This window comes from Chiloscyllium punctatum, chromosome 18 (assembly GCF_047496795.1).
Source record: "Chiloscyllium punctatum isolate Juve2018m chromosome 18, sChiPun1.3, whole genome shotgun sequence".
Lineage (NCBI taxonomy): Eukaryota > Metazoa > Chordata > Chondrichthyes > Orectolobiformes > Hemiscylliidae > Chiloscyllium > Chiloscyllium punctatum.
The window spans coordinates 53569378-53711024 of record NC_092756.1 but is presented as its reverse complement, the minus strand read 5'-3'; the positions used below and the strand labels follow the sequence as shown (position 1 = coordinate 53711024).

Below are 141647 nucleotides of genomic sequence, written 5' to 3'. Positions count from 1 at the left end.
AGCTTCAATATCACTTAAGGAACTGGACTCCCTCCACGACAATGCAGTCACTTAACTGTACATTGTTCAACGCCTGAACATTTATTCCCTTAACTGCTAAGGCACAATTTCAGCAGAGTGCACCACATAGAAGATTCACTGGAGAAAGTCATCCAGGCTTTGTTGACAGAACCTTCAAAGCTCAAAGACTGTACCGACCATAAGGACAAAGTTTAGATGCACTGAAACGTCACCATTTATGAGTTACCCTCCAATGCACATACCAGCATGACTTGGAGAGGAAGCAGTGATAAATTCGTTGAGTGGTGAAGCGGTCTTGATGGGAAAAGAGTTATACTCGAGCCCTTCACATTTTATTTTACAATTTTGAAAAATGTTGATTATCGCATTGACCAGACTTGTGCTCATTCCTTTAGTTGTTTCCGAAACTGGCGTTTGCTAAAGATCGAATATCATTCTCAGACTGAGGTCAACAAAGAGCCTCTCGTACTACTGATCTCCCTGTTCAACAATCTTCAGAGATCTGTGAATATCTACTCCAAAATCTCTTTGTTCCTGTACACCGCTCAGAATCCTCACTGTTATTGTTTCAATTCTCCAAATTCCTTACCACTTATTGGTCTGGATTCAAATCCATTCGTCGTTTTTCCTTTCCACCTGATTGATACATCACTGCGATCCCTGATATTATTCATCACAGTCACCTACACGACCAATTGTTGCATCGTCTGTAAACATCTAAAAGTGACTCCTACAACTAAGTTTGAATTATTGATCTACACCAGGAAACAGTGGTACTCCACTGGAAACAGGCATCCAAGCATGGTTCATTGCTGGATGGGATGAACACCTGCAATAACAACAGAATCGGACCCTTGCTATCATTCGTAAACCTGAAGGCAACTCTGCAGGATGGTTTCCTGACTGATTCCTTCTCACATTGGGGAGTGGTGAATGACCTGTCCACGTTGTGACTGAGGAAGTGAGTTTACATTTCAGCGGGTAATTGAATCCCTTCCTGCAGACCCAGCCCCCATGGACCTGACTTCATGGAGGCGTCGGTATCCTTGTGTCTATATAGTTTGGATAATCAGCTGAATTTGAGACCACGCTGAGACGATTCCCAATTTTCCCCATCATCCATGCATCTTTTTTATCCTTCCTTATTCTCCCACGGAGTGTGGCCATCATAGTCTGAACAACATTTGTTGTTCATCCTTAAATCTCCTTGAACTGAGTCAGAAGGAATTTATGGGTGAATCGTACTATTGTTGGTCTGAAGTTATATGTTGGCAAGTCTCGTTAAGGACAGCAGATTCCCCTTTTGAAAGGTCATGACTGCATAGGTTTTCAGCAAAGTAAAACTTTTTGTCACTCGTCCTCTGAGCGGGTTTATATTCCACATTTTATTCATCGAATCTAATTACCAGTAGCTGCCATGCTCCAGTCTCCAAGGGTTGCTGGCTCAAATATCGCCATTGCATTTGCAGATGAAACAAAGATTGGTGGAGTAGCAGAAAGCATCGGGGACTGTCAAAGAATGAAGGATAATATAGATAGGGCAGTAGAGCGGAGAAGTGGCTGATGGAGTTGAATCCAGACAAATGTGAGTTGATGCATTTTGGGAAGTCTTATTCTAGAGCCTAGTATACAGTAAACAGAAGAGTCTTGGGTAAAATTGCTGAGCAGCTTGATGTGGGAGTTCAGGTTCTTTGTACCTGAAGGTGGCTGCACAGGTGCATCGAGTAGACAAGAAGGCATATGGCAAGCTTGCTTTCATCGGTCCAGGCGTTGAGTGTTGAGCTGGAAGGTCATGCTAAAATTGTACAAGATTTTGGTTCAACCGCACTTAGAATGCTGTGTACAGTTCTGGTTGCCAAATTACCAAAAACGACGTGGACGTTTAGGAGAGGGTGCAGAGAAGGATAATGAGGATGTTGCCTGGTATGGAAGATGCTAGCTCTGAAGAAAGGTTGAGTCGGTTACGTTTGTATTCATTAGAAAAAACGAGATTGAGGGGGACCTGATTGACGTCTACAAGATCATGAAGGGTATAGACAGTGTGGATAGAGAAAAGCTTTTTCCCAAGGTGAGGGATTCAATAATGAGAGGTCACACGTTCAAGGTGAAAGTTGAAAAGTTTAAGACAGATAGTCATTGGAAGTATTTTACACCGAGGGTGATATGTGCCTGGAACGTGTTGCCAGCAGATGTAGTTGAGGCAAGCACTGTAGAATACATTTCAGGTGCGCCTGGACAGATGCATATGTAGGAAATTTGCAGAGGTATTCAGATGCTTTGGAATTGGGTGATAGGTTTAGACAATGGATTTGGATCAGCTCAGGCTTCGACATCCAAAGGGCGTGTTCATGGGCTGTAAATTTTCTCAGTTCTTTGTTCTTCTTTGTTCACTACTCTGTCAACTTCATGCTACATTACTGCATCTCAGAGAATGATATTGTCAATTCTAATTATCACAGAGGGAATGAGAATATGACATGTAGCTGTGTCGGAATGAAAGTGATGTACGCTGGTCTGGAGTTTTTAATGGGAGCAAGAGGCTGATGTGGAGACAATGTGATCAAAAACAGCTTACTGTCAACGTAACAAAACAGCGCATTGTTCAGGAAAATTTCAGAGAATGCTTTCAATTAACCGACCTCTCGCTGAAGGCTCCAGCACACTTCAGCTGAGCCAATCTGTCGTGCGGGTTAATGCTGGTGTTGAATCCTAACACAACAATTATGCTCTTCGTCCCCGCCTTTGACCAGGAGCACTCCCAGCTTTGGCATTTCTTGCGCCTCTGTGCCGTCATAGAAGAACCATGTGCTCAGCTTCAAGCCAATCAATCCATTTCGATACTATGGTTGTGAGATCAATTCTCATGTAACAGCTTTTACCACATGGACCAGAGATTATTAGAAAACCAGGCTCTGGAAAAGGACACAGGGCAGCACTGAGGAGAAGAAAATGTATTCGAAAATACTTCTGTCTGTGGACTTCTACATCATTTATTTCACTTGCTCATTTAGCTCTGTCTTGTCTATTGTGTGCAGTTCTGCAATTCGCATTATTAAACGGATATGATAGCACTGGAAATGATGCAGGAGAGATTTACCAGGATATTGTCTGGGTAGAAGAGTTTCAGTTGTGAAGAGAAATTGGACAGACTGGCGGTGTTTTTCTTAGAGTCGAAGAGATTGAGAGGAAACATGATTGAAATGCATAAAATAATCAGTAATATGGATGGCATAGACTGAAATCAATGTTTCTCTTTGATGGTGAGATCGATCACGGGAGGTGGGGCAAGGTGGCATAGATTTAAGGATAGAAGAGGAAAGATTTGAGTGAATGTGCAGACAAATGTCTTGAAACAGCCGTGGGTTGAAATCTGGAACTCAGTGCATGCAAAGGTTGCAGAGGCAGAAATCCGCATAACTTTCAGAAGTTTTCAGATGTGAATTTGTGATGCCAAGACATACAAGGCTATAGGCCAAGTAATTTTAAAAAGTGTTCCGATATTTAAACGAATGTTAATTTCCAGTATAAACAAATTGGCTTATTTTTGCATACAATTCCTGGGCAGTACCACCGCCTGTCACTGCATGAGGTCGGGTTCAATTTGCTTCCAGGACAGGCGCTTGCATATTGGGAGGGCTCAGTGGGTAGAACTGCGCCATTCAGCGTCAGAAACCCGCCTTCGATTCAAGTCTTGTGTGACTGACTGTGTGGAATTTGCACACTCCTGCTCTCTCTCTCTCCCGTGTGAGATTCCTCTGGCTGCTCCGATTGCTTCCCACAATGCAAATGTGTGCAATTCAGGTAAATGGCAAACAAAGTCTGAATGGACTGTAAGTGCTGTAAATAAGAGACAAAATTCAGAATTGCAGCTCGGGGAAAACAGAATGACCATTTCGTGTCAACAGACCCTTCGATGGAACTGATTTTAATTCTCAATGTTAACTCTGATTTCTCTCCACTGATGCTGCCTGACTCGCCGAACTTTTGGAGTAATTTCTATTTTTGTGGGTGCACCATAAATGCTGGTTTAGAAAGATAGAGTGGGGAGTGTGAATCTCTTCCACGGCACAGTGCAGACTCAACTGGCCACATGGTATCTGTATGCACTGTATCTAATTCCATTAACTCTGAATCTATAAGTTTTTGTGCTTCTTTTAGTCTTTGGTTTTCACATCTCTCCTGTCATGTGAATTGCAGAGCAGGACAATCGACGGTTCGGGCATAAGCCACCACCAAAACTTTCCCAAATGACGCCTGGAAGATGACCGCCTCATATTCTGCCTTGGGACCCTGCAACCACACGGGATAAATGTGAATTTCAGCGGCTTCCTCATTTCCCCTCCCCCCACATTATCACAGTCTGAAACATCCATCTCAGCACCACCCTCCGGACCTATTCATCTGTACCCCTCTGACTTATCACCTTCTCCCCGCCTCCATCCACCATTTGCTTTCCCAGCTACCTTGCAACCAACCCCAACCCCCTCCCAATTATCTCTCAGTCCCCACCCTCAAGCCTCATTCCTGATGAAAGATTTATGCCAGAAACGTTGATTCTCCCGCTCCGTGGATGCTGCCTGACCTGCGGTACTTTTCCAGCACGACATTATTGCCATGGCGAAGATAGACAAGCTATGTTCAGGCTCTTTATCTGGGAGCAGAGAAGGCTAAGTGAGGATGTGACTAAGGTGCACATTAAGGGGATCGGTATGTGTGATAGGAATGAACTTCTTATGGAAAGAGTTAACATCCAGGGTTTTCTGTTAAACGCAAGGGAGAGGATGTTCAGAGGAGATATAGGAAAACGTTTTCACTCTGAGAGTATTGTATAATTGGAACTCACTGTTTGAACGTGAGGTAAAGCTATGAGTCATCAAAACATTCCAGGAGTATTTAGTCGAATACTTGAGAAGCGAGAGCACACTTGGATAAGGACCAGTTACTGGAAAGTGGGGTGAAGATGTCTGATGAAAGATCGCAACACTGCACAGAAAATACAGAGCATGAAAGCATGGGAAGGTTAAAGGCATAGAAACTACTGGCAATCTGTTACAAGGGGTCCATGGAATGCTACATTCGTCAAAAGATCACTGGGGCAGAATGGGGCCACTGTGGCAGGATGGGATAAGAACAGTGGAATGATCCTACACCAGTTAGCAGAGTCAGACTGAGGCTGAAAGGTTACAATGGCAGGCTGAGATAATAACAATTAGTAAAGTCAGCCTCGCCTACTAAATATTTTCATGGCAGTTTGGGAAACGTCGTGACAGTACATACTTAGGACATGACTTTCAATAATTAATTGATAATAGAGTCAGCCTGCTTGAGACACTTGTAGCAGGATCTGGCATTAAATACCTAATTAGTAGTTAGTAGAGTCTGCTTGGGACAGGAAAACATTGTGATAGATGGGGGAGCTAAATATCTAATCATGACAGGTTAGTCTGGGATGGAGGTTCATTGTAGCACAGGTGGCAGTAGAATACTTAATAGTTACAGTAGAATAAATTAGGAAAAACAATAGTGGCAGAAGTAGAACGATAATGGGAATTATCACCATTGGTTTATTGTATAGCTGGAGTGAGGTAATTCTGTACTAACACAGTTGGCATTCTGATAAGCTAACAAGACATGATTAAAGAAAAAGGTATAAAGTGATGGAGTTTAATTCAGATACATGTGAGGTGCTGAATTTTGGGAAAGCAAATCTTAGCAGGACTTATACACTTATTGGAAAGTCCCTAGGGAGTGTTGCTGAACAAAGAGACCTTGGAGTGGAGGTTCATAACTCCTTGAAAGTGGAGTCGCAGGTAGATAAGATAGTGAAGAAGGCATTTGGTATGCTTTCCTTTTTTGGTCGGAGTGTTGAGTACAGGACTTGGAACGGCATGTTGCGCCTGTACAGGACATTGGTTAGGCCACTGTTGCAATATTGCGTGCAATTCTGGTGTCCTTCCGATCGGAAAGATGCTGTGAAACTTGTAAGGGTTCCGAAAAGATTCACAAGGATGTTGTCGTGGGTTGGAGGATTTGAGTTATAGGGAGAGGCTGAACAGGCTGGGGCTGTTTTCCCTGGAGCTTTGGAAGCTGAGGGGTGACATCATAGAGATTTACAAAATTATGAGGTGCATGGAAAGGATAAATAGACAAAATATTTTCCCTGGGGTTCGGGCAGTCCAGAACTAGAGGGCATAGGTTTAGTGTGAGAGGGTTAAGATATGAAAGACACCTAAAGGGCAAACTTTTCACACAGAGTGTGGTACGTGAATGGAATGAGCTGCCAGAGGATGTGGTGGAGGCTTGTACAATTGCAACATTTGAGAGGCATGTGTCTATGAAGGGTTTGGAGGGATATGGTCCAGGTGATTGCAGGTGGGACGAGACTGGGTTGGGATATCTGGTCGGCATGGACAAGTTGGACAGCAGTGTCTGTTTTGATGCTGCACATCTCAATGACTCTATGACTCTATGCCATGGACCCTGAGGTTCGTGCGAGTCAAAAATTTGTTTTCTGAATGTCACTGTTTTAGTTTGCAAATAAAAGATCTACTCCTTGAAAAACTCCGCATCTCCTGGTGATTGTCGACATTTTATCTACGACAACCGCAACTTTGGGTGCAGTAAAATTGTGGCGAGTGCAACTCTGTGTCGCACTGAAAAGCGTGTTAGATTTCTACAAATTTGGTAACTTTGCAATTCAATGTTTGTTGTTTTGAACCGCATTATAATTGGAGTTTAGTTCAGTTTTCCGCTGAATCATTGAGTGTTGTGCTGATTCATCGCCAATTCCTGTTGTCTGGAGTTCTCATCCCTGCTACTGACCAGAGGAAATTCATTACCTTCTTGGTTGTGAGTTTTTACAGAATCATATCGTTTGAAACATGATCAGACCAGAATCAGATGCTCATCCGCAAAACCTGCAAATTTCGTGCAGAAGCCCACTGTGCAACGTGTTCTTGGATGTCGGAATGGTGAAGAATATTGACGATTGCAATATGTTTCATGTTACCTGTATGAACAGAAATTTTCGATTGCTTAAATGATTTTATCCCATTGTACGACAGGTTGTTGTGGATGAGCTGGGCAAAGACATTGACGTGTTTGGTCAGCCATGATTATATCAAACGGCGGGTAGACAGTGAGAGAATTAATCCCACGCTGTTGGTCTCACTTTTCTCACAAACCAGTTAGTCAGCGAACTGAGCTAACCGACTTCCATTCAATGCAGAGCTAAACCAAACAGATCAGTGCATTTGAATTCGATAATATTTCATGTAGAATGAGCTGCTGCACCTTCCAACCCCATTAGCTCTTCTTACATTTAACATTTTCAATTGCAGGTGTTATGCAATTTCTTTCCTATGAATGTTAATGACTTCCAGAGTGTTTCCCTTTTGCACCCCCATCCAGGCAGCCCAGAATCACTGTCGCTGTTTAATTCACTCCTTGTGTGCCTGCACGCGCTTTTCGAATATTCTGGAATCAGCTCCTAAAATGTTTTTATTTCTGAAAATTCATCTCCGAATGCAATAACTCTCAGAATATAAAATGCCTGACCAAAATTATTTATCGTGCCCTACTGGGTTTGAAGTTCTAACGTCTAGTTTCCACTCACTGAAATGAGGAAATGTCCCTCATATTTACTCTTAAGATCTTCACATCAGCTGGATAACCTTCATTCGAACACAACTAAGTCTTTCTTGATTTCTCCCACATTATTCTTTATCTATGCCATCATCCCATGAAACCGCCTCTTTTCTTTTCTGGTAGCTTTGTCTCCCAGTAAACCTCATTTCCTTCATTTCGAACGACATGGTATCATGGGCGTGTCATTCCTAACGTCTTTGTAATTCAGTAAACGGTGCCCGTGTTATTATTCATGTCATTATATCCCTGCAAATTTCCACCTGAGAAAGGATGCATGAAAACTCATTCAATGCATGAAAACACACCACTACACTGTGCAAACTTTTTACTGAAACAGGAAAGGTGGAAGCAATTACAGCTGCAACAGAATCGGGTAAATTCGCAGTCACATACTTGACTGTTGTTCTTATAGTTATTTCTTATCTACGTGTGCTGAAGTAACACAGTGAGGGATCAATTACTATTGCCAGACATACATAAGGGACGTATGAAATGCTGAAGTTGTGAGACCAGAGCAGGTTTTTATTGACATAGACCATTCACTGTTCGAATATCAGTCTTAGGAATTAGACAGAGCGCGATTTTGAGCAAAATTTGAGCAGGGACGTTTACGCCATGACGTAATACCAAATTGTGTGGTTACTTTGTTGTTTACCTCATTGGTGTGTTTTGCCTCATTGAGGATTTTGAAGTTATCCTCTCTATACAAAAGTTTCGTGCTTTTGCACCATTATACAAAAGATGCAGTACAATAACACCCAATGCTGTTTCAGTCTACTTGTACAGATATTGACCCCTGGAAACAGCACTATGCACTCGCCTCGAGTCTGGAAAATAACTTGTTACATTCCCATTCTTATTGCTCTTTTCATTACATCGGCTTCTGTTCTTCACAGATCCGATTCAGCAGATCTGGTCACTGAGTCATTACTTTGTATGTGTTCAGATCATGTGAGCGGAATATCACAGTCCATAACCCAGAAGTCAGACCATACTCAGGGAACTGTACTCTGCTCTAGATCATTTCATGAACACCAGGAAGAAATATCTATGATCTTCAAAATTTACTCACCTGTTTTTCAGAAGCAAGATAAACAATTCCAGGTTTCTGCTTTTGTTGTCACACCGACAAGGTTATAATTGCTGGAACCAGTTGAGACTGTCCGCTCTTCCACATCAGTTTTCTCCCCAGGAAGTGTTAAGATGATGGTCTGAATGTGATTCTTCTAAAAAGAAGAATCTTTTTATCGATTGATTTCTGGTTTAGGGCCGACCAGGCTCCCGCTGGGCCTCCACGCTCGCGCTGATCACAGCAGATTCCCGCAGTCTTCAGCGTTTTTGTAGCAAGTACCTTCGAGGATGACATCAAAAGATATTTGCTGTTACTGGATGATACTCGGCCAATAGAGACAGCTCTATCAATGGAGGCAGCTCAGTCCGCTGGGATGGGATAATTTCTGCTGTGTGTCCTGCGGATCAGATACAATGCACTTTATCATTTAGATCATACAGAGTGAGAGTGCTCGAAAAGGCCAAGCGAGTTTTCCCCACAGGAGTTTATTGTAGGTGGAACAATACCAGTGGCACTACCCTAACCGAGGAAAGAACAGTCTCAGAAGTCCATTTGGCAAGTTTACTTTTCAGACTCTGGTCAGCATGCTCCACGAGCCCTGCAGCCTGTGGGCAATAAGCACAATGAAGTTGGTGGTGAATCCCAAAATGAAAGTATAATTCTTCATTAATATGTCCAATAAAATGGGGGTGAGGGGATGGGCATTGTCAGAATGTAGACAATATCAAATACCAAAGAAGGTTATAATCTCCTTGAGTAAAATATTTACAACAGTTTTAGCAGTAGTGTTGGAAGTGGGGTAAGCTTCAACCCATCAAGGAAAAGCAAATCAACAATGACCAAAACATAATTATAATGCTGACACCTTTGCAACTCACTGAAGTCTTTAAACATCTTTTGCAGTTGGCATTAGGTGGTCAGAAGTCGACTCACACTTGTCAGAGAACATAGAACATAGAAACTACAGCACAAAACAGGCCCTTTCATCCACAATGTTCTGCCGAGATTTAATCCTAATGTAAACTATAATAACAACCTACACACCCCTCAATTCACTGCTATCCATGGGCAAGTCGAGAAGTTGCTTAAATGTCCCCAATAACTCTGCTTCCACCACTACCACTGGTAACGTATTCCATGCATTCACAGCTCTCTGTGTTAAAACAAAAACTACTTCTGACATCTCCTTTATACCTTCCTCCTAATATCTTCAAACTATGAGTTCTCATACCAGTCAATCTTGTCCTGGAGAAAATACTCTAGCTATTGACTCTATCTATTCCTCTCATTATTTTGTACACCTCTATAAGGTCTCCTCTCTTCCTCCTTCTCTCCAGAGAGATATCCGAGCCTATTCAACATTTTTTCATAAGCCAAGCCCCCCAGTTCAAGCAGAATCCTGGTAAACCTTCTTTGCACCCTCTCCCAAGCCTCTGTATCTTTCTTACAGTAGGGCCACCAGAACTGGACACAATATTTCAAGTATTGCTTCACCAGGGACTTGTAGAGCTGCAGCAAAACCTCATGGCTCTTAAACTCTATCCCCCCGTTGATGAAAGCCAAAACTCCATATGCTTTCTTAACAACCGTATCCACGTGTATTACAACTTTCAGGGATCTATGTACTTGCACATCCAAATCCCTCTATTCCTCCACACTGCCTTAAATCCTATCTTTAATCCTATATTCAGCATTCGAGCTCCACCTTCCAACATGCATCATTTCGCATTTATCCAGGTTGAACACAATCTGCCATTTCTCAGCCCAGCTCTGCATTCTGTCTATGTCGCGCTGCAGCCTACAGTAGCCATTTATACTATCGCTGACACCTCCAAACTTTATGTCATCTGCAAATTTACTAACCCTCCCCTCAACCTACTCATCCAAGTCATTTAAAAAAACTACAAAAAGCAGAGGCCCAAGTACAGAACCCTGGGAGACCCCACTCAGCACTGTCGTCGAGGCAGAATACTTTCTATCTACAGCCACTCTCTGCCTTCTGTCAGCAAGCCAATTCTGTGTATATCTGTTTAATGCCTGGAAACAGAGTGTTGATGGAGGGTTGTCTGTTTATGTCTGATTAATGGTCAGTGATAGGGGGTGGTGCAGGGTTGTGTGTGTTTTTCTGTATATATCTGCTTAATGACAGGAGACAGACTGGTGGTGGTCGAATGCTGTGTGTGTATTTATGTGCATATCTGCTCAATGGAAGGATAACAGGGCAGTGGTGGAGGGTTGTGTGTATGTGTTTCTGTGTATATCTGTTTAATGGCACGAGATAGTGTTGTCCTGGAGGGGTGTGCCTGTGATTCTGTGTATGTCTATTTAAGGGCTGGAGACAGGGTGGTGATGTGTGTGTTTCTGTGTATACCTGTTCAGTGGCAGGAGACAAGGTGGTCATGAAGGGTTGTGTGTGTGATCCTGCATAGACCTGCTCAATGGCAGGAGGCACGTTGTTCATGGAATGTTGTGCTTGTATGTGTGTGTTTCTGCGTGTATCTATTTAATTGCAGGAGATAGGGTGGTGGTGGAGGATTGTGTTTGCATGTGCGTTTTTGTGTATATCTGTTTAAGGGCAGTAGGCAGGGTGGTCGTAGAAGTTTGTGTGTGTATATTTCCGTGTATAACTGATTAATGAGAGGAGACATGGTGGACAAGGAGGTTTGACTGAGTGTGCGTGTGTGTTTCTGTGCATATGTGCTTAATGGCACGAGACAATTTGGTGTGTGTATGTTATTGTGTATATCTGTCCAATGGCAGGAGGCAGGGTGTTCATGGAGTTTTGTGCATGTCGGTGTTTCTGCGTATATCCTGTATAATGGCATGAGACAGGGTGGTGTTGGATTGTAAATGCCTGTGTTTCTGTGTCTAAGTGCTTATTGGTAGGAGACACGTTGGTGGTGGAGGTTTGTGTGTGTGTGTTTCTGTGCATATCTGTAAAATGGCAGGAGACAGAGTGGTGGTGGTGGAGGGGTATGTGTGTGTTTCTGTGTATATCTGTTTAATACCAGGAGACAGAGTGTTGGTGGACGGTTGTCTGTTTGTTTGTTTGTTTTTCTGTGTCTGTCTGTTTAATGCTGGTGTTACGGTCGTGGTGCAGGGATGTGTATGTTTTTCTGCAAGTATCTGCTTAATGACGGGAGACAGACTGGTGGTGGTGGAGGGTTGTGTGTGTCTGTTTCTTTGTGTATCTGATTAATTGCAGGAAACAGTGTGGCGGTGGAGCGTTCTGTATGTATGTGTATTTCTGTGTATATCTGTTTAAGGGCAGGAGACAGGGTGATGGTAGAGGGATGTGTGCGTGTTTCTGTGTATATCTGTTTTATGGGCTGGAGAGAGTGTAGTGGTGGAGGGGTGTGCGTGTGTTTCTGTGTATATATGCTTAATTTCAGGAGACAGGGTGGTGGTGGAGGATGGTGTGTGTGTGTTTTAGTGTATATATGCTTAATTTCACGAGACAGGGTGGTGGTGGAGGGATTTGTATATGTGTTACTGTATATATCTGTTTATGGGTCGGAGATGGGGTGTCATGGAGGTTTGTGTAAGTGTGTGTGTTTCTGTGTATATCTGTTTAAGGACTGGTGACAGGGTGGTGGTGGAGGGTTGTGTGTGTATTTCTGTATATCTCTGCTTAATAATAGGAGAACAAGGTGGTGTTGGAGGATTGTGTGTGTGTTTCTGTGCATAACTGTTTAATAGCCGGAGACAGGGTGGTGCTGGAGTTTTGTGTGTGTATTTCTGTACATATCTGTTTAATTACAGGAGACAGGTGGAGGGTTGCGTGTGTGTTTCTATGTATACCTGCTCAATGACAGGAGACAATTTGGGTGTCAAGGATTGTGTGTGCGTGTGTGTGTGTTCCTGTGTATATCTGTTTAATGGCAGAAAACAATGTGGTGGTGAAGGGGTTTGTGTGTGTTTCTGTGTATATCAGTTTAATTGCAGGAGACAGCGTGGTGGTGAAGGGTTGTGTGTGTGTGTTCCTGTGTATGTCTATTTAATGGCAAGAGACTGGGGGATGGTGTCGAGATGTGTGTGTGTTTCTTTTTATACCTGTTTAATTGCCGGTGAGTGTGTGATGGTAGACCATTGTGTGTGTGAGTGTGTGTGCGTGTGTTTCTGTGCAGATCTGTGTAATGGCAGGAGACAGTGTGTTCGTGAATGATTGTGTGTGTGTTTCTGGGTATATTTGTTTAATGGCAGAAAACAATGTGGTAGTGAATAGTTATGTGTGTGTGTGTTTCTGTTATATTTGTTTAATGGCAGGAGACAGGAAGGTGTTTTAGAGATTTGTGTGTGTTTCTGTGTATATCTGCTTATTGTTCGGAGGCAAGGTGTTGGTGCAGGGTTGTGTGTGTATGTGCTTCAGTATATATAGACAATAGACAATAGACAATAGATGCAGGAGTAGGCCATTCTGCCCTTCGAGCCTGCACCGCCATTCAATATGATCATGGCTGATCATTCCTAATCAGTATCCTGTTCCAGCCTTATCTCCATACCCCTTGACTCCACTATCTGTAAGAGCTCTATCCGATTCTTTCTTAAATGAATCCAGAGACTGGGCCTCCACTGCCCTCTGGGGCAGAGCATTCCACACAGCCACCACTCTCTGGGTGAAGTAGTTTCACCTCATCTCTCTCCTAAATGGTCTACCCCGTATTTTTAAGTTGTGTCCTCTGGTTCGGCACTCCCCCATCAACGGAAATATGTTCCCTCCTGCCAGAGTGTCCAGTCCTTTCATAATCCTATACGTTTCAATCAGATCCCCTCTCAGTCTTCTAAACTCAAGGGTATACAAGCCCAGTCGCTTCAGTCTTTCTGTGTAAGGCAATCCTGCCATTCCAGGAATTGACCTCGTGAACCTACGCTGCACTCCCTCAATAGCCAGAAAGTCTTTCCTCAAATTTGGAGACCAGAACTGTACACAATACTCCAGGTGTGGTCTCACCAGGGCCCTGTACAGCTGCAGAAGCACCTCTTTGCTTCTATACTCAATCCCTCTTGTTATGAAGGCCAGCATGCTGTCAGCCTTCTTCACGACCTGCTGTACCTGCATGCTTGCCTTCATTGACTGGTGGACAAGAACACCCAGATATCTGCTTGATAGCATGAGACAACGTGGCGGTGGAGGCTTGTGTTTTGTGTTTTAGTGTATATCTGATTAGTGGCAAGAAACAGGGTTTTGGTGGAGAGTTGTGTGTGTTTCTGTGTATATCTACTTAATGGAAGGAGACAGTGTGATGATGGAGGGTTGTGTATGTTTCTGCATATATCTGCTTATTGGCAGGAGACAGGGTAGTGGTGGAAGGTTGTGTGCTGGTGTTTCTGTCTATAACAGTTTAATAACAGGAGACATGTATTGGTGCAGGTTGGTGTGCATGTTTTTCTGCATTTTACGTGAACCGTGCAATTTGCTGCAGAGACATTCACACCTTGACACGAGGCACAATGACAATAACTGAGTTGGAAACGTGTTGGAACTGAGTTGGAAGAGTGTCTTTTTTTTAACGTTTTCAAGATGTCACTTACAGCAACGCGCTGTTGGAAACAGAAAGGTGAAAGGTACAATGGCTTCAACTTTCAGTGCTGAATGCCACTGAGCCGCAGGAGGGGCGACTGTGGCTTGTTTCTGCAGTGTAGCAGTCATCACGTTCGCCTGACGCGCGAAACGTCCCCAGTTCGAAAGTGGGCACAAACTGCTTTGTACTACAACTGCAGCATTTGACATAGTCAATAACCGAGTTTCCTTGCTTGCTTTCCCATTTGCAAACCTGCCTTCGAATTTGCTAGAACAAATCTGCTCTCGAAGTGAACTGCAATACAATCCCATTCAAATACTGTGGAAAAAATTGTAAATGATGATATGCCTTCAGTTTGAGAGTGTAGTTACACACTTCTGATGCTTCCACGAAGAATTACCGCATTTACATTCCTTGCGCAGGCGGCCCGGTTCAAAGACAGGGAAGAAGCGGATGCGCTGGTGTCACAGTGCACCACGGATTCCTCAACTAGTCTGTCTGTATTCTCACGCACTCACAGATACATTTGTAGCTGAATCCAGTCTGAGAAGATAGACTCAGTTTACCAGTGATTTTTGTCTGGATTGATGGGCTATCGTTAACTGCTGAGAAATTGATATTGTAGACGGGCACATCCCAGCAGCTGTGCGAGTCGGAGAGGGATCATTCAACCCTTTTCACGTCAGTTTGAATCTGTTGTTATGCAGGAACACAATTGGAAGTGCAAGAAAATGGAGGCGCGAACGTGGTGGTAGTGTGGCCGAGCGGTCTAAGGCGCTGGATTAAGGCTCCAGTCTCGACAGAGGCGTGCGTTCGAATCCCACCGCTGCCATTTCTGCTGAACAGCTCCAACGAAACAATCCTGCTTCAATCCCTGCCTCATTTCTGTTTATAACAGAAGAAAAATGAGTTTGCTTCCCGTGGAATTGACTGCGGTGTGGAGAAGTGCCGAATTTTCCAAAGTGTCTGTGCTGTCGTGATCGTGTTCGCTTCCCGCACGGAAATTCGCCAGCAGCTCTACTGTTGCTTTCTGTTCCAGGCAAGTTGAGCTTTTACTGGAACCGAATGGAGACTGTTATTTCATCGTTGTTGCGAAACAGACTCCTCCGGTGACTCGACTCGTCGTTATTTGGTTTTCTGGCCAATGAGAAAATCGTTCCAATGTATTTCGATGTCATATGTTATTGAATTTCTCCCACTTCCTTCATTTCCGTCCTGCAGTCATCGGAAGGGAAAGGTAATCTAATCGAGACTGTGATTGGTGAAATTCACTTTTTATGGCCCATTCTTATTATGTTCTTTCTTTGTCTCTTTGCAGCATTGTCTGGGAAGTGGTGGTGCACTCAGGCTCCAGTCTGTTTGAAAGAGTAGTTTGGAATTGCCCTGTTGTTAGTTGTGTGATTACTTTATGGCTCATGCCCCCCGACACTCTCACATTTAGCATTCATGCTCGCTGTGTCTGAAAATGCAATTGGTTTTCCAGTTTTGTTTGTGTTCCGTGTTAAATGCTTTCTGTTTTGCGATTCGCTCAATACATTACGAATTAACAGGGTTTCTGAGGTAACTTCCAGCTGCAAAAATCCTCAACTGAGAATCTGGGAAACTTTCACGGAGTATGATCAGTCGGAGCAAAAGTAAGGAAGTCGTTCGTTTCTGCAGTGTTTCACAATGCTACCTTTCCCGTGAGCAGTCCAACAGACTAAATGATTTTGCCACAGACTGCGACGGTAAGCTCCGCAAAAACGTAATTCTTTAAAGCAGGTGTAAGCAACACAACGTTATTGGGGTACACCGCGTGGAAACAGATACTTCGGTGTATCTCGTCCATGCTCACCACAAAGCCAAAATTAAACAAGTCCCATTAAACAACGAGCTAACGGAAACAGAAAGGTGAAAGGTAGAATGGCTTCAACTTTCAGTGCTGGATGCCACTGAGCTGCAACGAAGGCGACTGCGGCGTGTTTCTGTAGTGTAGTGGTCATCACGTTCGCCTTACACGCGAAAGGTCCCCGGTTCGAAACTGGGCCGAAACTGTTTTGCTCTTCAACTGCAGCCTTTTACATGGACAAGAACGCAGCTTTCTTGCTTGATTTCCCAACTTCAAACCTGCCTTCGAGTTTGCTTGAACAAATCTTCTCTCGTAGGGCAGTGCAATGCAATGCAATTCCATTTAATTACTGTGCAAAGCATTGTAAAGTTTTTCTCCAACCTGGTTCTGATCATATGCCATTCTGTTTGAGAGCGTAGTTACCCCCTTCTGATCCTTCCACGAAAAGCATTACCGCATTCGCATTCCTTGCGCAGGCGGCCCGGTTCAAAGACAGAGAAGAAGCTGATGTGCTGGTGTCACAGTGCACCACGGATTCCTCAACTAGTCTGTCTGTCAAATGTATCCTTAAGTCGTCTCTGAAAGACCTCATTTGGAAGGTGTCTATCGTTATTCAACGTGCGAGAATTGGCACCAGAGGTCCTGAATCATGTTTTGGAGCAGTTCGCACGTCAGTGGCTCATTCAATCAGCAACAGCAATGAAAGAAATTACACTCTCAGAGGAACCTCTGGACCTGTGCTTTCATAGCGTCGCTAGTATTAAGGTGCGCCCCGAGATCTAAGCCACGTTGGAACTGAAACGGAGGAATCGACAGAGAGGCTACAGAATGACATCGCATCCATTTGGTTTTCTTTAAATCACTGACGAGCAGGAAAATGTAAACGGGGAGGGCGAGTGGGGAAGTGAGGCAGTTGCGGCTCTGGAGAAAGTCCTTCTTTGTGATTCATTCTGCAACCCAAGACGTGACGGTGACTCAGGCGTGAGAGCTCTTCACATCGTGAACAAAAAGCAATCAAGGGCAGTTAGCACCTCTTCCGGAGTGGGGGTGGGGTGAGGTAATTACCTTTTGACTTCTGTTACTATGTTCAGAAACTGCCTTTTGGATTGAGGTGAACAGAAACTGCATTTCTAAAAAGCACCATGGAACTTGTTAAACTTTATTGAGTCGCTTTTTCTCATCGATTCCCACACAGGTTTCCAACTCAGTTGGTATCGATGAGGCTCATGTCCAGGTGTGATAATCTCTGCAGCAAATTGCACGGTTAAGGTAAAAGGCAAGGAAAGTGGCATCTCGAACCGGCCCCGAGGTCAGACCTTCCTCACAATGTAATCTGTCATTCTCGGATTGTAATGCTACCTCCGGTTTTAGGGTGGAACATTCTTTGGGAACCTTATTCTGCAAAACAGACACAGTGACTGAAACTATGCTGCACGGTATGATTTGGGACACGGCCTGCTCAGCTTTGTGCATTTTCCCTGTAGTCCGGTGTGTTTCATGTTCCGTGTCACCGTGAAAGTTGTCCTGTTTCGAACAATGGGTGAAATCATTGAGCAAAGCAAGAATCGAAACTGCAGTAATGTCAAGTAGCTCATGGTAATTTGACCCAATCATAACCGATCATATATTCTCACGCACTCACAGATACATTTGTAGCTGAATCCAGTCTGAGAAGATAGACTCAGCTTACCAGTGATTTTTGTCTGGATTGATGGGCTATCGTTAACTGCTGAGAAATTGATATTGTAGACGCGCACATCCCAGCAGCTGTGCGAGTCGGAGAGGGATCATGGAACCCTTTTCACGTGAGTTTGCATCTGTTGTTATGCAGGAACACAATTGGAAGTGCAAGAAAATGGAATCTCGGGCGTGTTGGTAGTGTGGCCGAGCGGTCTAAGGCGCTGGATTAAGGCTCCAGTCTCGACAGAGGCGTGGGTTCGAATCCCACCGCTGTCATTTCTGCTGAACAGCTCCGACGGAGCAGCTGGTTTAAATGCTGTTTCCATCCCTGCCTCATTTCTGTTTAAAACAGAAGAAAAAATGAGTTTGCTTCCCGGGGAATTGACTGCGGTGTGGGAAAGTGCCGAATTTTCCAAAGTGTCTCTGCTGTCATGATCGTGTTCGCTTCCCGCGCGGAAAATCGCCAGCAGCTCTACTGTTGCTTTCTGTTCCAGGCAAGTTGAGCTTTTACTGGAACCGAATGGAGACTGTTATTTCATCGTTGTTGCGAAACAGACTCCTCCGGTGACTCGACTCGTCGTTATTTGGTTTTTTGGCCAATGAGAAAATCGTTCCAATGTATTTCGATGTCATATGTTTTTGAATTTCTCCCACTTCCTTCATTTCCGTCCTGCAGTCATCGGAAGGGAAAGGTAATCTAATCGAGACTGTGCTTGGTGAAATTCACTTTTTATGGCCCATTCTTATTATGTTCTTTCTTTGTCTCTTTGCAGCATTGTCTGGGAAGTGGTGGTGCACTCAGGCTCCAGTCTGTTTGAAAGAGTAGTTTGGAATTGCCCTGTTGTTAGTTGTGTGATTACTTTATGGCTCATGCCCCCCGACACTCTCACATTTAGCATTCATGCTCGCTGTGTCTGAAAATGCATTTGGTTTTCCAGTTTTGTTTGTGTTCCGTGTTAAATGCTTTCTGTTTTGCGATTCGCTCAATACATTACGAATTAACAGGGTTTCTGAGGTAACTTCCAGCTGCAAAAATCCTCAACTGAGAATCTGGGAAACTTTCACGGAGTATGGTCAGTCGGAGCAAAAGTAAGGAAGTCGTTCGTTTCTGCAGTGTTTCACAATGCTACCTTTCCCGTGAGCAGTCCAACAGACTAAATGATTTTGCCACAGACTGCGACGGTAAGCTCCGCAAAAACGTAATTCTTTAAAGCAGGTGTAAGCAACACAACGTTATTGGGGTACACCGCGTGGAAACAGATACTTCGGTGTATCTCGTCCATGCTCACCACATAGCCAAAATTAAACCATTCCCATTAAACAACGAGCTAACGGAAACAGAAAGGTGAAAGGTAGAATGGCTTCAACTTTCAGTGCTGGATGCCACTGAGCTGCAGCGGGGGCGACCGAGGCTTGTTTCTGTCGTGTCGTGGTCATCACGTTCGCCTTATACGCGAAAAGTCCCCAGTTTGAAACTGGGCAGAAACTGCTTTGTTCTTCAACTGCAGCCTTTTACATGGACAAGAACGCAGCTTTCTTGCTTGATTTCCCAACTTCAAACCTGCCTTCGAGTTTGCTTGAACAAATCTTCTCTCGTAGTGCAGTGCAATGCAATGCAATTCCATTTAATTACTGTGCAAAGCATTGTAAAGTTTTTCTCCAACCTGGTTCTGATCATATGCCATTCTGTTTGAGAGCGTAGTTACCCCCTTCTGATCCTTCCACGAAAAGCATTACCGCATTCGCATTCCTTGCGCAGGCGGCCCGGTTCAAAGACAGAGAAGAAGCTGATGTGCTGGTGTCACAGTGCACCACGGATTCCTCAACTAGTCTGTCTGTCAAATGTATCCTTAAGTCGTCTCTGAAAGACCTCATTTGGAAGGTGTCTGTCGTTATTCAACGTGCGAGAATTGGCTCCAGAGGTCCTGAAACATGTTTTGGAGCAGTTCCCACGTCAGTGGCTCATTCAATCAGCAACAGCAATGAAAGAAATTACACTCTCAGAGGAACCTCTGGACCTGTGCTTTCATAGCGTCGCTAGTATTAAGGTGCGCCCCGAGATCTAAGCCACGTTGGAACTGAAACGGAGGAATCGACAGAGAGGCTACAGAATGACATCGCATCCATTTGGTTTTCTTTAAATCACTGACGAGCAGGAAAATGTAAACGGGGAGGGCGAGTGGGGAAGTGAGGCAGTTGCGGCTCTGGAGAAAGTCCTTCTTTGTGATTCATTCTGCAACCAGAGACGTGACGGTGACTCAGGCGTGAGAGCTCTTCACATCGTGAACAAAAAGCAATCAAGGGCAGTTAGCACCTCTTCCGGAGTGGGGGTGGGGTGAGGTAATTACCTTTTGACTGCTGTTACTATGTTCAGAAACTGCCTTTTGGATTGAGGTGAACAGAAACTGCATTTCTAAAAAGCACCATGGAACTTGTTAAACTTTATTGAGTCGCTTTTTCTCATCGATTCCCACACAGGTTTCCAACTCAGTTGGTATCGATGAGGCTCATGTCCAGGTGTGATAATCTGTGCAGCAAATTGCACGGTTAACGTAAAAGGCAAGGAAAGTGGCATCTCGATCCGGCCCCGAGGTCAGACCTTCCTCACAATGTAATCTGTCATTCTCGGATTGTAATGCTACCTCCGGTTTTAGGGTGGAACATTCTTTGGGAACCTTATTCTGCAAAACAGACACAGTGACTGAAACTATGCTGCACGGTATGATTTGGGACACGGCCTGCTCAGCTTTGTGCATTTTCCCTGTAGTCCGGTGTGTTTCATGTTCCGTGTCACCGTGAAAGTTGTCCTGTTTCGAACAATGGGTGAAATCATTGAGCAAAGCAAGAATCGAAACTGCAGTAATGTCAAGTAGCTCATGGTAATTTGACCCAATCATAACCGATCATATATTCTCACGCACTCACAGATACATTTGTAGCTGAATGCAGTCTGAGAAGATAGACTCAGCTTACCAGTGATTTTTGTCTGGATTGATGGGCTATCGTTAACTGCTGAGAAATTGATATTGTAGACGTGCACATCCCAGCAGCTGTGCGATTCGGAGAGGGATCATGGAACCCTTTTCACGTGAGTTTGCATCTGTTGTTATGCAGGAACACAATTGGAAGTGCAAGAAAACGGACTCTCGGGCGTGTTGGTAGTGTGGCCGAGCGGTCTAAGGCGCTGGATTAAGGCTCTAGTCTCGACAGAGGCGTGGGTCCGAATCCCACCGCTGCCATTTCTGCTGAACAGCTCCGACGGAACAGCTGGTTTAAATGCTGTTTCAATCCCTGCCTCATTCCTGTTTAAAACAGAAGAAAAATGAGTTTGCTTCCCGGGGAATTGACTGCGGTGTGGGAAAGTGCCGAATTTTCCCAAGTGTCTGTGCTGTCATGATCGTGTTCGCTTCCCGCGCCGAAAATCGCTAGCAGCTCTACTGTCGCTTTCTGTTCCAGGCAAGTTGAGCTTTTACTGGAACCGAATGGAGACTGTTATTTCATCGTTGTTGCGAAACAGATTCCTCCGGTGACTCGACTCGTCGTTATTTGGTTTTCTGGCCAATGAGAAAATCGTTCCAATGTATTTCGATGTCATATGTTATTGAATTTCTCCCACTTCCTTCATTTCCGTCCTGCAGTCATCGGAAGGGAAAGGTAATCTAATCGAGACTGTGATTGGTGAAATTCACTTTTTATGGCCCATTCTTATTATGTTCTTTCTTTGTCTCTTTGCAGCATTGTCTGGGAAGTGGTGGTGCACTCAGGCTCCAGTCTGTTTGAAAGAGTAGTTTGGAATTGCCCTGTTGTTAGTTGTGTGATTACTTTATGGCTCATGCCCCCCGACACTCTCACATTTAGCATTCATGCTCGCTGTGTCTGAAAATGCAATTGGTTTTCCAGTTTTGTTTGTGTTCCGTGTTAAATGCTTTCTGTTTTGCGATTCGCTCAATACATTACGAATTAACAGGGTTTCTGAGGTAACTTCCAGCTGCAAAAATCCTCAACTGAGAATCTGGGAAACTTTCACGGAGTATGATCAGTCGGAGCAAAAGTAAGGAAGTCGTTCGTTTCTGCAGTGTTTCACAATGCTACCTTTCCCGTGAGCAGTCCAACAGACTAAATGATTTTGCCACAGACTGCGACGGTAAGCTCCGCAAAAACGTAATTCTTTAAAGCAGGTGTAAGCAACACAACGTTATTGGGGTACACCGCGTGGAAACAGATACTTCGGTGTATCTCGTCCATGCTCACCACAAAGCCAAAATTAAACAAGTCCCATTAAACAACGAGCTAACGGAAACAGAAAGGTGAAAGGTAGAATGGCTTCAACTTTCAGTGCTGGATGCCACTGAGCTGCAACGAAGGCGACTGCGGCGTGTTTCTGTAGTGTAGTGGTCATCACGTTCGCCTTACACGCGAAAGGTCCCCGGTTCGAAACTGGGCCGAAACTGTTTTGCTCTTCAACTGCAGCCTTTTACATGGACAAGAACGCAGCTTTCTTGCTTGATTTCCCAACTTCAAACCTGCCTTCGAGTTTGCTTGAACAAATCTTCTCTCGTAGTGCAGTGCAATGCAATGCAATTCCATTTAATTACTGTGCAAAGCATTGTAAAGTTTTTCTCCAACCTGGTTCTGATCATATGCCATTCTGTTTGAGAGCGTAGTTACCCCCTTCTGATCCTTCCACGAAAAGCATTACCGCATTCGCATTCCTTGCGCAGGCGGCCCGGTTCAAAGACAGAGAAGAAGCTGATGTGCTGGTGTCACAGTGCACCACGGATTCCTCAACTAGTCTGTCTGTCAAATGTATCCTTAAGTCGTCTCTGAAAGACCTCATTTGGAAGGTGTCTATCGTTATTCAACGTGCGAGAATTGGCACCAGAGGTCCTGAATCATGTTTTGGAGCAGTTCGCACGTCAGTGGCTCATTCAATCAGCAACAGCAATGAAAGAAATTACACTCTCAGAGGAACCTCTGGACCTGTGCTTTCATAGCGTCGCTAGTATTAAGGTGCGCCCCGAGATCTAAGCCACGTTGGAACTGAAACGGAGGAATCGACAGAGAGGCTACAGAATGACATCGCATCCATTTGGTTTTCTTTAAATCACTGACGAGCAGGAAAATGTAAACGGGGAGGGCGAGTGGGGAAGTGAGGCAGTTGCGGCTCTGGAGAAAGTCCTTCTTTGTGATTCATTCTGCAAACCAAGACGTGACGGTGACTCAGGCGTGAGAGCTCTTCACATCGTGAACAAAAAGCAATCAAGGGCAGTTAGCACCTCTTCCGGAGTGGGGGTGGGGTGAGGTAATTACCTTTTGACTTCTGTTACTATGTTCAGAAACTGCCTTTTGGATTGAGGTGAACAGAAACTGCATTTCTAAAAAGCACCATGGAACTTGTTAAACTTTATTGAGTCGCTTTTTCTCATCGATTCCCACACAGGTTTCCAACTCAGTTGGTATCGATGAGGCTCATGTCCAGGTGTGATAATCTCTGCAGCAAATTGCACGGTTAAGGTAAAAGGCAAGGAAAGTGGCATCTCGAACCGGCCCCGAGGTCAGACCTTCCTCACAATGTAATCTGTCATTCTCGGATTGTAATGCTACCTCCGGTTTTAGGGTGGAACATTCTTTGGGAACCTTATTCTGCAAAACAGACACAGTGACTGAAACTATGCTGCACGGTATGATTTGGGACACGGCCTGCTCAGCTTTGTGCATTTTCCCTGTAGTCCGGTGTGTTTCATGTTCCGTGTCACCGTGAAAGTTGTCCTGTTTCGAACAATGGGTGAAATCATTGAGCAAAGCAAGAATCGAAACTGCAGTAATGTCAAGTAGCTCATGGTAATTTGACCCAATCATAACCGATCATATATTCTCACGCACTCACAGATACATTTGTAGATGAATCCAGTCTGAGAAGATAGACTCAGCTTACCAGTGATTTTTGTCTGGATTGATGGGCTATCGTTAACTGCTGAGAAATTGATATTGTAGACGCGCACATCCCAGCAGCTGTGCGAGTCGGAGAGGGATCATGGAACCCTTTTCACGTGAGTTTGCATCTGTTGTTATGCAGGAACACAATTGGAAGTGCAAGAAAATGGACTCTCGAGCGTGTTGGTAGTATGGCCGAGCGGTCTAATGCGCTGGATTAAGGCTCCAGTCTCGACAGAGGCGTGGGTTCGTATCCCACCGCTGCCATTTCTGCTGAACAGCTCCAACGGAACAGCTGGTTTAAATGCTGTTTCAATCCCTGCCTCCTTTCTGTTTAAAACAGAAGAAAAATGAGTTTGCTTCCCGGGGAATTGACTGCGGTGTGGGAAAGTGCCGAATTTTCCAAAGTGTCTGTGCTGTCATGATCGTGTTCGCTTCCCGCGCGGAAAATCGCCAGCAGCTCGACTGTTGCTTTCTGTTCCAGGCAAGTTGAGCTTTTACTGGAACCGAATGGAGACTGTTATTTCATCGTTGTTGCGAAACAGACTCCTCCGGTGACTCGACTCGTCGTTATTTGGTTTTCTGGCCAATGAGAAAATCGTTTCAATGTATTTCGATGTCATATGTTATTGAATTTCTCCCACTTCCTTCATTTCCGTCCTGCAGTCATCGGAAGGGAAAGGTAATCTAATCGAGACTGTGATTGGTGAAATTCACTTTTTATGGCCCATTCTTATTATGTTCTTTCTTTGTCTCTTTGCAGCATTGTCTGGGAAGTGGTGGTGCACTCAGGCTCCAGTCTGTTTGAAAGAGTAGTTTGGAATTGCCCTGTTGTTAGTTGTGTGATTACTTTATGGCTCATGCCCCCCGACACTCTCACATTTAGCATTCATGCTCGCTGTGTCTGAAAATGCATTTGGTTTTCCAGTTTTGTTTGTGTTCCGTGTTAAATGCTTTCTGTTTTGCGATTCGCTCAATACATTACGAATTAACAGGGTTTCTGAGGTAACTTCCAGCTGCAAAAATCCTCAACTGAGAATCTGGGAAACTTTCACGGAGTATGGTCAGTCGGAGCAAAAGTAATGAAGTCGTTCGTTTCTGCAGTGTTTCACAATGCTACCTTTCCCGTGAGCAGTCCAACAGACTAAATGATTTTGCCACAGACTGCGACGGTAAGCTCCGCAAAAACGTAATTCTTTAAAGCAGGTGTAAGCAACACAACGTTATTGGGGTACACCGCGTGGAAACAGATACTTCGGTGTATCTCGTCCATGCTCACCACATAGCCAAAATTAAACCATTCCCATTAAACAACGAGCTAACGGAAACAGAAAGGTGAAAGGTAGAATGGCTTCAACTTTCAGTGCTGGATGCCACTGAGCTGCAGCGGGGGCGACCGAGGTTTTTTCTGTCGTGTCGTGGTTTTCACGTTCGCCTTATACGCGAAAAGTCCCCAGTTTGAAACTGGGCAGAAACTGCTTTGGTCTTCAACTGCAGCCTTTTACACGGACAAGAACGCAGCTTTCTTGCTTGATTTCCCAACTTCAAACCTGCCTTCGAGTTTGCTTGAACAAATCTTCTCTCGTAGTGCAGTGCAATGCAATGCAATTCCATTTAATTACTGTGCAAAGCATTGTAAAGTTTTTCTCCAACCTGGTTCTGATCATATGCCATTCTGTTTGAGAGTGTAGTTACCCCCTTCTGATCCTTCCACGAAAAGCATTACCGCATTCGCATTCCTTGCGCAGGCGGCCCGGTTCAAAGACAGAGAAGAAGCTGATGTGCTGGTGTCACAGTGCACCACGGATTCCTCAACTAGTCTGTCTGTCAAATGTATCCTTAAGTCGTCTCTGAAAGACCTCATTTGGAAGGTGTATATCGTTATTCAACGTGCGAGAATTGGCACCAGAGGTCCTGAATCATGTTTTGGAGCAGTTCGCACGTCAGTGGCTCATTCAATCAGCAACAGCAATGAAAGAAATTACACTCTCAGAGGAACCTCTGGACCTGTGCTTTCATAGCGTCGCTAGTATTAAGGTGCGCCCCGAGATCTAAGCCACGTTGGAACTGAAACGGAGGAATCGACAGAGAGGCTACAGAATGACATCGCATCCATTTGGTTTTCTTTAAATCACTGACGAGCAGGAAAATGTAAACGGGGAGGGCGAGTGGGGAAGTGAGGCAGTTGCGGCTCTGGAGAAAGTCCTTCTTTGTGATTCATTCTGCAACCAGAGACGTGACGGTGACTCAGGCGTGAGAGCTCTTCACATCGTGAACAAAAAGCAATCAAGGGCAGTTAGCACCTCTTCCGGAGTGGGGGTGGGGTGAGGTAATTACCTTTTGACTGCTGTTACTATGTTCAGAAACTGCCTTTTGGATTGAGGTGAACAGAAACTGCATTTCTAAAAAGCACCATGGAACTTGTTAAACTTTATTGAGTCGCTTTTTCTCATCGATTCCCACACAGGTTTCCAACTCAGTTGGTATCGATGAGGTTCATGTCCAGGTGTGATAATCTGTGCAGCAAATTGCACGGTTAACGTAAAAGGCAAGGAAAGTGGCATCTCGAACCGGCCCCGAGGTCAGACCTTCCTCACAATGTAATCTGTCATTCTCGGATTGTAATGCTACCTCCGGTTTTAGGGTGGAACATTCTTTGGGAACCTTATTCTGCAAAACAGACACAGTGACTGAAACGATGCTGCACGGTATGATTTGGGACACGGCCTGCTCAGCTTTGTGCATTTTCCCTGTAGTCCGGTGTGTTTCATGTTCCGTGTCACCGTGAAAGTTGTCCTGTTTCGAACAATGGGTGAAATCATTGAGCAAAGCAAGAATCGAAACTGCAGTAATGTCAAGTAGCTCATGGTAATTTGACCCAATCATAACCGATCATATATTCTCACGCACTCACAGATACATTTGTAGCTGAATCCAGTCTGAGAAGATAGACTCAGCTTACCAGTGATTTTTGTCTGGATTGATGGGCTATCGTTAACTGCTGAGAAATTGATATTGTAGACGTGCACATCCCAGCAGCTGTGCGAGTCGGAGAGGGATCATGGAACCCTTTTCACGTGAGTTTGCATCTGTTGTTATGCAGGAACACAATTGGAAGTGCAAGAAAACGGACTCTCGGGCGTGTTGGTAGTGTGGCCGAGCGGTCTAAGGCGCTGGATTAAGGCTCCAGTCTCGACAGAGGCGTGGGTCCGAATCCCACCGCTGCCATTTCTGCTGAACAGCTCCGACGGAACAGCTGGTTTAAATGCTGTTTCAATCCCTGCCTCATTTCTGTTTAAAACAGAAGAAAAATGAGTTTGCTTCCCGGGGAATTGACTGCGGTGTGGGAAAGTGCCGAATTTTCCAAAGTGTCTGTGCTGTCATGATCGGGTTCGCTTCCCGCGCCGAAAATCGCCAGCAGCTCTACTGTCGCTTTCTGTTCCAGGCAAGTTGAGCTTTTACTGGAACCGAATGGAGACTGTTATTTCATCGTTGTTGCGAAACAGACTCCTCCGGTGACTCGACTCGTCGTTATTTGGTTTTCTGGCCAATGAGAAAATCGTTTCAATGTATTTCGATGTCATATGTTATTGAATTTCTCCCACTTCCTTCATTTCCGTCCTGCAGTCATCGGAAGGGAAAGGTAATCTAATCGAGACTGTGATTGGTGACATTCACTTTTTATGGCCCATTCTTATTATGTTCTTTCTTTGTCTCTTTGCAGCATTGTCTGGGAAGTGGTGGTGCACTCAGGCTCCAGTCTGTTTGAAAGAGTAGTTTGGAATTGCCCTGTTGTTAGTTGTGTGATTACTTTATGGCTCATGCCCCCCGACACTCTCACATTTAGCATTCATGCTCGCTGTGTCTGAAAATGCATTTGATTTTCCAGTTTTGTTTGTGTTCCGTGTTAAATGCTTTCTGTTTTGCGATTCGCTCAATACATTACGAATTAACAGGGTTTCTGAGGTAACTTCCAGCTGCAAAAATCCTCAACTGAGAATCTGGGAAACTTTCACGGAGTATGGTCAGTCGGAGCAAAAGTAAGGAAGTCGTTCGTTTCTGCAGTGTTTCACAATGCTACCTTTCCCGTGAGCAGTCCAACAGACTAAATGATTTTGCCACAGACTGCGACGGTAAGCTCCGCAAAAACGTAATTATTTAAAGCAGGTGTAAGCAACACAACGTTATTGGGGTACACCGCGTGGAAACAGATACTTCGGTGTATCTCGTCCATGCTCACCACATAGCCAAAATTAAACAAGTCCCATTAAACAACGAGCTAACGGAAACAGAAAGGTGAAAGGTAGAATGGCTTCAACTTTCAGTGCTGGATGCCACTGAGCTGCAGCGGGGGCGACCGAGGCTTGTTTCTGTCGTGTCGTGGTCATCACGTTCGCCTTATACGCGAAAAGTCCCCAGTTTGAAACTGGGCAGAAACTGCTTTGTTCTTCAACTGCAGCCTTTTACATGGACAAGAACGCAGCTTTCTTGCTTGATTTCCCAACTTCAAACCTGCCTTCGAGTTTGCTTGAACAAATCTTCTCTCGTAGTGCAGTGCAATGCAATGCAATTCCATTTAATTACTGTGCAAAGCATTGTAAAGTTTTTCTCCAACCTGGTTCTGATCATATGCCATTCTGTTTGAGAGTGTAGTTACCCCCTTCTGATCCTTCCACGAAAAGCATTACCGCATTTGCATTCCTTGCGCAGGCGGCCCGGTTCAAAGACAGAGAAGAAGCTGATGTGCTGGTGTCACAGTGCACCACGGATTCCTCAACTAGTCTGTCTGTCAAATGTATCCCAAAGTCGTCTCTGAAAGACCTCATTTGGAAGGTGTCTGTCGTTATTCAACGTGCGAGAATTGGCACCAGAGGTCCTGAAACATGTTTTGGAGCAGTTCCCACGTCAGTGGCTCATTCAATCAGCAACAGCAATGAAAGAAATTACACTCTCAGAGGAACCTCTGGACCTGTGCTTTCATAGCGTCGCTAGTATTAAGGTGCGCCCCGAGATCTAAGCCACGTTGGAACTGAAACGGAGGAATCGACAGAGAGGCTACAGAATGACATCGCATCCATTTGGTTTTCTTTAAATCACTGACGAGCAGGAAAATGTAAACGGGGAGGGCGAGTGGGGAAGTGAGGCAGTTGCGGCTCTGGAGAAAGTCCTTCTTTGTGATTCATTCTGCAACCAGAGACGTGACGGTGACTCAGGCGTGAGAGCTCTTCACATCGTGAACAAAAAGCAATCAAGGGCAGTTAGCACCTCTTCCGGAGTGGGGGTGGGGTGAGGTAATTACCTTTTGACTGCTGTTACTATGTTCAGAAACTGCCTTTTGGATTGAGGTGAACAGAAACTGCATTTCTAAAAAGCACCATGGAACTTGTTAAACTTTATTGAGTCGCTTTTTCTCATCGATTCCCACACAGGTTTCCAACTCAGTTGGTATCGATGAGGCTCATGTCCAGGTGTGATAATCTGTGCAGCAAATTGCACGGTTAACGTAAAAGGCAAGGAAAGTGGCATCTCGAACCGGCCCCGAGGTCAGACCTTCCTCACAATGTAATCTGTCATTCTCGGATTGTAATGCTACCTCCGGTTTTAGGGTGGAACATTCTTTGGGAACCTTATTCTGCAAAACAGACACAGTGACTGAAACTATGCTGCACGGTATGATTTGGGACACGGCCTGCTCAGCTTTGTGCATTTTCCCTGTAGTCCGGTGTGTTTCATGTTCCGTGTCACCGTGAAAGTTGTCCTGTTTCGAACAATGGGTGAAATCATTGAGCAAAGCAAGAATCGAAACTGCAGTAATGTCAAGGAGCTCATGGTAATTTGACCCAATCATAACCGATCATATATTCTCACGCACTCACAGATACATTTGTAGCTGAATCCAGTCTGAGAAGATAGACTCAGCTTACCAGTGATTTTTGTCTGGATTGATGGGCTATCGTTAACTGCTGAGAAATTGATATTGTAGACGTGCACATCCCAGCAGCTGTGCGAGTCGGAGAGGGATCATGGAACCCTTTTCACGTGAGTTTGCATCTGTTGTTATGCAGGAACACAATTGGAAGTGCAAGAAAACGGACTCTAGGGCGTGTTGGTAGTGTGGCCGAGCGGTCTAAGGCGCTGGATTAAGGCTCCAGTCTCGACAGAGGCGTGGGTCCGAATCCCACCGCTGCCATTTCTGCTGAACAGCTCCGACGGAACAGCTGGTTTAAATGCTGTTTCAATCCCTTCCTCATTTCTGTTTAAAACAGAAGAAAAATGAGTTTGCTTCCCGGGGAATTGACTGCGGTGTGGGAAAGTGCCGAATTTTCCAAAGTGTCTGTGCTGTCATGATCGTGTTCGCTTCCCGCGCCGAAAATCGCCAGCAGCTCTACTGTCGCTTTCTGTTCCAGGCAAGTTGAGCTTTTACTGGAACCGAATGGAGACTGTTATTTCATCGTTGTTGCGAAACAGACTCCTCCGGTGACTCGACTCGTCGTTATTTGGTTTTCTGGCCAATGAGAAAATCGTTTCAATGTATTTCGATGTCATATGTTATTGAATTTCTCCCACTTCCTTCATTTCCGTCCTGCAGTCATCGGAAGGGAAAGGTAATCTAATCGAGACTGTGATTGGTGAAATTCACTTTTTATGGCCCATTCTTATTATGTTCTTTCTTTGTCTCTTTGCAGCATTGTCTGGGAAGTGGTGGTGCACTCAGGCTCCAGTCTGTTTGAAAGAGTAGTTTGGAATTGCCCTGTTGTTAGTTGTGTGATTACTTTATGGCTCATGCCCCCCGACACTCTCACATTTAGCATTCATGCTCGCTGTGTCTGAAAATGCATTTGATTTTCCAGTTTTGTTTGTGTTCCGTGTTAAATGCTTTCTGTTTTGCGATTCGCTCAATACATTACGAATTAACAGGGTTTCTGAGGTAACTTCCAGCTGCAAAAATCCTCAACTGAGAATCTGGGAAACTTTCACGGAGTATGGTCAGTCGGAGCAAAAGTAAGGAAGTCGTTCGTTTCTGCAGTGTTTCACAATGCTACCTTTCCCGTGAGCAGTCCAACAGACTAAATGATTTTGCCACAGACTGCGACGGTAAGCTCCGCAAAAACGTAATTCTTTAAAGCAGGTGTAAGCAACACAACGTTATTGGGGTACACCGCGTGGAAACAGATACTTCGGTGTATCTCGTCCATGCTCACCACATAGCCAAAATTAAACAAGTCCCATTAAACAACGAGCTAACGGAAACAGAAAGGTGAAAGGTAGAATGGCTTCAACTTTCAGTGCTGGATGCCACTGAGCTGCAGCGGGGGCGACCGAGGTTTTTTCTGTCGTGTCGTGGTTTTCACGTTCGCCTTATACGCGAAAAGTCCCCAGTTTGAAACTGGGCAGAAACTGCTTTGGTCTTCAACTGCAGCCTTTTACATGGACAAGAACGCAGCTTTCTTGCTTGATTTCCCAACTTCAAACCTGCCTTCGAGTTTGCTTGAACAAATCTTCTCTCGTAGTGCAGTGCAATGCAATGCAATTCCATTTAATTACTGTGCAAAGCATTGTAAAGTTTTTCTCCAACCTGGTTCTGATCATATGCCATTCTGTTTGAGAGTGTAGTTACCCCCTTCTGATCCTTCCACGAAAAGCATTACCGCATTTGCATTCCTTGCGCAGGCGGCCCGGTTCAAAGACAGAGAAGAAGCTGATGTGCTGGTGTCACAGTGCACCACGGATTCCTCAACTAGTCTGTCTGTCAAATGTATCCTTAAGTCGTCTCTGAAAGACCTCATTTGGAAGGTGTCTATCGTTATTCAACGTGCGAGAATTGGCACCAGAGGTCCTGAATCATGTTTTGGAGCAGTTCGCACGTCAGTGGCTCATTCAATCAGCAACAGCAATGAAAGAAATTACACTCTCAGAGGAACCTCTGGACCTGTGCTTTCATAGCGTCGCTAGTATTAAGGTGCGCCCCGAGATCTAAGCCACGTTGGAACTGAAACGGAGGAATCGACAGAGAGGCTACAGAATGACATCGCATCCATTTGGTTTTCTTTAAATCACTGACGAGCAGGAAAATGTAAACGGGGAGGGCGAGTGGGGAAGTGAGGCAGTTGCGGCTCTGGAGAAAGTCCTTCTTTGTGATTCATTCTGCAACCAGAGACGTGACGGTGACTCAGGCGTGAGAGCTCTTCACATCGTGAACAAAAAGCAATCAAGGGCAGTTAGCACCTCTTCCGGAGTGGGGGTGGGGTGATGGTAATTACCTTTTGACTTCTGTTACTATGTTCAGAAACTGCCTTTTGGATTGAGGTGAACAGAAACTGCATTTCTAAAAAGCACCATGGAACTTGTTAAACTTTATTGAGTCGCTTTTTCTCATCGATTCCCACACAGGTTTCCAACTCAGTTGGTATCGATGAGGCTCATGTCCAGGTGTGATAATCTGTGCAGCAAATTGCACGGTTAAGGTAAAAGGCAAGGAAAGTGGCATCTCGAACCGGCCCCGAGGTCAGACCTTCCTCACAATGTAATCTGTCATTCTCGGATTGTAATGCTACCTCCGGTTTTAGGGTGGAACATTCTTTGGGAACCTTATTCTGCAAAACAGACACAGTGACTGAAACTATGCTGCACGGTATGATTTGGGACACGGCCTGCTCAGCTTTGTGCATTTTCCCTGTAGTCCGGTGTGTTTCATGTTCCGTGTCACCGTGAAAGTTGTCCTGTTTCGAACAATGGGTGAAATCATTGAGCAAAGCAAGAATCGAAACTGCAGTAATGTCAAGTAGCTCATGGTAATTTGACCCAATCATAACCGATCATATATTCTCACGCACTCACAGATACATTTGTAGCTGAATGCAGTCTGAGAAGATAGACTCAGCTTACCAGTGATTTTTGTCTGGATTGATGGGCTATCGTTAACTGCTGAGAAATTGATATTGTAGACGCGCACATCCCAGCAGCTGTGCGAGTCGGAGAGGGATCATGGAACCCTTTTCACGTGAGTTTGCATCTGTTGTTATGCAGGAACACAATTGGAAGTGCAAGAAAATGGACACGCGGGCGTGTTGGTAGTGTGGCCGAGCGGTCTAAGGCGCTGGATTAAGGCTCCAGTCTCGACAGAGGCGTGGGTTCGTATCCCACCGCTGCCATTTCTGCTGAACAGCTCCAACGGAACAGCTGGTTTAAATGCTGTTTCAATCCCTTCCTCATTTCTGTTTAAAACAGAAGAAAAATGAGTTTGCTTCCCGGGGAATTGACTGCGGTGTGGGAAAGTGCCGAATTTTCCAAAGTGTCTGTGCTGTCATGATCGTGTTCGCTTCCCGCGCGGAAAATCGCCAGCAGCTCGACTGTTGCTTTCTGTTCCAGGCAAGTTGAGCTTTTACTGGAACCGAATGGAGACTGTTATTTCATCGTTGTTGCGAAACAGACTCCTCCGGTGACTCGACTCGTCGTTATTTGGTTTTCTGGCCAATGAGAAAATCGTTTCAATGTATTTCGATGTCATATGTTATTGAATTTCTCCCACTTCCTTCATTTCCGTCCTGCAGTCATCGGAAGGGAAAGGTAATCTAATCGAGACTGTGATTGGTGAAATTCACTTTTTATGGCCCATTCTTATTATGTTCTTTCTTTGTCTCTTTGCAGCATTGTCTGGGAAGTGGTGGTGCACTCAGGCTCCAGTCTGTTTGAAAGAGTAGTTTGGAATTGCCCTGTTGTTAGTTGTGTGATTACTTTATGGCTCATGCCCCCCGACACTCTCACATTTAGCATTCATGCTCGCTGTGTCTGAAAATGCATTTGATTTTCCAGTTTTGTTTGTGTTCCGTGTTAAATGCTTTCTGTTTTGCGATTCGCTCAATACATTACGAATTAACAGGGTTTCTGAGGTAACTTCCAGCTGCAAAAATCCTCAACTGAGAATCTGGGAAACTTTCACGGAGTATGGTCAGTCGGAGCAAAAGTAAGGAAGTCGTTCGTTTCTGCAGTGTTTCACAATGCTACCTTTCCCGTGAGCAGTCCAACAGACTAAATGATTTTGCCACAGACTGCGACGGTAAGCTCCGCAAAAACGTAATTCTTTAAAGCAGGTGTAAGCAACACAACGTTATTGGGGTACACCGCGTGGAAACAGATACTTCGGTGTATCTCGTCCATGCTCACCACATAGCCAAAATTAAACAAGTCCCATTAAACAACGAGCTAACGGAAACAGAAAGGTGAAAGGTAGAATGGCTTCAACTTTCAGTGCTGGATGCCACTGAGCTGCAGCGGGGGCGACCGAGGTTTTTTCTGTCGTGTCGTGGTTTTCACGTTCGCCTTATACGCGAAAAGTCCCCAGTTTGAAACTGGGCAGAAACTGCTTTGGTCTTCAACTGCAGCCTTTTACATGGACAAGAACGCAGCTTTCTTGCTTGATTTCCCAACTTCAAACCTGCCTTCGAGTTTGCTTGAACAAATCTTCTCTCGTAGTGCAGTGCAATGCAATGCAATTCCATTTAATTACTGTGCAAAGCATTGTAAAGTTTTTCTCCAACCTGGTTCTGATCATATGCCATTCTGTTTGAGAGTGTAGTTACCCCCTTCTGATCCTTCCACGAAAAGCATTACCGCATTTGCATTCCTTGCGCAGGCGGCCCGGTTCAAAGACAGAGAAGAAGCTGATGTGCTGGTGTCACAGTGCACCACGGATTCCTCAACTAGTCTGTCTGTCAAATGTATCCTTAAGTCGTCTCTGAAAGACCTCATTTGGAAGGTGTCTATCGTTATTCAACGTGCGAGAATTGGCACCAGAGGTCCTGAATCATGTTTTGGAGCAGTTCGAACGTCAGTGGCTCATTCAATCAGCAACAGCAATGAAAGAAATTACACTCTCAGAGGAACCTCTGGACCTGTGCTTTCATAGCGTCGCTAGTATTAAGGTGCGCCCCGAGATCTAAGCCACGTTGGAACTGAAACGGAGGAATCGACAGAGAGGCTACAGAATGACATCGCATCCATTTGGTTTTCTTTAAATCACTGACGAGCAGGAAAATGTAAACGGGGAGGGCGAGTGGGGAAGTGAGGCAGTTGCGGCTCTGGAGAAAGTCCTTCTTTGTGATTCATTCTGCAACCAGAGACGTGACGGTGACTCAGGCGTGAGAGCTCTTCACATCGTGAACAAAAAGCAATCAAGGGCAGTTAGCACCTCTTCCGGAGTGGGGGTGGGGTGATGGTAATTACCTTTTGACTTCTGTTACTATGTTCAGAAACTGCCTTTTGGATTGAGGTGAACAGAAACTGCATTTCTAAAAAGCACCATGGAACTTGTTAAACTTTATTGAGTCGCTTTTTCTCATCGATTCCCACACAGGTTTCCAACTCAGTTGGTATCGATGAGGCTCATGTCCAGGTGTGATAATCTGTGCAGCAAATTGCACGGTTAAGGTAAAAGGCAAGGAAAGTGGCATCTCGAACCGGCCCCGAGGTCAGACCTTCCTCACAATGTAATCTGTCATTCTCGGATTGTAATGCTACCTCCGGTTTTAAGGTGGAACATTCTTTGGGAACCTTATTCTGCAAAACAGACACAGTGACTGAAACTATGCTGCACGGTATGATTTGGGACACGGCCTGCTCAGCTTTGTGCATTTTCCCTGTAGTCCGGTGTGTTTCATGTTCCGTGTCACCGTGAAAGTTGTCCTGTTTCGAACAATGGGTGAAATCATTGAGCAAAGCAAGAATCGAAACTGCAGTAATGTCAAGTAGCTCATGGTAATTTGACCCAATCATAACCGATCATATATTCTCACGCACTCACAGATACATTTGTAGCTGAATGCAGTCTGAGAAGATAGACTCAGCTTACCAGTGATTTTTGTCTGGATTGATGGGCTATCGTTAACTGCTGAGAAATTGATATTGTAGACGCGCACATCCCAGCAGCTGTGCGAGTCGGAGAGGGATCATGGAACCCTTTTCACGTGAGTTTGCATCTGTTGTTATGCAGGAACACAATTGGAAGTGCAAGAAAATGGACACGCGGGCGTGTTGGTAGTGTGGCCGAGCGGTCTAAGGCGCTGGATTAAGGCTCCAGTCTCGACAGAGGCGTGGGTTCGTATCCCACCGCTGCCATTTCTGCTGAACAGCTCCAACGGAACAGCTGGTTTAAATGCTGTTTCAATCCCTTCCTCATTTCTGTTTAAAACAGAAGAAAAATGAGTTTGCTTCCCGGGGAATTGACTGCGGTGTGGGAAAGTGCCGAATTTTCCAAAGTGTCTGTGCTGTCATGATCGTGTTCGCTTCCCGCGCGGAAAATCGCCAGCAGCTCTACTGTCGCTTTCTGTTCCAGGCAAGTTGAGCTTTTACTGGAACCGAATGGAGACTGTTATTTCATCGTTGTTGCGAAACAGACTCCTCCGGTGACTCGACTCGTCGTTATTTGGTTTTCTGGCCAATGAGAAAATCGTTCCAATGTATTTCGATGTCATATGTTATTGAATTTCTCCCACTTCCTTCATTTCCGTCCTGCAGTCATCGGAAGGGAAAGGTAATCTAATCGAGACTGTGATTGGTGAAATTCACTTTTTATGGCCCATTCTTATTATGTTCTTTCTTTGTCTCTTTGCAGCATTGTCTGGGAAGTGGTGGTGCACTCAGGCTCCAGTCTGTTTGAAAGAGTAGTTTGGAATTGCCCTGTTGTTAGTTGTGTGATTACTTTATGGCTCATGCCCCCCGACACTCTCACATTTAGCATTCATGCTCGCTGTGTCTGAAAATGCATTTGGTTTTCCAGTTTTGTTTGTGTTCCGTGTTAAATGCTTTCTGTTTTGCGATTCGCTCAATACATTACGAATTAACAGGGTTTCTGAGGTAACTTCCAGCTGCAAAAATCCTCAACTGAGAATCTGGGAAACTTTCACGGAGTATGATCAGTCGGAGCAAAAGTAAGGAAGTCGTTCGTTTCTGCAGTGTTTCACAATGCTACCTTTCCCGTGAGCAGTCCAACAGACTAAATGATTTTGCCACAGACTGCGACGGTAAGCTCCGCAAAAACGTAATTCTTTAAAGCAGGTGTAAGCAACACAACGTTATTGGGGTACACCGCGTGGAAACAGATACTTCGGTGTATCTCGTCCATGCTCACCACAAAGCCAAAATTAAACAAGTCCCATTAAACAACGAGCTAACGGAAACAGAAAGGTGAAAGGTAGAATGGCTTCAACTTGCAGTGCTGGATGCCACTGAGCTGCAGCGAAGGCGACTGCGGCGTGTTTGTGTAGAGTAGTGGTCATCACGTTCGCCTTACACGCGAAAGGTCCCCGGTTCGAAACTGGGCAGAAACTGTTTAGCACTTCAACTGCAGCCTTTTACATGGACAAGAATGCAGCTTTCTTGCTTGATTTCCCAACTTCAAACCTGCCTTCGAGTTTGCTTGAACAAATCTTCTCTCGTAGTGCAGTGCAATGCAATGCAATTCCATTTAATTACTGTGCAAAGCATTGTAAAGTTTTTCTCCAACCTGGTTCTGATCATATGCCATTCTGTTTGAGAGTGTAGTTACCCCCTTCTGATCCTTCCACGAAAAGCATTACCGCATTAGCATTCCTTGCGCAGGTGGCCCGGTTCAAAGACAGAGAAGAAGCTGATGTGCTGGTGTCACAGTGCACCACGGATTCCTCAACTAGTCTGTCTGTCAAATGTATCCTTAAGTCGTCTCTGAAAGACCTCATTTGGAAGGTGTCTATCGTTATTCAACGTGCGAGAATTGGCACCAGAGGTCCTGAATCATGTTTTGGAGCAGTTCGCACGTCAGTGGCTCATTCAATCAGCAACAGCAATGAAAGAAATTACACTCTCAGAGGAACCTCTGGACCTGTGCTTTCATAGCGTCGCTAGTATTAAGGTGCGCCCCGAGATCTAAGCCACGTTGGAACTGAAACGGAGGAATCGACAGAGAGGCTACAGAATGACATCGCATCCATTTGGTTTTCTTTAAATCACTGACGAGCAGGAAAATGTAAACGGGGAGGGCGAGTGGGGAAGTGAGGCAGTTGCGGCTCTGGAGAAAGTCCTTCTTTGTGATTCATTCTGCAACCAGAGACGTGACGGTGACTCAGGCGTGAGAGCTCTTCACATCGTGAACAAAAAGCAATCAAGGGCAGTTAGCACCTCTTCCGGAGTGGGGGTGGGGTGAGGTAATTACCTTTTGACTTCTGTTACTATGTTCAGAAACTGCCTTTTGGATTGAGGTGAACAGAAACTGCATTTCTAAAAAACACCATGGAACTTGTTAAACTTTATTGAGTCGCTTTTTCTCATCGATTCCCACACAGGTTTCCAACTCAGTTGGTATCGATGAGGCTCATGTCCAGGTGTGATAATCTGTGCAGCAAATTGCACGGTTAAGGTAAAAGGCAAGGAAAGTGGCATCTCGAACCGGCCCCGAGGTCAGACCTTCCTCACAATGTAATCTGTCATTCTCGGATTGTAATGCTACCTCCGGTTTTAGGGTGGAACATTCTTTGGGAACCTTATTCTGCAAAACAGACACAGTGACTGAAACTATGCTGCACGGTATGATTTGGGACACGGCCTGCTCAGCTTTGTGCATTTTCCCTGTAGTCCGGTGGGTTTCATGTTCCGTGTAACCGTGAAAGTTGTCCTGTTTCGAACAATGGGTGAAATCATTGAGCAAAGCAAGAATCGAAACTGCAGTAATGTCAAGTAGCTCATGGTAATTTGACCCAATCATAACCGATCATATATTCTCACGCACTCACAGATACATTTGTAGCTGAATGCAGTCTGAGAAGATAGACTCAGCTTACCAGTGATTTTTGTCTGGATTGATGGGCTATCGTTAACTGCTGAGAAATTGATATTGTAGACGCGCACATCCCAGCAGCTGTGCGAGTCGGAGAGGGATCATGGAACCCTTTTCACGTGAGTTTGCATCTGTTGTTATGCAGGAACACAATTGGAAGTGCAAGAAAATGGGCTGTCGAGCGTGTTGGTAGTGTGGCCGAGCGGTCGAAGGCGCTGGATTAAGGCTCTAGTCTCGACAGAGGCGTGGGTTCGTATCCCACCGCTGCCATTTCTGCTGAACAGCTCCAACGGAACAGATGGTTTAAATGCTGTTTCAATCCCTGCCTCATTTCTGTTTAAAACAGAAGAAAAAATGAGTTTGCTTCCCGGGGAATTGACTGCGGTGTGGGAAAGTGCCGAATTTTCCAAAGTGTCTCTGCTGTCATGATCGTGTTCGCTTCCCGCGCGGAAAATCGCCAGCAGCTCTACTGTTGCTTTCTGTTCCAGGCAAGTTGAGCTTTTACTGGAACCGAATGGAGACTGTTATTTCATCGTTGTTGCGAAACAGACTCCTCCGGTGACTCGACTCGTCGTTATTTGGTTTTTTGGCCAATGAGAAAATCGTTCCAATGTATTTCGATGTCATATGTTTTTGAATTTCTCCCACTTCCTTCATTTCCGTCCTGCAGTCATCGGAAGGGAAAGGTAATCTAATCGAGACTGTGCTTGGTGAAATTCACTTTTTATGGCCCATTCTTATTATGTTCTTTCTTTGTCTCTTTGCAGCATTGTCTGGGAAGTGGTGGTGCACTCAGGCTCCAGTCTGTTTGAAAGAGTAGTTTGGAATTGCCCTGTTGTTAGTTGTGTGATTACTTTATGGCTCATGCCCCCCGACACTCTCACATTTAGCATTCATGCTCGCTGTGTCTGAAAATGCATTTGGTTTTCCAGTTTTGTTTGTGTTCCGTGTTAAATGCTTTCTGTTTTGCGATTCGCTCAATACATTACGAATTAACAGGGTTTCTGAGGTAACTTCCAGCTGCAAAAATCCTCAACTGAGAATCTGGGAAACTTTCACGGAGTATGGTCAGTCGGAGCAAAAGTAAGGAAGTCGTTCGTTTCTGCAGTGTTTCACAATGCTACCTTTCCCGTGAGCAGTCCAACAGACTAAATGATTTTGCCACAGACTGCGACGGTAAGCTCCGCAAAAACGTAATTCTTTAAAGCAGGTGTAAGCAACACAACGTTATTGGGGTACACCGCGTGGAAACAGATACTTCGGTGTATCTCGTCCATGCTCACCACATAGCCAAAATTAAACCAGTCCCATTAAACAACGAGCTAACGGAAACAGAAAGGTGAAAGGTAGAATGGCTTCAACTTTCAGTGCTGGATGCCACTGAGCTGCAGCGGGGGCGACCGAGGCTTGTTTCTGTCGTGTCGTGGTCATCACGTTCGCCTTATACGCGAAAAGTCCCCAGTTTGAAACTGGGCAGAAACTGCTTTGTTCTTCAACTGCAGCCTTTTACATGGACAAGAACGCAGCTTTCTTGCTTGATTTCCCAACTTCAAACCTGCCTTCGAGTTTGCTTGAACAAATCTTCTCTCGTAGTGCAGTGCAATGCAATGCAATTCCATTTAATTACTGTGCAAAGCATTGTAAAGTTTTTCTCCAACCTGGTTCTGATCATATGCCATTCTGTTTGAGAGCGTAGTTACCCCCTTCTGATCCTTCCAGGAAAAGCATTACCGCATTCGCATTCCTTGCGCAGGCGGCCCGGTTCAAAGACAGAGAAGAAGCTGATGTGCTGGTGTCACAGTGCACCACGGATTCCTCAACTAGTCTGTCTGTCAAATTTATCCTTAAGTCGTCTCTGAAAGACCTCATTTGGAAGGTGTCTGTCGTTATTCAACGTGCGAGAATTGGCTCCAGAGGTCCTGAAACATGTTTTGGAGCAGTTCCCACGTCAGTGGCTCATTCAATCAGCAACAGCAATGAAAGAAATTACACTCTCAGAGGAACCTCTGGACCTGTGCTTTCATAGCGTCGCTAGTATTAAGGTGCGCCCCGAGATCTAAGCCACGTTGGAACTGAAACGGAGGAATCGACAGAGAGGCTACAGAATGACATCGCATCCATTTGGTTTTCTTTAAATCACTGACGAGCAGGAAAATGTAAACGGGGAGGGCGAGTGGGGAAGTGAGGCAGTTGCGGCTCTGGAGAAAGTCCTTCTTTGTGATTCATTCTGCAACCAGAGACGTGACGGTGACTCAGGCGTGAGAGCTCTTCACATCGTGAACAAAAAGCAATCAAGGGCAGTTAGCACCTCTTCCGGAGTGGGGGTGGGGTGATGGTAATTACCTTTTGACTTCTGTTACTATGTTCAGAAACTGCCTTTTGGATTGAGGTGAACAGAAACTGCATTTCTAAAAAGCACCATGGAACTTGTTAAACTTTATTGAGTCGCTTTTTCTCATCGATTCCCACACAGGTTTCCAACTCAGTTGGTATCGATGAGGCTCATGTCCAGGTGTGATAATCTGTGCAGCAAATTGCACGGTTAAGGTAAAAGGCAAGGAAAGTGGCATCTCGAACCGGCCCCGAGGTCAGACCTTCCTCACAATGTAATCTGTCATTCTCGGATTGTAATGCTACCTCCGGTTTTAGGGTGGAACATTCTTTGGGAACCTTATTCTGCAAAACAGACACAGTGACTGAAACTATGCTGCACGGTATGATTTGGGACACGGCCTGCTCAGCTTTGTGCATTTTCCCTGTAGTCCGGTGTGTTTCATGTTCCGTGTCACCGTGAAAGTTGTCCTGTTTCGAACAATGGGTGAAATCATTGAGCAAAGCAAGAATCGAAACTGCAGTAATGTCAAGTAGCTCATGGTAATTTGACCCAATCATAACCGATCATATATTCTCACGCACTCACAGATACATTTGTAGCTGAATGCAGTCTGAGAAGATAGACTCAGCTTACCAGTGATTTTTGTCTGGATTGATGGGCTATCGTTAACTGCTGAGAAATTGATATTGTAGACGCGCACATCCCAGCAGCTGTGCGAGTCGGAGAGGGATCATGGAACCCTTTTCACGTGAGTTTGCATCTGTTGTTATGCAGGAACACAATTGGAAGTGCAAGAAAATGGACACGCGGGCGTGTTGGTAGTGTGGCAGAGCGGTCTAAGGCGCTGGATTAAGACTCCAGTCTCGACAGAGGCGTGGGTCCGAATCCCACCGCTGCCATTTCTGCTGAACAGCTCCGACGGAACAGCTGGTTTAAATGCTGTTTCAATCCCTGCCTCATTTCTGTTTAAAACAGAAGAAAAATGAGTTTGCTTCCCGGGGAATTGACTGCGGTGTGGGAAAGTGCCGAATTTTCCAAAGTGTCTGTGCTGTCATGATCGTGTTCGCTTCCCGCGCGGAAAATCGCCAGCAGCTCTACTGTCGCTTTCTGTTCCAGGCAAGTTGAGCTTTTACTGGAACCGAATGGAGACTGTTATTTCATCGTTGTTGCGAAACAGACTCCTCCGGTGACTCGACTCGTCGTTATTTGGTTTTCTGGCCAATGAGAAAATCGTTTCAATGTATTTCGATGTCATATGTTATTGAATTTCTCCCACTTCCTTCATTTCCGTCCTGCAGTCATCGGAAGGGAAAGGTAATCTAATCGAGACTGTGCTTGGTGAAATTCACTTTTTATGGCCCATTCTTATTATGTTCTTTCTTTGTCTCTTTGCAGCATTGTCTGGGAAGTGGTGGTGCACTCAGGCTCCAGTCTGTTTGAAAGAGTAGTTTGGAATTGCCCTGTTGTTAGTTGTGTGATTACTTTATGGCTCATGCCCCCCGACACTCTCACATTTAGCATTCATGCTCGCTGTGTCTGAAAATGCATTTGATTTTCCAGTTTTGTTTGTGTTCCGTGTTAAATGCTTTCTGTTTTGCGATTCGCTCAATACATTACGAATTAACAGGGTTTCTGAGGTAACTTCCAGCTGCAAAAATCCTCAACTGAGAATCTGGGAAACTTTCACGGAGTATGGTCAGTCGGAGCAAAAGTAAGGAAGTCGTTCGTTTCTGCAGTGTTTCACAATGCTACCTTTCCCGTGAGCAGTCCAACAGACTAAATGATTTTGCCACGGACTGCGACGGTAAGCTCCGCAAAAACGTAATTCTTTAAAGCAGGTGTAAGCAACACAACGTTATTGGGGTACACCGCGTGGAAACAGATACTTCGGTGTATCTCGTCCATGCTCACCACATAGCCAAAATTAAACAAGTCCCATTAAACAACGAGCTAACGGAAACAGAAAGGTGAAAGGTAGAATGGCTTCAACTTTCAGTGCTGGATGCCACTGAGCTGCAGCGGGGGCGACCGAGGTTTTTTCTGTCGTGTCGTGGTTTTCACGTTCGCCTTGTACGCGAAAAGTCCCCAGTTTGAAACTGGGCAGAAACTGCTTTGGTCTTCAACTGCAGCCTTTTACATGGACAAGAACGCAGCTTTCTTGCTTGATTTCCCAACTTCAAACCTGCCTTCGAGTTTGCTTGAACAAATCTTCTCTCGTAGTGCAGTGCAATGCAATGCAATTCCATTTAATTACTGTGCAAAGCATTGTAAAGTTTTTCTCCAACCTGGTTCTGATCATATGCCATTCTGTTTGAGAGTGTAGTTACCCCCTTCTGATCCTTCCACGAAAAGCATTACCGCATTTGCATTCCTTGCGCAGGCGGCCCGGTTCAAAGACAGAGAAGAAGCTGATGTGCTGGTGTCACAGTGCACCACGGATTCCTCAACTAGTCTGTCTGTCAAATGTATCCTTAAGTCGTCTCTGAAAGACCTCATTTGGAAGGTGTCTATCGTTATTCAACGTGCGAGAATTGGCACCAGAGGTCCTGAATCATGTTTTGGAGCAGTTCGCACGTCAGTGGCTCATTCAATCAGCAACAGCAATGAAAGAAATTACACTCTCAGAGGAACCTCTGGACCTGTGCTTTCATAGCGTCGCTAGTATTAAGGTGCGCCCCGAGATCTAAGCCACGTTGGAACTGAAACGGAGGAATCGACAGAGAGGCTACAGAATGACATCGCATCCATTTGGTTTTCTTTAAATCACTGACGAGCAGGAAAATGTAAACGGGGAGGGCGAGTGGGGAAGTGAGGCAGTTGCGGCTCTGGAGAAAGTCCTTCTTTGTGATTCATTCTGCAACCAGAGACGTGACGGTGACTCAGGCGTGAGAGCTCTTCACATCGTGAACAAAAAGCAATCAAGGGCAGTTAGCACCTCTTCCGGAGTGGGGGTGGGGTGATGGTAATTACCTTTTGACTTCTGTTACTATGTTCAGAAACTGCCTTTTGGATTGAGGTGAACAGAAACTGCATTTCTAAAAAGCACCATGGAACTTGTTAAACTTTATTGAGTCGCTTTTTCTCATCGATTCCCACACAGGTTTCCAACTCAGTTGGTATCGATGAGGCTCATGTCCAGGTGTGATAATCTGTGCAGCAAATTGCACGGTTAAGGTAAAAGGCAAGGAAAGTGGCATCTCGAACCGGCCCCGAGGTCAGACCTTCCTCACAATGTAATCTGTCATTCTCGGATTGTAATGCTACCTCCGGTTTTAGGGTGGAACATTCTTTGGGAACCTTATTCTGCAAAACAGACACAGTGACTGAAACTATGCTGCACGGTATGATTTGGGACACGGCCTGCTCAGCTTTGTGCATTTTCCCTGTAGTCCGGTGTGTTTCATGTTCCGTGTCACCGTGAAAGTTGTCCTGTTTCGAACAATGGGTGAAATCATTGAGCAAAGCAAGAATCGAAACTGCAGTAATGTCAAGTAGCTCATGGTAATTTGACCCAATCATAACCGATCATATATTCTCACGCACTCACAGATACATTTGTAGCTGAATGCAGTCTGAGAAGATAGACTCAGCTTACCAGTGATTTTTGTCTGGATTGATGGGCTATCGTTAACTGCTGAGAAATTGATATTGTAGACGCGCACATCCCAGCAGCTGTGCGAGTCGGAGAGGGATCATGGAACCCTTTTCACGTGAGTTTGCATCTGTTGTTATGCAGGAACACAATTGGAAGTGCAAGAAAATGGACACGCGGGCGTGTTGGTAGTGTGGCCGAGCGGTCTAAGGCGCTGGATTAAGGCTCCAGTCTCGACAGAGGCGTGGGTTCGTATCCCACCGCTGCCATTTCTGCTGAACAGCTCCAACGGAACAGCTGGTTTAAATGCTGTTTCAATCCCTTCCTCATTTCTGTTTAAAACAGAAGAAAAATGAGTTTGCTTCCCGGGGAATTGACTGCGGTGTGGGAAAGTGCCGAATTTTCCAAAGTGTCTGTGCTGTCATGATCGTGTTCGCTTCCCGCGCGGAAAATCGCCAGCAGCTCGACTGTTGCTTTCTGTTCCAGGCAAGTTGAGCTTTTACTGGAACCGAATGGAGACTGTTATTTCATCGTTGTTGCGAAACAGACTCCTCCGGTGACTCGACTCGTCGTTATTTGGTTTTCTGGCCAATGAGAAAATCGTTTCAATGTATTTCGATGTCATATGTTATTGAATTTCTCCCACTTCCTTCATTTCCGTCCTGCAGTCATCGGAAGGGAAAGGTAATCTAATCGAGACTGTGATTGGTGAAATTCACTTTTTATGGCCCATTCTTATTATGTTCTTTCTTTGTCTCTTTGCAGCATTGTCTGGGAAGTGGTGGTGCACTCAGGCTCCAGTCTGTTTGAAAGAGTAGTTTGGAATTGCCCTGTTGTTAGTTGTGTGATTACTTTATGGCTCATGCCCCCCGACACTCTCACATTTAGCATTCATGCTCGCTGTGTCTGAAAATGCATTTGATTTTCCAGTTTTGTTTGTGTTCCGTGTTAAATGCTTTCTGTTTTGCGATTCGCTCAATACATTACGAATTAACAGGGTTTCTGAGGTAACTTCCAGCTGCAAAAATCCTCAACTGAGAATCTGGGAAACTTTCACGGAGTATGGTCAGTCGGAGCAAAAGTAAGGAAGTCGTTCGTTTCTGCAGTGTTTCACAATGCTACCTTTCCCGTGAGCAGTCCAACAGACTAAATGATTTTGCCACGGACTGCGACGGTAAGCTCCGCAAAAACGTAATTCTTTAAAGCAGGTGTAAGCAACACAACGTTATTGGGGTACACCGCGTGGAAACAGATACTTCGGTGTATCTCGTCCATGCTCACCACATAGCCAAAATTAAACAAGTCCCATTAAACAACGAGCTAACGGAAACAGAAAGGTGAAAGGTAGAATGGCTTCAACTTTCAGTGCTGGATGCCACTGAGCTGCAGCGGGGGCGACCGAGGTTTTTTCTGTCGTGTCGTGGTTTTCACGTTCGCCTTATACGCGAAAAGTCCCCAGTTTGAAACTGGGCAGAAACTGCTTTGGTCTTCAACTGCAGCCTTTTACATGGACAAGAACGCAGCTTTCTTGCTTGATTTCCCAACTTCAAACCTGCCTTCGAGTTTGCTTGAACAAATCTTCTCTCGTAGTGCAGTGCAATGCAATGCAATTCCATTTAATTACTGTGCAAAGCATTGTAAAGTTTTTCTCCAACCTGGTTCTGATCATATGCCATTCTGTTTGAGAGTGTAGTTACCCCCTTCTGATCCTTCCACGAAAAGCATTACCGCATTTGCATTCCTTGCGCAGGCGGCCCGGTTCAAAGACAGAGAAGAAGCTGATGTGCTGGTGTCACAGTGCACCACGGATTCCTCAAATAGTCTGTCTGTCAAATGTATCCTTAAGTCGTCTCTGAAAGACCTCATTTGGAAGGTGTCTATCGTTATTCAACGTGCGAGAATTGGCACCAGAGGTCCTGAATCATGTTTTGGAGCAGTTCGCACGTCAGTGGCTCATTCAATCAGCAACAGCAATGAAAGAAATTACACTCTCAGAGGAACCTCTGGACCTGTGCTTTCATAGCGTCGCTAGTATTAAGGTGCGCCCCGAGATCTAAGCCACGTTGGAACTGAAACGGAGGAATCGACAGAGAGGCTACAGAATGACATCGCATCCATTTGGTTTTCTTTAAATCACTGACGAGCAGGAAAATGTAAACGGGGAGGGCGAGTGGGGAAGTGAGGCAGTTGCGGCTCTGGAGAAAGTCCTTCTTTGTGATTCATTCTTCAACCAGAGACGTGACGGTGACTCAGGCGTGAGAGCTCTTCACATCGTGAACAAAAAGCAATCAAGGGCAGTTAGCACCTCTTCCGGAGTGGGGGTGGGGTGATGGTAATTACCTTTTGACTTCTGTTACTATGTTCAGAAACTGCCTTTTGGATTGAGGTGAACAGAAACTGCATTTCTAAAAAGCACCATGGAACTTGTTAAACTTTATTGAGTCGCTTTTTCTCATCGATTCCCACACAGGTTTCCAACTCAGTTGGTATCGATGAGGCTCATGTCCAGGTGTGATAATCTGTGCAGCAAATTGCACGGTTAAGGTAAAAGGCAAGGAAAGTGGCATCTCGAACCGGCCCCGAGGTCAGACCTTCCTCACAATGTAATCTGTCATTCTCGGATTGTAATGCTACCTCCGGTTTTAAGGTGGAACATTCTTTGGGAACCTTATTCTGCAAAACAGACACAGTGACTGAAACTATGCTGCACGGTATGATTTGGGACACGGCCTGCTCAGCTTTGTGCATTTTCCCTGTAGTCCGGTGTGTTTCATGTTCCGTGTCACCGTGAAAGTTGTCCTGTTTCGAACAATGGGTGAAATCATTGAGCAAAGCAAGAATCGAAACTGCAGTAATGTCAAGTAGCTCATGGTAATTTGACCCAATCATAACCGATCATATATTCTCACGCACTCACAGATACATTTGTAGCTGAATGCAGTCTGAGAAGATAGACTCAGCTTACCAGTGATTTTTGTCTGGATTGATGGGCTATCGTTAACTGCTGAGAAATTGATATTGTAGACGCGCACATCCCAGCAGCTGTGCGAGTCGGAGAGGGATCATGGAACCCTTTTCACGTGAGTTTGCATCTCTTGGAAGTGCAAGAAAATGGACACGCGGGCGTGTTGGTAGTGTGGCCGAGCCGTATAAGGCGCTGGATTAAGGCGCCAGTCTCGACAGAGGCGTGGGTTCGTATCCCACCGCTGCCATTTCTGCTGAACAGCTCCAACGGAACAGCTGGTTTAAATGCTGTTTCAATCCCTGCCTCATTTCTGTTTAAAACAGAAGAAAAAATGAGTTTGCTTCCCGGGGAATTGACTGCAGTGTGGGAAAGTGCCGAATTTTCCAAAGTGTCTCTGCTGTCATGATCGTGTTCGCTTCCCGCGCGGAAAATCGCCAGCAGCTCTACTGTTGCTTTCTGTTCCAGGCAAGTTGAGCTTTTACTGGAACCGAATGGAGACTGTTATTTCATCGTTGTTGCGAAACAGACTCCTCCGGTGACTCGACTCGTCGTTATTTGGTTTTTTGGCCAATGAGAAAATCGTTCCAATGTATTTCGATGTCATATGTTTTTGAATTTCTCCCACTTCCTTCATTTCCGTCCTGCAGTCATCGGAAGGGAAAGGTAATCTAATCGAGACTGTGCTTGGTGAAATTCACTTTTTATGGCCCATTCTTATTATGTTCTTTCTTTGTCTCTTTGCAGCATTGTCTGGGAAGTGGTGGTGCACTCAGGCTCCAGTCTGTTTGAAAGAGTAGTTTGGAATTGCCCTGTTGTTAGTTGTGTGATTACTTTATGGCTCATGCCCCCCGACACTCTCACATTTAGCATTCATGCTCGCTGTGTCTGAAAATGCATTTGGTTTTCCAGTTTTGTTTGTGTTCCGTGTTAAATGCTTTCTGTTTTGCGATTCGCTCAATACATTACGAATTAACAGGGTTTCTGAGGTAACTTCCAGCTGCAAAAATCCTCAACTGAGAATCTGGGAAACTTTCACGGAGTATGGTCAGTCGGAGCAAAAGTAAGGAAGTCGTTCGTTTCTGCAGTGTTTCACAATGCTACCTTTCCCGTGAGCAGTCCAACAGACTAAATGATTTTGCCACAGACTGCGACGGTAAGCTCCGCAAAAACGTAATTCTTTAAAGCAGGTGTAAGCAACACAACGTTATTGGGGTACACCGCGTGGAAACAGATACTTCGGTGTATCTCGTCCATGCTCACCACATAGCCAAAATTAAACCAGTCCCATTAAACAACGAGCTAACGGAAACAGAAAGGTGAAAGGTAGAATGGCTTCAACTTTCAGTGCTGGATGCCACTGAGCTGCAGCGGGGGCGACCGAGGCTTGTTTCTGTCGTGTCGTGGTCATCACGTTCGCCTTATACGCGAAAAGTCCCCAGTTTGAAACTGGGCAGAAACTGCTTTGTTCTTCAACTGCAGCCTTTTACATGGACAAGAACGCAGCTTTCTTGCTTGATTTCCCAACTTCAAACCTGCCTTCGAGTTTGCTTGAACAAATCTTCTCTCGTAGTGCAGTGCAATGCAATGCAATTCCATTTAATTACTGTGCAAAGCATTGTAAAGTTTTTCTCCAACCTGGTTCTGATCATATGCCATTCTGTTTGAGAGCGTAGTTACCCCCTTCTGATCCTTCCAGGAAAAGCATTACCGCATTCGCATTCCTTGCGCAGGCGGCCCGGTTCAAAGACAGAGAAGAAGCTGATGTGCTGGTGTCACAGTGCACCACGGATTCCTCAACTAGTCTGTCTGTCAAATTTATCCTTAAGTCGTCTCTGAAAGACCTCATTTGGAAGGTGTCTGTCGTTATTCAACGTGCGAGAATTGGCTCCAGAGGTCCTGAATCATGTTTTGGAGCAGTTCCCACGTCAGTGGCTCATTCAATCAGCAACAGCAATGAAAGAAATTACACTCTCAGAGGAACCTCTGGACCTGTGCTTTCATAGCGTCGCTAGTATGAAGGTGCGCCCCGAGATCTAAGCCACGTTGGAACTGAAACGGAGGAATCGACAGAGAGGCTACAGAATGACATCGCATCCATTTGGTTTTCTTTAAATCACTGACGAGCAGGAAAATGTAAACGGGGAGGGCGAGTGGGGAAGTGAGGCAGTTGCGGCTCTGGAGAAAGTCCTTCTTTGTGATTCATTCTGCAACCAGAGACGTGACGGTGACTCAGGCGTGAGAGCTCTTCACATCGTGAACAAAAAGCAATCAAGGGCAGTTAGCACCTCTTCCGGAGTGGGGGTGGGGTGAGGTAATTACCTTTTGACTGCTGTTACTATGTTCAGAAACTGCCTTTTGGATTGAGGTGAACAGAAACTGCATTTCTATAAAGCACCATGGAACTTGTTAAACTTTATTGAGTCGCTTTTTCTCATCGATTCCCACACAGGTTTCCAACTCAGTTGGTATCGATGAGGCTCATGTCCAGGTGTGATAATCTGTGCAGCAAATTGCACGGTTAACGTAAAAGGCAAGGAAAGTGGCATCTCGATCCGGCCCCGAGGTCAGACCTTCCTCACAATGTAATCTGTCATTCTCGGATTGTAATGCTACCTCCGGTTTTAGGGTGGAACATTCTTTGGGAACCTTATTCTGCAAAACAGACACAGTGACTGAAACTATGCTGCACGGTATGATTTGGGACACGGCCTGCTCAGCTTTGTGCATTTTCCCTGTAGTCCGGTGTGTTTCATGTTCCGTGTCACCGTGAAAGTTGTCCTGTTTCGAAAAATGGGTGAAATCATTGAGCAAAGCAAGAATCGAAACTGCAGTAATGTCAAGTAGCTCATGGTAATTTGACCCAATCATAACCGATCATATATTCTCACGCACTCACAGATACATTTGTAGCTGAATCCAGTCTGAGAAGATAGACTCAGTTTACCAGTGATTTTTGTCTGGATTGATGGGCTATCGTTAACTGCTGAGAAATTGATATTGTAGACGTGCACATCCCAGCAGCTGTGCGAGTCGGAGAGGGATCATGGAACCCTTTTCACGTGAGTTTGCATCTGTTGTTATGCAGGAACACAATTGGAAGTGCAAGAAAACGGACTCTCGGGCGTGTTGGTAGTGTGGCCGAGCGGTCTAAGGCGCTGGATTAAGGCTCCAGTCTCGACAGAGGCGTTGGTCCGAATCCCACCGCTGCCATTTCTGCTGAACAGCTCCGACGGAACAGCTGGTTTAAATGCTGTTTCAATCCCTGCCTCATTTCTGTTTAAAACAGAAGAAAAATGAGTTTGCTTCCCGGGGAATTGACTGCGGTGTGGGGAAGTGCCGAATTTTCCAAAGTGTCTGTGCTGTCATGATCGTGTTCGCTTCCCGCGCCGAAAATCGCCAGCAGATCTACTGTCGCTTTCTGTTCCAGGCAAGTTGAGCTTTTACTGGAACCGAATGGAGACTGTTATTTCATCGTTGTTGCGAAACAGACTCCTCCGGTGACTCGACTCGTCGTTATTTGGTTTTTTGGCCAATGAGAAAATCGTTCCAATGTATTTCGATGTCATATGTTTTTGAATTTCTCCCACTTCCTTCATTTCCGTCCTGCAGTCATCGGAAGGGAAAGGTAATCTAATCGAGACTGTGCTTGGTGAAATTCACTTTTTATGGCCCATTCTTATTATGTTCTTTCTTTGTCTCTTTGCAGCATTGTCTGGGAAGTGGTGGTGCACTCAGGCTCCAGTCTGTTTGAAAGAGTAGTTTGGAATTGCCCTGTTGTTAGTTGTGTGATTACTTTATGGCTCATGCCCCCCGACACTCTCACATTTAGCATTCATGCTCGCTGTGTCTGAAAATGCATTTGGTTTTCCAGTTTTGTTTGTGTTCCGTGTTAAATGCTTTCTGTTTTGCGATTCGCTCAATACATTACGAATTAACAGGGTTTCTGAGGTAACTTCCAGCTGCAAAAATCCTCAACTGAGAATCTGGGAAACTTTCACGGAGTATGATCAGTCGGAGCAAAAGTAAGGAAGTCGTTCGTTTCTGCAGTGTTTCACAATGCTACCTTTCCCGTGAGCAGTCCAACAGACTAAATGATTTTGCCACAGACTGCGACGGTAAGCTCCGCAAAAACGTAATTCTTTAAAGCAGGTGTAAGCAACACAACGTTATTGGGGTACACCGCGTGGAAACAGATACTTCGGTGTATCTCGTCCATGCTCACCACAAAGCCAAAATTAAACAAGTCCCATTAAACAACGAGCTAACGGAAACAGAAAGGTGAAAGGTAGAATGGCTTCAACTTTCAGTGCTGGATGCCACTGAGCTGCAACGAAGGCGACTGCGGCGTGTTTCTGTAGTGTAGTGGTCATCATGTTCGCCTTACACGCGAAAGGTCCCCGGTTCGAAACTGGGCCGAAACTGTTTTGCTCTTCAACTGCAGCCTTTTACATGGACAAGAACGCAGCTTTCTTGCTTGATTTCCCAACTTCAAACCTGCCTTCGAGTTTGCTTGAACAAATCTTCTCTCGTAGTGCAGTGCAATGCAATGCAATTCCATTTAATTACTGTGCAAAGCATTGTAAAGTTTTTCTCCAAACTGGTTCTGATCATATGCCATTCTGTTTGAGAGTGTAGTTACCCCCTTCTGATCCTTCCACGAAAAGCATTACCGCATTCGCATTCCTTGCGCAGGCGGCCCGGTTCAAAGACAGGGAAGAAGCTGATGTGCTGGTGTCACAGTGCACCACGGATTCCTCAACTAGTCTGTCTGTCAAATGTATCCTTAAGTCGTCTCTGAAAGACCTCATTTGGAAGGTGTCTATCGTTATTCAACGTGCGAGAATTGGCACCAGAGGTCCTGAATCATGTTTTGGAGCAGTTCGCACGTCAGTGGCTCATTCAATCAGCAACAGCAATGAAAGAAATTACACTCTCAGAGGAACCTCTGGACCTGTGCTTTCATAGCGTCGCTAGTATTAAGGTGCGCCCCGAGATCTAAGCCACGTTGGAACTGAAACGGAGGAATCGACAGAGAGGCTACAGAATGACATCGCATCCATTTGGTTTTCTTTAAATCACTGACGAGCAGGAAAATGTAAACGGGGAGGGCGAGTGGGGAAGTGAGGCAGTTGCGGCTCTGGAGAAAGTCCTTCTTTGTGATTCATTCTGCAACCAGAGACGTGACGGTGACTCAGGCGTGAGAGCTCTTCACATCGTGAACAAAAAGCAATCAAGGGCAGTTAGCACCTCTTCCGGAGTGGGGGTGGGGTGATGGTAATTACCTTTTGACTTCTGTTACTATGTTCAGAAACTGCCTTTTGGATTGAGGTGAACAGAAACTGCATTTCTAAAAAGCACCATGGAACTTGTTAAACTTTATTGAGTCGCTTTTTCTCATCGATTCCCACACAGGTTTCCAACTCAGTTGGTATCGATGAGGCTCATGTCCAGGTGTGATAATCTGTGCAGCAAATTGCACGGTTAAGGTAAAAGGCAAGGAAAGTGGCATCTCGAACCGGCCCCGAGGTCAGACCTTCCTCACAATGTAATCTGTCATTCTCGGATTGTAATGCTACCTCCGGTTTTAGGGTGGAACATTCTTTGGGAACCTTATTCTGCAAAACAGACACAGTGACTGAAACTATGCTGCACGGTATGATTTGGGACACGGCCTGCTCAGCTTTGTGCATTTTCCCTGTAGTCCGGTGTGTTTCATGTTCCGTGTCACCGTGAAAGTTGTCCTGTTTCGAACAATGGGTGAAATCATTGAGCAAAGCAAGAATCGAAACTGCAGTAATGTCAAGTAGCTCATGGTAATTTGACCCAATCATAACCGATCATATATTCTCACGCACTCACAGATACATTTGTAGCTGAATGCAGTCTGAGAAGATAGACTCAGCTTACCAGTGATTTTTGTCTGGATTGATGGGCTATCGTTAACTGCTGAGAAATTGATATTGTAGACGCGCACATCCCAGCAGCTGTGCGAGTCGGAGAGGGATCATGGAACCCTTTTCACGTGAGTTTGCATCTGTTGTTATGCAGGAACACAATTGGAAGTGCAAGAAAATGGACTCGCGGGCGTGTTGGTAGTGTGGCCGAGAGGTCTAAGGCGCTGGATTAAGGCTCCAGTCTCGACCGAGGCGTGGGTTCGTATCCCACCGCTGCCATTTCTGCTGAACAGCTCCAACGGAACAGCTGGTTTAAATGCTGCTTCAATCCCTTCCTCATTTCTGTTTAAAACAGAAGAAAAATGAGTTTGCTTCCCGGGGAATTGACTGCGGTGTGGGAAAGTGCCGAATTTTCCAAAGTGTCTGTGCTGTCATGATCGTGTTCGCTTCCCGCGCGGAAAATCGCCAGCAGCTCTACTGTCGCTTTCTGTTCCAGGCAAGTTGAGCTTTTACTGAAACCGAATGGAGACTGTTATTTCATCGTTGTTGCGAAACAGACTCCTCCGGTGACTCGACTCGTCGTTATTTGGTTTTCTGGCCAATGAGAAAATCGTTCCAATGTATTTCGATGTCATATGTTATTGAATTTCTCCCACTTCCTTCATTTCCGTCCTGCAGTCATCGGAAGGGAAAGGTAATCTAATCGAGACTGTGATTGGTGAAATTCACTTTTTATGGCCCATTCTTATTATGTTCTTTCTTTGTCTCTTTGCAGCATTGTCTGGGAAGTGGTGGTGCACTCAGGCTCCAGTATGTTTGAAAGAGTAGTTTGGAATTGCCCTGTTGTTAGTTGTGTGATTACTTTATGGCTCATGCCCCCCGACACTCTCACATTTAGCATTCATGCTCGCTGTGTCTGAAAATGCATTTGGTTTTCCAGTTTTGTTTGTGTTCCGTGTTAAATGCTTTCTGTTTTGCGATTCGCTCAATACATTACGAATTAACAGGGTTTCTGAGGTAACTTCCAGCTGCAAAAATCCTCAACTGAGAATCTGGGAAACTTTCACGGAGTATGGTCAGTCGGAGCAAAAGTAAGGAAGTCGTTCGTTTCTGCAGTGTTTCACAATGCTACCTTTCCCGTGAGCAGTCGAACAGACTAAATGATTTTGCCACAGACTGCGACGGTAAGCTCCGCAAAAACGTAATTCTTTAAAGCAGGTGTAAGCAACACAACGTTATTGGGGTACACCGCGTGGAAACAGATACTTCGGTGTATCTCGTCCATGCTCACCACAAAGCCAAAATTAAACAAGTCCCATTAAACAACGAGCTAACGGAAACAGAAAGGTGAAAGGTAGAATGGCTTCAACTTTCAGTGCTGGATGCCACTGAGCTGCAGCGAAGGCGACTGCGGCGTGTTTCTGTAGTGTAGTGGTCATCACGTTCGCCTTACACGCGAAAGGTCCCCGGTTCGAAACTGGGTAGAAACTGTTTTGCTCTTCAACTGCAGCCTTTTACATGGACAAGAACGCAGCTTTCTTGCTTGATTTCCCAACTTCAAACCTGCCTTCGAGTTTGCTTGAACAAATCTTCTCTCGTAGTGCAGTGCAATGCAATGCAATTCCATTTAATTACTGTGCAAAGCATTGTAAAGTTTTTCTCCAACCTGGTTCTGATCATATGCCATTCTGTTTGAGAGTGTAGTTACCCGCTTCTGATCCTTCCACGAAAAGCATTACCGCATTCGCATTCCTTGCGCAGGTGGCCCGGTTCAAAGACAGAGAAGAAGCTGATGTGCTGGTGTCACAGTGCACCACGGATTCCTCAACTAGTCTGTCTGTCAAATGTATCCCAAAGTCGTCTCTGAAAGACCTCATTTGGAAGGTGTCTATCGTTATTCAACGTGCGAGAATTGGCACCAGAGGTCCTGAATCATGTTTTGGAGCAGTTCGCACGTCAGTGGCTCATTCAATCAGCAACAGCAATGAAAGAAATTACACTCTCAGAGGAACCTCTGGACCTGTGCTTTCATAGCGTCGCTAGTATTAAGGTGCGCCCCGAGATCTAAGCCACGTTGGAACTGAAACGGAGGAATCGACAGAGAGGCTACAGAATGACATCGCATCCATTTGGTTTTCTTTAAATCACTGACGAGCAGGAAAATGTAAACGGGGAGGGCGAGTGGGGAAGTGAGGCAGTTGCAGCTCTGGTGAAAGTCCTTCTTTGTGATTCATTCTGCAACCAGAGACGTGACGGTGACTCAGGCGTGAGAGCTCTTCACATCGTGAACAAAAAGCAATCAAGGGCAGTGAGCACCTCTTCCGGAGTGGGGGTGGGGTGAGGTAATTACCTTTTGACTTCTGTTACTATGTTCAGAAACTGCCTTTTGGATTGAGGTGAACAGAAACTGCATTTCTAAAAAGCACCATGGAACTTGTTAAACTTTATTGAGTCACTTTTTCTCATCGATTCCCACACAGGTTTCCAACTCAGTTGGTATCGATGAGGCTCATGTCCAGGTGTGATAATCTCTGCAGCAAATTGCACGGTTAAGGTAAAAGGCAAGGAAAGTGGCATCTCGAACCGGCCCCGAGGTCAGACCTTCCTCACAATGTAATCTGTCGTTCTCGGATTGTAATGCTACCTCCGGTTTTAGGGTGGAACATTCTTTGGGAACCTTATTCTGCAAAACAGACACAGTGACTGAAACTATGCTGCACGGTATGATTTGGGACACGGCCTGCTCAGCTTTGTGCATTTTCCCTGTAGTCCGGTGTGTTTCATGTTCCGTGTAACCGTGAAAGTTGTCCTGTTTCGAACAATGGGTGAAATCATTGAGCAAAGCAAGAATCGAAACTGCAGTAATGTCAAGTAGCTCATGGTAATTTGACCCAATCATAACCGATCATATATTCTCACGCACTCACAGATACATTTGTAGCTGAATCCAGTCTGAGAAGATAGACTCAGCTTACCAGTGATTTTTGTCTGGATTGATGGGCTATCGTTAACTGCTGAGAAATTGATATTGTAGACGCGCACATCCCAGCAGCTGTGCGAGTCGGAGAGGGATCATGGAACCCTTTTCACGTGAGTTTGCATCTGTTGTTATGCAGGAACACAATTGGAAGTGCAAGAAAATGGACTCTCGGGCGTGTTGGTAGTGTGGCCGAGCCGTCTAAGGTGCTGGATTAAGGCTCCAGTCTCGACCGGGGCGTGGGTTCGTCTCCCACCGCCGCCTTTTCTGCTGAACAGCTCCAACGGAACAGCTGGTTTAAATGCTGTTTCAATCCCTGCCTCATTTCTGTTTAAAACAGAAGAAAAATGAGTTTGCTTCCCGGGGAATTGACTGCGGTGAGGGAAAGTGCCGAATTTTCCAAAGTGTCTGTGCTGTCATGATCGTGTTCGCTTCCCGCGCGGAAAATCGCCAGCAGCTCTACTGTCGCTTTCTGTTCCAGGCAAGTTGAGCTTTTACTGGAACCGAATGGAGACTGTTATTTCATCGTTGTTGCGAAACAGACTCCTCCGGTGACTCGACTCGTCGTTATTTGGTTTTCTGGCCAATGAGAAAATCGTTCCAATGTATTTCGATGTCATATGTTATTGAATTTCTCCCACTTCCTTCATTTCCGTCCTGCAGTCATCGGAAGGGAAAGGTAATCTAATCGACACTGTGATTGGTGAAATTCACTTTTTATGGCCCATTCTTATTATGTTCTTTCTTTGTCTCTTTGCAGCATTGTCTGGGAAGTGGTGGTGTACTCAGGCTCCAGTATGTTTGAAAGAGTAGTTTGGAATTGCCCTGTTGTTAGTTGTGTGATTACTTTATGGCTCATGCCCCCCGACACTCTCACATTTAGCATTCATGCTCGCTGTGTCTGAAAATGCATTTGGTTTTCCAGTTTTGTTTGTGTTCCGTGTTAAATGCTTTCTGTTTTGCGATTCGCTCAATACATTACGAATTAACAGGGTTTCTGAGGTAACTTCCAGCTGCAAAAATCCTCAACTGAGAATCTGGGAAACTTTCACGGAGTATGGTCAGTCGGAGCAAAAGTAAGGAAGTCGTTCGTTTCTGCAGTGTTTCACAATGCTACCTTTCCCGTGAGCAGTCGAACAGACTAAATGATTTTGCCACAGACTGCGACGGTAAGCTCCGCAAAAACGTAATTCTTTAAAGCAGGTGTAAGCAACACAACGTTATTGGGGTACACCGCGTGGAAACAGATACTTCGGTGTATCTCGTCCATGCTCACCACAAAGCCAAAATTAAACAAGTCCCATTAAACAACGAGCTAACGGAAACAGAAAGGTGAAAGGTAGAATGGCTTCAACTTTCAGTGCTGGATGCCACTGAGCTGCAGCGAGAGCGACTGCGGCTTGTTTCTGTAGTGTAGTGGTCATCACGTTCGCCTTACACGCGAAAGGTCCCCGGTTCGAAACTGGGCAGAAACTGTTTTGCTCTTCAACTGCAGCCTTTTACATGGACAAGAACGCAGCTTTCTTGCTTGATTTCCCAACTTCAAACCTGCCTTCGAGTTTGCTTGAACAAATCTTCTCTCGTAGTGCAGTGCAATGCAATGCAATTCCATTTAATTACTGTGCAAAGCATTGTAAAGTTTTTCTCCAACCTGGTTCTGATCATATCCCATTCTGTTTGAGAGTGTAGTTACCCCCTTCTGATCCTTCCACGAAAAGCATTACCACGGATTCCTCAAATAGTCTGTCTGTCAAATGTATCCCAAAGTCGTCTCTGAAAGACCTCATTTGGAAGGTGTCTGTCGTTATTCAACGTGCGAGAATTGGCACCAGATGTCCTGAATCATGTTTTGGAGCAGTTCCCACGTCACTGGCTCATTCAATCAGCAACAGCAATGAAAGAAATTACACTCTCAGAGGAACCTCTGGACCTGTGCTTTCATAGCGTCGCTAGTATTAAGGTGCGCCCCGAGATCTAAGCCACGTTGGAACTGAAACGGAGGAATCGACAGAGAGGCTACAGAATGACATCGCATCCATTTGGTTTTCTTTAAATCACTGACGAGCAGGAAAATGTAAACGGGGAGGGCGAGTGGGGAAGTGAGGCAGTTGCGGCTCTGGAGAAAGTCCTTCTTTGTGATTCATTCTGCAACCAGAGACGTGACGGTGACTCAGGCGTGAGAGCTCTTCACATCGTGAACAAAAAGCAATCAAGGGCAGTTAGCACCTCTTCCGGAGTGGGGGTGGGGTGAGGTAATTACCTTTTGACTTCTGTTACTATGTTCAGAAACTGCCTTTTGGATTGAGGTGAACAGAAACTGCATTTCTAAAAAGCACCATGGAACTTGTTAAACTTTATTGAGTCACTTTTTCTCATCGATTCCCACACAGGTTTCCAACTCAGTTGGTATCGATGAGGCTCATGTCCAGGTGTGATAATCTGTGCAGCAAATTGCACGGTTAAGGTAAAAGGCAAGGAAAGTGGCATCTCGAACCGGCCCCGAGGTCAGACCTTCCTCACAATGTAATCTGTCGTTCTCGGATTGTAATGCTACCTCCGGTTTTAGGGTGGAACATTCTTTGGGAACCTTATTCTGCAAAACAGACACAGTGACTGAAACTATGCTGCACGGTATGATTTGGGACACGGCCTGCTCAGCTTTGTGCATTTTCCCTGTAGTCCGGTGTGTTTCATGTTCCGTGTAACCGTGAAAGTTGTCCTGTTTCGAACAATGGGTGAAATCATTGAGCAAAGCAAGAATCGAAACTGCAGTAATGTCAAGTAGCTCATGGTAATTTGACCCAATCATAACCGATCATATATTCTCACGCACTCACAGATACATTTGTAGCTGAATGCAGTCTGAGAAGATAGACTCAGCTTACCAGTGATTTTTGTCTGGATTGATGGGCTATCGTTAACTGCTGAGAAATTGATATTGTAGACGCGCACATCCCAGCAGCTGTGCGAGTCGGAGAGGGATCATGGAACCCTTTTCACGTGAGTTTGCATCTGTTGTTATGCAGGAACACAATTGGAAGTGCAAGAAAATGGACTCTCGAGCGTGTTGGTAGTGTGGACGAGCCGTCTAAGGTGCTGGATTAAGGCTCCAGTCCCGACAGAGGCGTGGGTTCGTATCCCACCGCTGCCATTTCTGCTGAACAGCTCCAACGGAACAGCTGGTTTAAATGCTGTTTCAATCCCTGCCTCATTTCTGTTTAAAACAGAAGAAAAATGAGTTTGCTTCCCGGGGAATTGACTGCGGTGTGGGAAAGTGCCGAATTTTCCAAAGTGTCTGTGCTGTCATGATCGTGTTCGCTTCCCGCGCGGAAAATCGCCAGCAGCTCTATTGTCGTTTTCTGTTCCAGGCAAGTTGAGCTTTTACTGGAACCGAATGGAGACTGTTATTTCATCGTTGTTGCGAAACAGACTCCTCCGGTGACTCGACTAGTCGTTATTTGGTTTTCTGGCCAATGAGAAAATCGTTCCAATGTATTTCGATGTCATATGTTATTAAATTTCTCCCACTTCCTTCATTTCCGTCCTGCAGTCATCGGAAGGGAAAGGTAATCTAATCGAGACTGTGATTGGTGAAATTCACTTTTTATGGCCCATTCTTATTATGTTCTTTCTTTGTCTCTTTGCAGCATTGTCTGGGAAGTGGTGGTGTACTCAGGCTCCAGTATGTTTGAAAGAGTAGTTTGGAATTGCCCTGTTGTTAGTTGTGTGATTACTTTATGGCTCATGCCCCCCCGACACTCTCACATTTAGCATTCATGCTCGCTGTGTCTGAAAATGCATTTGGTTTTCCAGTTTTGTTTGTGTTCCGTGTTAAATGCTTTCTGTTTTGCGATTCGCTCAATACATTACGAATTAACAGGGTTTCTGAGGTAACTTCCAGCTGCAAAAATCCTCAACTGAGAATCTGGGAAACTTTCACGGAGTATGGTCAGTCGGAGCAAAAGTAAGGAAGTCGTTCGTTTCTGCAGTGTTTCACAATGCTACCTTTCCCGTGAGCAGTCGAACAGACTAAATGATTTTGCCACAGACTGCGACGGTAAGCTCCGCAAAAACGTAATTCTTTAAAGCAGGTGTAAGCAACACAACGTTATTGGGGTACACCGCGTGGAAACAGATACTTCGGTGTATCTCGTCCATGCTCACCACAAAGCCAAAATTAAACAAGTCCCATTAAACAACGAGCTAACGGAAACAGAAAGGTGAAAGGTAGAATGGCTTCAACTTTCAGTGCTGGATGCCACTGAGCTGCAGCGAGAGCGACTGCGGCTTGTTTCTGTAGTGTAGTGGTCATCACGTTCGCCTTACACGCGAAAGGTCCCCGGTTCGAAACTGGGCAGAAACTGTTTTGCTCTTCAACTGCAGCCTTTTACATGGACAAGAACGCAGCTTTCTTGCTTGATTTCCCAACTTCAAACCTGCCTTCGAGTTTGCTTGAACAAATCTTCTCTCGTAGTGCAGTGCAATGCAATGCAATTCCATTTAATTACTGTGCAAAGCATTGTAAAGTTTTTCTCCAACCTGGTTCTGATCATATCCCATTCTGTTTGAGAGTGTAGTTACCCCCTTCTGATCCTTCCACGAAAAGCATTACCACGGATTCCTCAAATAGTCTGTCTGTCAAATGTATCCCAAAGTCGTCTCTGAAAGACCTCATTTGGAAGGTGTCTGTCGTTATTCAACGTGCGAGAATTGGCACCAGATGTCCTGAATCATGTTTTGGAGCAGTTCCCACGTCACTGGCTCAATCAATCAGCAACAGCAATGAAAGAAATTACACTCTCAGAGGAACCTCTGGACCTGTGCTTTCATAGCGTCGCTAGTATTAAGGTGCGCCCCGAGATCTAAGCCACGTTGGAACTGAAACGGAGGAATCGACAGAGAGGCTACAGAATGACATCGCATCCATTTGGTTTTCTTTAAATCACTGACGAGCAGGAAAATGTAAACGGGGAGGGCGAGTGGGGAAGTGAGGCAGTTGCGGCTCTGGAGAAAGTCCTTCTTTGTGATTCATTCTGCAACCAGAGACGTGACGGTGACTCAGGCGTGAGAGCTCTTCACATCGTGAACAAAAAGCAATCAAGGGCAGTTAGCACCTCTTCCGGAGTGGGGGTGGGGTGAGGTAATTACCTTTTGACTTCTGTTACTATGTTCAGAAACTGCCTTTTGGATTGAGGTGAACAGAAACTGCATTTCTAAAAAGCACCATGGAACTTGTTAAACTTTATTGAGTCACTTTTTCTCATCGATTCCCACACAGGTTTCCAACTCAGTTGGTATCGATGAGGCTCATGTCCAGGTGTGATAATCTCTGCAGCAAATTGCACGGTTAAGGTAAAAGGCAAGGAAAGTGGCATCTCGAACCGGCCCCGAGGTCAGACCTTCCTCACAATGTAATCTGTCATTCTCGGATTGTAATGCTACCTCCGGTTTTAGGGTGGAACATTCTTTGGGAACCTTATTCTGCAAAACAGACACAGTGACTGAAACTATGCTGCACGGTATGATTTGGGACACGGCCTGCTCAGCTTTGTGCATTTTCCCTGTAGTCCGGTGTGTTTCATGTTCCGTGTAACCGTGAAAGTTGTCCTGTTTCGAACAATGGGTGAAATCATTGAGCAAAGCAAGAATCGAAACTGCAGTAATGTCAAGTAGCTCATGGTAATTTGACCCAATCATAACCGATCATATATTCTCACGCATTCACAGATACATTTGTAGCTGAATGCAGTCTGAGAAGATAGACTCAGCTTACCAGTGATTTTTGTCTGGATTGATGGGCTATCGTTAACTGCTGAGAAATTGATATTGTAGACGCGCACATCCCAGCAGCTGTGCGAGTCGGAGAGGGATCATGGAACCCTTTTCACGTGAGTTTGCATCTGTTGTTATGCAGGAACACAATGGGAAGTGCAAGAAAATGGACTATCGAGCGTGTTGGTAGTGTGGCCGAGCGGTCTAAGGCGCTGGATTAAGGCTCCAGTCTCGACAGAGGCGTGGGTTCGTATCCCACCGCTGCCATTTCTGCTGAACAGCTCCAACGGGACAGCTGGTTTAAATGCTGTTTCAATCCCTGCCTCATTTCTGTTTAAAACAGAAGAAAAATGAGTTTGCTTCCCGGGGAATTGACTGCGGTGTGGGAAAGTGCCGAATTTTCCAAAGTGTCTGTGCTGTCATGATCGTGTTCGCTTCCCGCGCGGAAAATCGCCAGCAGCTCTATTGTCGCTTTCTGTTCCAGGCAAGTTGAGCTTTTACTGGAACCGAATGGAGACTGTTATTTCATCGTTGTTGCGAAACAGACTCCTCCGGTGACTCGACTAGTCGTTATTTGGTTTTCTGGCCAATGAGAAAATCGTTCCAATGTATTTCGATGTCATATGTTATTAAATTTCTCCCACTTCCTTCATTTCCGTCCTGCAGTCATCGGAAGGGAAAGGTAATCTAATCGAGACTGTGATTGGTGAAATTCACTTTTTATGGCCCATTCTTATTATGTTCTTTATTTGTCTCTTTGCAGCATTGTCTGGGAAGTGGTGGTGTACTCAGGCTCCAGTATTTTTGAAAGAGTAGTTTGGAATTGCCCTGTTGTTAGTTGTGTGATTACTTTATGGCTCATGCCCCCTGACACTCTCACATTTAGCATTCATGCTCGCTGTGTCTGAAAATGCATTTGGTTTTCCAGTTTTGTTTGTGTTCCGTGTTAAATGCTTTCTGTTTTGCGATTCGCTCAATACATTACGAATTAACAGGGTTTCTGAGGTAACTTCCAGCTGCAAAAATCCTCAACTGAGAATCTGGGAAACTTTCACGGAGTATGGTCAGTCGGAGCAAAAGTAAGGAAGTCGTTCGTTTCTGCAGTGTTTCACAATGCTACCTTTCCCGTGAGCAGTCGAACAGACTAAATGATTTTGCCACAGACTGCGACGGTAAGCTCCGCAAAAACGTAATTCTTTAAAGCAGGTGTAAGCAACACAACGTTATTGGGGTACACCGCGTGGAAACAGATACTTCGGTGTATCTCGTCCATGCTCACCACAAAGCCAAAATTAAACAAGTCCCATTAAACAACGAGCTAACGGTAACAGAAAGGTGAAAGGTAGAATGGCTTCAACTTTCAGTGCTGGATGCCACTGAGCTGCAGCGAGAGCGACTGCGGCTTGTTTCTGTAGTGTAGTGGTCATCACGTTCGCCTTACACGCGAAAGGTCCCCGGTTCGAAACTGGGCAGAAACTGTTTTGCTCTTCAACTGCAGCCTTTTACATGGACAAGAACGCAGCTTTCTTGCTTGATTTCCCAACTTCAAACCTGCCTTCGAGTTTGCTTGAACAAATCTTCTCTCGTAGTGCAGTGCAATGCAATGCAATTCCATTTAATTACTGTGCAAAGCATTGTAAAGTTTTTCTCCAACGTGGTTCTGATCATATCCCATTCTGTTTGAGAGTGTAGTTACCCCCTTCTGATCCTTCCACGAAAAGCATTACCACGGATTCCTCAAATAGTCTGTCTGTCAAATGTATCCCAAAGTCGTCTCTGAAAGACCTCATTTGGAAGGTGTCTGTCGTTATTCAACGTGCGAGAATTGGCACCAGATGTCCTGAATCATGTTTTGGAGCAGTTCCCACGTCACTGGCTCAATCAATCAGCAACAGCAATGAAAGAAATTACACTCTCAGAGGAACCTCTGGACCTGTGCTTTCATAGCGTCGCTAGTATTAAGGTGCGCCCCGAGATCTAAGCCACGTTGGAACTGAAACGGAGGAATCGACAGAGAGGCTACAGAATGACATCGCATCCATTTGGTTTTCTTTAAATCACTGACGAGCAGGAAAATGTAAACGGGGAGGGCGAGTGGGGAAGTGAGGCAGTTGCGGCTCTGGAGAAAGTCCTTCTTTGTGATTCATTCTGCAACCAGAGACGTGACGGTGACTCAGGCGTGAGAGCTCTTCACATCGTGAACAAAAAGCAATCAAGGGCAGTTAGCACCTCTTCCGGAGTGGGGGTGGGGTGAGGTAATTACCTTTTGACTGCTGTTACTATGTTCAGAAACTGCCTTTTGGATTGAGGTGAACAGAAACTGCATTTCTATAAAGCACCATGGAACTTGTTAAACTTTATTGAGTCGCTTTTTCTCATCGATTCCCACACAGGTTTCCAACTCAGTTGGTATCGATGAGGCTCATGTCCAGGTGTGATAATCTCTGCAGCAAATTGCACGGTTAAGGTAAAAGGCAAGGAAAGTGGCATCTCGAACCGGCCCCGAGGTCAGACCTTCCTCACAATGTAATCTGTCATTCTCGGATTGTAATGCTACCTCCGGTTTTAGGGTGGAACATTCTTTGGGAACCTTATTCTGCAAAACAGACACAGTGACTGAAACTATGCTGCACGGTATGATTTGGGACACGGCCTGCTCAGCTTTGTGCATTTTCCCTGTAGTCCGGTGTGTTTCATGTTCCGTGTAACCGTGAAAGTTGTCCTGTTTCGAACAATGGGTGAAATCATTGAGCAAAGCAAGAATCGAAACTGCAGTAATGTCAAGTAGCTCATGGTAATTTGACCCAATCATAACCGATCATATATTCTCACGCATTCACAGATACATTTGTAGCTGAATGCAGTCTGAGAAGATAGACTCAGCTTACCAGTGATTTTTGTCTGGATTGATGGGCTATCGTTAACTGCTGAGAAATTGATATTGTAGACGCGCACATCCCAGCAGCTGTGCGAGTCGGAGAGGGATCATGGAACCCTTTTCACGTGAGTTTGCATCTGTTGTTATGCAGGAACACAATGGGAAGTGCAAGAAAATGGACTATCGAGCGTGTTGGTAGTGTGGCCGAGCGGTCTAAGGCGCTGGATTAAGGCTCCAGTCTCGACAGAGGCGTGGGTTCGTATCCCACCGCTGCCATTTCTGCTGAACAGCTCCAACGGGACAGCTGGTTTAAATGCTGTTTCAATCCCTGCCTCATTTCTGTTTAAAACAGAAGAAAAATGAGTTTGCTTCCCGGGGAATTGACTGCGGTGTGGGAAAGTGCCGAATTTTCCAAAGTGTCTGTGCTGTCATGATCGTGTTCGCTTCCCGCGCGGAAAATCGCCAGCAGCTCTATTGTCGCTTTCTGTTCCAGGCAAGTTGAGCTTTTACTGGAACCGAATGGAGACTGTTATTTCATCGTTGTTGCGAAACAGACTCCTCCGGTGACTCGACTAGTCGTTATTTGGTTTTCTGGCCAATGAGAAAATCGTTCCAATGTATTTCGATGTCATATGTTATTAAATTTCTCCCACTTCCTTCATTTCCGTCCTGCAGTCATCGGAAGGGAAAGGTAATCTAATCGAGACTGTGATTGGTGAAATTCACTTTTTATGGCCCATTCTTATTATGTTCTTTATTTGTCTCTTTGCAGCATTGTCTGGGAAGTGGTGGTGTACTCAGGCTCCAGTATTTTTGAAAGAGTAGTTTGGAATTGCCCTGTTGTTAGTTGTGTGATTACTTTATGGCTCATGCCCCCTGACACTCTCACATTTAGCATTCATGCTCGCTGTGTCTGAAAATGCATTTGGTTTTCCAGTTTTGTTTGTGTTCCGTGTTAAATGCTTTCTGTTTTGCGATTCGCTCAATACATTACGAATTAACAGGGTTTCTGAGGTAACTTCCAGCTGCAAAAATCCTCAACTGAGAATCTGGGAAACTTTCACGGAGTATGGTCAGTCGGAGCAAAAGTAAGGAAGTCGTTCGTTTCTGCAGTGTTTCACAATGCTACCTTTCCCGTGAGCAGTCGAACAGACTAAATGATTTTGCCACAGACTGCGACGGTAAGCTCCGCAAAAACGTAATTCTTTAAAGCAGGTGTAAGCAACACAACGTTATTGGGGTACACCGCGTGGAAACAGATACTTCGGTGTATCTCGTCCATGCTCACCACAAAGCCAAAATTAAACAAGTCCCATTAAACAACGAGCTAACGGTAACAGAAAGGTGAAAGGTAGAATGGCTTCAACTTTCAGTGCTGGATGCCACTGAGCTGCAGCGAGAGCGACTGCGGCTTGTTTCTGTAGTGTAGTGGTCATCACGTTCGCCTTACACGCGAAAGGTCCCCGGTTCGAAACTGGGCAGAAACTGTTTTGCTCTTCAACTGCAGCCTTTTACATGGACAAGAACGCAGCTTTCTTGCTTGATTTCCCAACTTCAAACCTGCCTTCGAGTTTGCTTGAACAAATCTTCTCTCGTAGTGCAGTGCAATGCAATGCAATTCCATTTAATTACTGTGCAAAGCATTGTAAAGTTTTTCTCCAACGTGGTTCTGATCATATCCCATTCTGTTTGAGAGTGTAGTTACCCCCTTCTGATCCTTCCACGAAAAGCATTACCACGGATTCCTCAAATAGTCTGTCTGTCAAATGTATCCCAAAGTCGTCTCTGAAAGACCTCATTTGGAAGGTGTCTGTCGTTATTCAACGTGCGAGAATTGGCACCAGATGTCCTGAATCATGTTTTGGAGCAGTTCCCACGTCACTGGCTCAATCAATCAGCAACAGCAATGAAAGAAATTACACTCTCAGAGGAACCTCTGGACCTGTGCTTTCATAGCGTCGCTAGTATTAAGGTGCGCCCCGAGATCTAAGCCACGTTGGAACTGAAACGGAGGAATCGACAGAGAGGCTACAGAATGACATCGCATCCATTTGGTTTTCTTTAAATCACTGACGAGCAGGAAAATGTAAACGGGGAGGGCGAGTGGGGAAGTGAGGCAGTTGCGGCTCTGGAGAAAGTCCTTCTTTGTGATTCATTCTGCAACCAGAGACGTGACGGTGACTCAGGCGTGAGAGCTCTTCACATCGTGAACAAAAAGCAATCAAGGGCAGTTAGCACCTCTTCCGGAGTGGGGGTGGGGTGAGGTAATTACCTTTTGACTTCTGTTACTATGTTCAGAAACTGCCTTTTGGATTGAGGTGAACAGAAACTGCATTTCTAAAAAGCACCATGGAACTTGTTAAACTTTATTGAGTCACTTTTTCTCATCGATTCCCACACAGGTTTCCAACTCAGTTGGTATCGATGAGGCTCATGTCCAGGTGTGATAATCTCTGCAGCAAATTGCAAGGTTAAGGTAAAAGGCAAGGAAAGTGGCATCTCGAACCGGCCCCGAGGTCAGACCTTCCTCACAATGTAATCTGTCATTCTCGGATTGTAATGCTACCTCCGGTTTTAGGGTGGAACATTCTTTGGGAACCTTATTCTGCAAAACAGACACAGTGACTGAAACTATGCTGCACGGTATGATTTGGGACACGGCCTGCTCAGCTTTGTGCATTTTCCCTGTAGTCCGGTGTGTTTCATGTTCCGTGTCACCGTGAAAGTTGTCCTGTTTCGAACAATGGGTGAAATCATTGAGCAAAGCAAGAATCGAAACTGCAGTAATGTCAAGTAGCTCATGGTAATTTGACCCAATCATAACCGATCATATATTCTCACGCACTCACAGATACATTTGTAGCTGAATGCAGTCTGAGAAGATAGACTCAGCTTACCAGTGATTTTTGTCTGGATTGATGGGCTATCGTTAACTGCTGAGAAATTGATATTGTAGACGCGCACATCCCAGCAGCTGTGCGAGTCGGAGAGGGATCATGGAACCCTTTTCACGTGAGTTTGCATCTGTTGTTATGCAGGAACACAATGGGAAGTGCAAGAAAATGGACTCTCGAACGTGTTGGTATTGTGGCCGAGCCGTCTACGGTGCTGGATTAAGGCTCCAGTCTCGACCGAGGCGTGGGTTCGTATCCCACCGCTGCCTTTTCTGCTGAACAGCTCCAACGGAACAGCTGGTTTAAATGCTGTTTCAATCCCTGCCTCATTTCTGTTTAAAACAGAAGAAAAATGAGTTTGCTTCCCGGGGAATTGACTGCGGTGTGGGAAAGTGCCGAATTTTCCAAAGTGTCTGTGCTGTCATGATCGTGTTCGCTTCCCGCGCGGAAAATCGCCAGCAGCTCTACTGTTGCTTTCTGTTCCAGGCAAGTTGAGCTTTTACTGGAACCGAATGGAGACTGTTATTTCATCGTTGTTGCGAAACAGACTCCTCCGGTGACTCGACTAGTCGTTATTTGGTTTTCTGGCCAATGAGAAAATCGTTCCAATGTATTTCGATGTCATATGTTATTAAATTTCTCCCACTTCCTTCATTTCCGTCCTGCAGTCATCGGAAGGGAAAGGTAATCTAATCGAGACTGTGATTGGTGAAATTCACTTTTTATGGCCCATTCTTATTATGTTCTTTCTTTGTCTCTTTGCAGCATTGTCTGGGAAGTGGTGGTGTACTCAGGCTCCAGTATGTTTGAAAGAGTAGTTTGGAATTGCCCTGTTGTTAGTTGTGTGATTACTTTATGGCTCATGCCCCCTGACACTCTCACATTTAGCATTCATGCTCGCTGTGTCTGAAAATGCATTTGGTTTTCCAGTTTTGTTTGTGTTCCGTGTTAAATGCTTTCTGTTTTGCGATTCGCTCAATACATTACGAATTAACAGGGTTTCTGAGGTAACTTCCAGCTGCAAAAATCCTCAACTGAGAATCTGGGAAACTTTCACGGAGTATGGTCAGTCGGAGCAAAAGTAAGGAAGTCGTTCGTTTCTGCAGTGTTTCACAATGCTACCTTTCCCGTGAGCAGTCGAACAGACTAAATGATTTTGCCACAGACTGCGACGGTAAGCTCCGCAAAAACGTAATTCTTTAAAGCAGGTGTAAGCAACACAACGTTATTGGGGTACACCGCGTGGAAACAGATACTTCGGTGTATCTCGTCCATGCTCACCACATAGCCAAAATTAAACAAGTCCCATTAAACAACGAGCTAACGGAAACAGAAAGGTGAAAGGTAGAATGGCTTCAACTTTCAGTGCTGGATGCCACTGAGCTGCAGCGAGAGCGACTGCGGCTTGTTTCTGTAGTGTAGTGGTCATCACGTTCGCCTTACACGCGAAAGGTCCCCGGTTCGAAACTGGGCAGAAACTGTTTTGCTCTTCAACTGCAGCCTTTTACGTGGACAAGAACGCAGCTTTCTTGCTTGATTTCCCAACTTCAAACCTGCCTTCGAGTTTGCTTGAACAAATCTTCTCTCGTAGTGCAGTGCAATGCAATGCAATTCCATTTAATTACTGTGCAAAGCATTGTAAAGTTTTTCTCCAACCTGGTTCTGATCATATCCCATTCTGTTTGAGAGTGTAGTTACCCCCTTCTGATCCTTCCACGAAAAGCATTACCACGGATTCCTCAAATAGTCTATCTGTCAAATGTATCCCAAAGTCGTCTCTGAAAGACCTCATTTGGAAGGTGTCTGTCGTTATTCAACGTGCGAGAATTGGCACCAGATGTCCTGAATCATATTTTGGAGCAGTTCCCACGTCACTGGCTCATTCAATCAGCAACAGCAATGAAAGAAATTACACTCTCAGAGGAACCTCTGGACCTGTGCTTTCATAGCGTCGCTAGTATTAAGGTGCGCCCCGAGATCTAAGCCACGTTGGAACTGAAACGGAGGAATCGACAGAGAGGCTACAGAATGACATCGCATCCATTTGGTTTTCTTTAAATCACTGACGAGCAGGAAAATGTAAACGGGGAGGGCGAGTGGGGAAGTGAGGCAGTTGCGGCTCTGGAGAAAGTCCTTCTTTGTGATTCATTCTGCAACCAGAGACGTGACGGTGACTCAGGCGTGAGAGCTCTTCACATCGTGAACAAAAAGCAATCAAGGGCAGTTAGCACCTCTTCCGGAGTGGGGGTGGGGTGAGGTAATTACCTTTTGACTTCTGTTACTATGTTCAGAAACTGCCTTTTGGATTGAGGTGAACAGAAACTGCATTTCTAAAAAGCACCATGGAACTTGTTAAACTTTATTGAGTCACTTTTTCTCATCGATTCCCACACAGGTTTCCAACTCAGTTGGTATCGATGAGGCTCATGTCCAGGTGTGATAATCTCTGCAGCAAATTGCACGGTTAAGGTAAAAGGCAAGGAAAGTGGCATCTCGAACCGGCCCCGAGGTCAGACCTTCCTCACAATGTAATCTGTCATTCTCGGATTGTAATGCTACCTCCGGTTTTAGGGTGGAACATTCTTTGGGAACCTTATTCTGCAAAACAGACACAGTGACTGAAACTATGCTGCACGGTATGATTTGGGACACGGCCTGCTCAGCTTTGTGCATTTTCCCTGTAGTCCGGTGTGTTTCATGTTCCGTGTAACCGTGAAAGTTGTCCTGTTTCGAACAATGGGTGAAATCATTGAGCAAAGCAAGAATCGAAACTGCAGTAATGTCAAGTAGCTCATGGTAATTTGACCCAATCATAACCGATCATATATTCTCACGCACTCACAAATACATTTGTAGCTGAATGCAGTCTGAGAAGATAGACTCAGCTTACCAGTGATTTTTGTCTGGATTGATGGGCTATCGTTAACTGCTGAGAAATTGATATTGTAGACGCGCACATCCCAGCAGTTGTGCGATTCGGAGAGGGATCATGGAACCCTTTTCACGTGAGTTTGCATCTGTTGTTATGCAGGAACACAATTGGAAGTGCAAGAAAATGGACGCTCGAGCGTGTTGGTAGTGTGGCCGAGCGGTCTAAGGCGCTGGATTAAGGCTCAGGTCTCGACAGAGGCGTGGGTTCGTACCCCACCGCTGCCATTTCTGCTGAACAGCTCCAACGGAACAGCTGGTTTAAACGCTGTTTCAATCCCTGCCTCATTTCTGTTTAAAACAGAAGAAAAATGAGTTTGCTTCCCGGGGAATTGACTGCGGTGTGGGAAAGTGCCGAATTTTCCAAAGTGTCTGTGCTGTCATGATCGTGTTCGCTTCCCGCGCGGAAAATCGCCAGCAGCTCTACTGTTGCTTTCTGTTCCAGGCAAGTTGAGCTTTTACTGGAACCGAATGGAGACTGTTATTTCATCGTTGTTGCGAAACAGACTCCTCCGGTGACTCGACTCGTCGTTATTTGGTTTTCTGGCCAATGAGAAAATCGTTCCAATGTATTTCGATGTCATATGTTATTAAATTTCTCCCACTTCCTTCATTTCCGTCCTGCAGTCATCGGAAGGGAAAGGTAATCTAATCGAGACTGTGATTGGTGAAATTCACTTTTTATGGCCCATTCTTATTATGTTCTTTCTTTGTCTCTTTGCAGCATTGTCTGGGAAGTGGTGGTGCACTCAGGCTCCAGTATGTTTGAAAGAGTAGTTTGGAATTGCCCTGTTGTTAGTTGTGTGATTACTTTATGGCTCATGCCCCCCCGACACTCTCACATTTAGCATTCATGCTCGCTGTGTCTGAAAATGCATTTGGTTCTCCAGTTTTGTTTGTGTTCCGTGTTAAATGCTTTCTGTTTTGCGATTCGCTCAATACATTACGAATTAACAGGGTTTCTGAGGTAACTTCCAGCTGCAAAAATCCTCAACTGAGAATCTGGGAAACTTTCACGGAGTATGGTCAGTCGGAGCAAAAGTAAGGAAGTCGTTCGTTTCTGCAGTGTTTCACAATGCTACCTTTCCCGTGAGCAGTCGAACAGACTAAATGATTTTGCCACAGACTGCGACGGTAAGCTCCGCAAAAACGTAATTCTTTAAAGCAGGTGTAAGCAACACAACGTTATTGGGGTACACCGCGTGGAAACAGATACTTCGGTGTATCTCGTCCATGCTCACAACAAAGCCAAAATTAAACAAGTCCCATTAAACAACGAGCTAACGGAAACAGAAAGGTGAAAGGTAGAATGGCTTCAACTTTCAGTGCTGGATGCCACTGAGCTGCAGTGAGGGCGACTGCGGCTTGTTTCTGTAGTGTAGTGGTCATCACGTTCGCCTTACACGCGAAAGGTCCCCGGTTCGAAACTGGGCAGAAACTGTTTTGCTCTTCAACTGCAGCCTTTTACATGGACAAGAACGCAGCTTTCTTGCTTGATTTCCCAACTTCAAACCTGCCTTCGAGTTTGCTTGAACAAATCTTCTCTCGTAGTGCAGTGCAATGCAATGCAATTCCATTTAATTACTGTGCAAAGCATTGTAAAGTTTTTCTCCAACCTGGTTCTGATCATATGCCATTCTGTTTGAGAGTGTAGTTACCCCCTTCTGATCCTTCCACGAAAAGCATTACCGCATTCGCATTCCTTGCGCAGGTGGCCCGGTTCAAAGACAGAGATGAAGCTGATGTGCTGGTGTCACAGTGCACCACGGATTCCTCAACTAGTCTGTCTGTCAAATGTATCCCAAAGTCGTCTCTGAAAGACCTCATTTGGAAGGTGTCTGTCGTTATTCAACGTGCGAGAATTGGCACCAGAGGTCCTGAATCATGTTTTGGAGCAGTTCCCACGTCAGTGGCTCATTCAATCAGCAACAGCAATGAAAGAAATTACACTCTCAGAGGAACCTCTGGACCTGTGCTTTCATAGCGTCGCTAGTATTAAGGTGCGCCCCGAGATCTAAGCCACGTTGGAACTGAAACGGAGGAATCGACAGAGAGGCTACAGAATGACATCGCATCCATTTGGTTTTCTTTAAATCACTGACGAGCAGGAAAATGTAAACGGGGAGGGCGTGTGGGGAAGTGAGGCAGTTGCGGCTCTGGAGAAAGTCCTTCTTTGTGATTCATTCTGCAACCAGAGACGTGACGGTGACTCAGGCGTGAGAGCTCTTCACATCGTGAACAAAAAGCAATCAAGGGCAGTTAGCACCTCTTCCGGAGTGGGGGTGGGGTGATGGTAATTACCTTTTGACTTCTGTTACTATGTTCAGAAACTGCCTTTTGGATTGAGGTGAACAGAAACTGCATTTCTAAAAAGCACCATGGAACTTGTTAAACTTTATTGAGTCACTTTTTCTCATCGATTCCCACACAGGTTTCCAACTCAGTTGGTATCGATGAGGCTCATGTCCAGGTGTGATAATCTCTGCAGCAAATTGCACGGTTAAGGTAAAAGGCAAGGAAAGTGGCATCTCGAACCGGCCCCGAGGTCAGACCTTCCTCACAATGTAATCTGTCATTCTCGGATTGTAATGCTACCTCCGGTTTTAGGGTGGAACATTCTTTGGGAACCTTATTCTGCAAAACAGACACAGTGACTGAAACTATGCTGCACGGTATGATTTGGGACACGGCCTGCTCAGCTTTGTGCATTTTCCCTGTAGTCCGGTGTGTTTCATGTTCCGTGTAACCGTGAAAGTTGTCCTGTTTCGAACAATGGGTGAAATCATTGAGCAAAGCAAGAATCGAAACTGCAGTAATGTCAAGTAGCTCATGGTAATTTGACCCAATCATAACCGATCATATATTCTCACGCACTCACAAATACATTTGTAGCTGAATGCAGTCTGAGAAGATAGACTCAGCTTACCAGTGATTTTTGTCTGGATTGATGGGCTATCGTTAACTGCTGAGAAATTGATATTGTAGACGCGCACATCCCAGCAGTTGTGCGATTCGGAGAGGGATCATGGAACCCTTTTCACGTGAGTTTGCATCTGTTGTTATGCAGGAACACAATTGGAAGTGCAAGAAAATGGACGCTCGAGCGTGTTGGTAGTGTGGCCGAGCGGTCTAAGGCGCTGGATTAAGGCTCAGGTCTCGACAGAGGCGTGGGTTCGTACCCCACCGCTGCCATTTCTGCGGAACAGCTGGTTTAAACGCCGTTTCAATCCCTGCCTCATTTCTGTTTAAAACAGAAGCAAAATGAGTTTGCTTCCCGGGGAATTGACTGCGGTGTGGGAAAGTGCCGAATTTTCCAAAGTGTCTGTGCTGTCATGATCGTGTTCGCTTCCCGCGCGGAAAATCGCCAGCAGCTCTACTGTTGCTTTCTGTTCCAGGCAAGTTGAGCTTTTACTGGAACCGAATGGAGACTGTTATTTCATCGTTGTTGCGAAACAGACTCCTCCGGTGACTCGACTAGTCGTTATTTGGTTTTCTGGCCAATGAGAAAATCGTTCCAATGTATTTCGATGTCATATGTTATTAAATTTCTCCCACTTCCTTCATTTCCGTCCTGCAGTCATCGGAAGGGAAAGGTAATCTAATCGAGACTGTGATTGGTGAAATTCACTTTTTATGGCCCATTCTTATTATGTTCTTTCTTTGTCTCTTTGCAGCATTGTCTGGGAAGTGGTGGTGTACTCAGGCTCCAGTATGTTTGAAAGAGTAGTTTGGAATTGCCCTGTTGTTAGTTGTGTGATTACTTTATGGCTCATGCCCCCTGACACTCTCACATTTAGCATTCATGCTCGCTGTGTCTGAAAATGCATTTGGTTTTCCAGTTTTGTTTGTGTTCCGTGTTAAATGCTTTCTGTTTTGCGATTCGCTCAATACATTACGAATTAACAGGGTTTCTGAGGTAACTTCCAGCTGCAAAAATCCTCAACTGAGAATCTGGGAAACTTTCACGGAGTATGGTCAGTCGGAGCAAAAGTAAGGAAGTCGTTCGTTTCTGCAGTGTTTCACAATGCTACCTTTCCCGTGAGCAGTCGAACAGACTAAATGATTTTGCCACAGACTGCGACGGTAATCTCCGCAAAAACGTAATTCTTTAAAGCAGGTGTAAGCAACACAACGTTATTGGGGTACACCGCGTGGAAACAGATACTTCGGTGTATCTCGTCCATGCTCACCACATAGCCAAAATTAAACAAGTCCCATTAAACAACGAGCTAACGGAAACAGAAAGGTGAAAGGTAGAATGGCTTCAACTTTCAGTGCTGGATGCCACTGAGCTGCAGCGAGAGCGACTGCGGCTTGTTTCTGTAGTGTAGTGGTCATCACGTTCGCCTTACACGCGAAAGGTCCCCGGTTCGAAACTGGGCAGAAACTGTTTTGCTCTTCAACTGCAGCCTTTTACATGGACAAGAACGCAGCTTTCTTGCTTGATTTCCCAACTTCAAACCTGCCTTCGAGTTTGCTTGAACAAATCTTCTCTCGTAGTGCAGTGCAATGCAATGCAATTCCATTTAATTACTGTGCAAAGCATTGTAAAGTTTTTCTCCAACCTGGTTCTGATCATATCCCATTCTGTTTGAGAGTGTAGTTACCCCCTTCTGATCCTTCCACGAAAAGCATTACCACGGATTCCTCAAATAGTCTATCTGTCAAATGTATCCCAAAGTCGTCTCTGAAAGACCTCATTTGGAAGGTGTCTGTCGTTATTCAACGTGCGAGAATTGGCACCAGATGTCCTGAATCATGTTTTGGAGCAGTTCCCACGTCACTGGCTCATTCAATCAGCAACAGCAATGAAAGAAATTACACTCTCAGAGGAACCTCTGGACCTGTGCTTTCATAGCGTCGCTAGTATTAAGGTGCGCCCCGAGATCTAAGCCACGTTGGAACTGAAACGGAGGAATCGACAGAGAGGCTACAGAATGACATCGCATCCATTTGGTTTTCTTTAAATCACTGACGAGCAGGAAAATGTAAACGGGGAGGGCGAGTGGGGAAGTGAGGCAGTTGCGGCTCTGGAGAAAGTCCTTCTTTGTGATTCATTCTGCAACCAGAGACGTGACGGTGACTCAGGCGTGAGAGCTCTTCACATCGTGAACAAAAAGCAATCAAGGGCAGTTAGCACCTCTTCCGGAGTGGGGGTGGGGTGAGGTAATTACCTTTTGACTTCTGTTACTATGTTCAGAAACTGCCTTTTGGATTGAGGTGAACAGAAACTGCATTTCTAAAAAGCACCATGGAACTTGTTAAACTTTATTGAGTCACTTTTTCTCATCGATTCCCACACAGGTTTCCAACTCAGTTGGTATCGATGAGGCTCATGTCCAGGTGTGATAATCTCTGCAGCAAATTGCACGGTTAAGGTAAAAGGCAAGGAAAGTGGCATCTCGAACCGGCCCCGAGGTCAGACCTTCCTCACAATGTAATCTGTCATTCTCGGATTGTAATGCTACCTCCGGTTTTAGGGTGGAACATTCTTTGGGAACCTTATTCTGCAAAACAGACACAGTGACTGAAACTATGCTGCACGGTATGATTTGGGACACGGCCTGCTCAGCTTTGTGCATTTTCCCTGTAGTCCGGTGTGTTTCATGTTCCGTGTAACCGTGAAAGTTGTCCTGTTTCGAACAATGGGTGAAATCATTGAGCAAAGCAAGAATCGAAACTGCAGTAATGTCAAGTAGCTCATGGTAATTTGACCCAATCATAACCGATCATATATTCTCACGCACTCACAAATACATTTGTAGCTGAATGCAGTCTGAGAAGATAGACTCAGCTTACCAGTGATTTTTGTCTGGATTGATGGGCTATCGTTAACTGCTGAGAAATTGATATTGTAGACGCGCACATCCCAGCAGTTGTGCGATTCGGAGAGGGATCATGGAACCCTTTTCACGTGAGTTTGCATCTGTTGTTATGCAGGAACACAATTGGAAGTGCAAGAAAATGGACGCTCGAGCGTGTTGGTAGTGTGGCCGAGCGGTCTAAGGCGCTGGATTAAGGCTCAGGTCTCGACAGAGGCGTGGGTTCGTACCCCACCGCTGCCATTTCTGCTGAACAGCTCCAACGGAACAGCTGGTTTAAACGCTGTTTCAATCCCTGCCTCATTTCTGTTTAAAACAGAAGAAAAATGAGTTTGCTTCCCGGGGAATTGACTGCGGTGTGGGAAAGTGCCGAATTTTCCAAAGTGTCTGTGCTGTCATGATCGTGTTCGCTTCCCGCGCGGAAAATCGCCAGCAGCTCTACTGTTGCTTTCTGTTCCAGGCAAGTTGAGCTTTTACTGGAACCGAATGGAGACTGTTATTTCATCGTTGTTGCGAAACAGACTCCTCCGGTGACTCGACTCGTCGTTATTTGGTTTTCTGGCCAATGAGAAAATCGTTCCAATGTATTTCGATGTCATATGTTATTAAATTTCTCCCACTTCCTTCATTTCCGTCCTGCAGTCATCGGAAGGGAAAGGTAATCTAATCGAGACTGTGATTGGTGAAATTCACTTTTTATGGCCCATTCTTATTATGTTCTTTCTTTGTCTCTTTGCAGCATTGTCTGGGAAGTGGTGGTGCACTCAGGCTCCAGTATGTTTGAAAGAGTAGTTTGGAATTGCCCTGTTGTTAGTTGTGTGATTACTTTATGGCTCATGCCCCCCCGACACTCTCACATTTAGCATTCATGCTCGCTGTGTCTGAAAATGCATTTGGTTCTCCAGTTTTGTTTGTGTTCCGTGTTAAATGCTTTCTGTTTTGCGATTCGCTCAATACATTACGAATTAACAGGGTTTCTGAGGTAACTTCCAGCTGCAAAAATCCTCAACTGAGAATCTGGGAAACTTTCACGGAGTATGGTCAGTCGGAGCAAAAGTAAGGAAGTCGTTCGTTTCTGCAGTGTTTCACAATGCTACCTTTCCCGTGAGCAGTCCAACAGACTAAATGATTTTGCCACAGACTGCGACGGTAAGCTCCGCAAAAACGTAATTCTTTAAAGCAGGTGTAAGCAACACAACGTTATTGGGGTACACCGCGTGGAAACAGATACTTCGGTGTATCTCGTCCATGCTCACAACAAAGCCAAAATTAAACAAGTCCCATTAAACAACGAGCTAACGGAAACAGAAAGGTGAAAGGTAGAATGGCTTCAACTTTCAGTGCTGGATGCCACTGAGCTGCAGTGAGGGCGACTGCGGCTTGTTTCTGTAGTGTAGTGGTCATCACGTTCGCCTTACACGCGAACGGTCCCCGGTTCGAAACTGGGCAGAAACTGTTTTGCTCTTCAACTGCAGCCTTTTACATGGACAAGAACGCAGCTTTCTTGCTTGATTTCCCAACTTCAAACCTGCCTTCGAGTTTGCTTGAACAAATCTTCTCTCGTAGTGCAGTGCAATGCAATGCAATTCCATTTAATTACTGTGCAAAGCATTGTAAAGTTTTTCTCCAACCTGGTTCTGATCATATGCCATTCTGTTTGAGAGTGTAGTTACCCCCTTCTGATCCTTCCACGAAAAGCATTACCGCATTCGCATTCCTTGCGCAGGCGGCCCGGTTCAAAGACAGAGAAGAAGCTGATGTGCTGGTGTCACAGTGCACCCACGGATTCCTCAACTAGTCTGTCTGTCAAATGTATCCCAAAGTCGTCTCTGAAAGACCTCATTTGGAAGGTGTCTGTCGTTATTCAACGTGCGAGAATTGGCACCAGAGGTCCTGAATCATGTTTTGGAGCAGTTCCCACGTCAGTGGCTCATTCAATCAGCAACAGCAATGAAAGAAATTACACTCTCAGAGGAACCTCTGGACCTGTGCTTTCATAGCGTCGCTAGTATTAAGGTGCGCCCCGAGATCTAAGCCACGTTGGAACTGAAACGGAGGAATCGACAGAGAGGCTACAGAATGACATCGCATCCATTTGGTTTTCTTTAAATCACTGACGAGCAGGAAAATGTAAACGGGGAGGGCGTGTGGGGAAGTGAGGCAGTTGCGGCTCTGGAGAAAGTCCTTCTTTGTGATTCATTCTGCAACCAGAGACGTGACGGTGACTCAGGCGTGAGAGCTCTTCACATCGTGAACAAAAAGCAATCAAGGGCAGTTAGCACCTCTTCCGGAGTGGGGGTGGGGTGAGGTAATTACCTTTTGACTTCTGTTACTATGTTCAGAAACTGCCTTTTGGATTGAGGTGAACAGAAACTGCATTTCTAAAAAGCACCATGGAACTTGTTAAACTTTATTGAGTCACTTTTTCTCATCGATTCCCACACAGGTTTCCAACTCAGTTGGTATCGATGAGGCTCATGTCCAGGTGTGATAATCTCTGCAGCAAATTGCACGGTTAAGGTAAAAGGCAAGGAAAGTGGCATCTCGAACCGGCCCCGAGGTCAGACCTTCCTCACAATGTAATCTGTCATTCTCGGATTGTAATGCTACCTCCGGTTTTAGGGTGGAACATTCTTTGGGAACCTTATTCTGCAAAACAGACACAGTGACTGAAACTATGCTGCACGGTATGATTTGGGACACGGCCTGCTCAGCTTTGTGCATTTTCCCTGTAGTCCGGTGTGTTTCATGTTCCGTGTCACCGTGAAAGTTGTCCTGTTTCGAACAATGGGTGAAATCATTGAGCAAAGCAAGAATCGAAACTGCAGTAATGTCAAGTAGCTCATGGTAATTTGACCCAATCATAACCGATCATATATTCTCACGCACTCACAGATACATTTGTAGCTGAATGCAGTCTGAGAAGATAGACTCAGCTTACCAGTGATTTTTGTCTGGATTGATGGGCTATCGTTAACTGCTGAGAAATTGATATTGTAGACGCGCACATCCCAGCAGCTGTGCGAGTCGGAGAGGGATCATGGAACCCTTTTCACGTGAGTTTGCATCTGTTGTTATGCAGGAACACAATGGGAAGTGCAAGAAAATGGACTCTCGAGCGTGTTGGTAGTGTGGCCGAGCCGTCTAAGGTGCTGGATTAAGGCTCCAGTCTCGACAGAGGCGTGGGTTCGTATCCCACCGCTGCCTTTTCTGCTGAACAGCTCCAACGGAACAGCTGGTTTAAATGCTGTTTCAATCCCTGCCTCATTTCTGTTTAAAACAGAAGAAAAATGAGTTTGCTTCCCGGGGAATTGACTGCGGTGTGGGAAAGTGCCGAATTTTCCAAAGTGTCTGTGCTGTCATGATCGTGTTCGCTTCCCGCGCGGAAAATCGCCAGCAGCTCTACTGTTGCTTTCTGTTCCAGGCAAGTTGAGCTTTTACTGGAACCGAATGGAGACTGTTATTTCATCGTTGTTGCGAAACAGACTCCTCCGGTGACTCGACTAGTCGTTATTTGGTTTTCTGGCCAATGAGAAAATCGTTCCAATGTATTTCGATGTCATATGTTATTAAATTTCTCCCACTTCCTTCATTTCCGTCCTGCAGTCATCGGAAGGGAAAGGTAATCTAATCGAGACTGTGATTGGTGAAATTCACTTTTTATGTCCCATTCTTATTATGTTCTTTCTTTGTCTCTTTGCAGCATTGTCTGGGAAGTGGTGGTGTACTCAGGCTCCAGTATGTTTGAAAGAGTAGTTTGGAATTGCCCTGTTGTTAGTTGTGTGATTACTTTATGGCTCATGCCCCCTGACACTCTCACATTTAGCATTCATGCTCGCTGTGTCTGAAAATGCATTTGGTTTTCCAGTTTTGTTTGTGTTCCGTGTTAAATGCTTTCTGTTTTGCGATTCGCTCAATACATTACGAATTAACAGGGTTTCTGAGGTAACTTCCAGCTGCAAAAATCCTCAACTGAGAATCTGGGAAACTTTCACGGAGTATGGTCAGTCGGAGCAAAAGTAAGGAAGTCGTTCGTTTCTGCAGTGTTTCACAATGCTACCTTTCCCGTGAGCAGTCGAACAGACTAAATGATTTTGCCACAGACTGCGACGGTAAGCTCCGCAAAAACGTAATTCTTTAAAGCAGGTGTAAGCAACACAACGTTATTGGGGTACACCGCGTGGAAACAGATACTTCGGTGTATCTCGTCCATGCTCACAACAAAGCCAAAATTAAACAAGTCCCATTAAACAACGAGCTAACGGAAACAGAAAGGTGAAAGGTAGAATGGCTTCAACTTTCAGTGCTGGATGCCACTGAGCTGCAGTGAGGGCGACTGCGGCTTGTTTCTGTAGTGTAGTGGTCATCACGTTCGCCTTACACGCGAACGGTCCCCGGTTCGAAACTGGGCAGAAACTGTTTTGCTCTTCAACTGCAGCCTTTTACATGGACAAGAACGCAGCTTTCTTGCTTGATTTCCCAACTTCAAACCTGCCTTCGAGTTTGCTTGAACAAATCTTCTCTCGTAGTGCAGTGCAATGCAATGCAATTCCATTTAATTACTGTGCAAAGCATTGTAAAGTTTTTCTCCAACCTGGTTCTGATCATATGCCATTCTGTTTGAGAGTGTAGTTACCCCCTTCTGATCCTTCCACGAAAAGCATTACCGCATTCGCATTCCTTGCGCAGGCGGCCCGGTTCAAAGACAGAGAAGAAGCTGATGTGCTGGTGTCACAGTGCACCACGGATTCCTCAACTAGTCTGTCTGTCAAATGTATCCCAAAGTCGTCTCTGAAAGACCTCATTTGGAAGGTGTCTGTCGTTATTCAACGTGCGAGAATTGGCACCAGAGGTCCTGAATCATGTTTTGGAGCAGTTCCCACGTCAGTGGCTCATTCAATCAGCAACAGCAATGAAAGAAATTACACTCTCAGAGGAACCTCTGGACCTGTGCTTTCATAGCGTCGCTAGTATTAAGGTGCGCCCCGAGATCTAAGCCACGTTGGAACTGAAACGGAGGAATCGACAGAGAGGCTACAGAATGACATCGCATCCATTTGGTTTTCTTTAAATCACTGACGAGCAGGAAAATGTAAACGGGGAGGGCGTGTGGGGAAGTGAGGCAGTTGCGGCTCTGGAGAAAGTCCTTCTTTGTGATTCATTCTGCAACCAGAGACGTGACGGTGACTCAGGCGTGAGAGCTCTTCACATCGTGAACAAAAAGCAATCAAGGGCAGTTAGCACCTCTTCCGGAGTGGGGGTGGGGTGAGGTAATTACCTTTTGACTTCTGTTACTATGTTCAGAAACTGCCTTTTGGATTGAGGTGAACAGAAACTGCATTTCTAAAAAGCACCATGGAACTTGTTAAACTTTATTGAGTCACTTTTTCTCATCGATTCCCACACAGGTTTCCAACTCAGTTGGTATCGATGAGGCTCATGTCCAGGTGTGATAATCTCTGCAGCAAATTGCACGGTTAAGGTAAAAGGCAAGGAAAGTGGCATCTCGAACCGGCCCCGAGGTCAGACCTTCCTCACAATGTAATCTGTCATTCTCGGATTGTAATGCTACCTCCGGTTTTAGGGTGGAACATTCTTTGGGAACCTTATTCTGCAAAACAGACACAGTGACTGAAACTATGCTGCACGGTATGATTTGGGACACGGCCTGCTCAGCTTTGTGCATTTTCCCTGTAGTCCGGTGTGTTTCATGTTCCGTGTCACCGTGAAAGTTGTCCTGTTTCGAACAATGGGTGAAATCATTGAGCAAAGCAAGAATCGAAACTGCAGTAATGTCAAGTAGCTCATGGTAATTTGACCCAATCATAACCGATCATATATTCTCACGCACTCACAGATACATTTGTAGCTGAATGCAGTCTGAGAAGATAGACTCAGCTTACCAGTGATTTTTGTCTGGATTGATGGGCTATCGTTAACTGCTGAGAAATTGATATTGTAGACGCGCACATCCCAGCAGCTGTGCGAGTCGGAGAGGGATCATGGAACCCTTTTCACGTGAGTTTGCATCTGTTGTTATGCAGGAACACAATGGGAAGTGCAAGAAAATGGACTCTCGAGCGTGTTGGTAGTGTGGCCGAGCCGTCTAAGGTGCTGGATTAAGGCTCCAGTCTCGACAGAGGCGTGGGTTCGTATCCCACCGCTGCCTTTTCTGCTGAACAGCTCCAACGGAACAGCTGGTTTAAATGCTGTTTCAATCCCTGCCTCATTTCTGTTTAAAACAGAAGAAAAATGAGTTTGCTTCCCGGGGAATTGACTGCGGTGTGGGAAAGTGCCGAATTTTCCAAAGTGTCTGTGCTGTCATGATCGTGTTCGCTTCCCGCGCGGAAAATCGCCAGCAGCTCTACTGTTGCTTTCTGTTCCAGGCAAGTTGAGCTTTTACTGGAACCGAATGGAGACTGTTATTTCATCGTTGTTGCGAAACAGACTCCTCCGGTGACTCGACTAGTCGTTATTTGGTTTTCTGGCCAATGAGAAAATCGTTCCAATGTATTTCGATGTCATATGTTATTAAATTTCTCCCACTTCCTTCATTTCCGTCCTGCAGTCATCGGAAGGGAAAGGTAATCTAATCGAGACTGTGATTGGTGAAATTCACTTTTTATGTCCCATTCTTATTATGTTCTTTCTTTGTCTCTTTGCAGCATTGTCTGGGAAGTGGTGGTGTACTCAGGCTCCAGTATGTTTGAAAGAGTAGTTTGGAATTGCCCTGTTGTTAGTTGTGTGATTACTTTATGGCTCATGCCCCCTGACACTCTCACATTTAGCATTCATGCTCGCTGTGTCTGAAAATGCATTTGGTTTTCCAGTTTTGTTTGTGTTCCGTGTTAAATGCTTTCTGTTTTGCGATTCGCTCAATACATTACGAATTAACAGGGTTTCTGAGGTAACTTCCAGCTGCAAAAATCCTCAACTGAGAATCTGGGAAACTTTCACGGAGTATGGTCAGTCGGAGCAAAAGTAAGGAAGTCGTTCGTTTCTGCAGTGTTTCACAATGCTACCTTTCCCGTGAGCAGTCGAACAGACTAAATGATTTTGCCACAGACTGCGACGGTAAGCTCCGCAAAAACGTAATTCTTTAAAGCAGGTGTAAGCAACACAACGTTATTGGGGTACACCGCGTGGAAACAGATACTTCGGTGTATCTCGTCCATGCTCACCACAAAGCCAAAATTAAACAAGTCCCATTAAACAACGAGCTAACGGAAACAGAAAGGTGAAAGGTAGAATGGCTTCAACTTTCAGTGCTGGATGCCACTGAGCTGCAGGGAGAGCGACTGCGGCTTGTTTCTGTAGTGTAGTGGTCATCACGTTCGCCTTACACGCGAAAGGTCCCCGGTTCGAAACTGGGCAGAAACTGTTTTGCTCTTCAACTGCAGCCTTTTACATGGACAAGAACGCAGCTTTCTTGCTTGATTTCCCAACTTCAAACCTGCCTTCGAGTTTGCTTGAACAAATCTTCTCTCGTAGTGCAGTGCAATGCAATGCAATTCCATTTAATTACTGTGCAAAGCATTGTAAAGTTTTTCTCCAACCTGGTTCTGATCATATCCCATTCTGTTTGAGAGTGTAGTTACCCCCTTCTGATCCTTCCACGAAAAGCATTACCACGGATTCCTCAACTAGTCTGTCTGTCAAATGTATCCCAAAGTCGTCTCTGAAAGACCTCATTTGGAAGGTGTCTGTCGTTATTCAACGTGCGAGAATTGGCACCAGAGGTCCTGAATCATGTTTTGGAGCAGTTCCCACGTCAGTGGCTCATTCAATCAGCAACAGCAATGAAAGAAATTACACTCTCAGAGGAACCTCTGGACCTGTGCTTTCATAGCGTCGCTAGTATTAAGGTGCGCCCCGAGATCTAAGCCACGTTGGAACTGAAACGGAGGAATCGACAGAGAGGCTACAGAATGACATCGCATCCATTTGGTTTTCTTTAAATCACTGACGAGCAGGAAAATGTAAACGGGGAGGGCGTGTGGGGAAGTGAGGCAGTTTCGGCTCTGGAGAAAGTCCTTCTTTGTGATTCATTCTGCAACCAGAGACGTGACGGTGACTCAGGCGTGAGAGCTCTTCACATCGTGAACAAAAAGCAATCAAGGGCAGTTAGCACCTCTTCCGGAGTGGGGGTGGGGTGAGGTAATTACCTTTTGACTTCTGTTACTATGTTCAGAAACTGCCTTTTGGATTGAGGTGAACAGAAACTGCATTTCTAAAAAGCACCATGGAACTTGTTAAACTTTATTGAGTCACTTTTTCTCATCGATTCCCACACAGGTTTCCAACTCAGTTGGTATCGATGAGGCTCATGTCCAGGTGTGATAATCTCTGCAGCAAATTGCACGGTTAAGGTAAAAGGCAAGGAAAGTGGCATCTCGAACCGGCCCCGAGGTCAGACCTTCCTCACAATGTAATCTGTCATTCTCGGATTGTAATGCTACCTCCGGTTTTAGGGTGGAACATTCTTTGGGAACCTTATTCTGCAAAACAGACACAGTGACTGAAACTATGCTGCACGGTATGATTTGGGACACGGCCTGCTCAGCTTTGTGCATTTTCCCTGTAGTCCGGTGTGTTTCATGTTCCGTGTAACCGTGAAAGTTGTCCTGTTTCGAACAATGGGTGAAATCATTGAGCAAAGCAAGAATCGAAACTGCAGTAATGTCAAGTAGCTCATGGTAATTTGACCCAATCATAACCGATCATATATTCTCACGCACTCACAAATACATTTGTAGCTGAATGCAGTCTGAGAAGATAGACTCAGCTTACCAGTGATTTTTGTCTGGATTGATGGGCTATCGTTAACTGCTGAGAAATTGATATTGTAGACGCGCACATCCCAGCAGTTGTGCGATTCGGAGAGGGATCATGGAACCCTTTTCACGTGAGTTTGCATCTGTTGTTATGCAGGAACACAATTGGAAGTGCAAGAAAATGGACGCTCGAGCGTGTTGGTAGTGTGGCCGAGCGGTCTAAGGCGCTGGATTAAGGCTCAGGTCTCGACAGAGGCGTGGGTTCGTACCCCACCGCTGCCATTTCTGCTGAACAGCTCCAACGGAACAGCTGGTTTAAACGCTGTTTCAATCCCTGCCTCATTTCTGTTTAAAACAGAAGAAAAATGAGTTTGCTTCCCGGGGAATTGACTGCGGTGTGGGAAAGTGCCGAATTTTCCAAAGTGTCTGTGCTGTCATGATCGTGTTCGCTTCCCGCGCGGAAAATCGCCAGCAGCTCTACTGTTGCTTTCTGTTCCAGGCAAGTTGAGCTTTTACTGGAACCGAATGGAGACTGTTATTTCATCGTTGTTGCGAAACAGACTCCTCCGGTGACTCGACTCGTCGTTATTTGGTTTTCTGGCCAATGAGAAAATCGTTCCAATGTATTTCGATGTCATATGTTATTAAATTTCTCCCACTTCCTTCATTTCCGTCCTGCAGTCATCGGAAGGGAAAGGTAATCTAATCGAGACTGTGATTGGTGAAATTCACTTTTTATGGCCCATTCTTATTATGTTCTTTCTTTGTCTCTTTGCAGCATTGTCTGGGAAGTGGTGGTGCACTCAGGCTCCAGTATGTTTGAAAGAGTAGTTTGGAATTGCCCTGTTGTTAGTTGTGTGATTACTTTATGGCTCATGCCCCCCCGACACTCTCACATTTAGCATTCATGCTCGCTGTGTCTGAAAATGCATTTGGTTCTCCAGTTTTGTTTGTGTTCCGTGTTAAATGCTTTCTGTTTTGCGATTCGCTCAATACATTACGAATTAACAGGGTTTCTGAGGTAACTTCCAGCTGCAAAAATCCTCAACTGAGAATCTGGGAAACTTTCACGGAGTATGGTCAGTCGGAGCAAAAGTAAGGAAGTCGTTCGTTTCTGCAGTGTTTCACAATGCTACCTTTCCCGTGAGCAGTCGAACAGACTAAATGATTTTGCCACAGACTGCGACGGTAAGCTCCGCAAAAACGTAATTCTTTAAAGCAGGTGTAAGCAACACAACGTTATTGGGGTACACCGCGTGGAAACAGATACTTCGGTGTATCTCGTCCATGCTCACAACAAAGCCAAAATTAAACAAGTCCCATTAAACAACGAGCTAACGGAAACAGAAAGGTGAAAGGTAGAATGGCTTCAACTTTCAGTGCTGGATGCCACTGAGCTGCAGTGAGGGCGACTGCGGCTTGTTTCTGTAGTGTAGTGGTCATCACGTTCGCCTTACACGCGAAAGGTCCCCGGTTCGAAACTGGGCAGAAACTGTTTTGCTCTTCAACTGCAGCCTTTTACATGGACAAGAACGCAGCTTTCTTGCTTGATTTCCCAACTTCAAACCTGCCTTCGAGTTTGCTTGAACAAATCTTCTCTCGTAGTGCAGTGCAATGCAATGCAATTCCATTTAATTACTGTGCAAAGCATTGTAAAGTTTTTCTCCAACCTGGTTCTGATCATATGCCATTCTGTTTGAGAGTGTAGTTACCCCCTTCTGATCCTTCCACGAAAAGCATTACCGCATTCGCATTCCTTGCGCAGGCGGCCCGGTTCAAAGACAGAGAAGAAGCTGATGTGCTGGTGTCACAGTGCACCACGGATTCCTCAACTAGTCTGTCTGTCAAATGTATCCCAAAGTCGTCTCTGAAAGACCTCATTTGGAAGGTGTCTGTCGTTATTCAACGTGCGAGAATTGGCACCAGAGGTCCTGAATCATGTTTTGGAGCAGTTCCCACGTCAGTGGCTCATTCAATCAGCAACAGCAATGAAAGAAATTACACTCTCAGAGGAACCTCTGGACCTGTGCTTTCATAGCGTCGCTAGTATTAAGGTGCGCCCCGAGATCTAAGCCACGTTGGAACTGAAACGGAGGAATCGACAGAGAGGCTACAGAATGACATCGCATCCATTTGGTTTTCTTTAAATCACTGACGAGCAGGAAAATGTAAACGGGGAGGGCGTGTGGGGAAGTGAGGCAGTTGCGGCTCTGGAGAAAGTCCTTCTTTGTGATTCATTCTGCAACCAGAGACGTGACGGTGACTCAGGCGTGAGAGCTCTTCACATCGTGAACAAAAAGCAATCAAGGGCAGTTAGCACCTCTTCCGGAGTGGGGGTGGGGTGAGGTAATTACCTTTTGACTTCTGTTACTATGTTCAGAAACTGCCTTTTGGATTGAGGTGAACAGAAACTGCATTTCTAAAAAGCACCATGGAACTTGTTAAACTTTATTGAGTCACTTTTTCTCATCGATTCCCACACAGGTTTCCAACTCAGTTGGTATCGATGAGGCTCATGTCCAGGTGTGATAATCTCTGCAGCAAATTGCACGGTTAAGGTAAAAGGCAAGGAAAGTGGCATCTCGAACCGGCCCCGAGGTCAGACCTTCCTCACAATGTAATCTGTCATTCTCGGATTGTAATGCTACCTCCGGTTTTAGGGTGGAACATTCTTTGGGAACCTTATTCTGCAAAACAGACACAGTGACTGAAACTATGCTGCACGGTATGATTTGGGACACGGCCTGCTCAGCTTTGTGCATTTTCCCTGTAGTCCGGTGTGTTTCATGTTCCGTGTCACCGTGAAAGTTGTCCTGTTTCGAACAATGGGTGAAATCATTGAGCAAAGCAAGAATCGAAACTGCAGTAATGTCAAGTAGCTCATGGTAATTTGACCCAATCATAACCGATCATATATTCTCACGCACTCACAGATACATTTGTAGCTGAATGCAGTCTGAGAAGATAGACTCAGCTTACCAGTGATTTTTGTCTGGATTGATGGGCTATCGTTAACTGCTGAGAAATTGATATTGTAGACGCGCACATCCCAGCAGCTGTGCGAGTCGGAGAGGGATCATGGAACCCTTTTCACGTGAGTTTGCATCTGTTGTTATGCAGGAACACAATGGGAAGTGCAAGAAAATGGACTCTCGAGCGTGTTGGTAGTGTGGCCGAGCCGTCTAAGGTGCTGGATTAAGGCTCCAGTCTCGACAGAGGCGTGGGTTCGTATCCCACCGCTGCCTTTTCTGCTGAACAGCTCCAACGGAACAGCTGGTTTAAATGCTGTTTCAATCCCTGCCTCATTTCTGTTTAAAACAGAAGAAAAATGAGTTTGCTTCCCGGGGAATTGACTGCGGTGTGGGAAAGTGCCGAATTTTCCAAAGTGTCTGTGCTGTCATGATCGTGTTCGCTTCCCGCGCGGAAAATCGCCAGCAGCTCTACTGTTGCTTTCTGTTCCAGGCAAGTTGAGCTTTTACTGGAACCGAATGGAGACTGTTATTTCATCGTTGTTGCGAAACAGACTCCTCCGGTGACTCGACTAGTCGTTATTTGGTTTTCTGGCCAATGAGAAAATCGTTCCAATGTATTTCGATGTCATATGTTATTAAATTTCTCCCACTTCCTTCATTTCCGTCCTGCAGTCATCGGAAGGGAAAGGTAATCTAATCGAGACTGTGATTGGTGAAATTCACTTTTTATGTCCCATTCTTATTATGTTCTTTCTTTGTCTCTTTGCAGCATTGTCTGGGAAGTGGTGGTGTACTCAGGCTCCAGTATGTTTGAAAGAGTAGTTTGGAATTGCCCTGTTGTTAGTTGTGTGATTACTTTATGGCTCATGCCCCCTGACACTCTCACATTTAGCATTCATGCTCGCTGTGTCTGAAAATGCATTTGGTTTTCCAGTTTTGTTTGTGTTCCGTGTTAAATGCTTTCTGTTTTGCGATTCGCTCAATACATTACGAATTAACAGGGTTTCTGAGGTAACTTCCAGCTGCAAAAATCCTCAACTGAGAATCTGGGAAACTTTCACGGAGTATGGTCAGTCGGAGCAAAAGTAAGGAAGTCGTTCGTTTCTGCAGTGTTTCACAATGCTACCTTTCCCGTGAGCAGTCGAACAGACTAAATGATTTTGCCACAGACTGCGACGGTAAGCTCCGCAAAAACGTAATTCTTTAAAGCAGGTGTAAGCAACACAACGTTATTGGGGTACACCGCGTGGAAACAGATACTTCGGTGTATCTCGTCCATGCTCACCACAAAGCCAAAATTAAACAAGTCCCATTAAACAACGAGCTAACGGAAACAGAAAGGTGAAAGGTAGAATGGCTTCAACTTTCAGTGCTGGATGCCACTGAGCTGCAGGGAGAGCGACTGCGGCTTGTTTCTGTAGTGTAGTGGTCATCACGTTCGCCTTACACGCGAAAGGTCCCCGGTTCGAAACTGGGCAGAAACTGTTTTGCTCTTCAACTGCAGCCTTTTACATGGACAAGAACGCAGCTTTCTTGCTTGATTTCCCAACTTCAAACCTGCCTTCGAGTTTGCTTGAACAAATCTTCTCTCGTAGTGCAGTGCAATGCAATGCAATTCCATTTAATTACTGTGCAAAGCATTGTAAAGTTTTTCTCCAACCTGGTTCTGATCATATCCCATTCTGTTTGAGAGTGTAGTTACCCCCTTCTGATCCTTCCACGAAAAGCATTACCACGGATTCCTCAACTAGTCTGTCTGTCAAATGTATCCCAAAGTCGTCTCTGAAAGACCTCATTTGGAAGGTGTCTGTCGTTATTCAACGTGCGAGAATTGGCACCAGAGGTCCTGAATCATGTTTTGGAGCAGTTCCCACGTCAGTGGCTCATTCAATCAGCAACAGCAATGAAAGAAATTACACTCTCAGAGGAACCTCTGGACCTGTGCTTTCATAGCGTCGCTAGTATTAAGGTGCGCCCCGAGATCTAAGCCACGTTGGAACTGAAACGGAGGAATCGACAGAGAGGCTACAGAATGACATCGCATCCATTTGGTTTTCTTTAAATCACTGACGAGCAGGAAAATGTAAACGGGGAGGGCGTGTGGGGAAGTGAGGCAGTTGCGGCTCTGGAGAAAGTCCTTCTTTGTGATTCATTCTGCAACCAGAGACGTGACGGTGACTCAGGCGTGAGAGCTCTTCACATCGTGAACAAAAAGCAATCAAGGGCAGTTAGCACCTCTTCCGGAGTGGGGGTGGGGTGAGGTAATTACCTTTTGACTTCTGTTACTATGTTCAGAAACTGCCTTTTGGATTGAGGTGAACAGAAACTGCATTTCTAAAAAGCACCATGGAACTTGTTAAACTTTATTGAGTCACTTTTTCTCATCGATTCCCACACAGGTTTCCAACTCAGTTGGTATCGATGAGGCTCATGTCCAGGTGTGATAATCTCTGCAGCAAATTGCACGGTTAAGGTAAAAGGCAAGGAAAGTGGCATCTCGAACCGGCCCCGAGGTCAGACCTTCCTCACAATGTAATCTGTCATTCTCGGATTGTAATGCTACCTCCGGTTTTAGGGTGGAACATTCTTTGGGAACCTTATTCTGCAAAACAGACACAGTGACTGAAACTATGCTGCACGGTATGATTTGGGACACGGCCTGCTCAGCTTTGTGCATTTTCCCTGTAGTCCGGTGTGTTTCATGTTCCGTGTAACCGTGAAAGTTGTCCTGTTTCGAACAATGGGTGAAATCATTGAGCAAAGCAAGAATCGAAACTGCAGTAATGTCAAGTAGCTCATGGTAATTTGACCCAATCATAACCGATCATATATTCTCACGCACTCACAAATACATTTGTAGCTGAATGCAGTCTGAGAAGATAGACTCAGCTTACCAGTGATTTTTGTCTGGATTGATGGGCTATCGTTAACTGCTGAGAAATTGATATTGTAGACGCGCACATCCCAGCAGTTGTGCGATTCGGAGAGGGATCATGGAACCCTTTTCACGTGAGTTTGCATCTGTTGTTATGCAGGAACACAATTGGAAGTGCAAGAAAATGGACGCTCGAGCGTGTTGGTAGTGTGGCCGAGCGGTCTAAGGCGCTGGATTAAGGCTCAGGTCTCGACAGAGGCGTGGGTTCGTACCCCACCGCTGCCATTTCTGCTGAACAGCTCCAACGGAACAGCTGGTTTAAACGCTGTTTCAATCCCTGCCTCATTTCTGTTTAAAACAGAAGAAAAATGAGTTTGCTTCCCGGGGAATTGACTGCGGTGTGGGAAAGTGCCGAATTTTCCAAAGTGTCTGTGCTGTCATGATCGTGTTCGCTTCCCGCGCGGAAAATCGCCAGCAGCTCTACTGTTGCTTTCTGTTCCAGGCAAGTTGAGCTTTTACTGGAACCGAATGGAGACTGTTATTTCATCGTTGTTGCGAAACAGACTCCTCCGGTGACTCGACTCGTCGTTATTTGGTTTTCTGGCCAATGAGAAAATCGTTCCAATGTATTTCGATGTCATATGTTATTAAATTTCTCCCACTTCCTTCATTTCCGTCCTGCAGTCATCGGAAGGGAAAGGTAATCTAATCGAGACTGTGATTGGTGAAATTCACTTTTTATGGCCCATTCTTATTATGTTCTTTCTTTGTCTCTTTGCAGCATTGTCTGGGAAGTGGTGGTGCACTCAGGCTCCAGTATGTTTGAAAGAGTAGTTTGGAATTGCCCTGTTGTTAGTTGTGTGATTACTTTATGGCTCATGCCCCCCCGACACTCTCACATTTAGCATTCATGCTCGCTGTGTCTGAAAATGCATTTGGTTCTCCAGTTTTGTTTGTGTTCCGTGTTAAATGCTTTCTGTTTTGCGATTCGCTCAATACATTACGAATTAACAGGGTTTCTGAGGTAACTTCCAGCTGCAAAAATCCTCAACTGAGAATCTGGGAAACTTTCACGGAGTATGGTCAGTCGGAGCAAAAGTAAGGAAGTCGTTCGTTTCTGCAGTGTTTCACAATGCTACCTTTCCCGTGAGCAGTCGAACAGACTAAATGATTTTGCCACAGACTGCGACGGTAAGCTCCGCAAAAACGTAATTCTTTAAAGCAGGTGTAAGCAACACAACGTTATTGGGGTACACCGCGTGGAAACAGATACTTCGGTGTATCTCGTCCATGCTCACAACAAAGCCAAAATTAAACAAGTCCCATTAAACAACGAGCTAACGGAAACAGAAAGGTGAAAGGTAGAATGGCTTCAACTTTCAGTGCTGGATGCCACTGAGCTGCAGTGAGGGCGACTGCGGCTTGTTTCTGTAGTGTAGTGGTCATCACGTTCGCCTTACACGCGAAAGGTCCCCGGTTCGAAACTGGGCAGAAACTGTTTTGCTCTTCAACTGCAGCCTTTTACATGGACAAGAACGCAGCTTTCTTGCTTGATTTCCCAACTTCAAACCTGCCTTCGAGTTTGCTTGAACAAATCTTCTCTCGTAGTGCAGTGCAATGCAATGCAATTCCATTTAATTACTGTGCAAAGCATTGTAAAGTTTTTCTCCAACCTGGTTCTGATCATATGCCATTCTGTTTGAGAGTGTAGTTACCCCCTTCTGATCCTTCCACGAAAAGCATTACCGCATTCGCATTCCTTGCGCAGGTGGCCCGGTTCAAAGACAGAGATGAAGCTGATGTGCTGGTGTCACAGTGCACCACGGATTCCTCAACTAGTCTGTCTGTCAAATGTATCCCAAAGTCGTCTCTGAAAGACCTCATTTGGAAGGTGTCTGTCGTTATTCAACGTGCGAGAATTGGCACCAGAGGTCCTGAATCATGTTTTGGAGCAGTTCCCACGTCAGTGGCTCATTCAATCAGCAACAGCAATGAAAGAAATTACACTCTCAGAGGAACCTCTGGACCTGTGCTTTCATAGCGTCGCTAGTATTAAGGTGCGCCCCGAGATCTAAGCCACGTTGGAACTGAAACGGAGGAATCGACAGAGAGGCTACAGAATGACATCGCATCCATTTGGTTTTCTTTAAATCACTGACGAGCAGGAAAATGTAAACGGGGAGGGCGTGTGGGGAAGTGAGGCAGTTGCGGCTCTGGAGAAAGTCCTTCTTTGTGATTCATTCTGCAACCAGAGACGTGACGGTGACTCAGGCGTGAGAGCTCTTCACATCGTGAACAAAAAGCAATCAAGGGCAGTTAGCACCTCTTCCGGAGTGGGGGTGGGGTGATGGTAATTACCTTTTGACTTCTGTTACTATGTTCAGAAACTGCCTTTTGGATTGAGGTGAACAGAAACTGCATTTCTAAAAAGCACCATGGAACTTGTTAAACTTTATTGAGTCACTTTTTCTCATCGATTCCCACACAGGTTTCCAACTCAGTTGGTATCGATGAGGCTCATGTCCAGGTGTGATAATCTCTGCAGCAAATTGCACGGTTAAGGTAAAAGGCAAGGAAAGTGGCATCTCGAACCGGCCCCGAGGTCAGACCTTCCTCACAATGTAATCTGTCATTCTCGGATTGTAATGCTACCTCCGGTTTTAGGGTGGAACATTCTTTGGGAACCTTATTCTGCAAAACAGACACAGTGACTGAAACTATGCTGCACGGTATGATTTGGGACACGGCCTGCTCAGCTTTGTGCATTTTCCCTGTAGTCCGGTGTGTTTCATGTTCCGTGTAACCGTGAAAGTTGTCCTGTTTCGAACAATGGGTGAAATCATTGAGCAAAGCAAGAATCGAAACTGCAGTAATGTCAAGTAGCTCATGGTAATTTGACCCAATCATAACCGATCATATATTCTCACGCACTCACAAATACATTTGTAGCTGAATGCAGTCTGAGAAGATAGACTCAGCTTACCAGTGATTTTTGTCTGGATTGATGGGCTATCGTTAACTGCTGAGAAATTGATATTGTAGACGCGCACATCCCAGCAGTTGTGCGATTCGGAGAGGGATCATGGAACCCTTTTCACGTGAGTTTGCATCTGTTGTTATGCAGGAACACAATTGGAAGTGCAAGAAAATGGACGCTCGAGCGTGTTGGTAGTGTGGCCGAGCGGTCTAAGGCGCTGGATTAAGGCTCAGGTCTCGACAGAGGCGTGGGTTCGTACCCCACCGCTGCCATTTCTGCTGAACAGCTCCAACGGAACAGCTGGTTTAAACGCTGTTTCAATCCCTGCCTCATTTCTGTTTAAAACAGAAGAAAAATGAGTTTGCTTCCCGGGGAATTGACTGCGGTGTGGGAAAGTGCCGAATTTTCCAAAGTGTCTGTGCTGTCATGATCGTGTTCGCTTCCCGCGCGGAAAATCGCCAGCAGCTCTACTGTTGCTTTCTGTTCCAGGCAAGTTGAGCTTTTACTGGAACCGAATGGAGACTGTTATTTCATCGTTGTTGCGAAACAGACTCCTCCGGTGACTCGACTAGTCGTTATTTGGTTTTCTGGCCAATGAGAAAATCGTTCCAATGTATTTCGATGTCATATGTTATTAAATTTCTCCCACTTCCTTCATTTCCGTCCTGCAGTCATCGGAAGGGAAAGGTAATCTAATCGAGACTGTGATTGGTGAAATTCACTTTTTATGTCCCATTCTTATTATGTTCTTTCTTTGTCTCTTTGCAGCATTGTCTGGGAAGTGGTGGTGTACTCAGGCTCCAGTATGTTTGAAAGAGTAGTTTGGAATTGCCCTGTTGTTAGTTGTGTGATTACTTTATGGCTCATGCCCCCTGACACTCTCACATTTAGCATTCATGCTCGCTGTGTCTGAAAATGCATTTGGTTTTCCAGTTTTGTTTGTGTTCCGTGTTAAATGCTTTCTGTTTTGCGATTCGCTCAATACATTACGAATTAACAGGGTTTCTGAGGTAACTTCCAGCTGCAAAAATCCTCAACTGAGAATCTGGGAAACTTTCACGGAGTATGGTCAGTCGGAGCAAAAGTAAGGAAGTCGTTCGTTTCTGCAGTGTTTCACAATGCTACCTTTCCCGTGAGCAGTCGAACAGACTAAATGATTTTGCCACAGACTGCGACGGTAAGCTCCGCAAAAACGTAATTCTTTAAAGCAGGTGTAAGCAACACAACGTTATTGGGGTACACCGCGTGGAAACAGATACTTCGGTGTATCTCGTCCATGCTCACCACAAAGCCAAAATTAAACAAGTCCCATTAAACAACGAGCTAACGGAAACAGAAAGGTGAAAGGTAGAATGGCTTCAACTTTCAGTGCTGGATGCCACTGAGCTGCAGGGAGAGCGACTGCGGCTTGTTTCTGTAGTGTAGTGGTCATCACGTTCGCCTTACACGCGAAAGGTCCCCGGTTCGAAACTGGGCAGAAACTGTTTTGCTCTTCAACTGCAGCCTTTTACATGGACAAGAACGCAGCTTTCTTGCTTGATTTCCCAACTTCAAACCTGCCTTCGAGTTTGCTTGAACAAATCTTCTCTCGTAGTGCAGTGCAATGCAATGCAATTCCATTTAATTACTGTGCAAAGCATTGTAAAGTTTTTCTCCAACCTGGTTCTGATCATATCCCATTCTGTTTGAGAGTGTAGTTACCCCCTTCTGATCCTTCCACGAAAAGCATTACCACGGATTCCTCAACTAGTCTGTCTGTCAAATGTATCCCAAAGTCGTCTCTGAAAGACCTCATTTGGAAGGTGTCTGTCGTTATTCAACGTGCGAGAATTGGCACCAGAGGTCCTGAATCATGTTTTGGAGCAGTTCCCACGTCAGTGGCTCATTCAATCAGCAACAGCAATGAAAGAAATTACACTCTCAGAGGAACCTCTGGACCTGTGCTTTCATAGCGTCGCTAGTATTAAGGTGCGCCCCGAGATCTAAGCCACGTTGGAACTGAAACGGAGGAATCGACAGAGAGGCTACAGAATGACATCGCATCCATTTGGTTTTCTTTAAATCACTGACGAGCAGGAAAATGTAAACGGGGAGGGCGTGTGGGGAAGTGAGGCAGTTGCGGCTCTGGAGAAAGTCCTTCTTTGTGATTCATTCTGCAACCAGAGACGTGACGGTGACTCAGGCGTGAGAGCTCTTCACATCGTGAACAAAAAGCAATCAAGGGCAGTTAGCACCTCTTCCGGAGTGGGGGTGGGGTGAGGTAATTACCTTTTGACTTCTGTTACTATGTTCAGAAACTGCCTTTTGGATTGAGGTGAACAGAAACTGCATTTCTAAAAAGCACCATGGAACTTGTTAAACTTTATTGAGTCACTTTTTCTCATCGATTCCCACACAGGTTTCCAACTCAGTTGGTATCGATGAGGCTCATGTCCAGGTGTGATAATCTCTGCAGCAAATTGCACGGTTAAGGTAAAAGGCAAGGAAAGTGGCATCTCGAACCGGCCCCGAGGTCAGACCTTCCTCACAATGTAATCTGTCATTCTCGGATTGTAATGCTACCTCCGGTTTTAGGGTGGAACATTCTTTGGGAACCTTATTCTGCAAAACAGACACAGTGACTGAAACTATGCTGCACGGTATGATTTGGGACACGGCCTGCTCAGCTTTGTGCATTTTCCCTGTAGTCCGGTGTGTTTCATGTTCCGTGTAACCGTGAAAGTTGTCCTGTTTCGAACAATGGGTGAAATCATTGAGCAAAGCAAGAATCGAAACTGCAGTAATGTCAAGTAGCTCATGGTAATTTGACCCAATCATAACCGATCATATATTCTCACGCACTCACAAATACATTTGTAGCTGAATGCAGTCTGAGAAGATAGACTCAGCTTACCAGTGATTTTTGTCTGGATTGATGGGCTATCGTTAACTGCTGAGAAATTGATATTGTAGACGCGCACATCCCAGCAGTTGTGCGATTCGGAGAGGGATCATGGAACCCTTTTCACGTGAGTTTGCATCTGTTGTTATGCAGGAACACAATTGGAAGTGCAAGAAAATGGACGCTCGAGCGTGTTGGTAGTGTGGCCGAGCGGTCTAAGGCGCTGGATTAAGGCTCAGGTCTCGACAGAGGCGTGGGTTCGTACCCCACCGCTGCCATTTCTGCTGAACAGCTCCAACGGAACAGCTGGTTTAAACGCTGTTTCAATCCCTGCCTCATTTCTGTTTAAAACAGAAGAAAAATGAGTTTGCTTCCCGGGGAATTGACTGCGGTGTGGGAAAGTGCCGAATTTTCCAAAGTGTCTGTGCTGTCATGATCGTGTTCGCTTCCCGCGCGGAAAATCGCCAGCAGCTCTACTGTTGCTTTCTGTTCCAGGCAAGTTGAGCTTTTACTGGAACCGAATGGAGACTGTTATTTCATCGTTGTTGCGAAACAGACTCCTCCGGTGACTCGACTCGTCGTTATTTGGTTTTCTGGCCAATGAGAAAATCGTTCCAATGTATTTCGATGTCATATGTTATTAAATTTCTCCCACTTCCTTCATTTCCGTCCTGCAGTCATCGGAAGGGAAAGGTAATCTAATCGAGACTGTGATTGGTGAAATTCACTTTTTATGGCCCATTCTTATTATGTTCTTTCTTTGTCTCTTTGCAGCATTGTCTGGGAAGTGGTGGTGCACTCAGGCTCCAGTATGTTTGAAAGAGTAGTTTGGAATTGCCCTGTTGTTAGTTGTGTGATTACTTTATGGCTCATGCCCCCCCGACACTCTCACATTTAGCATTCATGCTCGCTGTGTCTGAAAATGCATTTGGTTCTCCAGTTTTGTTTGTGTTCCGTGTTAAATGCTTTCTGTTTTGCGATTCGCTCAATACATTACGAATTAACAGGGTTTCTGAGGTAACTTCCAGCTGCAAAAATCCTCAACTGAGAATCTGGGAAACTTTCACGGAGTATGGTCAGTCGGAGCAAAAGTAAGGAAGTCGTTCGTTTCTGCAGTGTTTCACAATGCTACCTTTCCCGTGAGCAGTCGAACAGACTAAATGATTTTGCCACAGACTGCGACGGTAAGCTCCGCAAAAACGTAATTCTTTAAAGCAGGTGTAAGCAACACAACGTTATTGGGGTACACCGCGTGGAAACAGATACTTCGGTGTATCTCGTCCATGCTCACAACAAAGCCAAAATTAAACAAGTCCCATTAAACAACGAGCTAACGGAAACAGAAAGGTGAAAGGTAGAATGGCTTCAACTTTCAGTGCTGGATGCCACTGAGCTGCAGTGAGGGCGACTGCGGCTTGTTTCTGTAGTGTAGTGGTCATCACGTTCGCCTTACACGCGAAAGGTCCCCGGTTCGAAACTGGGCAGAAACTGTTTTGCTCTTCAACTGCAGCCTTTTACATGGACAAGAACGCAGCTTTCTTGCTTGATTTCCCAACTTCAAACCTGCCTTCGAGTTTGCTTGAACAAATCTTCTCTCGTAGTGCAGTGCAATGCAATGCAATTCCATTTAATTACTGTGCAAAGCATTGTAAAGTTTTTCTCCAACCTGGTTCTGATCATATGCCATTCTGTTTGAGAGTGTAGTTACCCCCTTCTGATCCTTCCACGAAAAGCATTACCGCATTCGCATTCCTTGCGCAGGTGGCCCGGTTCAAAGACAGAGATGAAGCTGATGTGCTGGTGTCACAGTGCACCACGGATTCCTCAACTAGTCTGTCTGTCAAATGTATCCCAAAGTCGTCTCTGAAAGACCTCATTTGGAAGGTGTCTGTCGTTATTCAACGTGCGAGAATTGGCACCAGAGGTCCTGAATCATGTTTTGGAGCAGTTCCCACGTCAGTGGCTCATTCAATCAGCAACAGCAATGAAAGAAATTACACTCTCAGAGGAACCTCTGGACCTGTGCTTTCATAGCGTCGCTAGTATTAAGGTGCGCCCCGAGATCTAAGCCACGTTGGAACTGAAACGGAGGAATCGACAGAGAGGCTACAGAATGACATCGCATCCATTTGGTTTTCTTTAAATCACTGACGAGCAGGAAAATGTAAACGGGGAGGGCGTGTGGGGAAGTGAGACAGTTGCGGCTCTGGAGAAAGTCCTTCTTTGTGATTCATTCTGCAACCAGAGACGTGACGGTGACTCAGGCGTGAGAGCTCTTCACATCGTGAACAAAAAGCAATCAAGGGCAGTTAGCACCTCTTCCGGAGTGGGGGTGGGGTGATGGTAATTACCTTTTGACTTCTGTTACTATGTTCAGAAACTGCCTTTTGGATTGAGGTGAACAGAAACTGCATTTCTAAAAAGCACCATGGAACTTGTTAAACTTTATTGAGTCACTTTTTCTCATCGATTCCCACACAGGTTTCCAACTCAGTTGGTATCGATGAGGCTCATGTCCAGGTGTGATAATCTCTGCAGCAAATTGCACGGTTAAGGTAAAAGGCAAGGAAAGTGGCATCTCGAACCGGCCCCGAGGTCAGACCTTCCTCACAATGTAATCTGTCATTCTCGGATTGTAATGCTACCTCCGGTTTTAGGGTGGAACATTCTTTGGGAACCTTATTCTGCAAAACAGACACAGTGACTGAAACTATGCTGCACGGTATGATTTGGGACACGGCCTGCTCAGCTTTGTGCATTTTCCCTGTAGTCCGGTGTGTTTCATGTTCCGTGTAACCGTGAAAGTTGTCCTGTTTCGAACAATGGGTGAAATCATTGAGCAAAGCAAGAATCGAAACTGCAGTAATGTCAAGTAGCTCATGGTAATTTGACCCAATCATAACCGATCATATATTCTCACGCACTCACAAATACATTTGTAGCTGAATGCAGTCTGAGAAGATAGACTCAGCTTACCAGTGATTTTTGTCTGGATTGATGGGCTATCGTTAACTGCTGAGAAATTGATATTGTAGACGCGCACATCCCAGCAGTTGTGCGATTCGGAGAGGGATCATGGAACCCTTTTCACGTGAGTTTGCATCTGTTGTTATGCAGGAACACAATTGGAAGTGCAAGAAAATGGACGCTCGAGCGTGTTGGTAGTGTGGCCGAGCGGTCTAAGGCGCTGGATTAAGGCTCAGGTCTCGACAGAGGCGTGGGTTCGTACCCCACCGCTGCCATTTCTGCGGAACAGCTGGTTTAAACGCCGTTTCAATCCCTGCCTCATTTCTGTTTAAAACAGAAGCAAAATGAGTTTGCTTCCCGGGGAATTGACTGCGGTGTGGGAAAGTGCCGAATTTTCCAAAGTGTCTGTGCTGTCATGATCGTGTTCGCTTCCCGCGCGGAAAATCGCCAGCAGCTCTACTGTTGCTTTCTGTTCCAGGCAAGTTGAGCTTTTACTGGAACCGAATGGAGACTGTTATTTCATCGTTGTTGCGAAACAGACTCCTCCGGTGACTCGACTAGTCGTTATTTGGTTTTCTGGCCAATGAGAAAATCGTTCCAATGTATTTCGATGTCATATGTTATTAAATTTCTCCCACTTCCTTCATTTCCGTCCTGCAGTCATCGGAAGGGAAAGGTAATCTAATCGAGACTGTGATTGGTGAAATTCACTTTTTATGGCCCATTCTTATTATGTTCTTTCTTTGTCTCTTTGCAGCATTGTCTGGGAAGTGGTGGTGTACTCAGGCTCCAGTATGTTTGAAAGAGTAGTTTGGAATTGCCCTGTTGTTAGTTGTGTGATTACTTTATGGCTCATGCCCCCTGACACTCTCACATTTAGCATTCATGCTCGCTGTGTCTGAAAATGCATTTGGTTTTCCAGTTTTGTTTGTGTTCCGTGTTAAATGCTTTCTGTTTTGCGATTCGCTCAATACATTACGAATTAACAGGGTTTCTGAGGTAACTTCCAGCTGCAAAAATCCTCAACTGAGAATCTGGGAAACTTTCACGGAGTATGGTCAGTCGGAGCAAAAGTAAGGAAGTCGTTCGTTTCTGCAGTGTTTCACAATGCTACCTTTCCCGTGAGCAGTCGAACAGACTAAATGATTTTGCCACAGACTGCGACGGTAAGCTCCGCAAAAACGTAATTCTTTAAAGCAGGTGTAAGCAACACAACGTTATTGGGGTACACCGCGTGGAAACAGATACTTCGGTGTATCTCGTCCATGCTCACCACATAGCCAAAATTAAACAAGTCCCATTAAACAACGAGCTAACGGAAACAGAAAGGTGAAAGGTAGAATGGCTTCAACTTTCAGTGCTGGATGCCACTGAGCTGCAGCGAGAGCGACTGCGGCTTGTTTCTGTAGTGTAGTGGTCATCACGTTCGCCTTACACGCGAAAGGTCCCCGGTTCGAAACTGGGCAGAAACTGTTTTGCTCTTCAACTGCAGCCTTTTACATGGACAAGAACGCAGCTTTCTTGCTTGATTTCCCAACTTCAAACCTGCCTTCGAGTTTGCTTGAACAAATCTTCTCTCGTAGTGCAGTGCAATGCAATGCAATTCCATTTAATTACTGTGCAAAGCATTGTAAAGTTTTTCTCCAACCTGGTTCTGATCATATCCCATTCTGTTTGAGAGTGTAGTTACCCCCTTCTGATCCTTCCACGAAAAGCATTACCACGGATTCCTCAAATAGTCTATCTGTCAAATGTATCCCAAAGTCGTCTCTGAAAGACCTCATTTGGAAGGTGTCTGTCGTTATTCAACGTGCGAGAATTGGCACCAGATGTCCTGAATCATGTTTTGGAGCAGTTCCCACGTCACTGGCTCATTCAATCAGCAACAGCAATGAAAGAAATTACACTCTCAGAGGAACCTCTGGACCTGTGCTTTCATAGCGTCGCTAGTATTAAGGTGCGCCCCGAGATCTAAGCCACGTTGGAACTGAAACGGAGGAATCGACAGAGAGGCTACAGAATGACATCGCATCCATTTGGTTTTCTTTAAATCACTGACGAGCAGGAAAATGTAAACGGGGAGGGCGAGTGGGGAAGTGAGGCAGTTGCGGCTCTGGAGAAAGTCCTTCTTTGTGATTCATTCTGCAACCAGAGACGTGACGGTGACTCAGGCGTGAGAGCTCTTCACATCGTGAACAAAAAGCAATCAAGGGCAGTTAGCACCTCTTCCGGAGTGGGGGTGGGGTGAGGTAATTACCTTTTGACTTCTGTTACTATGTTCAGAAACTGCCTTTTGGATTGAGGTGAACAGAAACTGCATTTCTAAAAAGCACCATGGAACTTGTTAAACTTTATTGAGTCACTTTTTCTCATCGATTCCCACACAGGTTTCCAACTCAGTTGGTATCGATGAGGCTCATGTCCAGGTGTGATAATCTCTGCAGCAAATTGCACGGTTAAGGTAAAAGGCAAGGAAAGTGGCATCTCGAACCGGCCCCGAGGTCAGACCTTCCTCACAATGTAATCTGTCATTCTCGGATTGTAATGCTACCTCCGGTTTTAGGGTGGAACATTCTTTGGGAACCTTATTCTGCAAAACAGACACAGTGACTGAAACTATGCTGCACGGTATGATTTGGGACACGGCCTGCTCAGCTTTGTGCATTTTCCCTGTAGTCCGGTGTGTTTCATGTTCCGTGTAACCGTGAAAGTTGTCCTGTTTCGAACAATGGGTGAAATCATTGAGCAAAGCAAGAATCGAAACTGCAGTAATGTCAAGTAGCTCATGGTAATTTGACCCAATCATAACCGATCATATATTCTCACGCACTCACAAATACATTTGTAGCTGAATGCAGTCTGAGAAGATAGACTCAGCTTACCAGTGATTTTTGTCTGGATTGATGGGCTATCGTTAACTGCTGAGAAATTGATATTGTAGACGCGCACATCCCAGCAGTTGTGCGATTCGGAGAGGGATCATGGAACCCTTTTCACGTGAGTTTGCATCTGTTGTTATGCAGGAACACAATTGGAAGTGCAAGAAAATGGACGCTCGAGCGTGTTGGTAGTGTGGCCGAGCGGTCTAAGGCGCTGGATTAAGGCTCAGGTCTCGACAGAGGCGTGGGTTCGTACCCCACCGCTGCCATTTCTGCTGAACAGCTCCAACGGAACAGCTGGTTTAAACGCTGTTTCAATCCCTGCCTCATTTCTGTTTAAAACAGAAGAAAAATGAGTTTGCTTCCCGGGGAATTGACTGCGGTGTGGGAAAGTGCCGAATTTTCCAAAGTGTCTGTGCTGTCATGATCGTGTTCGCTTCCCGCGCGGAAAATCGCCAGCAGCTCTACTGTTGCTTTCTGTTCCAGGCAAGTTGAGCTTTTACTGGAACCGAATGGAGACTGTTATTTCATCGTTGTTGCGAAACAGACTCCTCCGGTGACTCGACTCGTCGTTATTTGGTTTTCTGGCCAATGAGAAAATCGTTCCAATGTATTTCGATGTCATATGTTATTAAATTTCTCCCACTTCCTTCATTTCCGTCCTGCAGTCATCGGAAGGGAAAGGTAATCTAATCGAGACTGTGATTGGTGAAATTCACTTTTTATGGCCCATTCTTATTATGTTCTTTCTTTGTCTCTTTGCAGCATTGTCTGGGAAGTGGTGGTGCACTCAGGCTCCAGTATGTTTGAAAGAGTAGTTTGGAATTGCCCTGTTGTTAGTTGTGTGATTACTTTATGGCTCATGCCCCCCCGACACTCTCACATTTAGCATTCATGCTCGCTGTGTCTGAAAATGCATTTGGTTCTCCAGTTTTGTTTGTGTTCCGTGTTAAATGCTTTCTGTTTTGCGATTCGCTCAATACATTACGAATTAACAGGGTTTCTGAGGTAACTTCCAGCTGCAAAAATCCTCAACTGAGAATCTGGGAAACTTTCACGGAGTATGGTCAGTCGGAGCAAAAGTAAGGAAGTCGTTCGTTTCTGCAGTGTTTCACAATGCTACCTTTCCCGTGAGCAGTCGAACAGACTAAATGATTTTGCCACAGACTGCGACGGTAAGCTCCGCAAAAACGTAATTCTTTAAAGCAGGTGTAAGCAACACAACGTTATTGGGGTACACCGCGTGGAAACAGATACTTCGGTGTATCTCGTCCATGCTCACAACAAAGCCAAAATTAAACAAGTCCCATTAAACAACGAGCTAACGGAAACAGAAAGGTGAAAGGTAGAATGGCTTCAACTTTCAGTGCTGGATGCCACTGAGCTGCAGTGAGGGCGACTGCGGCTTGTTTCTGTAGTGTAGTGGTCATCACGTTCGCCTTACACGCGAAAGGTCCCCGGTTCGAAACTGGGCAGAAACTGTTTTGCTCTTCAACTGCAGCCTTTTACATGGACAAGAACGCAGCTTTCTTGCTTGATTTCCCAACTTCAAACCTGCCTTCGAGTTTGCTTGAACAAATCTTCTCTCGTAGTGCAGTGCAATGCAATGCAATTCCATTTAATTACTGTGCAAAGCATTGTAAAGTTTTTCTCCAACCTGGTTCTGATCATATGCCATTCTGTTTGAGAGTGTAGTTACCCCCTTCTGATCCTTCCACGAAAAGCATTACCGCATTCGCATTCCTTGCGCAGGCGGCCCGGTTCAAAGACAGAGAAGAAGCTGATGTGCTGGTGTCACAGTGCACCACGGATTCCTCAACTAGTCTGTCTGTCAAATGTATCCCAAAGTCGTCTCTGAAAGACCTCATTTGGAAGGTGTCTGTCGTTATTCAACGTGCGAGAATTGGCACCAGAGGTCCTGAATCATGTTTTGGAGCAGTTCCCACGTCAGTGGCTCATTCAATCAGCAACAGCAATGAAAGAAATTACACTCTCAGAGGAACCTCTGGACCTGTGCTTTCATAGCGTCGCTAGTATTAAGGTGCGCCCCGAGATCTAAGCCACGTTGGAACTGAAACGGAGGAATCGACAGAGAGGCTACAGAATGACATCGCATCCATTTGGTTTTCTTTAAATCACTGACGAGCAGGAAAATGTAAACGGGGAGGGCGTGTGGGGAAGTGAGGCAGTTGCGGCTCTGGAGAAAGTCCTTCTTTGTGATTCATTCTGCAACCAGAGACGTGACGGTGACTCAGGCGTGAGAGCTCTTCACATCGTGAACAAAAAGCAATCAAGGGCAGTTAGCACCTCTTCCGGAGTGGGGGTGGGGTGAGGTAATTACCTTTTGACTTCTGTTACTATGTTCAGAAACTGCCTTTTGGATTGAGGTGAACAGAAACTGCATTTCTAAAAAGCACCATGGAACTTGTTAAACTTTATTGAGTCACTTTTTCTCATCGATTCCCACACAGGTTTCCAACTCAGTTGGTATCGATGAGGCTCATGTCCAGGTGTGATAATCTCTGCAGCAAATTGCACGGTTAAGGTAAAAGGCAAGGAAAGTGGCATCTCGAACCGGCCCCGAGGTCAGACCTTCCTCACAATGTAATCTGTCATTCTCGGATTGTAATGCTACCTCCGGTTTTAGGGTGGAACATTCTTTGGGAACCTTATTCTGCAAAACAGACACAGTGACTGAAACTATGCTGCACGGTATGATTTGGGACACGGCCTGCTCAGCTTTGTGCATTTTCCCTGTAGTCCGGTGTGTTTCATGTTCCGTGTCACCGTGAAAGTTGTCCTGTTTCGAACAATGGGTGAAATCATTGAGCAAAGCAAGAATCGAAACTGCAGTAATGTCAAGTAGCTCATGGTAATTTGACCCAATCATAACCGATCATATATTCTCACGCACTCACAGATACATTTGTAGCTGAATGCAGTCTGAGAAGATAGACTCAGCTTACCAGTGATTTTTGTCTGGATTGATGGGCTATCGTTAACTGCTGAGAAATTGATATTGTAGACGCGCACATCCCAGCAGCTGTGCGAGTCGGAGAGGGATCATGGAACCCTTTTCACGTGAGTTTGCATCTGTTGTTATGCAGGAACACAATGGGAAGTGCAAGAAAATGGACTCTCGAGCGTGTTGGTAGTGTGGCCGAGCCGTCTAAGGTGCTGGATTAAGGCTCCAGTCTCGACAGAGGCGTGGGTTCGTATCCCACCGCTGCCTTTTCTGCTGAACAGCTCCAACGGAAGAGCTGGTTTAAATGCTGTTTCAATCCCTGCCTCATTTCTGTTTAAAACAGAAGAAAAATGAGTTTGCTTCCCGGGGAATTGACTGCGGTGTGGGAAAGTGCCGAATTTTCCAAAGTGTCTGTGCTGTCATGATCGTGTTCGCTTCCCGCGCGGAAAATCGCCAGCAGCTCTACTGTTGCTTTCTGTTCCAGGCAAGTTGAGTTTTTACTGGAACCGAATGGAGACTGTTATTTCATCGTTGTTGCGAAACAGACTCCTCCGGTGACTCGACTAGTCGTTATTTGGTTTTCTGGCCAATGAGAAAATCGTTCCAATGTATTTCGATGTCATATGTTATTAAATTTCTCCCACTTCCTTCATTTCCGTCCTGCAGTCATCGGAAGGGAAAGGTAATCTAATCGAGACTGTGATTGGTGAAATTCACTTTTTATGTCCCATTCTTATTATGTTCTTTCTTTGTCTCTTTGCAGCATTGTCTGGGAAGTGGTGGTGTACTCAGGCTCCAGTATGTTTGAAAGAGTAGTTTGGAATTGCCCTGTTGTTAGTTGTGTGATTACTTTATGGCTCATGCCCCCTGACACTCTCACATTTAGCATTCATGCTCGCTGTGTCTGAAAATGCATTTGGTTTTCCAGTTTTGTTTGTGTTCCGTGTTAAATGCTTTCTGTTTTGCGATTCGCTCAATACATTACGAATTAACAGGGTTTCTGAGGTAACTTCCAGCTGCAAAAATCCTCAACTGAGAATCTGGGAAACTTTCACGGAGTATGGTCAGTCGGAGCAAAAGTAAGGAAGTCGTTCGTTTCTGCAGTGTTTCACAATGCTACCTTTCCCGTGAGCAGTCGAACAGACTAAATGATTTTGCCACAGACTGCGACGGTAAGCTCCGCAAAAACGTAATTCTTTAAAGCAGGTGTAAGCAACACAACGTTATTGGGGTACACCGCGTGGAAACAGATACTTCGGTGTATCTCGTCCATGCTCACCACAAAGCCAAAATTAAACAAGTCCCATTAAACAACGAGCTAACGGAAACAGAAAGGTGAAAGGTAGAATGGCTTCAACTTTCAGTGCTGGATGCCACTGAGCTGCAGGGAGAGCGACTGCGGCTTGTTTCTGTAGTGTAGTGGTCATCACGTTCGCCTTACACGCGAAAGGTCCCCGGTTCGAAACTGGGCAGAAACTGTTTTGCTCTTCAACTGCAGCCTTTTACATGGACAAGAACGCAGCTTTCTTGCTTGATTTCCCAACTTCAAACCTGCCTTCGAGTTTGCTTGAACAAATCTTCTCTCGTAGTGCAGTGCAATGCAATGCAATTCCATTTAATTACTGTGCAAAGCATTGTAAAGTTTTTCTCCAACCTGGTTCTGATCATATCCCATTCTGTTTGAGAGTGTAGTTACCCCCTTCTGATCCTTCCACGAAAAGCATTACCACGGATTCCTCAACTAGTCTGTCTGTCAAATGTATCCCAAAGTCGTCTCTGAAAGACCTCATTTGGAAGGTGTCTGTCGTTATTCAACGTGCGAGAATTGGCACCAGAGGTCCTGAATCATGTTTTGGAGCAGTTCCCACGTCAGTGGCTCATTCAATCAGCAACAGCAATGAAAGAAATTACACTCTCAGAGGAACCTCTGGACCTGTGCTTTCATAGCGTCGCTAGTATTAAGGTGCGCCCCGAGATCTAAGCCACGTTGGAACTGAAACGGAGGAATCGACAGAGAGGCTACAGAATGACATCGCATCCATTTGGTTTTCTTTAAATCACTGACGAGCAGGAAAATGTAAACGGGGAGGGCGTGTGGGGAAGTGAGGCAGTTGCGGCTCTGGAGAAAGTCCTTCTTTGTGATTCATTCTGCAACCAGAGACGTGACGGTGACTCAGGCGTGAGAGCTCTTCACATCGTGAACAAAAAGCAATCAAGGGCAGTTAGCACCTCTTCCGGAGTGGGGGTGGGGTGAGGTAATTACCTTTTGACTTCTGTTACTATGTTCAGAAACTGCCTTTTGGATTGAGGTGAACAGAAACTGCATTTCTAAAAAGCACCATGGAACTTGTTAAACTTTATTGAGTCACTTTTTCTCATCGATTCCCACACAGGTTTCCAACTCAGTTGGTATCGATGAGGCTCATGTCCAGGTGTGATAATCTGTGCAGCAAATTGCACGGTTAAGGTAAAAGGCAAGGAAAGTGGCATCTCGAACCGGCCCCGAGGTCAGACCTTCCTCACAATGTAATCTGTCATTCTCGGATTGTAATGCTACCTCCGGTTTTAGGGTGGAACATTCTTTGGGAACCTTATTCTGCAAAACAGACACAGTGACTGAAACTATGCTGCACGGTATGATTTGGGACACGGCCTGCTCAGCTTTGTGCATTTTCCCTGTAGTCCGGTGTGTTTCATGTTCCGTGTAACCGTGAAAGTTGTCCTGTTTCGAACAATGGGTGAAATCATTGAGCAAAGCAAGAATCGAAACTGCAGTAATGTCAAGTAGCTCATGGTAATTTGACCCAATCATAACCGATCATATATTCTCACGCACTCACAAATACATTTGTAGCTGAATGCAGTCTGAGAAGATAGACTCAGCTTACCAGTGATTTTTGTCTGGATTGATGGGCTATCGTTAACTGCTGAGAAATTGATATTGTAGACGCGCACATCCCAGCAGTTGTGCGATTCGGAGAGGGATCATGGAACCCTTTTCACGTGAGTTTGCATCTGTTGTTATGCAGGAACACAATTGGAAGTGCAAGAAAATGGACGCTCGAGCGTGTTGGTAGTGTGGCCGAGCGGTCTAAGGCGCTGGATTAAGGCTCAGGTCTCGACAGAGGCGTGGGTTCGTACCCCACCGCTGCCATTTCTGCTGAACAGCTCCAACGGAACAGCTGGTTTAAACGCCGTTTCAATCCCTGCCTCATTTCTGTTTAAAACAGAAGCAAAATGAGTTTGCTTCCCGGGGAATTGACTGCGGTGTGGGAAAGTGCCGAATTTTCCAAAGTGTCTGTGCTGTCATGATCGTGTTCGCTTCCCGCGCGGAAAATCGCCAGCAGCTCTACTGTTGCTTTCTGTTCCAGGCAAGTTGAGCTTTTACTGGAACCGAATGGAGACTGTTATTTCATCGTTGTTGCGAAACAGACTCCTCCGGTGACTCGACTCGTCGTTATTTGGTTTTCTGGCCAATGAGAAAATCGTTCCAATGTATTTCGATGTCATATGTTATTAAATTTCTCCCACTTCCTTCATTTCCGTCCTGCAGTCATCGGAAGGGAAAGGTAATCTAATCGAGACTGTGATTGGTGAAATTCACTTTTTATGGCCCATTCTTATTATGTTCTTTCTTTGTCTCTTTGCAGCATTGTCTGGGAAGTGGTGGTGCACTCAGGCTACAGTATGTTTGAAAGAGTAGTTTGGAATTGCCCTGTTGTTAGTTGTGTGATTACTTTATGGCTCATGCCCCCCCGACACTCTCACATTTAGCATTCATGCTCGCTGTGTCTGAAAATGCATTTGGTTCTCCAGTTTTGTTTGTGTTCCGTGTTAAATGCTTTCTGTTTTGCGATTCGCTCAATACATTACGAATTAACAGGGTTTCTGAGGTAACTTCCAGCTGCAAAAATTCTCAACTGAGAATCTGGGAAACTTTCACGGAGTATGGTCAGTCGGAGCAAAAGTAAGGAAGTCGTTCGTTTCTGCAGTGTTTCACAATGCTACCTTTCCCGTGAGCAGTCCAACAGACTAAATGATTTTGCCACAGACTGCGACGGTAAGCTCCGCAAAAACGTAATTCTTTAAAGCAGGTGTAAGCAACACAACGTTATTGGGGTACACCGCGTGGAAACAGATACTTCGGTGTATCTCGTCCATGCTCACCACAAAGCCAAAATTAAACAAGTCCCATTAAACAACGAGCTAACGGAAACAGAAAGGTGAAAGGTAGAATGGCTTCAACTTTCAGTGCTGGATGCCACTGAGCTGCAGTGAGGGCGACTGCGGCTTGTTTCTGTAGTGTAGTGGTCATCACGTTCGCCTTACATGCGAAAGGTCCCCGGTTCGAAACTGGGCAGAAACTGTTTTGCTCTTCAACTGCAGCCTTTTACATGGACAAGAACGCAGCTTTCTTGCTTGATTTCCCAACTTCAAACCTGCCTTCGAGTTTGCTTGAACAAATCTTCTCTCGTAGTGCAGTGCAATGCAATGCAATTCCATTTAATTACTGTGCAAAGCATTGTAAAGTTTTTCTCCAACCTGGTTCTGATCATATGCCATTCGGTTTGAGAGTGTAGTTACCCCCTTCTGATCCTTCCACGAAAAGCATTACCGCATTCGCATTCCTTGCGCAGGCGGCCCGGTTCAAAGACAGAGATGAAGCTGATGTGCTGGTGTCACAGTGCACCACGGATTCCTCAACTAGTCTGTCTGTCAAATGTATCCCAAAGTCGTCTCTGAAAGACCTCATTTGGAAGGTGTCTGTCGTTATTCAACGTGCGAGAATTGGCACCAGAGGTCCTGAATCATGTTTTGGAGCAGTTCCCACGTCAGTGGCTCATTCAATCAGCAACAGCAATGAAAGAAATTACACTCTCAGAGGAACCTCTGGACCTGTGCTTTCATAGCGTCGCTAGTATTAAGGTGCGCCCCGAGATCTAAGCCACGTTGGAACTGAAACGGAGGAATCGACAGAGAGGCTACAGAATGACATCGCATCCATTTGGTTTTCTTTAAATCACTGACGAGCAGGAAAATGTAAACGGGGAGGGCGTGTGGGGAAGTGAGGCAGTTGCGGCTCTGGAGAAAGTCCTTCTTTGTGATTCATTCTGCAACCAGAGACGTGACGGTGACTCAGGCGTGAGAGCTCGTCACATCGTGAACAAAAAGCAATCAAGGGCAGTTAGCACCTCTTCCGGAGTGGGGGTGGGGTGAGGTAATTACCTTTTGACTTCTGTTACTATGTTCAGAAACTGCCTTTTGGATTGAGGTGAACAGAAACTGCATTTCTAAAAAGCACCATGGAACTTGTTAAACTTTATTGAGTCACTTTTTCTCATCGATTCCCACACAGGTTTCCAACTCAGTTGGTATCGATGAGGCTCATGTCCAGGTGTGATAATCTCTGCAGCAAATTGCACGGTTAAGGTAAAAGGCAAGGAAAGTGGCATCTCGAACCGGCCCCGAGGTCAGACCTTCCTCACAATGTAATCTGTCATTCTCGGATTGTAATGCTACCTCCGGTTTTAGGGTGGAACATTCTTTGGGAACCTTATTCTGCAAAACAGACACAGTGACTGAAACTATGCTGCACGGTATGATTTGGGACACGGCCTGCTCAGCTTTGTGCATTTTCCCTGTATTCCGGTGTGTTTCATGTTCCGTGTAACCGTGAAAGTTGTCCTGTTTCGAACAATGGGTGAAATCATTGAGCAAAGCAAGAATCGAAACTGCAGTAATGTCAAGTAGCTCATGGTAATTTGACCCAATCATAACCGATCATATATTCTCACGCACTCACAGATACATTTGTAGCTGAATGCAGTCTGAGAAGATAGACTCAGCTTACCAGTGATTTTTGTCTGGATTGATGGGCTATCGTTAACTGCTGAGAAATTGATATTGTAGACGCGCACATCCCAGCAGTTGTGCGAGTCGGAGAGGGATCATGGAACCCTTTTCACGTGAGTTTGCATCTGTTGTTATGCAGGAACACAATTGGAAGTGCAAGAAAATGGACGCTCTAGCGTGTTGGTAGTGTGGCCGAGCGGTCTAAGGCGCTGGATTAAGGCTCAGGTCTCGACAGAGGCGTGGGTTCGTATCCCACCGCTGCCATTTCTGCTGAACAGCTCCAACGGAACAGCTGGTTTAAATGCTGTTTCAATCCCTGCCTCATTTCTGTTTAAAACAGAAGAAAAATGAGTTTGCTTCCCGGGGAATTGAATGCGGTGTGGGAAAGTGCCGAATTTTCCAAAGTGTCTGTGCTGTCATGATCGTGTTCGCTTCCCGCGCGGAAAATCGCCAGCAGCTCTACTGTTGCTTTCTGTTCCAGGCAAGTTGAGCTTTTACTGGAGCCGAATGGAGACTGTTATTTCATCGTTGTTGCGAAACAGACTCCTCCGGTGACTCGACTCGTCGTTATTTGGTTTTCTGGCCAATGAGAAAATCGTTCCAATGTATTTCGATGTCATATGTTATTAAATTTCTCCCACTTCCTTCATTTCCGTCCTGCAGTCATCGGAAGGGAAAGGTAATCTAATCGCGACTTTGATTGGTGAAATTCACTTTTTATGGCCATTCTTATTATGTTCTTTCTTTGTCTCTTTGCAGCATTGTCTGGGAAGTGGTGGTGTACTCAGGCTCCAGTATGTTTGAAAGAGTAGTTTGGAATTGCCCTGTTGTTAGTTGTTTGATTACTTTATGGCTCATGCCCCCCGACACTCTCACATTTAGCATTCATGCTCGCTGTGTCTGAAAATGCATTTGGTTTTCCAGTTTTGTTTGTGTTCCGTGTTAAATGCTTTCTGTTTTGCGATTCGCTCAATACATTACTAATTAACAGGGTTTCTGAGGTAACTTCCAGCTGCAAAAATCCTCAACTGAGAATCTGGGAAACTTTCACGGAGTATGGTCAGTCGGAGCAAAAGTAAGGAAGTCGTTCGTTTCTGCAGTGTTTCACAATGCTACCTTTCCCGTGAGCAGTCCAACAGACTAAATGATTTTGCCACAGACTGCGACGGTAAGCTCCGCAAAAACGTAATTCTTTAAAGCAGGTGTAAGCAACACAACGTTATTGGGGTACACCGCGTGGAAACAGATACTTCGGTGTATCTCGTCCATGCTCACAACAAAGCCAAAATTAAACAAGTCCCATTAAACAACGAGCTAACGGAAACAGAAAGGTGAAAGGTAGAATGGCTTCAACTTTCAGTGCTGGATGCCACTGAGCTGCAGTGAGGGCGACTGCGGCTTGTTTCTGTAGTGTAGTGGTCATCACGTTCGCCTTACACGCGAAAGGTCCCCGGTTCGAAACTGGGCAGAAACTGTTTTGCTCTTCAACTGCAGCCTTTTACATGGACAAGAACGCAGCTTTCTTGCTTGATTTCCCAACTTCAAACCTGCCTTCGAGTTTGCTTGAACAAATCTTCTCTCGTAGTGCAGTGCAATGCAATGCAATTCCATTTAATTACTGTGCAAAGCATTGTAAAGTTTTTCTCCAACCTGGTTCTGATCATATGCCATTCTGTTTGAGAGTGTAGTTACCCCCTTCTGATCCTTCCACGAAAAGCATTACCGCATTCGCATTCCTTGCGCAGGCGGCCCGGTTCAAAGACAGAGAAGAAGCTGATGTGCTGGTGTCACAGTGCACCACGGATTCCTCAACTAGTCTGTCTGTCAAATGTATCCCAAAGTCGTCTCTGAAAGACCTCATTTGGAAGGTGTCTGTCGTTATTCAACGTGCGAGAATTGGCACCAGAGGTCCTGAATCATGTTTTGGAGCAGTTCCCACGTCAGTGGCTCATTCAATCAGCAACAGCAATGAAAGAAATTACACTCTCAGAGGAACCTCTGGACCTGTGCTTTCATAGCGTCGCTAGTATTAAGGTGCGCCCCGAGATCTAAGCCACGTTGGAACTGAAACGGAGGAATCGACAGAGAGGCTACAGAATGACATCGCATCCATTTGGTTTTCTTTAAATCACTGACGAGCAGGAAAATGTAAACGGGGAGGGCGTGTGGGGAAGTGAGGCAGTTGCGGCTCTGGAGAAAGTCCTTCTTTGTGATTCATTCTGCAACCAGAGACGTGACGGTGACTCAGGCGTGAGAGCTCTTCACATCGTGAACAAAAAGCAATCAAGGGCAGTTAGCACCTCTTCCGGAGTGGGGGTGGGGTGAGGTAATTACCTTTTGACTTCTGTTACTATGTTCAGAAACTGCCTTTTGGATTGAGGTGAACAGAAACTGCATTTCTAAAAAGCACCATGGAACTTGTTAAACTTTATTGAGTCACTTTTTCTCATCGATTCCCACACAGGTTTCCAACTCAGTTGGTATCGATGAGGCTCATGTCCAGGTGTGATAATCTCTGCAGCAAATTGCACGGTTAAGGTAAAAGGCAAGGAAAGTGGCATCTCGAACCGGCCCCGAGGTCAGACCTTCCTCACAATGTAATCTGTCATTCTCGGATTGTAATGCTACCTCCGGTTTTAGGGTGGAACATTCTTTGGGAACCTTATTCTGCAAAACAGACACAGTGACTGAAACTATGCTGCACGGTATGATTTGGGACACGGCCTGCTCAGCTTTGTGCATTTTCCCTGTAGTCCGGTGTGTTTCATGTTCCGTGTCACCGTGAAAGTTGTCCTGTTTCGAACAATGGGTGAAATCATTGAGCAAAGCAAGAATCGAAACTGCAGTAATGTCAAGTAGCTCATGGTAATTTGACCCAATCATAACCGATCATATATTCTCACGCACTCACAGATACATTTGTAGCTGAATGCAGTCTGAGAAGATAGACTCAGCTTACCAGTGATTTTTGTCTGGATTGATGGGCTATCGTTAACTGCTGAGAAATTGATATTGTAGACGCGCACATCCCAGCAGCTGTGCGAGTCGGAGAGGGATCATGGAACCCTTTTCACGTGAGTTTGCATCTGTTGTTATGCAGGAACACAATGGGAAGTGCAAGAAAATGGACTCTCGAGCGTGTTGGTAGTGTGGCCGAGCCGTCTAAGGTGCTGGATTAAGGCTCCAGTCTCGACAGAGGCGTGGGTTCGTATCCCACCGCTGCCTTTTCTGCTGAACAGCTCCAACGGAACAGCTGGTTTAAATGCTGTTTCAATCCCTGCCTCATTTCTGTTTAAAACAGAAGAAAAATGAGTTTGCTTCCCGGGGAATTGACTGCGGTGTGGGAAAGTGCCGAATTTTCCAAAGTGTCTGTGCTGTCATGATCGTGTTCGCTTCCCGCGCGGAAAATCGCCAGCAGCTCTACTGTTGCTTTCTGTTCCAGGCAAGTTGAGCTTTTACTGGAACCGAATGGAGACTGTTATTTCATCGTTGTTGCGAAACAGACTCCTCCGGTGACTCGACTAGTCGTTATTTGGTTTTCTGGCCAATGAGAAAATCGTTCCAATGTATTTCGATGTCATATGTTATTAAATTTCTCCCACTTCCTTCATTTCCGTCCTGCAGTCATCGGAAGGGAAAGGCAATCTAATCGAGACTGTGATTGGTGAAATTCACTTTTTATGGCCCATTCTTATTATGTTCTTTCTTTGTCTCTTTGCAGCATTGTCTGGGAAGTGGTGGTGTACTCAGGCTCCAGTATGTTTGAAAGAGTAGTTTGGAATTGCCCTGTTGTTAGTTGTGTGATTACTTTATGGCTCATGCCCCCTGACACTCTCACATTTAGCATTCATGCTCGCTGTGTCTGAAAATGCATTTGGTTTTCCAGTTTTGTTTGTGTTCCGTGTTAAATGCTTTCTGTTTTGCGATTCGCTAAATACATTACGAATTAACAGGGTTTCTGAGGTAACTTCCAGCTGCAAAAATCCTCAACTGAGAATCTGGGAAACTTTCACGGAGTATGGTCAGTCGGAGCAAAAGTAAGGAAGTCGTTCGTTTCTGCAGTGTTTCACAATGCTACCTTTCCCGTGAGCAGTCGAACAGACTAAATGATTTTGCCACAGACTGCGACGGTAAGCTCCGCAAAAACGTAATTCTTTAAAGCAGGTGTAAGCAACACAACGTTATTGCGGTACACCGCGTGGAAACAGATACTTCGGTGTATCTCGTCCATGCTCACCACAAAGCCAAAATTAAACAAGTCCCATTAAACAACGAGCTAACGGAAACAGAAAGGTGAAAGGTAGAATGGCTTCAACTTTCAGTGCTGGATGCCACTGAGCTGCAGGGAGAGCGACTGCGGCTTGTTTCTGTAGTGTAGTGGTCATCACGTTCGCCTTACACGCGAAAGGTCCCCGGTTCGAAACTGGGCAGAAACTGTTTTGCTCTTCAACTGCAGCCTTTTACATGGACAAGAACGCAGCTTTCTTGCTTGATTTCCCAACTTCAAACCTGCCTTCGAGTTTGCTTGAACAAATCTTCTCTCGTAGTGCAGTGCAATGCAATGCAATTCCATTTAATTACTGTGCAAAGCATTGTAAAGTTTTTCTCCAACCTGGTTCTGATCATATCCCATTCTGTTTGAGAGTGTAGTTACCCCCTTCTGATCCTTCCACGAAAAGCATTACCACGGATTCCTCAACTAGTCTGTCTGTCAAATGTATCCCAAAGTCGTCTCTGAAAGACCTCATTTGGAAGGTGTCTGTCGTTATTCAACGTGCGAGAATTGGCACCAGAGGTCCTGAATCATGTTTTGGAGCAGTTCCCACGTCAGTGGCTCATTCAATCAGCATCAGCAATGAAAGAAATTACACTCTCAGAGGAACCTCTGGACCTGTGCTTTCATAGCGTCGCTAGTATTAAGGTGCGCCCCGAGATCTAAGCCACGTTGGAACTGAAACGGAGGAATCGACAGAGAGGCTACAGAATGACATCGCATCCATTTGGTTTTCTTTAAATCACTGACGAGCAGGAAAATGTAAACGGGGAGGGCGTGTGGGGAAGTGAGGCAGTTGCGGCTCTGGAGAAAGTCCTTCTTTGTGATTCATTCTGCAACCAGAGACGTGACGGTGACTCAGGCGTGAGAGCTCTTCACATCGTGAACAAAAAGCAATCAAGGGCAGTTAGCACCTCTTCCGGAGTGGGGGTGGGGTGAGGTAATTACCTTTTGACTTCTGTTACTATGTTCAGAAACTGCCTTTTGGATTGAGGTGAACAGAAACTGCATTTCTAAAAAGCACCATGGAACTTGTTAAACTTTATTGAGTCACTTTTTCTCATCGATTCCCACACAGGTTTCCAACTCAGTTGGTATCGATGAGGCTCATGTCCAGGTGTGATAATCTCTGCAGCAAATTGCACGGTTAAGGTAAAAGGCAAGGAAAGTGGCATCTCGAACCGGCCCCGAGGTCAGACCTTCCTCACAATGTAATCTGTCATTCTCGGATTGTAATGCTACCTCCGGTTTTAGGGTGGAACATTCTTTGGGAACCTTATTCTGCAAAACAGACACAGTGACTGAAACTATGCTGCACGGTATGATTTGGGACACGGCCTGCTCAGCTTTGTGCATTTTCCCTGTAGTCCGGTGTGTTTCATGTTCCGTGTAACCGTGAAAGTTGTCCTGTTTCGAACAATGGGTGAAATCATTGAGCAAAGCAAGAATCGAAACTGCAGTAATGTCAAGTAGCTCATGGTAATTTGACCCAATCATAACCGATCATATATTCTCACGCACTCACAAATACATTTGTAGCTGAATGCAGTCTGAGAAGATAGACTCAGCTTACCAGTGATTTTTGTCTGGATTGATGGGCTATCGTTAACTGCTGAGAAATTGATATTGTAGACGCGCACATCCCAGCAGTTGTGCGATTCGGAGAGGGATCATGGAACCCTTTTCACGTGAGTTTGCATCTGTTGTTATGCAGGAACACAATTGGAAGTGCAAGAAAATGGACGCTCGAGCGTGTTGGTAGTGTGGCCGAGCGGTCTAAGGCGCTGGATTAAGGCTCAGGTCTCGACAGAGGCGTGGGTTCGTACCCCACCGCTGCCATTTCTGCTGAACAGCTCCAACGGAACAGCTGGTTTAAACGCCGTTTCAATCCCTGCCTCATTTCTGTTTAAAACAGAAGCAAAATGAGTTTGCTTCCCGGGGAATTGACTGCGGTGTGGGAAAGTGCCGAATTTTCCAAAGTGTCTGTGCTGTCATGATCGTGTTCGCTTCCCGCGCGGAAAATCGCCAGCAGCTCTACTGTTGCTTTCTGTTCCAGGCAAGTTGAGCTTTTACTGGAACCGAATGGAGACTGTTATTTCATCGTTGTTGCGAAACAGACTCCTCCGGTGACTCGACTCGTCGTTATTTGGTTTTCTGGCCAATGAGAAAATCGTTCCAATGTATTTCGATGTCATATGTTATTAAATTTCTCCCACTTCCTTCATTTCCGTCCTGCAGTCATCGGAAGGGAAAGGTAATCTAATCGAGACTGTGATTGGTGAAATTCACTTTTTATGGCCCATTCTTATTATGTTCTTTCTTTGTCTCTTTGCAGCATTGTCTGGGAAGTGGTGGTGCACTCAGGCTCCAGTATGTTTGAAAGAGTAGTTTGGAATTGCCCTGTTGTTAGTTGTGTGATTACTTTATGGCTCATGCCCCCCCGACACTCTCACATTTAGCATTCATGCTCGCTGTGTCTGAAAATGCATTTGGTTCTCCAGTTTTGTTTGTGTTCCGTGTTAAATGCTTTCTGTTTTGCGATTCGCTCAATACATTACGAATTAACAGGGTTTCTGAGGTAACTTCCAGCTGCAAAAATTCTCAACTGAGAATCTGGGAAACTTTCACGGAGTATGGTCAGTCGGAGCAAAAGTAAGGAAGTCGTTCGTTTCTGCAGTGTTTCACAATGCTACCTTTCCCGTGAGCAGTCCAACAGACTAAATGATTTTGCCACAGACTGCGACGGTAAGCTCCGCAAAAACGTAATTCTTTAAAGCAGGTGTAAGCAACACAACGTTATTGGGGTACACCGCGTGGAAACAGATACTTCGGTGTATCTCGTCCATGCTCACCACAAAGCCAAAATTAAACAAGTCCCATTAAACAACGAGCTAACGGAAACAGAAAGGTGAAAGGTAGAATGGCTTCAACTTTCAGTGCTGGATGCCACTGAGCTGCAGTGAGGGCGACTGCGGCTTGTTTCTGTAGTGTAGTGGTCATCACGTTCGCCTTACATGCGAAAGGTCCCCGGTTCGAAACTGGGCAGAAACTGTTTTGCTCTTCAACTGCAGCCTTTTACATGGACAAGAACGCAGCTTTCTTGCTTGATTTCCCAACTTCAAACCTGCCTTCGAGTTTGCTTGAACAAATCTTCTCTCGTAGTGCAGTGCAATGCAATGCAATTCCATTTAATTACTGTGCAAAGCATTGTAAAGTTTTTCTCCAACCTGGTTCTGATCATATGCCATTCGGTTTGAGAGTGTAGTTACCCCCTTCTGATCCTTCCACGAAAAGCATTACCGCATTCGCATTCCTTGCGCAGGTGGCCCGGTTCAAAGACAGAGATGAAGCTGATGTGCTGGTGTCACAGTGCACCACGGATTCCTCAACTAGTCTGTCTGTCAAATGTATCCCAAAGTCGTCTCTGAAAGACCTCATTTGGAAGGTGTCTGTCGTTATTCAACGTGCGAGAATTGGCACCAGAGGTCCTGAATCATGTTTTGGAGCAGTTCCCACGTCAGTGGCTCATTCAATCAGCAACAGCAATGAAAGAAATTACACTCTCAGAGGAACCTCTGGACCTGTGCTTTCATAGCGTCGCTAGTATTAAGGTGCGCCCCGAGATCTAAGCCACGTTGGAACTGAAACGGAGGAATCGACAGAGAGGCTACAGAATGACATCGCATCCATTTGGTTTTCTTTAAATCACTGACGAGCAGGAAAATGTAAACGGGGAGGGCGAGTGGGGAAGTGAGGCAGTTGCGGCTCTGGAGAAAGTCCTTCTTTGTGATTCATTCTGCAACCAGAGACGTGACGGTGACTCAGGTGTGAGAGCTCTTCACATCGTGAACAAAAAGCAATCAAGGGCAGTTAGCACCTCTTCCGGAGTGGGGGTGGGGTGAGGTAATTACCTTTTGACTTCTGTTACTATGTTCAGAAACTGCCTTTTGGATTGAGGTGAACAGAAACTGCATTTCTAAAAAGCACCATGGAACTTGTTAAACTTTATTGAGTCACTTTTTCTCATCGATTCCCACACAGGTTTCCAACTCAGTTGGTATCGATGAGGCTCATGTCCAGGTGTGATAATCTCTGCAGCAAATTGCACGGTTAAGGTAAAAGGCAAGGAAAGTGGCATCTCGAACCGGCCCCGAGGTCAGACCTTCCTCACAATGTAATCTGTCATTCTCGGATTGTAATGCTACCTCCGGTTTTAGGGTGGAACATTCTTTGGGAACCTTATTCTGCAAAACAGACACAGTGACTGAAACTATGCTGCACGGTATGATTTGGGACACGGCCTGCTCAGCTTTGTGCATTTTCCCTGTAGTCCGGTGTGTTTCATGTTCCGTGTCACCGTGAAAGTTGTCCTGTTTCGAACAATGGGTGAAATCATTGAGCAAAGCAAGAATCGAAACTGCAGTAATGTCAAGTAGCTCATGGTAATTTGACCCAATCATAACCGATCATATATTCTCACGCACTCACAGATACATTTGTAGCTGAATGCAGTCTGAGAAGATAGACTCAGCTTACCAGTGATTTTTGTCTGGATTGATGGGCTATCGTTAACTGCTGAGAAATTGATATTGTAGACGCGCACATCCCAGCAGCAGTGCGAGTCGGAGAGGGATCATGGAACCCTTTTCACGTGAGTTTGCATCTGTTGTTATGCAGGAACACAATTGGAAGTGCAAGAAAATGGATCCTCGAGCGTGTTGGTAGTGTGGCCGAGCGGTCTAAGGCGTTGGATAAAGACTCCGGTCTCAACAGAGGCGTGGGTTCGTATCCCACCGCTGCCATTTCTGCTGAACAGCTCCAACGGAACAGCTGGTTTAAATGCTGTTTCAATCCCTGCCTCATTTCTGTTTAAAACAGAAGCAAAATGAGTTTGCTTCCCGCGGAATTTACTGCGGTGTGGGAAAGTGCCGAATTTTCCAAAGTGTCTGTGCTGTCATGATCGTGTTCGCTTCCCGCGTGGAAAATCGCCAGCAGCTCTACTGTTGCTTTCTGTTCCAGGCAAGTTGAGCTTTTACTGGAACCGAATGGAGACTGTTATTTCATCGTTGTTGCGAAACAGACTCCTCCGGTGACTCGACTCGTCGTTATTTGGTTTTCTGGCCAATGAGAAAATCGTTCCAATGTATTTCGATGTCATATGTTATTAAATTTCTCCCACTTCCTTCATTTCCGTCCTGCAGTCATCGGAAGGGAAAGGTAATCTAATCGAGACTGTGATTGGTGAAATTCACTTTTTATGGCCCATTCTTATTATGTTCTTTCTTTGTCTCTTTGCAGCATTGTCTGGGAAGTGGTGGTGCACTCAGGCTCCAGTATTTTTGAAAGAGTAGTTTGGAATTGCCCTGTTGTTAGTTGTGTGATTACTTTATGGCTCATGCCCCCCCGACACTCTCACATTTAGCATTCATGCTCGCTGTGTCTGAAAATGCATTTGGTTCTCCAGTTTTGTTTGTGTTCCGTGTTAAATGCTTTCTGTTTTGCGATTCGCTAAATACATTACGAATTAACAGGGTTTCTGAGGTAACTTCCAGCTGCAAAAATCCTCAACTGAGAATCTGGGAAATTTTCAAGGAGTATGGTCAGTCGGAGCAAAAGTAAGGAAGTCGTTCGTTTCTGCAGTGTTTCACAATGCTACCTTTCCCGTGAGCAGTCCAACAGACTAAATGATTTTGCCACAGACTGCGACGGTAAGCTCCGCAAAAACGTAATTCTTTAAAGCAGGTGTAAGCAACACAACGTTATTTGGGTACACCGCGTGGAAACAGATACTTCGGTGTATCTCGTCCATGCTCACCACAAAGCCAAAATTAAACAAGTCCCATTAAACAACGAGCTAACGGAAACAGAAAGGTGAAAGGTAGAATGGCTTCAACTTTCAGTGCTGGATGCCACTGAGCTGCAGTGAGGGCGACTGCGGCTTGTTTCTGTAGTGTAGTGGTCATCACGTTCGCCTTACACGCGAAAGGTCCCCGGTTCGAAACTGGGCAGAAACTGTTTTGCTCTTCAACTGCAGCCTTTTACATGGACAAGAACGCAGCTTTCTTGCTTGATTTCCCAACTTCAAACCTGCCTTCGAGTTTGCTTGAACAAATCTTCTCTCGTAGTGCAGTGCAATGCAATGCAATTCCATTTAATTACTGTGCAAAGCATTGTAAAGTTTTTCTCCAACCTGGTTCTGATCATATGCCATTCGGTTTCAGAGTGTAGTTACCCCCTTCTGATCCTTCCACGAAAAGCATTACCGCATTCGCATTCCTTGCGCAGGTGGCCCGGTTCAAAGACAGAGAAGAAGCTGATGTGCTGGTGTCACAGTGCACCACGGATTCCTCAACTAGTCTGTCTGTCAAATGTATCCCAAAGTCGTCTCTGAAAGACCTCATTTGGAAGGTGTCTGTCGTTATTCAACGTGCGAGAATTGGCACCAGAGGTCCTGAATCATGTTTTGGAGCAGTTCCCACGTCAGTGGCTCATTCAATCAGCAACAGCAATGAAAGAAATTACACTCTCAGAGGAACCTCTGGACCTGTGCTTTCATAGCGTCGCTAGTATTAAGGTGCGCCCCGAGATCTAAGCCACGTTGGAACTGAAACGGAGGAATCGACAGAGAGGCTACAGAATGACATCGCATCCATTTGGTTTTCTTTAAATCACTGACGAGCAGGAAAATGTAAACGGGGAGGGCGTGTGGGGAAGTGAGGCAGTTGCGGCTCTGGAGAAAGTCCTTCTTTGTGATTCATTCTGCAACCAGAGACGTGACGGTGACTCAGGCGTGAGAGCTCGTCACATCGTGAACAAAAAGCAATCAAGGGCAGTTAGCACCTCTTCCGGAGTGGGGGTGGGGTGAGGTAATTACCTTTTGACTTCTGTTACTATGTTCAGAAACTGCCTTTTGGATTGAGGTGAACAGAAACTGCATTTCTAAAAAGCACCATGGAACTTGTTAAACTTTATTGAGTCACTTTTTCTCATCGATTCCCACACAGGTTTCCAACTCAGTTGGTATCGATGAGGCTCATGTCCAGGTGTGATAATCTCTGCAGCAAATTGCACGGTTAAGGTAAAAGGCAAGGAAAGTGGCATCTCGAACCGGCCCCGAGGTCAGACCTTCCTCACAATGTAATCTGTCATTCTCGGATTGTAATGCTACCTCCGGTTTTAGGGTGGAACATTCTTTGGGAACCTTATTCTGCAAAACAGACACAGTGACTGAAACTATGCTGCACGGTATGATTTGGGACACGGCCTGCTCAGCTTTGTGCATTTTCCCTGTATTCCGGTGTGTTTCATGTTCCGTGTAACCGTGAAAGTTGTCCTGTTTCGAACAATGGGTGAAATCATTGAGCAAAGCAAGAATCGAAACTGCAGTAATGTCAAGTAGCTCATGGTAATTTGACCCAATCATAACCGATCATATATTCTCACGCACTCACAGATACATTTGTAGCTGAATGCAGTCTGAGAAGATAGACTCAGCTTACCAGTGATTTTTGTCTGGATTGATGGGCTATCGTTAACTGCTGAGAAATTGATATTGTAGACGCGCACATCCCAGCAGTTGTGCGAGTCGGAGAGGGATCATGGAACCCTTTTCACGTGAGTTTGCATCTGTTGTTATGCAGGAACACAATTGGAAGTGCAAGAAAATGGACGCTCTAGCGTGTTGGTAGTGTGGCCGAGCGGTCTAAGGCGCTGGATTAAGGCTCAGGTCTCGACAGAGGCGTGGGTTCGTATCCCACCGCTGCCATTTCTGCTGAACAGCTCCAACGGAACAGCTGGTTTAAATGCTGTTTCAATCCCTGCCTCATTTCTGTTTAAAACAGAAGAAAAATGAGTTTGCTTCCCGGGGAATTGAATGCGGTGTGGGAAAGTGCCGAATTTTCCAAAGTGTCTGTGCTGTCATGATCGTGTTCGCTTCCCGCGCGGAAAATCGCCAGCAGCTCTACTGTTGCTTTCTGTTCCAGGCAAGTTGAGCTTTTACTGGAGCCGAATGGAGACTGTTATTTCATCGTTGTTGCGAAACAGACTCCTCCGGTGACTCGACTCGTCGTTATTTGGTTTTCTGGCCAATGAGAAAATCGTTCCAATGTATTTCGATGTCATATGTTATTAAATTTCTCCCACTTCCTTCATTTCCGTCCTGCAGTCATCGGAAGGGAAAGGTAATCTAATCGCGACTTTGATTGGTGAAATTCACTTTTTATGGCCATTCTTATTATGTTCTTTCTTTGTCTCTTTGCAGCATTGTCTGGGAAGTGGTGGTGTACTCAGGCTCCAGTATGTTTGAAAGAGTAGTTTGGAATTGCCCTGTTGTTAGTTGTTTGATTACTTTATGGCTCATGCCCCCCGACACTCTCACATTTAGCATTCATGCTCGCTGTGTCTGAAAATGCATTTGGTTTTCCAGTTTTGTTTGTGTTCCGTGTTAAATGCTTTCTGTTTTGCGATTCGCTCAATACATTACTAATTAACAGGGTTTCTGAGGTAACTTCCAGCTGCAAAAATCCTCAACTGAGAATCTGGGAAACTTTCACGGAGTATGGTCAGTCGGAGCAAAAGTAAGGAAGTCGTTCGTTTCTGCAGTGTTTCACAATGCTACCTTTCCCGTGAGCAGTCCAACAGACTAAATGATTTTGCCACAGACTGCGACGGTAAGCTCCGCAAAAACGTAATTCTTTAAAGCAGGTGTAAGCAACACAACGTTATTGGGGTACACCGCGTGGAAACAGATACTTCGGTGTATCTCGTCCATGCTCACCACAAAGCCAAAATTAAACAAGTCCCATTAAACAACGAGCTAACGGAAACAGAAAGGTGAAAGGTAGAATGGCTTCAACTTTCAGTGCTGGATGCCACTGAGCTGCAGCGAGAGCGACTGCGGCTTGTTTCTGTAGAGTAGTGGTCATCTCGTTCGCCTTACACGCGCAAGGTCCCCGGTTCGAAACTGGGCAGAAACTGTTTTGCTCTTCAACTGCAGCCTTTTACATGGACAAGAACGCAGCTTTCTTGCTTGATTTCCCAACTTCAAACCTGCCTTCGAGTTTGCTTGAACAAATCTTCTCTCGTAGTGCAGTGCAATGCAATGCAATTCCATTTAATTACTGTGCAAAGCATTGTAAAGTTTTTCTCCAACCTGGTTCTGATCATATCCCATTCTGTTTGAGAGTGTAGTTACCCCCTTCTGATCCTTCCACGAAAAGCATTACCACGGATTCCTCAAATAGTCTGTCTGTCAAATGTATCCCAAAGTCGTCTCTGAAAGACCTCATTTGGAAGGTGTCTGTCGTTATTCAACGTGCGAGAATTGGCACCAGATGTCCTGAATCATGTTTTGGAGCAGTTCCCACGTCACTGGCTCAATCAATCAGCAACAGCAATGAAAGAAATTACACTCTCAGAGGAACCTCTGGACCTGTGCTTTCATAGCGTCGCTAGTATTAAGGTGCGCCCCGAGATCTAAGCCACGTTGGAACTGAAACGGAGGAATCGACAGAGAGGCTACAGAATGACATCGCATCCATTTGGTTTTCTTTAAATCACTGACGAGCAGGAAAATGTAAACGGGGAGGGCGAGTGGGGAAGTGAGGCAGTTGCGGCTCTGGAGAAAGTCCTTCTTTGTGATTCATTCTGCAACCAGAGACGTGACGGTGACTCAGGCGTGAGAGCTCTTCACATCGTGAACAAAAAGCAATCAAGGGCAGTTAGCACCTCTTCCGGAGTGGGGGTGGGGTGAGGTAATTACCTTTTGACTTCTGTTACTATGTTCAGAAACTGCCTTTTGGATTGAGGTGAACAGAAACTGCATTTCTAAAAAGCACCATGGAACTTGTTAAACTTTATTGAGTCACTTTTTCTCATCGATTCCCACACAGGTTTCCAACTCAGTTGGTATCGATGAGGCTCATGTCCAGGTGTGATAATCTCTGCAGCAAATTGCACGGTTAAGGTAAAAGGCAAGGAAAGTGGCATCTCGAACCGGCCCCGAGGTCAGACCTTCCTCACAATGTAATCTGTCATTCTCGGATTGTAATGCTACCTCCGGTTTTAGGGTGGAACATTCTTTGGGAACCTTATTCTGCAAAACAGACACAGTGACTGAAACTATGCTGCACGGTATGATTTGGGACACGGCCTGCTCAGCTTTGTGCATTTTCCCTGTAGTCCGGTGTGTTTCATGTTCCGTGTCACCGTGAAAGTTGTCCTGTTTCGAACAATGGGTGAAATCATTGAGCAAAGCAAGAATCGAAACTGCAGTAATGTCAAGTAGCTCATGGTAATTTGACCCAATCATAACCGATCATATATTCTCACGCACTCACAGATACATTTGTAGCTGAATGCAGTCTGAGAAGATAGACTCAGCTTACCAGTGATTTTTGTCTGGATTGATGGGCTATCGTTAACTGCTGAGAAATTGATATTGTAGACGCGCACATCCCAGCAGCTGTGCGAGTCGGAGAGGGATCATGGAACCCTTTTCACGTGAGTTTGCATCAGTTGTTATGCAGGAACACAATTGGAAGTGCAAGAAAATGGGCTCTCGAGCGTGTTGGTAGTGTGGCCGAGCGGTCTAAGGCGCTGGATTAAGGCTCTAGTCTCGACAGAGGCGTGGGTTCGTGTCCCACCGCTGCCATTTCTGCTGAACAGCTCCAACGGAACAGCTGGTTTAAATGCTGTTTCAATCCCTGCCTCATTTCTGTTTAAAACAGAAGAAAAATGAGTTTGCTTCCCGGGGAATTGACTGCGGTGTGGGAAAGTGCCGAATTTTCCAAAGTGTCTGTGCTGTCATGATCGTGTTCGCTTCCCGCGCGGAAAATCGCCAGCAGCTCTACTGTCGCTTTCTGTTCCAGGCAAGTTGAGCTTTTACTGGAACCGAATGGAGACTGTTATTTCATCGTTGTTGCGAAACAGACTCCTCCGGTGACTCGACTAGTCGTTATTTGGTTTTCTGGCCAATGAGAAAATCGTTCCAATGTATTTCGATGTCATATGTTATTAAATTTCTCCCACTTCCTTCATTTCCGTCCTGCAGTCATCGGAAGGGAAAGGTAATCTAATCGAGACTGTGATTGGTGAAATTCACTTTTTATGGCCCATTCTTATTATGTTCTTTCTTTGTCTCTTTGCAGCATTGTCTGGGAAGTGGTGGTGCACTCAGGCTCCAGTATGTTTGAAAGAGTAGTTTGGAATTGCCCTGTTGTTAGTTGTGTGATTACTTTATGGCTCATGCCCCCCCGACACTCTCACATTTAGCATTCATGCTCGCTGTGTCTGAAAATGCATTTGGTTCTCCAGTTTTGTTTGTGTTCCGTGTTAAATGCTTTCTGTTTTGCGATTCGCTCAATACATTACGAATTAACAGGGTTTCTGAGGTAACTTCCAGCTGCAAAAATCCTCAACTGAGAATCTGGGAAACTTTCACGGAGTATGGTCAGTCGGAGCAAAAGTAAGGAAGTCGTTCGTTTCTGCAGTGTTTCACAATGCTACCTTTCCCGTGAGCAGTCCAACAGACTAAATGATTTTGCCACAGACTGCGACGGTAAGCTCCGCAAAAACGTAATTCTTTAAAGCAGGTGTAAGCAACACAACGTTATTGGGGTACACCGCGTGGAAACAGATACTTCGGTGTATCTCGTCCATGCTCACCACAAAGCCAAAATTAAACAAGTCCCATTAAACAACGAGCTAACGGAAACAGAAAGGTGAAAGGTAGAATGGCTTCAACTTTCAGTGCTGGATGCCACTGAGCTGCAGTGAGGGCGACTGCGGCTTGTTTCTGTAGTGTAGTGGTCATCACGTTCGCCTTACATGCGAAAGGTCCCCGGTTCGAAACTGGGCAGAAACTGTTTTGCTCTTCAACTGCAGCCTTTTACATGGACAAGAACGCAGCTTTCTTGCTTGATTTCCCAACTTCAAACCTGCCTTCGAGTTTGCTTGAACAAATCTTCTCTCGTAGTGCAGTGCAATGCAATGCAATTCCATTTAATTACTGTGCAAAGCATTGTAAAGTTTTTCTCCAACCTGGTTCTGATCATATGCCATTCGGTTTGAGAGTGTAGTTACCCCCTTCTGATCCTTCCACGAAAAGCATTACCGCATTCGCATTCCTTGCGCAGGTGGCCCGGTTCAAAGACAGAGAAGAAGCTGATGTGCTGGTGTCACAGTGCACCACGGATTCCTCAACTAGTCTGTCTGTCAAATGTATCCCAAAGTCGTCTCTGAAAGACCTCATTTGGAAGGTATCTGTCGTTATTCAACGTGCGAGAATTGGCACCAGAGGTCCTGAATCATGTTTTGGAGCAGTTCCCACGTCAGTGGCTCATTCAATCAGCAACAGCAATGAAAGAAATTACACTCTCAGAGGAACCTCTGGACCTGTGCTTTCATAGCGTCGCTAGTATTAAGGTGCGCCCCGAGATCTAAGCCACGTTGGAACTGAAACGGAGGAATCGACAGAGAGGCTACAGAATGACATCGCATCCATTTGGTTTTCTTTAAATCACTGACGAGCAGGAAAATGTAAACGGGGAGGGCGTGTGGGGAAGTGAGGCAGTTGCGGCTCTGGAGAAAGTCCTTCTTTGTGATTCATTCTGCAACCAGAGACGTGACGGTGACTCAGGCGTGAGAGCTCTTCACATCGTGAACAAAAAGCAATCAAGGGCAGTTAGCACCTCTTCCGGAGTGGGGGTGGGGTGAGGTAATTACCTTTTGACTTCTGTTACTATGTTCAGAAACTGCCTTTTGGATTGAGGTGAACAGAAACTGCATTTCTAAAAAGCACCATGGAACTTGTTAAACTTTATTGAGTCACTTTTTCTCATCGATTCCCACACAGGTTTCCAACTCAGTTGGTATCGATGAGGCTCATGTCCAGGTGTGATAATCTCTGCAGCAAATTGCACGGTTAAGGTAAAAGGCAAGGAAAGTGGCATCTCGAACCGGCCCCGAGGTCAGACCTTCCTCACAATGTAATCTGTCATTCTCGGATTGTAATGCTACCTCCGGTTTTAGGGTGGAACATTCTTTGGGAACCTTATTCTGCAAAACAGACACAGTGACTGAAACTATGCTGCACGGTATGATTTGGGACACGGCCTGCTCAGCTTTGTGCATTTTCCCTGTAGTCCGGTGTGTTTCATGTTCCGTGTCACCGTGAAAGTTGTCCTGTTTCGAACAATGGGTGAAATCATTGAGCAAAGCAAGATTCGAAACTGCAGTAATGTCAAGTAGCTCATGGTAATTTGACCCAATCATAACCGATCATATATTCTCACGCACTCACAGATACATTTGTAGCTGAATGCAGTCTGAGAAGATAGACTCAGCTTACCAGTGATTTTTGTCTGGATTGATGGGCTATCGTTAACTGCTGAGAAATTGATATTGTAGACGCGCACATCCCAGCAGCTGTGCGAGTCGGAGAGGGATCATGGAACCCTTTTCACGTGAGTTTGCATCTGTTGTTATGCAGGAACACAATTGGAAGTGCAAGAAAATGGATTCTCGAGCGTGTTGGTAGTGTGGCCGAGCGGTCTAAGGCGCTGGATTAAGACTCCAGTCTCGACAGAGGCGTGGGTTCGTATCCCACCGCTGCCATTTCTGCTGAACAGCTCCAACGGAACAGCTGGTTTAAATGCTGTTTCAATCCCTGCCTCATTTCTGTTTAAAACAGAAGCAAAATGAGTTTGCTTCCCAGGGAATTGACTGCGGTGTGGGAAAGTGCCGAATTTTCCAAAGTGTCTGTGCTGTCATGATCGTGTTCGCTTCCCGCGCGGAAAATCGCCAGCAGCTCTACTGTTGCTTTCTGTTCCAGGCAAGTTGAGCTTTTACTGGAACCGAATGGAGACTGTTATTTCATCGTTGTTGCGAAACAGACTCCTCCGGTGACTCGACTAGTCGTTATTTGGTTTTCTGGCCGATGAGAAAATCGTTCCAATGTATTTCGATGTCATATGTTATTAAATTTCTCCCACTTCCTTCATTTCCGTCCTGCAGTCATCGGAAGGGAAAGGTAATCTAATCGAGACTGTGATTGGTGAAATTCACTTTTTATGGCCCATTCTTATTATGTTCTTTCTTTGTCTCTTTGCAGCATTGTCTGGGAAGTGGTGGTGCACTCAGGCTCCAGTATGTTTGAAAGAGTAGTTTGGAATTGCCCTGTTGTTAGTTGTGTGATTACTTTATGGCTCATGCCCCCCCGACACTCTCACATTTAGCATTCATGCTCGCTGTGTCTGAAAATGCATTTGGTTTTCCAGTTTTGTTTGTGTTCCGTGTTAAATGCTTTCTGTTTTGCGATTCGCTCAATACATTACGAATTAACAGGGTTTCTGAGGTAACTTCCAGCTGCAAAAATTCTCAACTGAGAATCTGGGAAACTTTCACGGAGTATGGTCAGTCGGAGCAAAAGTAAGGAAGTCGTTCGTTTCTGCAGTGTTTCACAATGCTACCTTTCCCGTGAGCAGTCGAACAGACTAAATGATTTTGCCACAGACTGCGACGGTAAGCTCCGCAAAAACGTAATTCTTTAAAGCAGGTGTAAGCAACACAACGTTATTGGGGTACACCGCGTGGAAACAGATACTTCGGTGTATCTCGTCCATGCTCACCACAAAGCCAAAATTAAACAAGTCCCATTAAACAACGAGCTAACGGAAACAGAAAGGTGAAAGGTAGAATGGCTTCAACTTTCAGTGCTGGATGCCACTGAGCTGCAGTGAGGGCGACTGCGGCTTGTTTCTGTAGTGTAGTGGTCATCACGTTCGCCTTACACGCGAAAGGTCCCCGGTTCGAAACTGGGCAGAAACTGTTTTGCTCTTCAACTGCAGCTTTTTACATGGACAAGAACGCAGCTTTCTTGCTTGATTTCCCAACTTCAAACCTGCCTTCGAGTTTGCTTGAACAAATCTTCTCTCGTAGTGCAGTGCAATGCAATGCAATTCCATTTAATTACTGTGCAAAGCATTGTAAAGTTTTTCTCCAACCTGGTTCTGATCATATGCCATTCTGTTTGAGAGTGTAGTTACCCCCTTCTGATCCTTCCACGAAAAGCATTACCGCATTCGCATTCCTTGCGCAGGTGGCCCGGTTCAAAGACATAGAAGAAGCTGATGTGCTGGTGTCACAGTGCACCACGGATTCCTCAAATAGTCTGTCTGTCAAATGTATCCCAAAGTCGTCTCTGAAAGACCTCATTTGGAAGGTGTCTGTCGTTATTCAACGTGCGAGAATTGGCACCAGAGGTCCTGAATCATGTTTTGGAGCAGTTCCCACGTCACTGGCTCATTCAATCAGCAACAGCAATGAAAGAAATTACACTCTCAGAGGAACCTCTGGACCTGTGCTTTCATAGCGTCGCTAGTATTAAGGTGCGCCCCGAGATCTAAGCCACGTTGGAACTGAAACGGAGGAATCGACAGATAGGCTACAGAATGACATCGCATCCATTTGGTTTTCTTTAAATCACTGACGAGCAGGAAAATGTAAACGGGGAGGGCGTGTGGGGAAGTGAGGCAGTTGCGGCTCTGGAGAAAGTCCTTCTTTGTGATTCATTCTGCAACCAGAGACGTGACGGTGACTCAGGCGTGAGAGCTCTTCACATCGTGAACAAAAAGCAATCAAGGGCAGTTAGCACCTCTTCCGGAGTGGGGGTGGGGTGAGGTAATTACCTTTTGACTTCTGTTACTATGTTCAGAAACTGCCTTTTGGATTGAGGTGAACAGAAACTGCATTTCTAAAAAGCACCATGGAACTTGTTAAACTTTATTGAGTCACTTTTTCTCATCGATTCCCACACAGGTTTCCAACTCAGTTGGTATCGATGAGGCTCATGTCCAGGTGTGATAATCTCTGCAGCAAATTGCACGGTTAAGGTAAAAGGCAAGGAAAGTGGCATCTCGAACCGGCCCCGAGGTCAGACCTTCCTCACAATGTAATCTGTCATTCTCGGATTGTAATGCTACCTCCGGTTTTAGGGTGGAACATTCTTTGGGAACCTTATTCTGCAAAACAGACACAGTGACTGAAACTATGCTGCACGGTATGATTTGGGACACGGCCTGCTCAGCTTTGTGCATTTTCCCTGTAGTCCGGTGTGTTTCATGTTCCGTGTCACCGTGAAAGTTGTCCTGTTTCGAACAATGGGTGAAATCATTGAGCAAAGCAAGAATCGAAACTGCAGTAATGTCAAGTAGCTCATGGTAATTTGACCCAATCATAACCGATCATATATTCTCACGCACTCACAGATACATTTGTAGCTGAATGCAGTCTGAGAAGATAGACTCAGCTTACCAGTGATTTTTGTCTGGATTGATGGGCTATCGTTAACTGCTGAGAAATTGATATTGTAGACGCGCACATCCCAGCAGCTGTGCGAGTCGGAGAGGGATCATGGAACCCTTTTCACGTGAGTTTGCATCAGTTGTTATGCAGGAACACAATTGGAAGTGCAAGAAAATGGGCTCTCGAGCGTGTTGGTAGTGTGGCCGAGCGGTCTAAGGCGCTGGATTAAGGCTCTAGTCTCGACAGAGGCGTGGGTTCGTGTCCCACCGCTGCCATTTCTGCTGAACAGCTCCAACGGAACAGCTGGTTTAAATGCTGTTTCAATCCCTGCCTCATTTCTGTTTAAAACAGAAGAAAAATGAGTTTGCTTCCCGGGGAATTGACTGCGGTGTGGGAAAGTGCCGAATTTTCCAAAGTGTCTGTGCTGTCATGATCGTGTTCGCTTCCCGCGCGGAAAATCGCCAGCAGCTCTACTGTCGCTTTCTGTTCCAGGCAAGTTGAGCTTTTACTGGAACCGAATGGAGACTGTTATTTCATCGTTGTTGCGAAACAGACTCCTCCGGTGACTCGACTAGTCGTTATTTGGTTTTCTGGCCAATGAGAAAATCGTTCCAATGTATTTCGATGTCATATGTTATTAAATTTCTCCCACTTCCTTCATTTCCGTCCTGCAGTCATCGGAAGGGAAAGGTAATCTAATCGAGACTGTGATTGGTGAAATTCACTTTTTATGGCCCATTCTTATTATGTTCTTTCTTTGTCTCTTTGCAGCATTGTCTGGGAAGTGGTGGTGCACTCAGGCTCCAGTATGTTTGAAAGAGTAGTTTGGAATTGCCCTGTTGTTAGTTGTGTGATTACTTTATGGCTCATGCCCCCCCGACACTCTCACATTTAGCATTCATGCTCGCTGTGTCTGAAAATGCATTTGGTTCTCCAGTTTTGTTTGTGTTCCGTGTTAAATGCTTTCTGTTTTGCGATTCGCTCAATACATTACGAATTAACAGGGTTTCTGAGGTAACTTCCAGCTGCAAAAATCCTCAACTGAGAATCTGGGAAACTTTCACGGAGTATGGTCAGTCGGAGCAAAAGTAAGGAAGTCGTTCGTTTCTGCAGTGTTTCACAATGCTACCTTTCCCGTGAGCATTCCAACAGACTAAATGATTTTGCCACAGACTGCGACGGTAAGCTCCGCAAAAACGTAATTCTTTAAAGCAGGTGTAAGCAACACAACGTTATTGGGGTACACCGCGTGGAAACAGATACTTCGGTGTATCTCGTCCATGCTCACCACAAAGCCAAAATTAAACAAGTCCCATTAAACAACGAGCTAACGGAAACAGAATGGTGAAAGGTAGAATGGCTTCAACTTTCGGTGCTGGATGCCACTGAGCTGCAGTGAGGGCGACTGCGGCTTGTTTCTGTAGTGTAGTGGTCATCACGTTCGCCTTACATGCGAAAGGTCCCCGGTTCGAAACTGGGCAGAAACTGTTTTGCTCTTCAACTGCAGCCTTTTACATGGACAAGAACGCAGCTTTCTTGCTTGATTTCCCAACTTCAAACCTGCCTTCGAGTTTGCTTGAACAAATCTTCTCTCGTAGTGCAGTGCAATGCAATGCAATTCCATTTAATTACTGTGCAAAGCATTGTAAAGTTTTTCTCCAACCTGGTTCTGATCATATGCCATTCGGTTTGAGAGTGTAGTTACCCCCTTCTGATCCTTCCACGAAAAGCATTACCGCATTCGCATTCCTTGCGCAGGCGGCCCGGTTCAAAGACAGGGAAGAAGCTGATGTGCTGGTGTCACAGTGCACCACGGATTCCTCAACTAGTCTGTCTGTCAAATGTATCCTTAAGTCGTCTCTGAAAGACCTCATTTGGAAGGTATCTGTCGTTATTCAACGTGCGAGAATTGGCACCAGAGGTCCTGAATCATGTTTTGGAGCAGTTCCCACGTCAGTGGCTCATTCAATCAGCAACAGCAATGAAAGAAATTACACTCTCAGAGGAACCTCTGGACCTGTGCTTTCATAGCGTCGCTAGTATTAAGGTGCGCCCCGAGATCTAAGCCACGTTGGAACTGAAACGGAGGAATCGACAGAGAGGCTACAGAATGACATCGCATCCATTTGGTTTTCTTTAAATCACTGACGAGCAGGAAAATGTAAACGGGGAGGGCGAGTGGGGAAGTGAGGCAGTTGCGGCTCTGGAGAAAGTCCTTCTTTGTGATTCATTCTGCAACCAGAGACGTGACGGTGACTCAGGCGTGAGAGCTCTTCACATCGTGAACAAAAAGCAATCAAGGGCAGTTAGCACCTCTTCCGGAGTGGGGGTGGGGTGAGGTAATTACCTTTTGACTTCTGTTACTATGTTCAGAAACTGCCTTTTGGATTGAGGTGAACAGAAACTGCATTTCTAAAAAGCACCATGGAACTTGTTAAACTTTATTGAGTCACTTTTTCTCATCGATTCCCACACAGGTTTCCAACTCAGTTGGTATCGATGAGGCTCATGTCCAGGTGTGATAATCTCTGCAGCAAATTGCACGGTTAAGGTAAAAGGCAAGGAAAGTGGCATCTCGAACCGGCCCCGAGGTCAGACCTTCCTCACAATGTAATCTGTCATTCTCGGATTGTAATGCTACCTCCGGTTTTAGGGTGGAACATTCTTTGGGAACCTTATTCTGCAAAACAGACACAGTGACTGAAACTATGCTGCACGGTATGATTTGGGACACGGCCTGCTCAGCTTTGTGCATTTTCCCTGTAGTCCGGTGTGTTTCATGTTCCGTGTCACCGTGAAAGTTGTCCTGTTTCGAACAATGGGTGAAATCATTGAGCAAAGCAAGAATCGAAACTGCAGTAATGTCAAGTAGCTCATGGTAATTTGACCCAATCATAACCGATCATATATTCTCACGCACTCACAGATACATTTGTAGCTGAATGCAGTCTGAGAAGATAGACTCAGCTTACCAGTGATTTTTGTCTGGATTGATGGGCTATCGTTAACTGCTGAGAAATTGATATTGTAGACGCGCACATCCCAGCAGCTGTGCGAGTCGGAGAGGGATCATGGAACCCTTTTCACGTGAGTTTGCATCTGTTGTTATGCAGGATCACAATTGGAAGTGCAAGAAAATGGACTCGCGAGCGTGTTGGTAGTGTGGCCGAGCGGTCTAAGGCGCTGGTTTAAGGCTCCTGTCTCGGCAGAGGCGTGGGTTCGTATCCCACCGCTGCCATTTCTGCTGAACAGCTCCAACGGAGCAGCTGGTTTAAATGCTGTTTCAATCCCTGCCCCATTTCTGTTTAAAACAAAAGAAAAATGAGTTTGCTTCCCGGGGAATTGACTGCGGTGTGGGAAAGTGCCGGATTTTCCAAAGTGTCTGTGCTGTCATGATCGTGTTCGCTTCCCGCGCGGAAAATCGCCAGCAGCTCTACTGTTGCTTTCTGTTCCAGGCAAGTTGAGCTTTTACTGGAACCGAATGGAGACTGTTATTTCATCGTTTTTGCGAAACAGACTCCTCCGGTGACTCGACTCGTCGTTATTTGGTTTTCTGGCCAATGAGAAAATCGTTCCAATGTATTTCGATGTCATATGTTATTAAAATTCTCCCACTTCCTTCATTTCCGTCCTGCAGTCATCGGAAGGGAAAGGTAATCTAATCGAGACTGTGATTGGTGAAATTCACTTTTTATGGCCCATTCTTATTATGTTCTTTCTTTGTCTCTTTGCAGCATTGTCTGGGAAGTGGTGGTGCACTCAGGCTCCAGTATGTTTGAAAGAGTAGTTTGGAATTGCCCTGTTGTTAGTTGTGTGATTACTTTATGGCTCATGCCCCCCGACACTCTCACATTTAGCATTCATGCTCGCTGTGTCTGAAAATGCATTTGGTTTTCCAGTTTTGTTTGTGTTCCGTGTTAAATGCTTTCTGTTTTGCGATTCGCTCAATACATTACGAATTAACAGGGTTTCTGAGGTAACTTCCAGCTGCAAAAATCCTCAACTGAGAATCTGGGAAACTTTCACGGAGTATGGTCAGTCGGAGCAAAAGTAAGGAAGTCGTTCGTTTCTGCAGTGTTTCACAATGCTACCTTTCCCGTGAGCAGTCGAACAGACTAAATGATTTTGCCACAGACTGCGACGGTAAGCTCCGCAAAAACGTAATTCTTTAAAGCAGGTGTAAGCAACACAACGTTATTGGGGTACACCGCGTGGAAACAGATACTTCGGTGTATCTCGTCCATGCTCACCACAAAGCCAAAATTAAACAAGTCCCATTAAACAACGAGCTAACGGAAACAGAAAGGTGAAAGGTAGAATGGCTTCACCTTTCAGTGCTGGATGCCACTGAGCTGCAGCACGGGCGAATGCGGCTTGTTTCTGTAGTGTAGTGGTCATCACGTTCGCCTTACACGCGAAAGGTCCCCGGTTCGAAACTGGGCAGAAACTGTTTTGCTCTTCAACTGCAGCCTTTGACATGGACAAGAACGCAGCTTTCTTGCTTGATTTCCCAACTTCAAACCTGCCTTCGAGTTTGCTTGAACAAATCTTCTCTCGTAGTGCAGTGCAATTCCATTTAATTACTGTGCAAAGCATTGTAAAGTTTTTCTCCAACCTGGTTCTGATCATATGCCATTCTGTTTGAGAGTGTAGTTACCCCCTTCTGATCCTTCCACGAAAAGCATTACCGCATTCGCATTCCTTGCGCAGGCGGCCCGGTTCAAAGACAGGGAAGAAGCTGATGTGCTGGTGTCACAGTGCACCACGGATTCCTCAACTAGTCTGTCTGTCAAATGTATCCCAAAGTCGTCTCAGAAGACCTCATTTGGAAGGTGTCTGTCGTTATTCAACGTGCGAGAATTGGCGCCAGAGGTCCTGAATCATGTTTTGGAGCAGTTCGCACGTTAGTGGCTCATTCAATCAGCAACAGCAATGAAAGAAATTACACTCTCAGAGGAACCTCTGGACCTGTGCTTTCATAGCGTCGCTAGTATTAAGGTGCGCCCCGAGATCTAAGCCACGTTGGAACTGAAACGGAAGAATCGACAGAGAGGCTACAGAATGACATCGCATCCATTTGGTTTTCTTTAAATCACTGACGAGCAGGAAAATGTAAACGGGGAGGGCGAGTGGGGAAGTGAGGCAGTTGCAGCTCTGGAGAAAGCCCTTCTTTGTGATTCACTCAGCACCCAGAGACGTGACGGTGACTCAGGCGTGAGAGCTCTTCACATCGTGAACAAAAAACAATCAGGGGCAGTTAGCACCTCATCCGGAGTGGGGGTGGGGTGAGGTGCTGTTGACTTCTGTTACTATGTTCAGAAACTGCCTTTTGGATTGAGGTGAACAGAAACTGCATTTCTAAAAAGCACCATGGAACTTGTTAATCTTTATTGAGTCGCTTTTTCTCATCGATTCCCACACAGGTTTCCAACTCAGTTGGTATCCATGAGGCTCATGTCCAGGAGTGATAATCTCTGCAGCAAATTGCACGGTTAAGGTAAAAGGCAAGGAAAGTGGCATCTCGAACGGGCCCCGAGGTCAGACCTTCCTCACAATGTAATCTGTCCTTCTCGGATTGCAATGCTACCTCCGGTTTTAGGGTGGAACATACTTTGGGAACCTTATTCTGCAAAACAGACACAGTGACTGAAACTATGCTGCACGGTATGAATCATGTTTTGGAGCAGTTTGCACGTTAGTGGCTTCTTCAGAATCAAACCAATGTCCCTGGCGCTGTGAGGCAGCATTGCTAACCACTGAGGTACCATGTAATCTTATGCAATAAGTAAAATCAGTGAACGATTCGAAAAAAACAAGTTTCAAATGAACACTCTCCGACATTGTCAAAGAATGTCAATCTCACATTCAATACGAATCGGTATATTGAAAACAAAATAAAGTCCCTGAAATTCATGAATTAACAATAATTAAAAATTTAATTTCATCAAAGGTCATAACAATATTTAGACGAATTGCAATTTTTAATGACAAATGTAAGTAATTAGCTGACTAATGAATAATTGGAAGTGGCATATATTTACTTCATGCCGAAGAAAGCGACTTGTTTTTCCCCTTGTTACACAGCAGAATAAGTGTGTGTCTCTGTGTGTGTGTGTGTGTGTGTGTGTGTTCGAAATGTTTGAATCAAGCTCTTTCTAACAAAATAAATGATGACTTACGATCACTTCGCCTTGTGACCTTTAAAACCACAACATTCTCAAATATTTTCCAGGAATTTACAACCAGAAGAACTAGTTAATTTCTTTTCATAGGAACCCAAAGAGAATAAGTTGCGGACACTGTGAATTCGTAAGTCAATGCAAGAATTCAACTGAAGACAACATCCCTTCTTTCCAAAATGTTCAAATTTTAAAAAATCTAAATTTATTGCCATTGTTGACTGAAAGAATAGAGATGCTAATTCTTTTTCATTTGATTTTGTTGCATGAAACATCCGTCAGTCGAATTATCATTACAAACACAATAAATGTGAGCATTGAAGTCAAATATAATTAATTGAATTCAACTATGTTTCAACAGGTAAAATAAAAATTGATATTTACAATGATTGAGAGATTGTGCACTGCAATATCTTTACAGTGGTTAATATACTGTTCCGTAAATCCACATTTGCGCAATCTACTGGATTGAATAATTATTATTTTTATTCTAAATCAGCAACAATTGTATTATCAAAGTCTGTCAATGCATTCAAGAATAATGAAAAATCTCTTTTTGCAAGTGATAGAGCAATGTCTGGAAATGAACGGGAATTAATTCAGTGAAAAGTAATTACATTTTCCTGAATTTTAAAGCTGACATTACCGTGATCATTCAAATGAGCAAACATCAGATATTTGCAATGACTGGATGGGAATTCATTGGTTCCTTTGTGGGGTAGGTGACCTGATAAATAAAGGCATTTTCATACTGTACTATTAGTACTCAGAAATAATGGATTAAATGAAAATGTGAATCTCACTATACTTGTTCAGAAGACTTTTTTTTATAAATAATTGTGCCATTATTATAATGGCAATGACTTGATAATGAATGCTCTTTTGAAGAATTAAAATGATTCAATATTTCAAAAGCACTTTGCTTTGATGTTGATTGGATATTTATTAAGATCAATAAACTGAGGAATAAAACATTGTACCTAGCTTTATGGATTGAAGAAAAATGAGCCATTCAGTGATTATTGAGCGAAATTCTTCTTTTTTAAAGTAAAAAATGTATGTAATACAAGAATTGTGAATTTCCATACACCGGATTCCTTGTAGAGATATGTTACATCAATTTATATGATCACTATCTGTGAGCATATAAATTGATGTAACACTGTGTGTGCTCATCTCCCCTTGCTGTGTGAGTGCATGACCCCCTTGCTGTGTTTGCATGTGTCCCTCCATCGCCGTGTCTGTGCATGTCCGCTCTCGCTGTGTGCGCGTGTCCCTCCCACGCTGTGTGTGTGCGTGTTTGTGTTTGTGTGTGTCCCTCCCTCACTGTGTGTGCATGTCCATTCCTGGCTGTGTGTTCGTGTCCCTCTCTCGCTGTGTGTGTCAGTCATTTTGTGCTTTCGCATGCGTGTGTCCGTCACTTGCTGTGTGTGTGTGTGTGTCCCTCTTGCTGTGAGTATGTGTGTCCCTGTTGCAGTGTACGTGAGTGTGTGTGAGTATGTGTGTCCCTCCCTGGTTGTGTGTCTGCGTGTATCCCCTTAACTGTGTGGATGTGTGCGTGTCCATCCCTCTGTGTGTGTGTGTGTCCCTCCCTTGCTCTTTGTGTATATCCCCCTCCCTGTGTGTGCTCAACTCCCCTTGCTGTGTGAGTGCATGAACCCCTTGCTGTGTTTGCATGTGTCCCTCCATCGCCGTGTCTGCGCATGTCCCCTCTCGCTGTGTGTGCGTGTCCCTCCCACGCTGTGTGTGTGCATGTCCTTCCATCGCTGTGTATGTGCGTGTCCCTCCCTCGCTGTGCGTGTGTGTCCGTACCTCGTTGTGGGTCTCAGCAAGCCTCTCGCTCACTGCGTGTGTCCCTTGCTCGCTTTGTGTGTGTGTGTGTGTGTGTTTGTGTCCCTTCCTCTGTGTGTGTGTACACGAGTCACGCCGTCACAGTATGTGTTTGTGTGACGTCCCTTCGCTGCGTGTCCCTCACTTGCTGTTTGTGTGTGTGTCACTCCCCCGCGTTGTGTGTGTATGTCTCTCTCTTGCTGTGCGTGTGCATGTCTCACCCTCGCTCTGTGCGTGTGCGTTCATGTCCCTCCCTCATTGCGTGTGTGTGCGTGTCCCCCCTCACTGTGTGTGTGTGTGTGTGTGTCCTTCCCTCGCTGTGTGTGTGTCCCTCCTTCGCTGTGTGTGTGTCCCTCCTTCGCTGTGTGTACATCCCTCCCTCGCTGTATGTGTGCACGTCCCTCTGTCGCTGCGTGTGCATATCCCTCCCTCACTGTGTGTGTGTGTGCGTGTGTGTGTGTGTGTGTGTCCCTCCCTCGCTGTGTGTGTGCATGTCCCTGCCTTGCTGCGTGTCTCAGCAAGTCCCTCGCTCGCTGTGTGTGTCCCTCCCTCGCTGTGTGTGTGTGTGTGTGTGTGTGTGTGTGCGCTCGCACCCGCGCGTGTCTCTCGCTTGCTGTGTGTGTGTTTCCCTTCCTTTAGTGTGTACGTGTCACACTCTCACATTGTGTTTGTGTATCCCCTCTTTGCTGCGTGTTCCTCACTCGCTATGTGTGTGCGTGTCCCTCCCTCACTCTGTGTGTCAGTGTGTGTCTCACTCTCTTGCTGTAAGTATGTGTCTCTCTCCTCGCTGGGTGTGTGTGCGCACGTGCACGTGTCCCTCCCTCGCTGTGAGTATGCGTGTACCCTCTCGCTGTGTGTGTGTCTCCCTCCCTCGTTGTGTGTGTGCGTGTCCCCCCTCTCAGTGTGTGTGTGTCCCTCCTCACTGTGTGTGTGTGTGTGTCTCCCTCTTGGTGTGCGTGGTCCTCCCTCGCTGTGTGTGCATATGTCCCTCTCTTGCTTTGTGTGTGTGTTTGTGTGTGTCCCTCACTGTGTATGCATGTCCCTCCTGGCTATGTGTGAGTGTCCCACTCTCGCTGTATATGTCTTTGTTTGTGTGCTTTCTCATGCGCGTGTCGCTCCCCCACTGTATGTGCGTGGCCCTCCCTCACTGTCTGTGTGTGTGTTTGTGTCCCTCCCTCATTCTGTGTGTGCGTGTCCCTCCCTCGCTGCGTGTACATGATTCGCCCAATCGCTCTGTGTGTGTGTGTGTGTGTGTGTGTGTCCCTCCTTTGCTTTGTGTGTATGTGTTTGTGTGATCCCACCCTCGCTGTCTGTATGTGTTCGTGTACCTCCCTCACTGTGTATGTGTGAGTT

The 141647-nt window shown here is 45.4% G+C and overlaps 26 non-coding genes across 26 annotated transcripts; all 26 read left to right on the top strand.

Moving 5' to 3' along the window:
• Positions 1 to 17964: 17964 nt before the first annotated feature.
• On the top strand, positions 17965 to 18046 carry trnal-aag (transfer RNA leucine (anticodon AAG)). Its single transcript has one exon. It is a non-coding gene; the product is annotated as a tRNA-Leu (tRNA).
• A 39629-nt stretch (positions 18047 to 57675) lies between these two features.
• trnav-uac (transfer RNA valine (anticodon UAC)) lies at positions 57676 to 57748 on the top strand. Its single transcript has one exon. It is a non-coding gene; the product is annotated as a tRNA-Val (tRNA).
• Positions 57749 to 60563: 2815 nt separating this feature from the next.
• Positions 60564 to 60636, top strand: trnav-uac (transfer RNA valine (anticodon UAC)). Its single transcript has one exon. It is a non-coding gene; the product is annotated as a tRNA-Val (tRNA).
• Positions 60637 to 63450: 2814 nt separating this feature from the next.
• Positions 63451 to 63523, top strand: trnav-uac (transfer RNA valine (anticodon UAC)). The gene has a single exon. It is a non-coding gene; the product is annotated as a tRNA-Val (tRNA).
• A 2814-nt stretch (positions 63524 to 66337) lies between these two features.
• Positions 66338 to 66410, top strand: trnav-uac (transfer RNA valine (anticodon UAC)). Its single transcript has one exon. It is a non-coding gene; the product is annotated as a tRNA-Val (tRNA).
• A 2814-nt stretch (positions 66411 to 69224) lies between these two features.
• trnav-uac (transfer RNA valine (anticodon UAC)) lies at positions 69225 to 69297 on the top strand. The gene has a single exon. It is a non-coding gene; the product is annotated as a tRNA-Val (tRNA).
• A 2815-nt stretch (positions 69298 to 72112) lies between these two features.
• On the top strand, positions 72113 to 72185 carry trnav-uac (transfer RNA valine (anticodon UAC)). Its single transcript has one exon. It is a non-coding gene; the product is annotated as a tRNA-Val (tRNA).
• Positions 72186 to 75061: 2876 nt separating this feature from the next.
• Positions 75062 to 75134, top strand: trnav-uac (transfer RNA valine (anticodon UAC)). Its single transcript has one exon. It is a non-coding gene; the product is annotated as a tRNA-Val (tRNA).
• An 8740-nt stretch (positions 75135 to 83874) lies between these two features.
• trnav-uac (transfer RNA valine (anticodon UAC)) lies at positions 83875 to 83947 on the top strand. The gene has a single exon. It is a non-coding gene; the product is annotated as a tRNA-Val (tRNA).
• Positions 83948 to 86762: 2815 nt separating this feature from the next.
• On the top strand, positions 86763 to 86835 carry trnav-uac (transfer RNA valine (anticodon UAC)). Its single transcript has one exon. It is a non-coding gene; the product is annotated as a tRNA-Val (tRNA).
• Positions 86836 to 89724: 2889 nt separating this feature from the next.
• Positions 89725 to 89797, top strand: trnav-uac (transfer RNA valine (anticodon UAC)). Its single transcript has one exon. It is a non-coding gene; the product is annotated as a tRNA-Val (tRNA).
• A 2815-nt stretch (positions 89798 to 92612) lies between these two features.
• On the top strand, positions 92613 to 92685 carry trnav-uac (transfer RNA valine (anticodon UAC)). The gene has a single exon. It is a non-coding gene; the product is annotated as a tRNA-Val (tRNA).
• A 2890-nt stretch (positions 92686 to 95575) lies between these two features.
• trnav-uac (transfer RNA valine (anticodon UAC)) lies at positions 95576 to 95648 on the top strand. The gene has a single exon. It is a non-coding gene; the product is annotated as a tRNA-Val (tRNA).
• Positions 95649 to 98463: 2815 nt separating this feature from the next.
• trnav-uac (transfer RNA valine (anticodon UAC)) lies at positions 98464 to 98536 on the top strand. The gene has a single exon. It is a non-coding gene; the product is annotated as a tRNA-Val (tRNA).
• A 2876-nt stretch (positions 98537 to 101412) lies between these two features.
• trnav-uac (transfer RNA valine (anticodon UAC)) lies at positions 101413 to 101485 on the top strand. Its single transcript has one exon. It is a non-coding gene; the product is annotated as a tRNA-Val (tRNA).
• Positions 101486 to 104300: 2815 nt separating this feature from the next.
• trnav-uac (transfer RNA valine (anticodon UAC)) lies at positions 104301 to 104373 on the top strand. Its single transcript has one exon. It is a non-coding gene; the product is annotated as a tRNA-Val (tRNA).
• A 2889-nt stretch (positions 104374 to 107262) lies between these two features.
• trnav-uac (transfer RNA valine (anticodon UAC)) lies at positions 107263 to 107335 on the top strand. The gene has a single exon. It is a non-coding gene; the product is annotated as a tRNA-Val (tRNA).
• Positions 107336 to 110150: 2815 nt separating this feature from the next.
• trnav-uac (transfer RNA valine (anticodon UAC)) lies at positions 110151 to 110223 on the top strand. The gene has a single exon. It is a non-coding gene; the product is annotated as a tRNA-Val (tRNA).
• A 2888-nt stretch (positions 110224 to 113111) lies between these two features.
• trnav-uac (transfer RNA valine (anticodon UAC)) lies at positions 113112 to 113184 on the top strand. Its single transcript has one exon. It is a non-coding gene; the product is annotated as a tRNA-Val (tRNA).
• Positions 113185 to 116073: 2889 nt separating this feature from the next.
• Positions 116074 to 116146, top strand: trnav-uac (transfer RNA valine (anticodon UAC)). Its single transcript has one exon. It is a non-coding gene; the product is annotated as a tRNA-Val (tRNA).
• A 2815-nt stretch (positions 116147 to 118961) lies between these two features.
• On the top strand, positions 118962 to 119034 carry trnav-uac (transfer RNA valine (anticodon UAC)). Its single transcript has one exon. It is a non-coding gene; the product is annotated as a tRNA-Val (tRNA).
• Positions 119035 to 121924: 2890 nt separating this feature from the next.
• trnav-uac (transfer RNA valine (anticodon UAC)) lies at positions 121925 to 121997 on the top strand. Its single transcript has one exon. It is a non-coding gene; the product is annotated as a tRNA-Val (tRNA).
• A 5776-nt stretch (positions 121998 to 127773) lies between these two features.
• trnav-uac (transfer RNA valine (anticodon UAC)) lies at positions 127774 to 127846 on the top strand. Its single transcript has one exon. It is a non-coding gene; the product is annotated as a tRNA-Val (tRNA).
• Positions 127847 to 130736: 2890 nt separating this feature from the next.
• trnav-uac (transfer RNA valine (anticodon UAC)) lies at positions 130737 to 130809 on the top strand. Its single transcript has one exon. It is a non-coding gene; the product is annotated as a tRNA-Val (tRNA).
• A 2890-nt stretch (positions 130810 to 133699) lies between these two features.
• On the top strand, positions 133700 to 133772 carry trnav-uac (transfer RNA valine (anticodon UAC)). The gene has a single exon. It is a non-coding gene; the product is annotated as a tRNA-Val (tRNA).
• A 2889-nt stretch (positions 133773 to 136661) lies between these two features.
• On the top strand, positions 136662 to 136734 carry trnav-uac (transfer RNA valine (anticodon UAC)). The gene has a single exon. It is a non-coding gene; the product is annotated as a tRNA-Val (tRNA).
• The last annotated feature ends 4913 nt before the right edge of the window (positions 136735 to 141647 follow it).